General features: G+C 38.9%; 11 protein-coding genes and 2 long non-coding RNA genes across 22 annotated transcripts; 6 read left to right on the top strand and 7 right to left on the bottom strand.

Moving 5' to 3' along the window:
* Positions 1-17,735: 17,735 nt before the first annotated feature.
* On the bottom strand, positions 17,736-20,962 carry LOC103441398 (potassium channel KAT3-like). The gene is made up of 8 exons (XM_070826880.1): positions 20,495-20,962; positions 20,319-20,417; positions 20,179-20,211; positions 19,165-19,350; positions 18,860-18,937; positions 18,570-18,621; positions 18,286-18,420; positions 17,736-17,953 (listed from the first exon to the last, which is right to left on the bottom strand). Exons 1-8 carry the CDS (start codon positions 20,663-20,665, stop codon positions 17,850-17,852), a joined length of 858 nt encoding a protein of 285 aa, XP_070682981.1. The 5' UTR covers positions 20,666-20,962; the 3' UTR covers positions 17,736-17,849.
* Positions 20,963-20,965: 3 nt separating this feature from the next.
* LOC139198328 (potassium channel KAT3-like) lies at positions 20,966-25,585 on the bottom strand. Its single transcript, XM_070826879.1, has 5 exons — positions 25,361-25,585; positions 25,008-25,223; positions 22,031-22,192; positions 21,884-21,941; positions 20,966-21,543 (listed from the first exon to the last, which is right to left on the bottom strand). Exons 1-5 carry the CDS (start codon positions 25,540-25,542, stop codon positions 21,190-21,192), a joined length of 972 nt encoding a protein of 323 aa, XP_070682980.1. The 5' UTR covers positions 25,543-25,585; the 3' UTR covers positions 20,966-21,189.
* Positions 25,586-27,592: 2,007 nt separating this feature from the next.
* On the bottom strand, positions 27,593-29,047 carry LOC103410831 (DDB1- and CUL4-associated factor homolog 1-like). Its single transcript, XM_070826271.1, has 4 exons — positions 29,006-29,047; positions 28,459-28,955; positions 28,090-28,357; positions 27,593-27,891 (listed from the first exon to the last, which is right to left on the bottom strand). The coding sequence occupies exons 1-3, from the start codon at positions 29,045-29,047 to the stop codon at positions 28,279-28,281; spliced, it is 618 nt and encodes a 205-aa protein (XP_070682372.1). The 3' UTR covers positions 27,593-27,891; positions 28,090-28,278.
* A 407-nt stretch (positions 29,048-29,454) lies between these two features.
* Positions 29,455-30,715, bottom strand: LOC103410829 (acetylglutamate kinase, chloroplastic). Its single transcript, XM_029107031.2, has one exon. The coding sequence runs from the start codon at positions 30,593-30,595 to the stop codon at positions 29,606-29,608; it is 990 nt and encodes a 329-aa protein (XP_028962864.1). The 5' UTR covers positions 30,596-30,715; the 3' UTR covers positions 29,455-29,605.
* A 4,270-nt stretch (positions 30,716-34,985) lies between these two features.
* On the top strand, positions 34,986-88,362 carry LOC139198327 (uncharacterized). Of its 2 annotated transcripts, XR_011583707.1 has the most exons (5): positions 34,986-35,088; positions 35,172-35,269; positions 35,353-35,450; positions 87,866-87,963; positions 88,139-88,362. It is a non-coding gene; the product is annotated as an uncharacterized lncRNA (long non-coding RNA). The 2 variants fall into 2 exon arrangements; XR_011583708.1 differs by lacking the exons at positions 34,986-35,088; positions 35,172-35,269; positions 35,353-35,450 and adding an exon at positions 87,709-87,782.
* On the top strand, positions 46,571-50,067 carry LOC103410828 (aspartate--tRNA ligase 2, cytoplasmic-like). The gene is made up of 10 exons (XM_008349490.4): positions 46,571-47,323; positions 47,400-47,507; positions 47,623-47,736; positions 47,840-48,130; positions 48,224-48,334; positions 48,541-48,594; positions 48,795-48,874; positions 48,977-49,092; positions 49,431-49,545; positions 49,709-50,067. Exons 1-10 carry the CDS (start codon positions 46,811-46,813, stop codon positions 49,833-49,835), a joined length of 1,629 nt encoding a protein of 542 aa, XP_008347712.3. The 5' UTR covers positions 46,571-46,810; the 3' UTR covers positions 49,836-50,067.
* On the bottom strand, positions 53,648-56,675 carry LOC103441379 (uncharacterized). Its single transcript, XM_008380054.4, has 4 exons — positions 56,096-56,675; positions 54,961-55,057; positions 54,413-54,472; positions 53,648-54,030 (listed from the first exon to the last, which is right to left on the bottom strand). The coding sequence occupies exons 1-4, from the start codon at positions 56,524-56,526 to the stop codon at positions 53,950-53,952; spliced, it is 669 nt and encodes a 222-aa protein (XP_008378276.3). The 5' UTR covers positions 56,527-56,675; the 3' UTR covers positions 53,648-53,949.
* LOC103441380 (glycosyltransferase BC10-like) lies at positions 61,095-66,005 on the bottom strand. 8 transcript variants are annotated; one of them, XM_070827037.1, is made up of 11 exons: positions 65,605-66,005; positions 64,923-65,387; positions 63,674-63,772; positions 63,470-63,594; positions 63,306-63,377; positions 63,110-63,200; positions 62,244-62,324; positions 62,086-62,145; positions 61,850-61,972; positions 61,720-61,758; positions 61,095-61,505 (listed from the first exon to the last, which is right to left on the bottom strand). In XM_070827037.1, exons 2-11 carry the CDS (start codon positions 65,328-65,330, stop codon positions 61,377-61,379), a joined length of 1,227 nt encoding a protein of 408 aa, XP_070683138.1. In that variant the 5' UTR covers positions 65,331-65,387; positions 65,605-66,005; the 3' UTR covers positions 61,095-61,376. The 8 variants fall into 8 exon arrangements, with proteins under 8 accessions (XP_070683138.1, XP_070683137.1, XP_070683139.1 ...); XM_070827036.1 differs by having other exon boundaries at positions 64,923-65,381; XM_070827038.1 differs by having other exon boundaries at positions 64,923-65,381; positions 65,688-66,005.
* Positions 68,549-70,675, bottom strand: LOC103441382 (putative disease resistance RPP13-like protein 1). 2 transcript variants are annotated; one of them, XM_070826878.1, is made up of 3 exons: positions 69,745-70,659; positions 69,262-69,663; positions 68,549-69,168 (listed from the first exon to the last, which is right to left on the bottom strand). In XM_070826878.1, the coding sequence occupies exons 1-3, from the start codon at positions 70,627-70,629 to the stop codon at positions 68,728-68,730; spliced, it is 1,728 nt and encodes a 575-aa protein (XP_070682979.1). In that variant the 5' UTR covers positions 70,630-70,659; the 3' UTR covers positions 68,549-68,727. The 2 variants fall into 2 exon arrangements, with proteins under 2 accessions (XP_070682979.1, XP_008378279.3); XM_008380057.4 differs by having other exon boundaries at positions 69,262-70,675.
* Positions 88,363-98,989: 10,627 nt separating the features above from the next.
* LOC139198391 (uncharacterized) lies at positions 98,990-99,620 on the top strand. Its single transcript, XR_011583851.1, has 3 exons — positions 98,990-99,216; positions 99,328-99,408; positions 99,482-99,620. It is a non-coding gene; the product is annotated as an uncharacterized lncRNA (long non-coding RNA).
* A 9,827-nt stretch (positions 99,621-109,447) lies between these two features.
* Positions 109,448-113,264, top strand: LOC103410810 (pentatricopeptide repeat-containing protein At5g24830-like). The gene is made up of 6 exons (XM_008349473.4): positions 109,448-109,677; positions 109,775-109,920; positions 110,368-110,553; positions 110,694-112,276; positions 112,574-112,815; positions 113,045-113,264. The coding sequence occupies exons 1-4, from the start codon at positions 109,672-109,674 to the stop codon at positions 112,048-112,050; spliced, it is 1,695 nt and encodes a 564-aa protein (XP_008347695.1). The 5' UTR covers positions 109,448-109,671; the 3' UTR covers positions 112,051-112,276; positions 112,574-112,815; positions 113,045-113,264.
* Positions 113,265-115,195: 1,931 nt separating this feature from the next.
* LOC103410811 (uncharacterized protein At2g24330) lies at positions 115,196-119,892 on the top strand. The gene is made up of 6 exons (XM_008349474.4): positions 115,196-115,697; positions 115,824-116,117; positions 116,332-116,476; positions 117,170-117,279; positions 118,674-119,094; positions 119,195-119,892. Exons 2-6 carry the CDS (start codon positions 115,854-115,856, stop codon positions 119,485-119,487), a joined length of 1,233 nt encoding a protein of 410 aa, XP_008347696.3. The 5' UTR covers positions 115,196-115,697; positions 115,824-115,853; the 3' UTR covers positions 119,488-119,892.
* A 2,946-nt stretch (positions 119,893-122,838) lies between these two features.
* Positions 122,839-123,609, top strand: LOC139198032 (uncharacterized). Its single transcript, XM_070826270.1, has one exon. The coding sequence runs from the start codon at positions 122,839-122,841 to the stop codon at positions 123,607-123,609; it is 771 nt and encodes a 256-aa protein (XP_070682371.1).
* The last annotated feature ends 863 nt before the right edge of the window (positions 123,610-124,472 follow it).

Raw genomic sequence — 124,472 nt, 5'->3', positions numbered from 1 at the left:
CTTCTAGTATAACAGTTATTGCCACATTCCGTGTAAAAGTTTAAGTTCCGTCCTTCAACCATTTTAATCAACAATAACAATGGAAGATAATTCATGATATATATTAATTACACATTAATCAATTTTCACTTGTGTACCGTGTGTTAGCTTCAAAATTAGATTTAACAAAAGAAATGCTTTTCACACGCTCATTTTTCTTTCTAGCCTTTGAATAAGTAAAACAAAAATCAACGATTAAAATCAAACACGAAATAGTAACTTTCTTGTACAAGAAAAGGGGAATTAGGTATTTTTATGAAGGTATGGAAGTGGTAAAAGTAAAAAATGGTGGGGGTAACTTGGTAATAATTGGACTATAAATGTGAAGTACTGGTCAGGGGGTGAAATGGGTCAAAGGGGCAATTAAGAAAAGAGAAAATGGACTTTTCCCTTTACCCTTTCTTGCTGAGTCATCACAAGACGACAAAAATGCCTAATGAGGCATGGTTTCAATTATGACGGACTGACTAACTGACAGACCTTTCGTCCCAAAAAAGACTAACTGACAGACCCTCACGGCTCTTAACGGGGGCCGGTTGCTTGACTTGACGGAGTCATTTAACTCATTTCTTTTTTATAACACTTGATTTTTTCTATTTTGGAAATAGGTCATTTTCGGATTTTTTTCATCAAGGTCATGGAATCAAATGATTTGGACCTTTGAAATTTCATCCAACAGCCCATCTATTTTGATCTCTTAAAAATTATAATAATTTTTTATTTTTGGATGAAATTTCAAAGGTCCGGATCACTTGATCATATGGCATTGGTGGAAGAGATCCGCTTCATTCTATTTTTGTGGAAAATACACTTTGATATTTGAATTACTTTTGTTTCAAGACACCGTTTAGTAATTATCTTTTAAACTCGAAATGAATGGGTGAAAACTTAACATCGTAATGAACTCATTCATCTAAAAAACATGGATGTGCTCTTTGTGAATGTACCTTTTATCTAGCTTCCTTATTTTTCAGAGTGCCAAGAGAGAAATTAATGTAACAATTATGCATGATAACTTTATTATTTGTTGAAACCATCACTTTTTTAGTGCATTTCAAGTGTGTTTGTTTAGCCTCACTAATAATCATTGAACTAGATTGCATTAGGTATTGGTCTAGTTCTTTGTTTGTTCCGTGTTGAGATTAAGATTAATAAGAATAAGTACTGGTTTGGTACTGAGATACTTTTATAAAAAGTAAGTATTAAAAAAGCTGAGTTCAAAAAAATGTTTGGTAAACACTTAAAAACATCTTTTTTTTCACAGTTTTGGGTGCAAAAAAAAAAACTAAAAACGTAAAGCAGCAAAAATGAGTTTATTCTGACAGCACAGCAGAAACAATTTTTTTAAAAGCACCCCCTCCCCCTCCCCCCAAAAAAAACATAACCATGGGACCGCCAAGACCTCCCTCCTCCCCCCCCCCCTCCGCCCCCAAAAAAAACCATAACCATGGGACCGCCAAGACCTCCCTCCTCTTTGTTTGCTCTCTTGCCCTCCTGCCCGTGTTGCATGTTTTATGTCCACAATCTAGCGAAATCACACTACCAAACCACTACATTCTCTCTCCCCTCTCCATGTCCTGCTCAACAACAGTGCCTCCCTGGGTGAGCAAATCCAAATTGCCATTCACCAAAAGCTCGACGCCAACTCTCATCAATGCGTTCGTGCTCGACCACACCATCTGCAACTCTAACGCCTGCATCCATCGGCAAATGTTTCATCTAGTTAGGGTTCATTGGGTTGTGCCCGTTTCCTGAGTTTGAAAAGGAAGACAAAAAGAAAAGTAAAGAACAGAAAGGAAGGAGAAGCATCTAGAAAGAAAAGAAAGAGAAAAGAAAAAGAAAAAAGAAAGGGGAGAGAACTAAAAAAATGACAAATAAATATTTAAATCGCAAAATTAATTTAGTCCATGATTTAGTTTGACATTGTACTGCAATTTAATTTGACCTTGTACCAAATGCCCCATTATTCTTATGCTAGTTAGTTCATGGCAAGTCAATTCAGCTTAGTCTTTGAACTTAGTTCAATCCAATATAATCCAGTGAAACAAACACATCCTTCATGTCTAGTTTCTATTTCAAAACAATTATGTTATATTTAATGGCCTCTTAGCTTAACTGTTACATCCCACATTGCCCAGGGAAGTGGATCATGGAAGCATTATATGTATATTCTCATCTCTACCTAGCACGAGGCCTTTTAGGAGCTCACTGGCTTTGGGTTTCATAGGAACTCCGAAGATAAGCGAGAATGAAGCCATAGCACTCCCAGGATGGGTGACCCACTGGGAAGTTGCTCGTGAGTTCCCAAAAACAAAACCATAAGGGAATGGTAAGCCAAAAGTGGACAATATCGTGCTATGGTGGTGGAACGAGCCTGGGAAGTGGTGGACCTGAGCCGGGATGGACAATATTATGCTACGGTGCATCCCGGCCCGGGTCCACCACTTCTAGGGCCCATTCCACCACCGTAGTACGATATTGTCTGTTTTGGGCTTACCATTTTTCACATCCCGACCCGGGGCGGACCACTTCCGGGGCCTGTTCCACCACCGTAGCACGATATTGTCTGCTTTGGGCTTACCATTCCCTCACGGTTTTGTTTTTGGGAACTCACGAGCAACTTCCCAGTGAGTCACACATCCTAGGAGTGCTCTGGCCTCCTTCTGGCTTAACTTTGGAGTTCCTACGAAACTTGAAGCTAGTGAGCTCCCAAAAGGCCTTGTGCTAAGTAGGGATGAGAATATACATTTAAGGATCACTCCCCTGGGCGATGTGGGACGTTACAATGGTAAGCTCAAAGTAGATAATATCGTGCTATAGTGATGGAACGGGCCCAGGATGTGGTGGACCAGGGCCGGGATGTGACAAATGGTATCAGAGCCAATCCTTGGCCTGAAGTGTGTCGACGAGGACATCGGGCCCCTAAGGGGGGTGGATTGTAACATCCCACATCGCCCATGCGAGTGATCTTTAAATGTATATTCTCATCTCTACCTAGCACGAGGCCTTTTGGGAGCTCACTGGCTTCAGGTGTCATAGGAACTCCGAAGTTAAGTTAGCACTCCCAAGATGGGTGACCCACTAGGAAGTTGCTCGTGAGTTCCCAAAAACCAAATCATGAAGGAATGGTAAGCCCAAAGCGGACAATATCGTGTTATGGTGGTGGAATGGGCCCGGGATGTGGTGGACCCGGGTCAGGATGCGACAAAATGGTATTAGAGCCAATCCCTGGCCAGAAGTGTGTCGACGAGAACATCGGGCCCTTAAGGGGGGTGGATTGTAACATCCCACATCGCCCAGGGGAGTGATCCTTAAATGTATATTCCCATCCCTACCTAGCACGATGCCTTTTGGGAGCTCACTGACTTTAGGTTTCGTAGGAACTTCGAAGTTAAGCGAGAAGGAGGCTAGAGCACTCCCAAGATGGGTGACCCACTGAGAAGTTGCTCATGAGTTCCCAAAAACAAAACCGTGAGGGAATGGTAAGCCCAAAGTGGACAATATCGTGCTACGGTGGTGGAACGGGCTCAGGATGTGGTGGACCCGAGCCGGGATGTGACATTAACAAGATGGGCAAACATTGAAAGAATTAGATAATTTGTCAATTGAAAAATGCTAAGGGGATTTTCTCAAAAGTGTGATTTTCCAGGACTTTTTGTCACCTCACAATAACGTTAATTACCATGCTAATATTATGAAAAATATGATGTGACAGAAAATTCATAGAGAGTCTCTGTAGCATTTCTCCAATCAATTTGTCCTTGAACTTGTATTGCGCTGTCAATTTCTCCCTTAAACTATAATTTTAACTAATTTCCTCCCCAATCTTTTATAAATAGTCAATTTCTCCCTTACGTTAGATTTTGAATTCTTTCATCCAATTTTCCATTCGTTTTAGTTACGTGGACAGTACATGACAATTGTATGAAGGCAAAAGGATAGTTCTATTTTGATAAATTAGGGGCAAAGACAATACTTTGCAATTGCTAATTAGACTCCCATGGCTAATCTTCAAACATAAAACATACGAAGTTAGCTAGGGGAAGAGAAGAAGAAAAAAAACAATTTGATGTTCACATAAGGATAAAATTCCTTTATTGCCTTCAAAAATTTGCCATGTGTTATCCATGTGATAAAAAAGAATGAAAATTTGGATGAAAATTTTTAATGTTAGGGAGCAAATTGGCTAATTATAAAAATTCAAGGAAATAATCAGATACAATCAAGTTTTTTTAGGAGAAATTGACAATTCCTTATAAGTTTGAGTGCGAAAATCAACAAATGAATTGATTTGTAATTAACTAATAATTTACGGCCTCTTGTGCATTTTTATATGAAAATGTCTTGAAGATGAAAAACAGATTTATTTAATTTGACGTGTGGTGTGCATCAATTAATGGGATTTGGATCCCATCTGAGGATTTTAGGAATCTTCATATCCTATCATTTCATTGTACATTGTGATGTCATAAATTATTATGAATTTTTTTTCATTCAAAAGTAAACGTTAACAGTACCTAACAAAAACTGACTACACAATAAACGATGAAAAAATATAATGTAGATCCTCACAAAAAGATTCCTCATCTAATCAATGCATATGTAACATCGCTCCTACCCTTCTTCTTAAGTACTCCAGAAGTTAACGGCGGTTAGAAACTTTAGATGCAAGCAAGCAAATGAATCAAAACAAAACACAAAGGAAAAATAAGTAGGACCATTTCCATGCTATGAGATTATGACATTTCCTTACAGCCTCAATTTTGTGTTTCTTAAGTACTCCATTGGAAGTTAACGGCGGTTATACATTCATACCAAAACTTATGTACTGATGCAATTGTACCGAAACTTATGTATCGATCCATCATACCGAAAACTTTGTATTGATACATCAAATCGAAACTTATGTACCAATGCAATCATACCGAGACATACATGCTGATACTTCCATACCTATGAGTTTTTTTTTTTAATTTAAATTGTTTTTGTATTGTTGTTGAATTTTTTTATTATAAGAAATTGAATTTGAATAAAAAATTTTCTAATATGTGCGGACATAAGAAATAAAATGGTTCATTCATTGAATATAAATATGAACAATTTTCACGGTTATATTTTTCCTCGATTATTGTCATCCTTTCATGTTACATATTTTCTTAATTTTATGTTAGATTCAAAATTATGTATTCTCTTCTTTTTAATTAAAAAAAAATCCTTGTTTGTCGAGGTTAATCAAAGTGCGTAATTTGATAAAAATAAATAAAAATTGGTAACTACTTTTAGTATTTAGTTTTCACTTTTTTTTGTTTAAAAAATAATAATGAAAGTACTTACCAAAAAAAATTAAATACAAATAATATCTGACGAAAACTAACTGTACGATTTACAATGAATGATTACAAATGATCCCACAAAATGAATCTAAAGAAAATCATTTTTCATTAAAGTAAAAGAGTTGCTTTATACCTGTGCAAGGTGTTTGTTACCATGTTTATTTCATGTGCCAAATTTATCTATTTTTAAATTAAAATGAGGTTGGGATTTTACTTTTTGTCCCAAGGGGGACACGTGGGGTATAATATTCATATTCATATATTGATCAAGTTACAGTAATTATTACATGCATTTGGCCTTGCTTTCTTCCGATGGCCTTTTTGATCCATTAATTAATTAATTAATGTCAATCTACGGTCAGAAAAAAACACTAAGAGACTCTTATAAAAATAAAATTATTATATTTTTAACACAGTATTTTATAATAATGATATTAATATTAAATTATGAGTGAAGGAAAATCGATAAAGTGTACACACAAAATAGTCAATAGATAACTAATACTGGATACCTTCATCATATACGCAACGAAGAATTGGACGCGGTGGAGCGGGACGGTTTGAACGTTGAGGGGGTAGGTTGTAGGTATTGTGGTGTTCCCACAAGACATGTGGGGATGGTTTGAGTAACTAAATTTGAATTCCCATTCAGTCTTGTCCAATCCTACCTTCCCTTATGGAATTCAATTCCCACGGCATCAAAAGTTAAGACTAAAAAATGTTAAAGGAGATTTTCTTAAAAGTGAGACACTCTATTATTTATCTGCTACTTTATATTTTTAGCATAATATAGTAATGTTAGTATAGAAATTAACGTTAAACTATGAAGTGATAAAAAATCTATAGAGTCTTACTTTGAAAGAGTCTCCTAAGCATTTCTTTAGACTCCTAATTTAATGTGGTACTTTTCATAAGGCTAGGTCATTAAACAAAAAAGTAGTCAAAATGATACATGAGATTAGCATAACTCTTTACCTTGGTCTCTAAGATTTAAAATCGATAGAAGTGGTTCTTAAGTTTGTCTACTGTCAATCATTTTTGTCATTCCATGAAAGAACTCCATTAAATGAAGAAAATGACAACAATACCCGGAATTGTTGTCAAATCAGTTTGGCCAATTGTTTATTAAATTGAGGGTATATTTGTAATTTTGTTCCTTATTTATCAAATGTTTTTCATGGAATGATCAAAATAATTGACCGTAGATAAACTTAAGGTCCACTTCTATTGATTTCAAATCTCAGAGGTCAAAGGAAGAAATTATGCTAATCCCAAGAACCGTTCTGGCTAAAAAGCCAACCAAAAATGACTCCATGTACTTTTGCTAAGCATATGGTGGAGGTGGACTTTAAACATATATGTTTGCTTTCCACCTAGTGTCTGAAAATTCTCTGTTATGATAAAAGGTGATGACTTTATAAAATGTAACATGGAATGACAATTCCATATGAGTGTTTGTATTGAAGCTAAGCTTAGAAGTGCTTTGGACAATGCCATGTTTTTTAGGGTTTCTTTATGTCAACAGAGTTGGATTCTTATTTGGTAATCCAATAATGTCGATGTGGTCATATGACGACATTCTAGCTTTTATGAGAAGCATAACAACATATATGGGACCACAACAAATGTAAGCACATATGCATGTTTAGGGTTTTGTGGAAATCCCCCAAATTATTGTCAATGTGGTCATAGGACCTTTGAGAGTTTGGTCCTATGGCACTTTCCCTTCCTATTAATGGCATTACTTTTTTTTACGAATACTAGCAGAGAACACACATTTTTTGTGTGTGAACGACCGTTCACCTCCTCCCACGTTCTTCTCAAGCGTAACCACTTCAGTTCATTCAAACTATCCAAGAAATATCATGACTTCACTTACCTGTATGAAAAAATGATGATAGGATAATTTCTCTTAATAAGTGCGTATTTTTATCTAATGTAAATATTTTGATACAAATTTACCATTTTGCCTTCCTTATGTAAATATTGTGTATAAAAAATGAGGGCAAAATAGGGAAAATGGGGATATGATTGTCATTTTGTCAAAAGGTACAAAATTACTATTTTGTCATTCTCATGTCAACAATGTGTATTCAAAAGTGAGGGCAAAATTGGAAAAATGGATAAAAAGTTGACAAGCTCTCTTCTCTTAATAGAATAGATTTATGTTTAACTTTTGATACATTTAACCCAACAACCAAACATCAACAATGATAATATTATTTGGGGAGAGAAAAATAGTTAAGTGACTAAGGCCATCTCCAACCGAATGGTCCAGAGGGCCAGAGGGCCGAAAATAGCCCTAAAACCGTCTCCAACAGAGGGCTAGGCCAGAGGGCTCTGGAATCTGGGAGGGTCCCACGGGATCGGTGAGGGCTGGAGGGCTGGAGGGCTGGCTGCTTTCGGCCAGCCAGCCAGCCCCTGGCTGGCTATTTTTTCTTTTTAATATTTCCTATTGCGGTCGGTTAAAACCGACAGCATTAAAGGGTTTTTTTTTTTAATAGTTCTGCTATTAGTGTCGGTTATAACCGACACTAATAGTTTGAAATGTTTTTTAATCTAACGGCTAGCTGACTCAGCTAGCCGTTGGTTTTTTTTTTTTTTTTTTTTTAAATTTATTTTAAACATTTTTTTCTTCTATAAATATGGTGAAGTTCTTTCAATTCTTCACTTCATTTGCAATATTTCCTTCTTCAATAATTTTCAATATTTCCTTCAATATTTCCTTCAATATATTTTCTAATATTTCCTTCATCTATAATATTTGTTTTAATTTTTCAATATTTCCTTCAATATATTTTCCAATATTTCCTTCATCTATAATATTTGTTTCAATTTTTCAATATTTCCTTCATCTATAATATTTCTTCACTTCATTTGCAATATTTCCTTCAATATTTCCTTCATTTTTTTTCAAAAAAAATGGCCTCATCTGCAATGAAAGGTAGGGCTTGGACCCGAAAAGAAGATGAAGCTCTTTGCAAGGCTTATAGATGGATCTCAGAAGATAGTGTGAGGGGGATTTCTCAAACAAGTGAAGGTGTTTGGACTCGTGTGTCCAAAAAATACTTAGAGTTCTACGAAGGCACCACTCCACCGAATACTCGAAACCACGAAAGTTGTTCTTCAAGATGGAAGAAACATCTTCATCCAAGTTTGAATAAATGGCATCAAGCACTATTAGCAGCAGCACGTAGACATGAAAGCGGCGCCAATTACTATGACGAAGTTAGTGTTTTTACAGTTTATTTTAAATGTTTAATTATATTACATTTAATTTCGTGAATTAATTTCCTAAAATTTTTTTAATTATATTTTCTAGGTACGCCAAGCGGAGGAATTGTATATGGAGGGCAGCTCAAAACCCTTTCAGTTTCACGGTTGTTGGGAAATTTGTAAAGGGTGGGTGTTATTTGAAGATCCACCTCAACATAGAGTGGATCATTTGGAAGCTGCATCCCCATCTGTAGATATGAATGAAGATGGATCTCCTACCATTCAACAAACAAGGGTAGAAAATCCGACTCCGTCCGAAATTTCTTTACCTAGGGCTATGGGACGAAACAAGGCCCGAAGGTTGAGGGAAAAGGGCAAGGCAAATGCTGATTACGCCGCTCAACATGAAGTGGCGGCCTCATTTCGATTACTGGCGGAGCAAAATGCCCGTGAGGCGGAAGAAAGGAAGTGTAGACATGAAGAGCGAGCCAAACAAATACAAGAAGAGATGGATGATAAGAATATGGAAAGGAACACTTCGGATTACACTCCAATGAGTAAGGCCTATTTTGATAGGAAAAAAAAAGAAATTATGGCTCGGCGGCAATTGTTTACCTCTGACTATACTCCTACAATGGCGGATGATGAAGATGATATTAATTATGGATATTAAATTTAAGTCGTTGTAATTTTTAAATTTAAGTTAATGTTGTTTTTAAATTTAATTTGTAGTGTTTAAATATAAGTTGTTGTTTTTAAATTTAAGTTGTTGTAGTTTTTAAATTTAAATAATAAATTATGTTTGGTCCTATGGCCCTTTGGCCCTCGGTTGGAGACGGTTTTTTGTGACAGGGCTAAAACGAGCCCTTTGGCCCTCTGGCCCTCGGTTGGAGACGGAGGCAAATATGGCCCTGTACTGTTCATTAAAATATTAATATCTTGGGGAATCTTGGAGGGCTAGAGGGCTCAAACGAGCCCTCTGGCTAGCCCTCGGTTGGAACTTGGAGATGACCTAAATTACCCAGCACCTGCAGAAGGGGGGAGATAGATCCAACTAAAACGAAAGTCGCTAACAAAATATAACCAAAATATATGAACTTGGGGGAAATGACTGATGTAACACTCTTTCTCAACCGGTGGGAGCTGGCTGTTAAGGAATTTTACTTCTCTTTCGATATGAAAATGTCGTTAAACAATTGTCAATCAAATCCATATTTCAATAAAGAATGGTGAATTAAATCAGTCTAATCGGCCTTCACCACGTTCGTATACAATACAAGTTCATGTGGTAGGATAATTCATTTCTTTTTGAAAAATGCTTGCAATTTAGTTGATTAAAAACATTTACTATTGCACACGATGTTTTGAGTCATTTTAATAAGTTTCAATACAATTCTTTAGAGTATCTTCAATGGAGTCTCTAAATAAGGAAAACTACCGAAAGGAGTATAAAACAAATATGAAGATAAAATAAATCTTCAATGAATCGGAAAATGAGTCCCTTAAGTATAAGGATTCACCGGGTACTGAGTACATGTACTCATATATAGGGACTGAAATGGTGAACTGTTGGGCAACTTAAGTGGTTAGCTTGCCCACCAAACTGAGTGCCATGAACTCCAAATGGACCTTTGCATGAAGAAAAGGGAATTTTGGACCTTAGGGTAGAAGATCATTTTTTACTCAAAAACGTATTTATGTTAAAATACATTAACTATGGTATAGAAAATATTTTTAAATGTCTAAAGTAAATAATGAAACGGCTATTAATCTAAGTTGAAGTATAAAATTATTTATTTACTTAAATCAAATTTTCTATTAAACTAAGTATTAAGTTAATGTTTTGTTTTGTTCAGAAAAAAAAGGGGTTAATGTTTTGTTTACTAGGTATTGAATCAATGCATTTATTTATTTATATTTTTGAACAAACAATATTATCTACATCAGGGGAGGGGGTGGCTTAGCCTCATAATGAGCTAGCAATAATATGGTTCAAAATCATATTTGACGAGAATTGGATACAAGAATTCTCACTTACAAGTGAAGATGATTACTACTAGATCATAGTACTAAGTGACAATATATTTCTTTTAATTAATAGTAAGCTAATGACATCTTCCCCGTCTCTAATTATTCGTCATATTTTCATCATTGATCTGGTTTAATATAAAAAATTTCAAAAAAAAAAAACGAGGTTACTACCACATTACAATATATTTTCTATATAAGAAAACTCAAATACTTTTCAAAATGTCAATTGGTATAGGTACAAAAATAAAATACGAAGGAGAAACGTATCCCAACCGTCTACCGACTCTTTGGATTGATCACACGTTGGGATCTGGGTAAATTCATGTGGGTCCCATTTAAATTAAGGAGCACAATGAATGTACGTTTCACTCAACTAGTGGTGCTTTCGGCTGCTTTTGTTTTTTGTTTTTTTTTTTAATTACTTAAGCCCCGTTCGGTGGGCAAGCTGGAACGTGCTATTTTCACTTAAATTGGCTAGTAGCACAGTTAAAGTTTGGTAAGAAAAATTGTAACACCAATTGTATTTGCTACAAATCTGAAATACGAGAAAATAAAATAATTATGTAATCCAGCCACACATATACGTTATGTAATTCATATCTGCTAATCAAATCTCATCTATAAGGCTCAATCTCATCCAATCTACCAAACCGGCCTTAAAGGTCTCTCTTAAGAGTGAAATTTTCTACCATCTTATGTTTTCGGCACAATAATATATAATGTTGGTTGAAAATTAACGTTAAAACAAGACATAAATTTTATAGAGAACTCTCATTTTGAGGAAGTCCATTTAGAATTTCTTTTTTTCCCTCTCATCTTTATTGGATTTTATGTGGTGCTTAATTAGCAACACTTCCAAGGAAAAAAATAATTTATAAACACACTTCAACTAAAAAAATTACATAATCGTATGTAATTACAAAACCTTGTATCCTGGAAGTCAGGGCCGGTCCAGTGATTTTTGAGGCACGGGGCGACGTAAAAAAAAGTGCCCTAACTTCATGTAAGAAAATTATTTATTTTCACACATAAGACATCGAAAAAATTATACTTAGAAAAACACTTCAAACTCAATAATTTAGAAACACAGAAAAACTAATTTATTTTGTATTGAGAGAGGGAAACAAAAAAACTTCGGGCTTACAAGTAGATAGATGATGAGTTTTGTTTTCCATTTGAACTTTGAATGTGTTTTTGAATAAATCGTGAGGTGTTTTTTTCTTATTTACTAACCTTGTCAATATGGGACTAAAAAATAATGATGTTTTCGAGTCTTACTAAATTAAACATTTTGATGACACGTAATATAATTTGCAAATTTGGTCTACGTATTATTCTTTGTTGAAGATTAGACTTGAATTAAAACGAATATTTAAAAATAACAACCCACATAGCTACTAGATAGTAACTAAAAATAAATTACCAACCAAACAAAAATTTGTAAAAATTGAAAAGAATAAACATGCACATAGCATTTCGAACTTAGGACCTCTTGTTAATTTTAAACAACAAAAATCATTGTTTCTAATTAAACTTCTTGATCCTTTAACCAAATTTTCTAAATTTATACTCTTATAAAAAAAATTTGTAAAAAAAAGGAAAGTAAATAAGCACACATGGTGTTTTGAACCCAAGACCTCCTTATTGTTTTCAAATGACAAACCACCACTTCTAGTTAAATTTCTGTGTCTTTGAATCAAATTTTATAAATTTATACTCTTATCAAAACATATATAAATATACCGCCCTAATAATTTTGGTGCCCCTAATTTTTTTGGGCCCTGGACGGTCGCCCCTCCTGCACTGGACCTGGGCCGGCCCTGCTGGAAGTTTCCTAGTTACTCAAACAAAAAGTAAGAAAAGCAAAATAATATTTGTTTTTCACTTTTGTGAAATATTATTTAATTTAAGAAATATGATTATATCATGCTTTGTTTGCTACCTCCACAAGTTCCAAAAAATTCCCAGTGTACGGAATAGACAAATAAATAAAACTATATTGTTGGAAAATTACCGGTTCATTTTTGTCCTCGGTAAACGCTTTGGGTAGATACTTCACGTGGACACAGTGTTGGCCTGTTGTTGTTGGTGGTATGTGCTCTCACCGTTTACATAAAAATACAGGAAAATACGACCACATCAAATATTCAATCGTTCTCAAAATATAAAATATAAAATTCAATCGTTCAATTCAATATTCTAATTTTGGTATGTAGTTGCTTCAGTTAAGGATGCCAAGGAGCCATCCACAAAGAGTTTGTAATTTATTTTGTATTTTTTTTAACAAACAACTTTATTTAAACGATAGGAAATTGCGTTTTAGTATCACAATAGACTAGTAATAATGTACTTCAAATTCGCTTTTAAAGAGAATCAAATCTAATATCTCTCACTTACAAGTATAGAGTTTGTAATTTATTTACCAATAAAAAAAGAGTTTATATTTCGAGCCAAGTGATTTTTTTTCCTACACCTTGAAATGACTTAATTGCCCTCGTATGTAAATGAGTTATTTCCTCTCATTTTCTGATTTCTCTCTCTACTATTTCTCCCTTCCTCTCTCTCTTCTCTCACTTTCTCCCTCACGCACTCTCTCTTCCCTTCTCAATGTGCACACACGATGCACTATCATCTCGACCAACACTGTTCAAATTGAAGCCACCACCAATTTCATCTCGTCTTCACGAGTCCAAAACACCAGCCTTGTCACAAATCTCATCCCTGATCGTTAGGATCGAAACTCAAATAGGCCGTGAGTTTTCCAGTCATTTTCTGGCATCACGGCAAACAATCGAGGCTTGAGATCACAACCACTGGACTCGCAACGAGAGTGAGAACAAAGCACAGTCATTAACTGCTGGTGCACAAAACCCATTTGTTTTTTTTGCTCTCTTCCTTCCAATATTTGCAAATTAGTGGGATTAAAGAAGTGAGCTTTTTCATATTTGGGGAAGGGGAGAATAAGCCCAAAAATTGTATGAAGTAATAGTGAAACAAAATTTAATCAATTTCTCCCTTCTATATCATGGAATTCCCTACCTTGTTTGAATGTTGTGATGGTGTTTACTAAAAATTGGTAAAAATTGGTGATTCGTTGGATGAATTTTTCAAGATATGCTCACTGTATGTACATGACATGCACATGATATGCTCACAGATCTGAGCCAACCTAAAAGTCCAGATCTCATAACTTTCTTTTCGACCCAAAAATGACGTCATCACCTGTAACATCACCATCAGAATTTTCAATGCTATTGTTTTATAAGGTCACACGATCGGAAAGATAAGTGACACACCCGACCCAGAATGTCCACTAGGATTCCGAATTGAGTTATGTTAGCCAACACTTGGAAGGTGATGAAGCCATAAAGTGTAGTGATGTGGAAAATGTGAATAAATTTAAAATTAAAAGTGCCGAAATACAAGAGTGCGTTGTGAGCGGGAATGAACCCATTTCACATGTGATGTCAGATCATAAGTAAAGTACAGTAAGATAAAATAAGGATTATACCCTCAAAGATAGCCACCTATACTTAGATTTGCCAAGAATCCTCGTCGATAAGATAATTCAGTCGCTAAAACCTGGAGGGGCGAAAAACAAGGGTGAGTGGCCCTGAAAATAAAGTTTTATAAAACCTTTCTGAAAACATTGTAACCCATTACCGTAAAATAAGTATAGTTTCCCGAAAATCATACTACGTATAAGTATGAAATCAAATGCATGCCAACAATAAATCCAGAAATATGCCATAGCAGAATATCTCAATGGCATTATGAATATAATCATAAGCTCAACAATATATACTAGCATGTAAGTCGAAGTCACCTAATGTGACAAGTACGACTGCACCTATTGCTCATCAATCTATGCTAACACACGAGTTGGAGTCACCTAATGTGACATGTACGACAAGCTAGGTGTAATAATATACATTCTAGTGCTACGATCACGTGAAGGCTAGCGCTATGCGCATGTCACCTATGAGTCAAAGTTGCCTAATGCGACCTGTACGACAAGCTAGCACCTAACTTGGATCCAAGGCGAGCGTGTGGTGCAAGAGATGAACAATCACGTGAAGGCTGGCTTTGGCCCAGGCCGGGAGCACTAACACCGGGATGCAGCAATGATGAGCGAACTATATGAGTATAAGCATGCCATAATGATGCAATAATTCTAATCAACACAACAAACTTACCTGAACTTACCTGCACATTCCGTATGATCATCTTGATATTTCACAACAGTGCAACATTTATCATAACATAATTTAATCATGGCATGAAGTGCATAAATCAATTCAAAAGCATTTGTGGAAACTATCAATCATATATATACACACACACACACACACACACACTATAAAAAGGAAAAGAACTACTCACCTGAGTTTGCGTTACAACTCCCTAGCACAAATATCGAGGCGTCACGAACGATCGGTGCCTAGAACAATTATCAAATCACGTCTCATAATTCTTATCGATAGAACACGTAACTTACATAAAACTTATCCCCCAAAACGTTCTAGAATGATTTGAAACCCATTGACCAAAAGTCAACCATCGGTCAAAGGTCGGCAGTAGGGTCCATAACCCTACATAACTCAATCGGAATATCCGCACCTCGGATTTCAGATCCGTAACTTCCAAAGATCCACACTATGCTTCTAAAACATCATACTAAAGTTTCATTACGATCTAACGGTTGGATCTCTGCCAATTGCAAATTCAAGTGGTGGTCAACGTTTTATTTTACGAACTTACAAATTCAATTCAGGAAGATCCGTACGTCAGATTCTTAATCCATAAGTTTCTAATATCCTCAAATATTACTTACTATAATGCATTAAAGTTTAGTGATGATCTAATGGTTGGATCGTCGATTACTCTATGGTCAATTTCACCGATAAAGTCGGCGGGTGCCTAAAGCTTCCTGACGTCGATTCGTTGCCTACGGTGGTCTAACGGGGTCAAGGCTAGTCGGGATATACTCTTGGGATGATGAGCTACAAAACCCAAGTGGTGGTGTCGACCGTTGCTTTGCCGATTCACCGAAAAAGTGAAAAGGGTGGCCAGAGCACCATTGGTTTTCATCGGGTTTTGTGGCCTCGCACCACCATGTACATAGGTTATCAAGGTGTTCTTGGTTGGATTTTATAGAAGGGAGTGAGAGCTTGAAGAGGGTGGTGGTGGCGTGAAAAATATCCTCTAATTTTTTATTGGTCCTTCCCCCATTAATTTGATTGGTTACTATTCCCACGCGGTGGGAGTTTAATTAGTTTATAAACTAAAATTTGAGTGAACAATTTCAAACGTCCGTAATTATACCGTTATAATCCGGACTCGCAAATAGCTTTCACCTATGCGTTCATAGCTTCAAGATCTATTTGGAAGCATTAATTGTGACTTCAAACGGTCAACAAAAGTCAAACATCTTCACCCCTAACGGTATTTTCGTAAAATCATTATTTTAAAATTTATAAAACTTAAAAATCATGAACAGGCTGTGACAAGGAGACTTTCTACTTTTGAGCCTAAATTTCACAACTTTGCAGCACACATGAACTTCTAAAAAAAAACCCAATTTGTTGTTTTGAACCTTACAACATTTATCCAAAATATTCATCATCAACGATGGGAAGCAATCAAATATTTAACTATTATTATTATTTCTCTAATTTACTATATAGAATCATAATAAACTAATAGAAAATAAGTTAGTTTCTTAATTTACATTATAAAATTATAATAAAATTAAGTTGAAAACATATAAACTTAGCATGAATTTTATAAAAACCTTGTCCAAAGCAACACCGTTTTGAGTTTGGGTTGTTTAAAAAAAAAAAAAAATAAATTCAAACGCTCCACTTTCGTTGAGTAGATGCGTTTTTTTCATAGCTCCGCCCTAAAAACCACCTAAGCAAGTCTTAAAACTAAAACACAAATATTTGATTGAAGAAACTACACGGTTATGGATTTGGCAACAAAATGCAGCTCTTCTCTTACTATATTATATGTCAAGCGATTATAACTAAATTGTTATTAACATTCTAAAATAGTAGTTATATAAACAGAAAACAAACACAAAATAACTATTGTCTCTACTCTATTTTTCAAGTTCCATTTGATTTGGTTCACAATAATAGAAAAAAAAACTATTGAAAAAAAAATTAAAACGAAGGAAAGATATATCACTATACCAAAATGATAACTCGCTTTAAAAGTTAAAACTCAACTGATTAGATTTAAATAGGGGTGTGCTATCCACATATTCTTTTTTATTTCTCACCCACCTTCTTAGTTTTTGACTGTTGGATCGAATGAAGAAGATCAAATCACATAAATTAATAAGGAGTGTGTGAGAAGTAAAAAAAAGTGATATTTTAAATAAACTCAAATTTAACATTTTATTAAGTTTCCCTCCTTTTTTTTTTTTTTTTTTGAAGTACTCTATAAATTGGCAATTAGCGCAGTCCAGAATCTAAAATCCAAACGCTACATTTCCTCCATTTCAGCTGCTGCTTTTGCCAAAAGCTCAAACTTTACACGCGCACACACAGAGATCGACACTCCAATGGCGGCTTCACCATCTCAGTCGGACCTTCAGCTCCAACTCCAATCGGAGTCCGAGTCTCCGATGTCATCCATCGTCTACGGTCATTTCACTTCTCTCTCGCACAATTCAATTTCACTATCATTTGCGATTCCGTTCTACGATTTCGTCCCTTCTAATTTGAGTTTTGAGCGCCAAGAAAAAAAACTGTTTAAATTTAAATTAAATTTTGGATATAATCGCGCAGTGATTTCACAGCAAGTCCAGGGTGCGATGGAGAACATGTTTAAGATGATGAGGTCAGTTTTCAATTGATTTCAATTTCAACGAACTGTTTGATCGATTTGAAACTTCCGAAGTTACGAAAGATGATCTAATTTTTTTTTTTGAATTTTTTTTTTATAGCGAAACTGATGAGAACTCTGCCGGGATTTCGGAAGAGATCGAGAAGTGCAAGGAATCTGCTCTGGAGAAGAAGAAAGGCTTAGAGGAAGCCAGAGAGCAAGTCGAGAAGGCCGCTTATGCCGTTTTGGAGATGCTCAACAACCGCCCATAGAATGCACAGGTGCTGTAAGTTCTTGAATCTTCATATTTTCCATGAATTACATTATAAAATTTCGTTTACAAGATGGCCGAAACTGATTGATTAGTCTTCATTCGTTCATACATAGTGTTTGTGTTCAAAAGATAAACAAGCGGTCGTTGTCTCTTAATGCATTTAGCTCTTCGACCTGTGAGCCGTCCGCCATCACAACCGTGCTGCCTCTTTTTCCCAACTTTTTCTCTGCATTTTCGCAGTAAAATAGTTAGTAAGTTCGAATATGTTATCAACTTGTGACGAAAGAGTGAGCAAAGTCGAAAATTAGTGTTTTGTTTGGTATGAAAGTGATTGGTAAATGTTAGTTACTGAGAAGATTGTGATATTCTACTTTGTTTGGCCATAGGTTGAATCTTCTGTGGCGGATTTTATTCTCACCATTTGTATTAGCCACTAATCATCTCCGGCCATTTGTATTAGCCACTAATCATCTCCGGCCATTTTATAGTTTTTGGAATTGTTTAGCTTAGTCCTTGAACATATTTTTGTGGAGGTATGTGTCTCAAATATGGTAGTACCTGCTAATTTCAGAAGGTCTTCCACTGACTCGGGCAAATGAATGAGTTTTCCATTCGAGTCACCTTCATCTGGATGATGTCCGTGAATTATGACTCTCATAGTAATTGGCCCCGGAGGGGAAGTTTCGCTTGTTTCTGTAAAATGATAACAAAATCTTAAACTAAGATGACAAATATCGTGAAAAATTTCATGCATAGTATTGTAATGCTGCGTCCACATGTTCATCCTCTTCAAAAGAAAATTTGTGTTTCACATTTTCGATTTGACTAAGGGATGAGTTTACCTTCCATGTTCGCTTCTCCTTGGTAATTCACTGGTTCGTTTGGTTGTATATGCTGCAAATAAAATCATCATCATTAGCATGAACCGAAACTACTCAGTGTTGGGTTTCCTTCAATGCAGTTGAAGCTAATCTAAGTAAAATGTCTGGAAGAATTCGGAATTCTTCCAGACATTTACATTGGTGTGAGCTCACGATGTTTTTCTCTGACAAACAATACAAGCTAAGGAAAGGCCATATAAATAGACTCAGATTTACAGTCAAAGTATTCTGTCAAAAATGGAGATGTGTACCTCTATATTTAGGCCATCCAACAATTCTGTTAGAAACGGTAGTTCTTCCCGCACCTCTGTTTGCAAGTCTCTCAAGTGCTGAAAAGGAGAGAGTCAGCATAAACAACTGCCTATGCATGCTAGGGTTATTTGTATATCTTAAAAGAACAAAACGAGAGCAATGGATATTTAGGTCACAATGCGAAGCTCTATGTGTTAGCGAAATGATATGCTTGAGAATTTACTTAATCTCATCAAGTTTTTTTCTTAAAACTTCCAAACAATGTCACGATAATATTGAGAAGGGAATGAGATAGATTTGTTACCTCGATTAAGTTTTTGAATATTATCTTGCTGTCTTCATTCTGTGACTGTACCATTTGCTTGAATGATTGATGACTGATCCGAATAACCTGAGAAAGCTTTTTTGTTCTCACTGTAAAAGGTTGGGGGATGTTGAAACATATCCCAATTTCTCCTACCAAATCTGCAGATCCTAGGTTTGACAAAAACTGAAAATACAAGCAAGTTTAATCAGAACAAGATGCATAAGAAAAGGCTTCTCATTGTCAACATTGATGCAATAGCTTGTTTCTGTGTTAGAATTCAGAGGCTTGATTCATAGGTCATCAGTTAGTTGGTTAAAAATGTTGGCGATCTCCCGCTTAATGCTACTTTTTCTTTCCGTTAAAGCTAGGGGAAGAGAGGGGTATAGGTAGTTCATGGTTTCTGCTTTTACCATATCTATTCCTTGTATTCATTTTCAGACTGTATCTGGTTATTGAAGAGGAAATCTGAGATGAGCCATTTCTTATGAGTACAATATCCTTTCCGAGCTACGGTTGAAAGTTGAAGTTTTATGATCTTTGTTCATCTGCGTCTGCAGGTTGTTGGAAGCTTAAAAGACACAACTCAATGTGAGAAAGCTAGGGGTGTCTTCCTTGAGGTTGGATTGATCAATTTCTGTATAGAGAGATGCACAGTAGGAGCTGTTTGAGATACTTTTGTGAATTTCGTTCCATACACGCTTATGTCATCTTGCATTTCATGCTTTACTATATTACGACAATTTCTTGACTCTTGAGCCTTTCATGTTTACCAGCCCTTCATGATTACTTCTTCATGTTTAGAACTTAAAGAGTTAAACTAGCACATACAAACACAGTGCACTCTCTATAAAAACTTTCTAGGTAGATGCTCTTCTGTATGGAAGATGCAACTTACATCTCACCATTCATCACCGGGGAACCTTAAGAGAGTAAATTGCATCTTCCATATAAGAGAGGTTCTGGAACCCTAAACACTCTATGGAAGGCTCACAATGAAGTGCTCAAGGGTACCTGTTCTGTGCCGTTCTTGTACTTCAGCACGTCCTGCATTTCAAATATGCGATGCAAGTTTATGTTTCTACTATATCGTATATAGGAATGACCAAGATGACCATACTAGAGAGAGAGAGAGAGAGAGAGGGAGAGAGTACCAATGCTCCAGTTACTAGAATGTAGAAATCTGTTGGGATTTCGTTTTGTAAGATGATGTCAACTTTAGGTGGAAAATATTCTGCTTTCATCTCTGAAATCTGCAAACAACAAAGTTCTTTGATGAATTGATGCAACGACGAGATCATTGCTTAGGAAGAGAAGAGAGTAGCTATACCAATTGGACAGTAAGGCGTTCAGAGACTCCTTTGAACAGGTAGGTTTTCTCAACGGTTTTTTGGAAAAGATGGTGGGCAATACTGGATCTGATTGCCTTGGGAAGGTCTTGAAGCACCACTTCTTGCTGCAACTCTGCAGTCTTGAACTTGAGCTGCATATGAGCCAGCATTTGCTCCTTCAACCCTTGAGGAAGTCTGTTCTTACTTGCATATCTCAGTATCTCATTGATTGCATTCCTCTGTTTACAAACCACATTGAACAATTTAACACAACTAGTCACTTCAAATTAGTCTATTATATAGGTAATCGACATTGCGTCTAGTTTATCAATGTTTTTCGCACACCCTTTTTCTCACTTCCTGCACACCCATATTTATTTATGGCTTTTAAATTGCATATATTAAAGAATAATTAAACAACAAAAATAAACAAGAGTGTGTAGAAAGAGAAAAATGTGTGCATAAATTATTTCCCGTCTCTAAATGCTGGGTCAATTATCCACATATGGGTGGTTATTATGGTTATGGACTCCAAAGTGGGTCCTACATGCATTCAAGATTAATACTGAGTAAAGTTTTTTTTTTATAAGATAACGTGTTTATGTTACTAGACTGATTATTATTACACATTCAATCGGCATTCATGCAACAATCATCTCGGTTAATGTCCTTAGAAAGCTGATTTCTCTTTAGTTTATTTGAGAAAAATGCAAAGAGGAGGAAATGGTACCATGAATAAAGTTCGGACAGCGCTATGGACGATGAGATTGGTCATGTTTCCAATTATGTAAGCAACGAAGCCAATGTTGAAAAGCATATAGAAGATGGTAAAAATCTTCTCCTTGAAGTTGACCGCATGTATGTCGCCATATCCAACGGTGGTGAGAGTGACGGTGGCCCAGTAGATGGAATACGTGTAACACAACCAGATGCTTCTGGTCTCGAAGTCGTTGATTTGGATACCGATCCATGTGTCCGCTGCTTCCTTCTGACGGGTTGCCATCCAGAAGAAGAAGCAACCTGATGAGTGCACTACGAATAGTGTAACCTGTGCTCCAAAACCCCACAAGGGAAAAAGAGAGGTTGATTAGAAATCTGTGCATTGTTATGTTGTTAGATTGCGAATTAGGTCGTCGATTACGTGAAATCATGCTTTTTTGAATGTGCAGACACCATATATTCTAAATATGTAATCAAATGAGATGGCTCAACATATAAAGTGTTCGATAAATAAAAAAACATATGGTAAAGCATGCTTCAACTAACATATTAAGTTGTTAGACTACTAATTATGATCCATGATAATAGGAAATCCGACCTCATTATGCGGTCACATGATGGATATATTAAGTGAAACAATAGCTCAAAGGAGGAAACTAGATACTCACACAAATTAGTTTGATGTATCGAACCCAAAAGTAGCTGAAGCGTGTGTCTTTCTCTAGCCTGCATGTGGATTAAACCCAAAATCTTCACTAGGATCTTAATCACATGTTAATTATGTGTGATTAATATGTTGTTAAGAGCTAAAGTACCTTTTGAAGAATTCACTAACACGCCTGAGACGCCATAGTCGAAGCATATTGATGAAGCGAAAGACTTGTTGATGGTGCATATTGCCGGTAAGGATTCTATATATCACATGAAATGGTAGAGTAGATGCTACGTCAAATGGAAAATATATTCTTGTAACATACCTATAATTGCCAACAGAAACAGATAATTTGTATTAGTATCAAGATTAATTAATCATCGTTCTTAACTTATTTTTTTTAGGATGAAGCGCCGATTGAGTCCCTGAATTATCATCTTAGTGAAAATTAGGTCCTTAAATTATTTTTTTGTTAAAATAAGTCCTTAAATTCATTAAAAATTGCTAATTTCATCCTTACTATTATATGCAAAGCTATTTTATCCAATTTTTTGTCAACTTAAGTCATTTGACACATTTTAGAGTGTAATACCGTCATTTTCTCGCCTATAAGTCCTTAACATTTCACATAGGTTGCAAATCTAACGTCTAGTTTACCCTCCAAAGCTAACTCTATACACCATTTCTTTATGAAAAATTACCAATCTACCCTTCAATGTGTATCACATGAAAGTAAGGTGACTTAAATTGATGGAAAATTGAATATGGTAGCTTCAAATCTACCATTAGGGATGTAATTGGAAATTTTTTATAATTCAAGGATTGATTTTTTTGAAAAAAAAATAGCTTAAGGATCTAATTTTCACTTAGGTGATAATTCAAAGGCTAAATTGGCATTTCACCCCTTTTTTTTAAGGGATACTTTGGATGCGGTCCCTAGCTATCAATATTCTTTGATTGAAACCTTGTTAGTTTTTAGTTTTTGATTGAGGTCCCTAACATTAATGTAATAATGTAAGTTACTATATATTTTAAATTAAAAATAAAAAATTGAAATTTGTAATTGTTTATATTAATGAGATTTTAAATAAAACCCATAATTTATGGGATTAAAAATAATAAAATATAAATTATACTCTCTATTATATTTTGTGTGTGTGTGTGTACATATATGTATGGGTACATTAACCAAAATTAACAAAAAAAGTTATTGTACCAAAACATGGATACATTCTCAAATCAACGAAAAAGAATGTACCCATATAAGTTTAAACATGGATTAAAAAATTTGAATGGATTTTATATTAAAAAAGGGTACATTTTACATATAACAAATTGATATATTTAAGAATGGGTACATTTAAGATTAAAAAAATTGAAAAATTATATGAATGGGTACATTTAAGATTAAAAATTAAGAATCTTTTTATATATAAAAAAAAACTAATAGGTACAAACTTAATTTAATTTAATTTTTTATTATTTTGGAAATGTTTGAATTGAAAATTAATTAGAAGTTAATAGAGGTGTGAGTATTAAACCCTAAATTAATTACTAATTTTTATATTAAAAAATTATATAATAAACATGTAAATTCATTATCACATTAATGCTAGGGACTTGAATCAAAATTTGATAACTAATAAGGTCTTAGTTAATAAACAGTAAGAACTAGGGATCAGATACTAATTTTTCTTTTTTTTAATTATCTTTGGTAGTGGCTAACTTTGGCAATCAATATGAGTTTTTTTTATTTTAGGAAAACTAATGAAAATGGCTTGAAAATTTTGAGTTTTAACAATAAGGACAAAATGAAGGGTAAAGTGAATAGTACTAGGATTGACTTTTTAGTGTAAAAATGTGGTTTTTCGTTAAAGTGAATAGTACCAGAAGCTTTTCGTTAAAGTTCCCTTTTTTTTCCGTATTATACTTGTTGTATGTTAGATAATTCACAATAATATGAAATAAAGAACTAATTCAAGTGGTGAGGTAAGATAAATTAATAAGAATCAAGTTGACCATGCTAGTGTGATCCGAAGAAAGGAAATAAATTCCATACAATCATTTGTTTTTAAGATAATTTTCCCCTTTTTTTTAATTTTAGTCGATTACTTATTGGACATTTATAATTGGCCAGTTTCTAGTAATGAATTTTTTTAGATGAGTAAGTATTTTCCTTATAATTGGCCAGTTTCTAGTAATGAATATTTTTAGATGAGTAAGTATTTTCCTTATCTGGATTTGGGTCTTAAATTGAAAGAGGTGAACCAAGACGGTCATGTGAATCAAGTCACAAGAAAGACTAATGAAATGTCATCACAACTCCAACATGTTGCTGAAAAAGTAAGGCCATGGAGAAGATTCATATATAGTTGTCCACATTAGGGATAACATTCAAACAAAAGTGTACGGAATGAACTAGCGGAAGAGAAGAAGTAAAAAATCAAGACGGATAAAAATTTCCGTAAGTATAACGCCAAGAGGGAAATTGGCCGATTATGAGTTCGTTTGGATGTACTTTCAAAATGATTGAAAACGCTTTTGATGAAAATGTTTTTGAAACTAATCCTTAATAAAAATGTAAGCAAATCCTGGAAAAGCACTTAAAGTGCTTCTTGGAAGAAGCACGTAATCGGTGCTTCTTGTAAAAAGCACTTCAAATGCTTTTGGAACCTAAAAACATTTTCTAGTAATTTTGAAAGCACATCCAAACGAGTCCTATAAAAATTCAAGAGAAAAAATTGGCTAAAACTAAAGTTCTTGAGAGAAATTGGCAGTTCGCGTAAGTTCGGGTAAAAATCGACAAATAACTCAATAAGAAAATATGACACCAATTGGTATCCAAAATTTATTTTAGTAAGTTGGTCTATCTAGCAAACCATCCAATATAGTATCAACAAGATTCTTGAAATTTTCTTTCAAATCTCATCAATTAAAAAAAAAAAATCTTAAATTATATGGCAATACTAACAAGAATTTTGCATAATCAAATATGTTTCCTATTAAATAAAAAATCATAAATGGTATCAAATTAATCTTTTTTCTAAAAGGCAAAAAACATCTAATTTGTGACGCCATAAATCACTCCTAAAAGGGGCCGGGAGTAAATCCAGGAGGAGAAGAGAGATAAGAATGATTACCTCAAAGCGATTTTCTTGTGATCAAGTACTAAGAGGTAGGTTGTCTTGTCCAAGTACGCCACGAAGAAAGTTAGGACGATATCAACGGCGAAGAATGCATCGACAGCCAAATCTACGGTCAGGAGTGATCCAGTTGCCACCTTTTTGAAGGCCAGTTCGAAAGGCGACGCCCATGCTGAGTATATCACCAGCACCACCAAAAACGCCTGCCACCACCTTCATGGATACGAAAACGTGTTGTCAGACTGTGAATCAAAACGGATATTTATACTCATTGTTAAATGCGATAGTATGTAACGTATGTCATACTATATGATAAGAGAAAAGATCTAAGCGAGAACATTATGTTTGACCTATATCTCCTGTCATAAGGAGCAATAACAAATTTCTTGAGCTGCAAGTGGGCTTCATCGACAATGGTTCCAAAAGCCGGTAAGATGCTGCTTGACACAGAGGCCAAATTCCTAATCTCCCCGCCCGAACGCCTCCGGAACAGCAAAGGCAGCGGCGATGCAGTTGCCGACCACGACGACATTTTCAAGTGAGAAGAGAGACGATGGAGGCTATTGCCTCTTGTTATATGTAGATTGTAGTTCTAATTGTTTGTGCAAGTGGGAGGGCTGAGTAAATCTTATACTAATCAATTTTTTGTCACAAATATATAAGATTGTTATAAATAGTGGGATTGTATGCCCACATGTGAATAGTAATGAATAAGACATAATTTGTTGTGTTATTATGTCACGGGAAGTTGTTTTCATTCATTGTAAACCTTCTATAAATAGATCACCACATAGGTGATTAAGATACTACGAGAGAAAAACAACTAATAATAATAATATTCCTCATTTCCTCTGCAATCATTTTGTGTTGGTATAATATTTTACAATTGCTTCGTTCCTGTTCCTAGCAAAGGTTATCTCTCTAACTTTTGCCTATTTATAACAAAGATAATATTTTTTCTACCTGATTTGGGGAATTATTTGTATCACATCAGGTTGCCTAGAGCCAAATATTTCCAAAAGAAGCATAAATTAAAATCTTTCTAAGCATCTTTTATCTTATTTTGTTAATTAGCATCGCCTTTATAACTTCCCTTATCCGATAGTGTACATTGTATGGAGTATGTGGTCCGCTACTAATTAATTGGTATTTTCTCAAGTAGTTCCAAGTGCATAATTCAACATATTATCCACTATAATATTGGACCACACGTCAAGCCGCATTTTAATTGATTCAATGTAAATTAGGAGAGGAGATATGAACTTGGGGTGCAGAATAAGAAGCATATTGTGTTAGCTAATTCGGGTACAGTCCAATCAGCACAAGTGACTAAGATAATGAACTAGAATTACAACTCTCAATAAGCAAAACGTGTATAATATGAAGGGGCTCCTCAAACCAATATGTTGATCGCTGAGAATGAACTTGAATAATTCTACTTGAAAGGAACTCGACCTCGAATTGATCTTAAAATTGTATGGCACTAGAAATCACGAAGCTAGATAAGCACATATAGTCTCTAACATGAAGAGCGAAAACTTCTTCAAACCTTTATGGTATAACCATGTAGTCGATCCATAAATGAGATTTGAATATGCTTGATAGTTCATGCTCGTGTTTGATAATGGCTTACCTCCTACAACCATATTGACCACAATAGTTGAGTTTTATCAATACCTTGTTTGTCATGGATTCTAACTTGATTGTCTTCTTCTATTATGGTTGGAGTATGATTCTCTCCCCTTTTTTTTCCCTCCCCTTCCCTTTCCTCCCATTTGAACGGTCATGGTTAAGTCACGTCAACATCTTATATTAATTTTTTATAGAAAGAGAAAGACAAAATAGAGAACGTGAGAAGAGGGGATAAAAGGAGATAGAAAGAGGAGATGAGAGAATCCTAGTCCATTATGATTTCCTCTTCGATCATGACATCACTTTGAATTGGCGATTCAACTTCAGTTTCTTCAATTTCTTCCCCATCTTTCTTGGCATATGAGATCATTAAATAATTTTTCCACCACTACTTTTTTTTTTTTTAAATAACATTTTCCGTTCTTAAAAGATACAAATTATATTCAAACGGAAACCATAGCTCTACAATAATTCTCTTATTTTACGTCAAAATCAGATATGATTCTTTCTTTCTTTTTTCATTTATGACTTTTGCATATTGTCCCACCAAAAAGCCATACTTCCTTTTAAAGGAAAAGCAGCTATCTTGACCATCTTCTCCTTTGAAATAGTTATTTGTTTGAAGAATTGATCCACAACTGAAACTCAATCAAGAAAATCCTCTATGCATTCACTACCCTCTAAACGATGAATCTTCCCAACATCAAGTTAACGAGTTTGTCTTTGAGGGAAATCCTACAATGCATTCCGCATTTACAAAAGATTGTGCGCAACCACCATAGAAGATCTTTGATGTACCACAAATAGTCTTCCTCCCACAATCAACATTGAAGAGAGGTTTGCTATTCCCATATCAATTGTCATTAGAACATGGCAAATCCCTGCTCTGATACCAATTGACGCATCACGAAGAAAAGAGATTACAAATGTAAAACCTTGAAGAACCAAAGTTTCTGGAATTCACTAGTTTGATAAAAATCCCAAAGGATATTTGATTGTTGAATAAAAAGATGAGTTACAATAATAACATCAACGACTTAAATAAGCCATTTACAACTTCGTTGGACAACTCAAAAGCTTAGGGAATTAAAACGAAAATTAAATTACATTAATCATATAGAAATCAAAGGTCCGAATTTTGTTATAGAAATTAAAACAACAATTTGAAAGTCTAAACGACTATCGATGACCTTAAATACGACATATGACACGCCCAATTATAATTCTCAAATATTTCTTACTGCCTATTCTATCGCCATATCAATTGACTCAATATTCCTCAACTTTAGTTCTTGTTTTTCAAAATTTAAAACATTTTATTTTCTTTATACTTAGTCGTCAAAATTAACCTAAACCCGAAGCAAGGTTTTGCGCTAGATGGTTGAGGATACTGCTGACCTTGTGAAAGTAAAGGTGCTTTATAACTGATAGATGGTGGAGGACTAACCAGATTGACATACACATTAAGCGCCGGTTGAATATCTGGGACAAAGAGAAAATCAGATTAAATGCATTGATATCAGAACAGCAACACAACAAAGTAAGAAATGACTCATAAGCAGGTCTTTAACTCAAGGTCCAGATTGCTACCACCACCTGCACGATTAGTGCTTAATGTCGAATCATCTTGCGGCTGCTAGGGACCAATGCAACAAAATGCAGAACACCCAATGCATATTGAAGTAATCGTGTAAATAACGCTCAACAGGTGGAGCCTGCAGAAAGAAAAATCAGGTATAATCAGATACGGAATCAAGTGAAAAGGCAATAGAGTATATTGGAAGTTCATGTTGCAAGGGTGGGGCATATATTATACCTGGCATAACTCCAACATAGTAATAAGTCCATTAGGACCCAAAGCTTATCTACTGCATGCCAATGAGTTCTCACAAATGCAGGACCCAGCTTTCGGTCCTTCTGTAGCTGCAGGAATACTGCATCCACAGCTTCATCACTGATGTCAAGCGGCTTGAAAGCAGACCTTACACTTGGAAGATTCTGAGCTGCACTTGGAGTGTTCTTATTTGGATCCACAAGCATAATAAGATGTGCTCTGAAGTACTGCCGCAAGGCAACACATGTGCGGAAAGCTTTTTGTTTCTCTGATGAAGTAAGTACTTCTGCAGGTGACCTGCCATTCCGAAGTGATCCTGAACTAGGGAGTCCTAGTGCCCCAGAATTTACTCTAGACCTTACGGATGCAGCATCATTTAAAAGTCCCAGTAACTTCTGTAAGCCATCCTGAGAATCAAAAGCATCAAGAACTACCCCGAAAACAAATGCAGCACAGCAAAAAATAGGGCTGCAATTTTCCTGGCTTGATCCAGTGTGCACTCAAGAAGTTGAAGAGCTAATTCAACTACCTGGTAGATCACATCTGAAGGAAGAGCAGAAACACGCTCCATTATTCCGTAAAAAACATTAATCGAACATAAAAAAAATTAACAGAGTAGATGAATATAGTCACCCAAGTAAATGAGAAATTAGACCTCTTAACAGCTAAGCTTCACCCGATATGTCATTCCCTGGAGAGAGCCGATAGTAAATAGGCAAGAACAAATACCAAAGAAGGTTTGAGCAACCCCTATCCACAAACAAGGCAGAAAATTTACAATGAGCAGCCAAAGCACAGAAAAGCATCGCAACCTTTGACGCCTCATATACAGACGTTGGTTCTTTTAAGACTCGGTATTGTATCGATTAACATGTCAATAACAAAACGCATTGACATGTTCTGGACACATTGTCGGTACAATATCGATCATGCACAGAGAATTTCTAAGCAGTTATGCAAATATCAAAGGATATGGACTTAGAGCAACAGATAATTCATAATTGTTGAACCTCGTTGTTTATTACAATCGACGTTGCTACACTAAGGGGAAGGGAAGGATTTGAACCAGGACTTAAGCAACTAATTAACATTTAATCATTCAGTACTTAAGCAACTAATTAACGTTTAATCATCCAGTAATCATAGTTCCAGCCCCTTCATCAGTCAAAATCTCAAGCAACAGAGAATGGGGCACTCTCCCATCAACAATGCTAGCAGTCTTCACACCCTGCGCCAGCGACCTCACGCAGCAACTCACCTTCGGAATCATTCCGCCGCCGATCTTCCCCTCCGCCACCATCTTCTTCACTCCATTGATATCAATCTCCTTTACCAAACTCGACACGTCGTTTCGATCCTCCAGAATCCCCGCCACGTCGGTCAGCAGGATCAGCTTCTCCGCCCCCACCGCCGCCGCCAGCTCCCCCGCCACCGTGTCCGCATTGATGTTATACTGCTGCCCGGTCTCGTCCGCCGCCACGGACGCAATCACCGGGATGTACCCTGCCTCGACGTTGGACCGCAACACGGCGGGGTCCACCCGCGCAACTTCCCCGACAAATCCCAATTTGGCGGCGTTCGGAACGGGCCGGGCCGTGACAAGCCGCCCGTCCATCCCGCAGAGTCCGATTGCCTTGGCGCCGGCCCGGTCGATTAAGGAGACCAGATTTTTGTTGACTTTCCCGACAAGGACCATCGATACGACCTCCATTGTTTTGGCGTCGGTGACTCGGAGGCCGTCGACGAAGGTCGCCTCGATGCCGAGGCGCCGGAGCAAGAGGTTGATCTCGGGGCCGCCGCCGTGGACGAGGATAGGCCTGAGGCCGACGCAGGAGAGGAGGACGAGGTCGTTGACGACGGAGGCCTGGAGGGACTCGGATTTCATGGCGGCGCCGCCATACTTGACGACGATGGTCTTGCCTCGGAATTTCTGGATGAAGGGGAGAGACTCGGCGAGGATGTCGACTCGGAGTTGCCCTGGAGTGGGATCAGGAGACGACGGGGATTGGGAGAGAGAGTTGCGGATCGAGAGAGAAAATGGGGGTTTGCGGCGGAGGGAGAGGTTGTTTGGGAGCTTGAGTGATGGCGATGGGTTTATTAGGGTTTTAGCTGCCAACATTTTTCCTTTTCAGTGAGGCAGTGGAAGCGCGATAGTGAAAGTGAGACTGAAGTGAAAACTGAACTCACGTGAGAACCGATTTTATTCGAGTTTAGTTGCTTTGAGAATCTACTTCAGTTATTGGGATAGGAAACGGTTACGATGGATGGGTAACCGCGATTATTTACTCATAACTGTTTATGTTCATGCTTGTATAACCGTTTACCCGTTGGGTAATTGTTTAAACGGTTAACCATACCCATAACCGCATACCATTTAACTGTAACCGTTTAATACTCATTTACTCATTTATCCTTTTTAACCCCTGTTGATGCACAAAATCAGCGAAGACTTTGGTACAACAGAAAGTGTCAGGTTTTGTGACCTTCGCTTGGTTGCTTGGTTGCTTCAGTCACTAGTGAGGATAAGTACGTAAATGAATAGAGACAGAGAAGCAAACACAGGATGTACGTGGTTCACCCAGATTGGCTACGTCCACGGAGTAGAGGAGTTCTTATTAGTAGTGAAGGGCTTACACAAGTACAAAGGATCAAGCTCTCAATTTAGTGAGTTCTTGTGAATGATTTAACACAAAATGGCATTAGGCAATATTGTGGGGGAATGACCCCTATTTATAGAAAAACTTGTAGCTTTGTCACATTGACATGTGTCATGTTATGATTGGTTCTTGATGTCGACACGTGCTGCGCTCTGATTGGCTTCTAATCTTGACACGTGTCGAGTAGTGATTGGCCTCCTGGTCGGAGGGGAACTCTTCTGGGTCCTTGACAGTATAGCGTTGGTCGGTGCTCGGTAGTTTCGGGATTGGTCAAGTATGGTACAAACAGTGCTCCCCTAAGTTCCCGAGTGAGGAAAACTCCTCGGTTGGGGACTTGCAAGATCCAATCCCTTGAGTAATCACGAAACTTCTAAGTACCGAAGTGTGGTCTGATCTTCATCTGCCCTTCTCTGGAAGTACCTTTCCTCCATCCGGGAATGGTGTATTTAGCTGATGTTGACGCACAAGGTAATGTATCAATTTCACTTGAAGCTTAGTTGTAGTTTCGGGCTTAGTCAAGTGTGATACAAACCCTATAGTAGGAGTCCCCCAAGTCGCCGAGCTAGGAGATCTGCCGAAAGAGGTGACAGACAAGGTAAGCAGTCAAACTTCCAAGTAAGCAACCCAGGATCAGAGGTTTGACTTCGGCTTCCGGTTGATTGTTCTCATTCTCCTTGTCTCTCATTCAACTGCCAGGATAAGGAGAAGCAAATGGATAAGAGATGATATGAGATACTTTTGCTTTTGAAGAAGTAACTTTCCACAGGCTTATTCTTGAACTGTGCTGGAGGGTTTTCTTGTGCCCTTCAGAGTATAAGGCCGACCCAAAAATTTGAGGGTCAAAACAAGTCCATCAAATCTAGAGTACGTTCGACCTTGATGATATGGGATACTTTTGCTGTTGACGGAATAATGAATGTGGTATGGAAAGGTGTCGTGCTGTAGTGATCTGTTTCAGCTCACCGTTGAACCTTCTGCTTCAATCTTTTGCATGGCAGAAGTGGTGTGCAACCTTTGCATTTAAATGGTCCTTCAGAACATTCCTTCATAGTGACTCATCCACGCTTGGCAGCTTCAGTGTAAAGAGCCAATATCTGATCAACTGTCATGAGGTATTTGCCGGTGGAATTCGTGACCTTGACAGCAGTTGAGGATGAGTACTCGAGAGCAATGCTAAGTAAGCAACCAGGCAAAGGCTCCAGGCAGTCAGTTCCAAATTGGAGGTTTGATTTCAGGTTCCGACTGACTGCTCTCTTTCTCCTTGTCCTGCAGGTGTGGACAAGGACAAAGACAAAGATAGGGAGAAAGCATGATATAGGATACTCTTGCTTTCGACCCTGATGATATGAGATACTCTTGTTCTTGGTATGGCTTATTTGCTGAGGTATTATCAGGGGGAAATAAAGCTGAGTATTTCGAGAGGTTATGTTGAGGGTGCCTTTTCGAATGCGAGAAAGGGTTGAGCATTTTTGCAGGTTTGCCTGTCCGTTGAGGAGGGAGGTCAATGTATATAGGGATTTCCCAATAACAAGTAGTAATGCTATTCCTTTACCCTTCTTGGTCACAGCAATGTAGTGGGAGCTGCCAGCTTCACGTGTTTTAATTTTGTCAGAGCACTTTGAAAAAGTGGTATGTGGTATCTGGAAAGCTGATGTTACGTGTGAAGATTACAGACAAGCTTTATCTAAGGAAATCTGGCTCTCGAAGTTCTGAGAGTTGTGCCTCTTCGGTTTTCGAACAAGCAATCCCGTCGAGGATCTGACTCTCGAGATTCGGAAAGCGGTGCTACTCCGGTTTTTTAGAAAGTAATTATGTTGGGAGTCTTTTCTCGAATGTGAGTAAAGGTTGGACGTTCTTGCCAACCTGTCTTGCCGCAAAACCCGGAGGTCGACACACATAGGGACTTTCCAGTTGTCAAGTAGTGGTGCTGTTCCTTTACCCTTATGGGTAATAGTAGGGTAGCTGGAACTTCGAAATTCTCGTACCTAAACTTTGTCAGAGATCTTTGACAAAGTTATATGTGGTACCCGAGGAGTTGATGGTGCATATGGAGAGCGGTGATTGAACAGTAAGATTCACGTGCTTTCTACTTCACCAGAAATCTTCGACAGATTGCCCGTAATTTCCGCAAAGCTGAGTGTGCATGTGACAGGTGCTGACGAGGCTGAAAAAGCAGGTGCTTCTTCGATTTCTGAGATCGGCCCTCGTGGTCTCTGAGCAGCCCAGCTTTTGAGAAAGCAAACGCCTCTTCGATTTCTGAAGCTCCGTCGAGTGCAGATTTTTATAGAGGCTGGCATTAAGTTCCACAGCACACTTGAATCTCTACCAGTAGAAGCTCATTTCTTGCACTTCTAAGATCTTGATTTGTCTGACCTCTTCCTTCTTCAACACATTTGAAAATGTCTGGACCCTCCGACCGTCGCTTTGACTTGAACCTTGGAGAAGAGACAGCCACGCCTTCTCCAGACAACATATGGCGCCCATCCTTCATATCCCCTACTGGTCCTCTTACCGTTGGGGATTCTGTGATGAAGAATGATATGACCGCTGCAGTGGTGGCCAGGAACCTTCTCACTCCCAAAGATAATAGACTACTTTCCAAACGGTCTGATGAGTTGGCTGTTAAGGACTCTCTGGCTCTTAGTGTTCAGTGTGCAGGTTCTGTGTCTAATATGGCCCAACGCCTATTTGCTAGAACCCGCCAAGTTGAATCATTGGCTGCTGAAGTGATGAGTCTCAAACAGGAGATTAGAGGGCTCAAGCATGAGAATAAGCAGTTGCACCGGCTCGCCCATGACTATGCTACAAACATGAAGAGGAAGCTTGACCAGATGAAGGAATCTGATGGTAAGGTTTTACTTGATCATCAGCGGTTTGTGGGTTTGTTCCAAAGGCATTTATTGCCTTCGTCCTCTAAGGTTGTACCTGGTAATGAAGCTTCAAATGATAAACCTCCAATGCCTCCTCCTTCTGGGGTTTTGTCAAGTACTGAGGCTCCGGATAACCACCCTCCGGTGCTTTCTCTTTCTGGGGCTCTACCGACTGCTGAGACTTCCCCTAAGCAACCTTTGTGAAGGCTCCCTTTTGTTTGTTTATTTTGACTCATGTATATGTACATATTTGTGGCTTATCGAAAATATTAATAAATAAGCTTTGCTTCATTTCAACATATTGTGTTAAATACACCAAAGCCTTCTTCATAAAGTTCTTTGAATTTTTGCTTTTGTTGAAACCTGTATTGTTGAAGCTTTGTGAGTGAAGCATGTAGTTTGAGGTAGTGTTCCCTTAATTTCCCGAGTGAGGAAAACTTCTCGGTTGGAGACTTGAAAAATCCAAGTCACTGAGTGGTTGTGAGACTGCCGAGTATCAAGGTGCAGTAGCATATGGTGGGAGTCCCCCAAGTCTTCAGGCGAAGAAAGTTGCCGAATGAGGTGTCTCGCGTGTTACTAATTTGTCAAAGTAACGAATTCTTGTTTCGATGTCACACATTCGTATATGCTTTATCTAAAAATATTTCCAACTTTTGTGTGTTTGATGCTGCATGCTATTGACTAGACAAGATCAAGTGCAATTAGTAGCTTTTCTCTCTTTTTCATCTTTTCTTTGGTGGAATTGCTTTTCGTTTCCACTAATCAGCCTGAGTGGATGCAAGATAACACCTTTCTCTATAGCTCAGATTGCAAAGTCGTCTTCATGAAAGTTTTTCCTTATCTTGTGAACTACAACATATCCAAATTTGAGATCCATCGGAGTAGTACAACTTCAGAAATTCAAGTATGATGAGTAACTGTTCATCAATGTTCTGTTAATCCGTCAGACTTGTTGTGAGCTTCGAAACTCCATTTTCTCTTGTTCAGATCAACATACTTTCTTCATCGAAGTTGTTCCCTAACTTGTGAACTAAAACATATCCAAATTTGAGGTCCCTCGGATTAGTATAACTCCAGAAATCCAGGTATGATGAGTGACTGTTTATCATTTGTCTGTCAACCCGTCAGATTTGTTGTGAGCTTTGAAACTCTATTTTCTCTTGCTCAGATCAGCATGCTTTCTTCATTGAAGTTGTTCCTCAGCTTGTGAACTACAACATATCCAAATTTGAGATCCCTCGGAGCAGTATGACTCCAGAAATCCAGGTATGATGAATGACTGGTTATTATTTTTCTGTCAACCCGTCAGATTTGTTGTGAGCTTCGAAACTCCATTTTCTCTTGTTCAGATCGGTATGCTTTCTTCATTGAAGTTGTTCCTCAGCTCGTGAACTACAACATATCCAAATTTGAGATCCCTCAGAGCAGTATAAGTCCAGAAATCCAGGTATGATGAATGACTGGTTATTATTTTTCTGTCAACCCGTCAGATTTGTTGTGAGCTTCGAAACTCCATTTTCTCTTGTTCAGATCGGTATGCCATGGTGGATTCAAAGAGGTTAAGGTGCTCAATCGGGTCCTCTTTTCCAGTATAAAGTTGCAAGCCAAGCTTCTGCTTTGTCTTTGCTTGAAGGGGGGTGTTGAGGATCCTCCTTGTAAGAGGGCCAGGCCTGGGTTGGTTCCAGTCAGGTATTTCAGCCTGACGTTCAGCCTTCAACTTGTTTACTTCCTCAAGAAGTTGTAGGACAAGGGGGTCCTGAGCGGAGTTATGTGCCACTGGAGCTTTCTTTCGTAAATCTCCATCTCCTCTTGGAATTAGGAAGGTTTGATCAAGGGCATGTGATTTTTCCCTGGACTCGCTGTACTGGCTTCCAGGGTATGTCTGTCGGAACACCTCTGAGTCCCCTGTACCCTCATGTCTCTCTAGGACTTGTTGCCCCTTCCCCAAATTGGTGGCCGGCTTGGGCCGTGGCAGGGGACCGAGTCTCTCAGAAATCCTTGGGTCATTAATCTTTGAGCTTATATGGATGGAATTCTCTCGACGTTGCTTCAGGAAATCCCGACAATCGCGAAAGACGACTTTCGATCCTTCTGCCCCTTCAGCAAAGAGGTGTCTCCCTCCACTTCTCATGGTTCGGGTCGAAGCAACTGGGTTAAGAGAAGCCTCATGTTGATTATCAAGTCGAGGGGTAATCTGTTCCCTATCAGGGATATCTATGTCGAATGCATGTGACCCTCCATGTTGGAGGGCACCCAGTTGATGGTTGACTTCCACGGGGGCAACAAGCTCGCGTGTCTGAGCTTGCCTAGCTTCGTGGAGTGTCTCGAAGAGCTTCTCATATTGCTCCTGGAGGACCTCATTCCTCATTGCTATCTTGTTGTTCTGAGCTTCCAACTCATCGACTTTAGCTTGAAGAAGAACTCATTTTCCTTCCTTCTTTCGTTGTTTCGCACTATGTGCAAGGAGGGTGTCATTCTGTGTGCTGTGGCTTCCTTCGCTTCCCATGTTGGAGAGGGATGCCTGATCAAAAGAAAGTGTACGAATGATAGAAACCAGCTTGACACAGCTGAAGAGAGTAGGAATAAGTGTCGTTTCCCACAGACGGCGCCAAATGTTGATGCACAAAATCAGCGAAGACTTTGGTACAACAGAAAGTGTCAGGTTTTGTGACCTTCGCTTGGTTGCTTGGTTGCTTCAGTCACTAGTGAGGATAAGTACGTAAATGAATAGAGACAGAGAAGCAAACACAGGATGTACGTGGTTCACCCAGATTGGCTACGTCCACGGAGTAGAGGAGTTCTTATTAGTAGTGAAGGGCTTACACAAGTACAAAGGATCAAGCTCTCAATTTAGTGAGTTCTTGTGAATGATTTAACACAAAATGGCATTAGGCAATATTGTGGGGGAATGACCCCTATTTATAGAAAAACTTGTAGCTTTGTCACATTGACATGTGTCATGTTATGATTGGTTCTTGATGTCGACACGTGCTGCGCTCTGATTGGCTTCTAATCTTGACACGTGTCGAGTAGTGATTGGCCTCCTGGTCGGAGGGGAACTCTTCTGGGTCCTTGACAGTATAGCGTTGGTCGGTGCTCGGTAGTTTCGGGATTGGTCAAGTATGGTACAAACAACCCCTTTATCTTTTTTTTACCATTACCTCTTTTTCACCCGTCTACATGCTTTTTAACAACTTCAAAATTAAAAAAAAAAATTGTCATAATTTTTTTTTTTGACAATTAAACACCGTTATAGGTACATTCATCATATATTTCCGTATTTTAATTTTTTAAGTCTCTATACCATTCCAATAATTGAAATAATAGTTTACGGACGATATTTTTAACTGTTACCAATGAATGTTGTTTGTACCATACTTGACAAATCCGAAACTACTGAGCACCGGTCAACGTTATACCGTCAAGGACCCAGAAGAGTTTCCCTTCAACCAGGAGGCCAATCACAGCGCGACACGTGTCAACATCAGAAGCCAATCATAGCGCGACACGTGTCAACATTAAAAGCCAATCACAACACGACACGTGTCAATGTCAGAATGAAACTAGAAACTCTCTTTTATAAATAGAGATCATTCTCTCACAATATTTTCTAATGTTATGTCACGCCCCAACCCAAGGATTAACATAAACCTTGGTTCAGAACGTGAATCACACCTTAATTATAAGTTTAACTAATATAATTAAGAATGTGACATGAAATAAAAGCATGTATAACTCGCTTGGAATAAAATTAACTGAATAACATATTCATTATTGAAAGTTTCAGCCAAAATTACAACTTATGAACTACTCAAAGGTCACACAAAAGTAGTTCTTTATTCAAACAAGAGAGCAAAAGCCAACAAGCTCATCTTTTTATTTCTTATACATAATTACACAACAGACAGCAAGTAGACCTTTAGGTTTCTGGTTCTGTACCTGCAAAATTTCGTTAGGGTGAGCTTAAAAAGCTCAATAGGGACATATACCTTCATGACTAAAGTAATAAAGTATAAGTAAGATAGCAGAATTAAAACCAAAAGCAGAATGATGCGTAAGTATGCAATGCAAATGCCTTAACTATACCCGTTAATCCACATAACTAAACACCCAGACCTTGTACGTCCCATTCCGTACCTATACCACTTGATCCCGAGTGTTTAAATATATGAATTAACCCCCATCCCTAAACATCCCCGAACTCCCCTTTTGTTAGTCATCTTGCCTAAACTCTTCGTCTCCAGTCCCGAATTACCCTTAAAGAATCTGTGCACTGTGGGTTCACCTGAGACCTGGTACCTACTAAGAGTTTGGCTCAACTACACAAAACTAATAGTCACCACCTTAGATTCCCGAAGTTCTTTCCGACAATCCCACTTCACTCCCACATCATGGACCCAAATTTCATTTCGAACATTCATCATACTCAAATATCCAATAGAAACATGTATATCAACTTGTATATGTACTTAAGTAAGAAATAATTAAATTCATATATATATAGAAGGTTTCCCAGAACCCCCTACCTTGAATTCGATTAATTTTGTTCCTCTGAAGAACCTAATCGGAACACAAATATACAACCAAAAATATAAACACAAGTAACACATATTAGAAACCAAACTAAGTGTTCAACCACAAAATTGATATTATCTAACAAAAGTACATAAATTCTGGAATCTTATAACTCAGATAATGTCACTCAAATCAAGTAAAGAGAACTAGAAAGGAATCTGGAAAAGAAATTAGGTGTGCTAAAAACAGAACTTTGCATCTTCACAAAATCTGCAGAAAAAACAGCACTATTGAAACAAGTTTAGACTCATTTTTTAACATTCAAAACTAAACCAAATCGTGTAATATTACATGGGTTTTGAAGTTCGTGTTATGTACTTTAAAAACATATAAAGTTTGTAGAAAACGGAGCTCTAAATTGGAAGTTATGCTAAAAGAAAATTGGAGTCTTGAAACTGGAAATCCAGTTTTCTGCTGCTGTTTGGCAGCTCGCGACCCAAATTTAAATAAGGTTTTGATCAACCAAAACTCAACGGAACTGAGTGAAAACAATTGGGTTACAATCATGGACATATGTATTTTCAACGCAATAAAAGTTTTCTCCAAAGGAACACATAAAGACCTATGAATTAAGAGCAAAATAAGACCACTAGAAACTTGAGTTTTCTCTGCAAAGAAACAAATTTTCTGCAACTTACATAACAGTACACTTCCAAATCAAATAACAAAACTCAAAATATTTCCAAGTAATCCAGAAATCATGTATACAACACCCAAATATAACATGACTCAAAATTAACAAGAAATTGACTTTTTGAACCAAACCCTTGATCAAGAAATTTGATCTACACACCTAATCCGAATTACCCAACTCTAATTCAAGTTCAGATTAGTTCATTGAACAGTAGAAAACAAGAATTCCAAATATATCTCATGGCAGTTTCAATTCAACTAAGGAAATTAAATTCGAAAAATCTAAATAATCAAGGAACAAGAAGTTTACCCTTCAAATATCTGAATCCTTCCTTCACAATCACGTTCTTTAACTCTCAATTTATCTACCCCTTTTCGATTTCTGATGCTTTCCCACTTCTCTGGAACCCCTTTTATAGTTTCTCTAATCCTACTCACTCCTATCAGAGTCATGATAAAAACCTAGCTTCCTAGGTCATCCACCTCCTGCTTATAGACCTATGTGTCTCTTCTCAGTTCATCCTCTGCTGAACACACTCCTTGGTGCAATAGGAGATGAACAACTCTCTATGACACACTCCTTTGATAAATCAAAGGTCGACCTATCACAAGGTGTCCTAATCTCTATCCGATTTTTGGTATGAAGAAAAAAGATTTTTTTCCTAAAGATATGGAAGGCCACCTCCTCCCAGCTTCCTTGTTTCCATCGCACAGAAAGGAAGAACATGAAAGAATGTTCTTTTCCTTTGTTTTGTAGAATATTATTTTATTTTATTTTATTATTATTATTTGTTTTTTTTTTTTTAACAATACTAGGAAATCTAATAAATAAAAAGTATAGTATTAAAAGCTATTAAACAAATAAACACTAAGTAGACTAAAATTTTGTATAAAAACAATTATAATCACATTGCACTCTTAATTAAACGAGGGATATTACATGTTATTTGTACTAAATCATTCACTAGTACTCACAAAATGAGAGCTTAAACCTATGTACTTGTGTAAACCCTTCACAATTAATGAGAATTCCTCTACTTTGTGGACGTAGCCAATCTGGATGAACCATGTACATCTTGTGTTTGCTTCCCTGTCTCTATCCATTTACATACTTATCCACACTAGTGACCGTATCAATCTAGCGAATGTCGCAAACTTAACATTTTCTGTTGTACCAAAGTCCTCATTGATTTGGTGTATCAACATTTGGCGCCGCCTGTGGGAACGACACTTATTCCCACTCTCTTCAGCTTTGCCAAGCTGGTTTCCATCATTCGTACACTCTCTTTTGACCAGACATCCCTTTCCAATATGGAAAGCGAAGGAAGTCACAGCACACAGAATAACACCCCTCTTGCATCTAGTGCGAAACAACGAAGAATGAAGGAAAGAGGGTTGCTCTTCAAACTAAAGTCGATGAGCTAGAAGCTCAGAACAACAAGATAACAATGAAGAATGAGGTCCTCTAAAGCACTATGAGAAGCTCTGTGAGACGCTCCAAGAAACTAGGCGTACTCAAACACGCGAGCTCGTTGCCCCTGTAGACATTAACCATCATTTGGGTGCCCTCCAACACGGAGGGTCACCTCCCTTCGACATGGGTATCCCTGATGAGGAGCGAGTTAATCATTAAAACATTGATCAACATGAGACTTCTCTCAACCCAAATACTTCGACTCGAAGTAGAAGAAATGGAGAAAGACACCTCTTTCCAGAAGGGTTAGAAAGATCGAAAGCCGTTTATCGTGACTGTCAAGACTTCCTAAAGCAACGTTGAGAGAATCCCCTCCACATATGCTCGAAGATCAATGACCCAAGGGTTTCTGAAAGACTCAGTCCCCTCTCACGACCCAGGCCAACTGCCAATCTAGGGAAGGAACATGAAGGTACGGGGGACTCTGAGGTATTCCGACAGACTCGCCCTAGAAGTCAGTACGGCGAGTCCAAGAAAAAACCACACGCCCATGCTCAAACTTTCCTACTTCCAAGAGGCGATGGAGACTTACGAAAGAAAATTCCAGTGGTACATAACTCCACTCATGACCCCTTTGTCCTACAGCTCCTTGAGGAAGTAAACAAGTTGAAGGTCGAACGTCAGGCCGAGATACCTGACTGGAACCAACCCAGGCTTGACCCTCTCACAAGAATGATCCTCGACACCCCCTTTAAGCGAAGACAAAACAAAGGTTTGGTTTACAACTCTATACTGGAAGGGATGACCCAATTGAACACCTTAACCACTTTGAGTCCACCATGGCATATCGGATGCACACCGACGAAGAGCGATGTCTTTTCTTCTCCTCTACCCTCTTTGGAGGAGCTTTAAACTGGTATTGCCATCTTCCACCTGAGACAGTAGACTCATTTGAGGAATTGAGCAAACTGTTTGTCTCTCAACATATCTTCTAGACCGATCACTTGCATTATGCAGATAACTTTGACACTATTCGCCAGAAGCCAGATGAGTCACTACGAGAGTATGCCGGTCGCTTTAGCCATGAGTATTCTCGCTGCGCTAAGGCATATGACAAAACCGCCCTCAAGGCCTTCACGACAGGCCTACGTGATTGTTTCTTCAAGTACATGATCAATGCCAACACTTGGAAGACTTACTCTGAGGTGATGACACATGGTTACAACCACGCATCCGCCGAAGCAAGGACATACCAAGGGAACCTCCATATAGTTAACCCCTATCAACAAATGGGAAGTGGAAGTCAAGTTCTACCAAGTGAGGAGATATTGGCCATTCAAACACCCATTGCATCATCTCCTGCCTCATTTAGCTACTCACTAAGTCACCAAACGTATCTGTCTCTTGGTAAGAGGGAGGATTTTTACTCTCAGCAAGCCCATTACAACTAGGGGGATAAAAGTTCGTATCAAGACAACCAGGGGTGAACGTACCGTCGATTAATATGACTATAGGGCCAAGCTTCACTCTTTCAGAGTGAAGGACTAGGTACTGAAGGAAATGATATTATAAGAAGGCATACACATTACAAATGTTTTGACTTTTAACCACTTGAGATCTTTTGTCACACAAGTCATTCGGCAAATATTTAGGGAATTCAGACAACTTCTTCTAAGTCTTTTGCGTTCCTAGCACTGGAACACTTGGTTTACGTTGACCTACCCTTATACTCTAACTCAGAGCTTCAACATGCGTACTTTGACACAAATTATGTGATACTAAGTGTTACAACCAACATGATTCACATATCAAAAGTATAGATCATTTCATGCATAGCAAAACATTCATAAGAATCACTCATATCAATCAACATAAACATTATACATTCCAACACATTCATACATAAACATCATACATTCCAACACATTCATACATAAACATCATACATTCCAACACATCCATAAATAAGCCAACTGTGCTTCGAAAGGGTTCAACATACTATTTGTTGTTAGGGAGACTCCTATATATGTCGACCTCCATCCTCCACAGCCAGGCATACCTGCAAATGAATAAAAAATGCTTAACTTTTCTTCACATCCGAGAGGGCACTCTCAGCAGAGTCTCTCGAAATACTCAGTTTCTTTTCCTCCCGATAATACCTCTGCAAACAAGCCATACCAAAGAAAGAGTATCTCATATCATCAGGGTTAAAAGCAAGAGTATCCCATATCATACTTTTTCCCTATCTTTTCCTTTGGCCTTGTTCTTACCTGCAAGACAAGGAGAAATAGAGCAATCATCAGCACTTGGAATCAAGCTTCCAGTCAAGAACTGACTGCCTGAAACCCCTTGCCTGATTACTTACCTGACATTGCTTTCGAGTACTCATCTTCAACATCTTATGCTTCCAGAGAAGATACCACATCTGCCTGAGGAACAAATAGGGCAAGTGAGAAGGATACAAGGAAGCATGTGGAGACAAGCGTAACAGAACACGTGCCAACACATCCACTACTTTGTCAACAGCAAAAGTATCACATATCATCAGGGTCGAACGTACTCTAGATTTGATGGACTTGTTTTGACCCTCAAATTCTTGAGTCGGCCTTATACTCTGGAGGAAACCAGAAAACCCTCCAGCCCAGTTCAAGAATAAGCATGTGGAAAGTTACTTCTTCAAAAGCAAAAGTATCTTATATCATCTCTTCTCCATTTGCTTATCCTTATCCTTGTTGCTGTTTATGACACAAGGAGAAAGAGAATAATCAACCGGAAGCCGAAGTCAAACCTCCGATCTAGGTTGCTTGCTTGGAAGTCTAATTGTTTACCTTGTCTGTTACCTTATTCGGCAAATCTCCTAACTCGGCGACTTGGGGGATTCCTACTATAGGGTTTGTATCGCACTTGACCAAACCCGAAACTACAAGTAAGCTTCAAGTGAAATTGATACATTACCTTGTGCATCTTCATTGCTTAAAGATACCACCCCTGGATGGATGAAAAGTACTTCCAGATAAGATGCCACATCTACATAGGAGACAAATAAGGCAAGTGAAAATGCTACCACACTTTAGTACTTAGAAGTTTTGTGATTACTCAATAGCTTGGATTTTGCAAGTCCCTAACCGAGGAGCTTCCCTCACTCGGGACCTTAGGGGAGCACTGTTTGTACCATACTTGACCAATCCCGAAACTACTAAGCACTGGTCAACGTTATACCGTCAATGACCCAGAAGAGTTTTCCTCCAACCAGGAGGCCAATCACAGCGCGACACGTGTCGACATCAGAAGCCAATCATAGCGCGACACGTGTCAACATCAGAAGCCAATCACAACACGACACATGTCAATGTCAGAATGAAACTAGAAACTCTCTTCTATAAATAGAGATCATTCTTTCACAATATTTCCTAATGATATTTGTATTAAATCATTCACTAGTACTCACAAAAGGAGAGTTTGAACATATGTACTTGTGTAAACCCTTCACGATGAATGAGAACTCATCTACTTCGTGGACGTAGCCAATATAGGTGAACCATGTACATCTTGTGTTTGCTTCCCTGTCTCTATCCATTTACATACTTATCCACACTAGTGATCGGAGCAATCTAACGAATATCACAAACTTAACACTTTCTGTTGTACCAAAGTCCTCATTGATTTTGTGCATCAATAAAGGTAAATATAATATTTGCTAAGCATTATTGGGTTACAAAAATTGTTTAGAAGATATTTCTGTCAAAGCATTTATGTCAATTTCATGGTTACCTGCAAGTAATTTAAATTAATTTGGCGAATTCCTTGATGATGAGAATCATCATTCTTGTAACAGTGTTATTGAGAGAATAACCGATGAATTCCTTGCTAATTTATTGGGTGCTAAGTATTATTGGATTGAGAACATGGTTTGTGTTAGTTTTACATATATAAAATAAATGGGTAAACGGTTACCGTTTATAACCGCGGATAATACTCATAACCGCCAATTTAAATTTCGCGGGTAAACGATTATACCCATAACCGTTTATTTATCTAAACGGTTACCCATAACCGTAACCATTTAATTTAAATGGGCAGGTAACCACAGTTACCCATAACCAATGAGTATTTGCCCATCCCTATTCAATTAGTTGACTCGAGAGCATTTGTAATTCTCTCGCTTTTAAGGTCGAATATTGTAAATGATGAGTTCAATGCTAAATTTATTTTTCAGTATTTGCTAAAGTTGGAGAGAGAAAATGTGAATTATTTTATTTATATTTATTTTGGAGTTAATGTACAAAAAATTACTCAACTTTTATTTATGATTCCAAATTAGTGTCAACTTATTAAAACATTTCAAATAACTACTTAGTGTTTTGAAAATTAGACATTTGGTAGGGACTTTACCTACATTAATGATGACATTACTTTTTTGTTTAGTACATCAATATTTTTACACTAGGAAAAAGGAGAGTTCAACTAAGCCACACTGGGCAACCTAATTTGGTATCGAATACGCAATCCATGAGATTTGAATCTAAGACCTCTCACTTCCAAGTGAAGAGGAATACCACCAAACCGTAGTACTGAATGACTAATGATGATGACATTACTAGCATTGAATGATGAGGTGGATAAATACTAAAGTTGGTTTTCACTAATCGGCCTTTTTGGAGTTATGATCCCCTAAATTGACCCATTTTAGCCAACTTAAATTTCAACAATACAACGTTAGTTTGGAGATTCAAATCTCAATAGATAACTTAAGAGCTAAAACACACTTTATATTTGCCTACGTCATCAGTGAGCACTAATGAACCTAATATATGTCCATTGTTCAAAATTTCGTAATTATTTGAAATGTTTTAAAAAATTAGGATCAATTTAAAATCATCCCTAAAGATTGGATGGCTATCCATACTTAACCCTTTATTTTATATTTTAGAATTAGGAATATTCTTTAATGAAGAAGTTACAGATTTTTTAAGTTGACGGGCAATATGCTACATTCTGAAAGGGCTCTAGAAGCCATGCCTTTTCAAGGAATCTTACATCAAATTTTGATTAAAAAATAAAATGTTCATATCAAAATTCAAGCCCTCGTCGAGCCAAGCATGTTTGTCATCTTGACTATCTCCATAAAACACCACACAAGACAGATCAAGTTTTGTGTTTTCACAAAAACCCCTCACATTTGATAAATATCACTAATACCCATGATGGGAGCTTTTTTCTTCTGGGATATGAGGCGGCCTACTGCCTGTTTTGATTCTTGGAGAAAATAGGCTCCCTCTTTCCCGGCTAGTCTTCTCGCGAGAAAGCTCATTTCTTTTTGGTTTCCTAGAAAAAAGGTTGTTTTTCTAGAGAAAGGCAACAGTAGAGCAGCAGAAGCACACAAGCCTTCTAACCCAAGACCAAGACACATCCTCAAACCCAAGACCAAGAGGTGTGATGCAGGAGCACTTCACCATCAAGGTAGGAATAGGGTTAGTGGGAACGTGGGTGGGTAAGGGGCGGGATAAGGATGGGAATGGGTGGGCGTGCGAGGAGGATGAGTGCAGGGAAGAGAAGGGAAGGAGAATGAGGGAGGGGTGCAGGGAAGAGAAGGGAAGGAGAATGAGGGAGGGGTCGGGAGAGGTGAAAGCCTAGAATTTTTTTTTTAATTTTTTAAATATTTACGTGAGCTCATATTAACACGTGGCATCCAATTATTGTCCACATAGACGTCACGTCATCCGTTAATGACTGAGTTAATAGTTTGATTAACGAATGTATGAAACTGTTCCAAAATTAACACTTTAAATATGACTCTGGGACGAAAAAAACTTCATATACTAAATGTTAAAAATTACGAAACTTGATGATAGTAAACTGATATTTACCCAAAAATAAAAGTTTGGGGCGCTTAAAGAAAAAAAAGGGAAATTTCGGGCCACCTTTCATCGGGGTCCAATGCGGCCGCCATTCGTTTGTGCCTCGGTTTCTTAGCAGTCTGGTTTCTGACCAGTTCCTACACACGAGAACTGTTTACAAACCTGAACCGTCCAGATATCATCCAACGGCCCAAAACAGACCACCCTTCCCATTATAAAACCCACACCTCGGACGGACAGGTTCATTGCCACTCCACACCTCTGTAATTTCTTGCATACTTTTCTTCTCTTTGAAATTTCCACACTCCTATTCCGATTCCGATTCCAATGTCGACACCGGAATCCCAAAACCCCTCCGCCTCCGACCCAACAACCGATGACGCCTCCTCTGTAAGCAAAAGCGCTGCGAAAAAAGCCGCCAAAAAAGCCGCGAAAGAAGCCAAGAAAGAAACCCCGGCCGCGGCGGCCCCCTCTCTCGCCGTCGACGAGCAGGACCCGCTCGCCTCCAACTACGGCGAAGTACCGCTGGTCGAGCTCCAATCGAAGACGGCTGAGGACGTCAGCCACTGGACCGAGGTTGGACACTTGACCAACGCGTTGGAGAACCAGTCCGTGCTGATACGTGGCCGGGCGCAGACGATTCGCGCCGTCGGGAATAAGATGTCGTTTGTTGTCGTCAGAGAGAGGGGGTTTACGGTGCAGTGCGTGGTGACGGTGCAGCCTGACACCGTGAGCCGCCAGATGGTGAAGTACGTCGCCGGGTTGAGCAGAGAGTCGATTATCGATGTTGAAGGCGTCGTGTCTGTTCCTAGTGTCGAGATTAAAGGCACCACGCAGCAGGTTTTGAATTTAATTAAAACTTTAATTAGCTGAGTGATTACGTAGTGATTATAATCAAAATGTTGGGTTTAATCAGGTGGAAGTTCAAGTAAGGAAATTGTATTGTGTGAGTAGGGCTGCTGTTTTACCAATTAACATTGAGGATGCTGCTAGGAGTGATGTCGAAATCGAAAAGGCGTTGCAGGTAGTAAGATTACAAGTTTTACTTTGAATTGGGTTGTTGAAGCTTTGGTAAGCATTTTGGGACTTTCTTTCTCTTAGTATGTGTATATTCATTGGGTGGTATGATGGGTTTTTAGGCCGGAGAAACACTTGTTCGGGTTAATCAGGATACCCGCTTGAATAACCGAGTTCTTGACTTGCGAACACCGGCGAATCAGGGTATATTCTGCATTCAGAGTCAAGTTGGAAATGTGAGTAGTCTTTGTACCATTTGCAGTTGTTTCTCTTTGAAAAGTTGGAGGATTTTGAAGTAAGATATTACTGCTATGTGTAATTGGTTGCGTTGTTCTGTAGATCTTCAGGCAGTTCTTGATATCTGAAGGCTTTTTTGAAATCCACTCGCCAAAGCTGATTGCTGGTTCAAGTGAAGGTGGTGCTGCTGTTTTTAAACTCAATTACAAGGGTCAAGAGGCCTGCCTTGCCCAGTCACCTCAGCTTCACAAGCAGATGGCTATATGTGGTGACTTCGGCCGTATTTTCGAGATTGGTCCTGTTTTTAGAGCTGAGGACTCCTTTACCCATAGGCATTTGTGTGAGTTCACTGGTCTTGATGTTGAAATGGAGATCAAGAGGCACTATTCTGAGGTAGAATTATAATTTTTAGGCATTTGTTTACCGTTATCCCCCATATGATGGTGGATGTTAATTCACGGAGCAATTATATGCTTGTTTGTTCAGGTGATGGACGTTGTTGGTCCATTGTTTGTTGCAATGTTTGACTCCTTGAACAAGAACTGTGCAAAAGAGCTTGAAGCTGTGGCGAGGCAGTATCCATTCCAACCGCTAAAGGTCGCGCTTCTGATTTATTTTTTGCTGTCTTTAGTATTTGGACTGTGATATGTTGAGTGTTGAATGGTCAATGAAGCATTGCCTAAGCAATGGATTTATTATCTATATATTCTGAGTTATATAAAAAAAAAAAATGTTGCCAATGATTTCAGTTTCATGTCCACACAGTTTTTGGGTTCTGATTTTGTCATTTCTCAAATTTTCAGTACTTGCCAGAGACGCTACGTTTAACATTTGAAGAAGGTGTTCAGATGCTCAAGGTATTTCCACCCGTTCTTTTCTCGCCACTGAGTTGAGTAACAAATAGTAAATGCATGGTTGTAGACTTTGGCAGAGTTGTTTCTCGAATCACATGGTCTAGAGCCATTATTAGTGCTAAAAGTCTGGAAGCTGAAACATGCATGGCCTGCTTTCAATTGAAGATTTCTTCCATATATTCTAAGTTTGATGTTTTTTACAGGAAGCTGGGGTTGAAGTGGATCCTTTTGGGGACTTAAACACTGAGAATGAGAGAAAATTGGGCCAACTAGTTCTGGAGAAGTAATTTATCTTGCTTGTTCTACCCAATTTTTAGTTTGTTCTCATTCTGTTTAAGTTCTGTTGTAATCATAAATGTTTGAACTGATTTTTACCTAATGATAGGTATGGCACCGAGTTCTACATACTGCACCGCTACCCTTTGGCTGTTAGGCCATTCTACACAATGCCTTGCCACGACAATCCCGCTTACAGTAATTCGTTTGACGTTTTTATTCGAGGTAAACCATCATTGTTTCTATCAGTATTACTGTTGCATTTATATCCTAAATCATTTTGCTAATTTGATTTTGGTTCGAAGCTCACAACTTCAGTGCTCGATAGATATGTTAGACATCATATAGCTGTTAAATAGTTAATTTTTTATGCATATGGGTCAGCATAGTTAGAAATGTTACAAGTATACCAAGTGTCTTTTTATTCGTTGGTATGTTAGACGACACTTCCTGATGATGTATTGGATAGAAAATATATTATTCTCTTTATACTTGGGAACTCCAGTATACAGTGAACGGTTTTGGAGTGATGTGAATCTAAATATATATTCTCCATCCTTTAGGCGAGGAGATTATTTCTGGAGCACAGCGTGTACACGTTCCAGAGTTATTGACTGAGCGTGCACAGGCACTGGGAATTGACGTGAAGACGATATCAACATATATTGATTCTTTCAGGTATCCTTTCCTTCTGCTCCCTGTGTTATTGTTATTATTTATTCAAAATGTTGTAAGTTAGAAGCTCTTCACAAATCGGCTTCTGAGTTTTGACCTAACCATGCGATACTAGCCGACTTCCCTCGATTACACTGCTTAATGAACCTTATGATGCTTCTTGCAGATACGGTGCACCTCCACATGGTGGATTCGGAGTAGGGCTGGAGCGTGTTGTCATGCTTTTTTGCGGTTTGAATAACATCCGCAAAACTTCTCTTTTCCCTCGCGATCCACTTAGGCTCGCCCCTTAGAGGTGCCACTTTTCATTAACATTATCGGAGAATTTTGTTTTTATCAGTTTTACGAAGCCATCTGTTCTTACAACTGATGGCATAGACATACACATACATGCCATGGTCAAAATCTCTATTTTTGTTGTCTGCTCGAGTCGTTTTAGTAATGTTCGTCTGATTCAGAGTTGAACGAATAGATTATTTGATATACCTTCTAGTTTCCATATGAAAAGTAACACCATCTTCCGAATCGTTTGTCTCTGCTACGATGTGAGAAATTTTTTGCTTTACGATATTTGAACTCAGAACCTATTCCAAACTAAGGCGAAATGGTAGAAACCAACTCCGCTGGACTTCACGGATAGATGGCCTTTCAAGAAATGTGGAAGACACCATGCGCATCCCTCATCACAAATTTAAACCAGAGGAAGCCTTGGTACTGAATTTACCTTCTCTGTTCTCTCGATCTCTTTATCTTCATCGACACTCCTCTCCCCTCTCTCTCTCTCTCTCTCTCTCTCTCTCTCTCTCTCTCTCTCTCTCTCTCTCTCTCTCTGTAAGCCTTTCTCCGCTGGGCTCACTCCTATTCCTCACTCGATACCCTTTCTCTCCCATGGCCAGGCCACCACAACCACAAAAATGGACGAAACCCACATTTTGGAGATGATAGTGTTATTCACACACCTATTTTTACCTCACACGCACCATTGTTAATTTTTTTGCTATTGATCTCTTCTATTCAATCGATCCAACGGCCGAAAATTGAGAGAAATGTGTGAGAAATAAAAATAGGTGTGTAGATAGCACTATCCTTTGACAATTGTTCTTGCTTCCAATCTTTGTAGCTCTTATTTTTTGTTTTTTTTAAGAAGAGTACAATGTCTTTGTTCATAAAAAAAAATTCTTTTAATAATGCAAAAAATTGCACTTTTATTTATTTATTAAATGGGGAACATGCGTCTCAATGAGAGTCCTATTTTAGGATTCCACCACCAGCTTTGAGGACTTGAAAGAAATATTCAAGTCTCTAAAGAAATATCGTTTAAGTTGCCCAATGCTTTGAGAAAATGGGTGTGCATAATGATTTGCAGGGTCTCAAATGTTAACTAACTTGCATTGCAAGCAAACTAATTTTTCAAATGCAAATGCTAACGATCAAGAGGAACTGAACAAAACTTGTGGATTAAACCAGTGAAGAAGAAAGCAGAAAAAGAAAAATCACAAGAAAAAGAAAGTACTTAAAGGGTATCTGATGCATTTCTAAATAAAAACAATGGTTGCTTTCATGTTCTATCCATTTACCACACAAAACCACTAACCGTGTACCCTTTAAGTTTAATCTTTTCCGTTCCTACATTTTCTTTTTCATCTCCTCATTTACTGAAGAAAATTTAAGCAACCAAAAGGGAAGCTAAACCCATGATCACCACTCCGGCGCCAAAAGCCATCTCAGCACGTGAAGCAGCAGACGGTGAAGGTGCAGAGCTTGATGATCCGGTTGGTCCATCACTAGATGGTGAGGATGAAGGTGTAGCATCACCAGAAACCGGTGGGGATGAAACCTCATCCGACGGCGAGGGTGCCTTTGATGACTTGGGTGATTGGCTTGGGGCACTGTCATCAGAGGGACTGGGAGCATCAGAGGATGATTTGCTTGATGGAGAAGAAGCTGGTGATGCGGAGGACTTTGGCGAGCCGGCAGGCCTAGAGGCAGCAGAAATGTCGGGAATTTCAATCGCATTTGAGATTTGAAGAACTGAAATGTTGTAGGGCTGGGAGACAACGGCTTTCACGAGCTTGGCGTTGAGCTTGCCGCCCTTGACAGCTGACCCGAAAGCAATTTCTCCATCGCTCTTACCGACAATGATGAACCCTTGCTGGTCCTTGGCCTGGCCAGAGGACTGGAGCATTGTGGTTAGGGTTGATTCCTTGCTGGAACCAGCCAAACTGGTCAGTTTCTTCTGGTCGAAGTAATCCAAAACAACGTGTGCGCTGAGGATTTTCTTGATCACATCTTGGGATTTTCCGGAGATGCTTGACATGCCCCCATTGTCCACTGCCAACACTGTGATGGTGCTGCGCTTGTTGATCTCGTCGCCGAGCTTGGTCTCCTTGAGGTAGTTGGTGAAGCTGCTCAGTTCCGACTGCTTCTCGAGAAGCTTGACGATGTCAAAGGCAGAGGCCGAAGAGAAGACAAGGAAGAGGGCAAGGCAGAGGATAACAGAGGCTTTGGTGTTCTCCATCTTTATTTTTTTATCTTGCTTTGCCTTATTTCTTGCTTTGAAAGCAGTGCTTTATTTATCTTCCAAAGCTTTGGTTTCTCAAGTGGGGATTTGGGGGAGTTATATACAGATTGATTTGCTATAATTACACACAGAATTTGGATGTTGGTGGATCCTAGAGGCTGGGAGCGAATTTCTCTTCACCACTCAAGAAAAAACTACAATATCATCAATAAACAATTATGTGGAAAGAAGAAAGAAAAAGTACCAAACGATCACGTGGAAATCACGTGCATAACTAACGTCATTCATTTAATCTTAAAAAAGAACTAGTTAACATTTTTCAAAAACGAAGAAGAGAGAAATAGAAACAAAAATCAATGATAGAAAAAAAAAAGAACATGCACAAGGGTAACGTGCGAATCACGTGCAAATGAGATGATATTAGTCTGAGATAAAAAAGAACGAGTCAACTTTTTCAAAAATACACGTATTTGTTTCTAAAGACGCTTCAGTTGATATGGAATGGTCGTAAATGCGGCACATGTAGCGTTTAGCTTACAATACATTAAAAAATAAACACGTAATTTAAGAAAGTGTTTTAAGTTGTTATTTGGGGTTTGAGAGTTAAGGCAACAGAGAGGACACAATAGAGCCTCCAAATTTGGATTTTCAGTTGTTCATGGTTGTCTTCTCCAACCACAATCCCTCTAGCATACATATCTTGCCTACAAAAAAAAAAAAAAAAAAAACCCTCAGAAGGTTCGTTACCGCCATCAAACAGCCTTCATAATTTTCAAATCGAAAACCATGACAACTCACGGAGCCTCTCCCCTCCTCCTCCCCGTCTTCGCTCTATCCCTCGTGTTCTTCAGCTCCGCTATCTCTGAAGCCTTGGACCTCCCAGCAGGTCTCCCTGAAGGGTTGAAAGAATTCGGCGCGCTCAAAGACGAAGTTCTTAAATCCAACATCATTAATCAAATCGATGGATCAGCAGGGAAAGCGGCAAATGCACCAAAGAGTGGTGATGCTCCGGCCCCCGGTGGTCAAGGCAAGTTGGACAAAATGATTAAGGAATTGGGGGTGCCAGCGCCCGTGGCAGATGCAGCGAAGAATGGAGATGCTTCGGCACTAAACAACATATTCAAGTCTGCTCCAGGGCCTGGTGGTGTTGCTGCTGGGGCCGCTGATGCCTTGACGAAAATGTTCAAGCGCGGTCCAGCCCCTGATGCTGCTGGGCATAAGCCAGCACCCCCACCTCGTGAGGGTTCTGGTTCAACTCAGCTGGCTTCAAGCTTCCTCTGCGTTGGGATGCTTGGGTTCATCTCATTCTTCGTGGCTTTGTAAAGAACACAATTAGTACTATAACACAAAGCGAAACGGAGAAAGAGGAAGTATGGGGATCGCTATCAATCATTAACGGAAGCAGGAGGGAGACAGAATGCTTTGCCATGATTTGTTGAAAATTTTATTACTTCTAAAACGATAATACTTTATTTACCTGTTAACAATTTTGTTGAGATGATGAATGGATCTGAAGCTTTTTTCAATAATGCACAATGAATGGAGCATAAAATCACAAAAGACTGGAAATCAGAAATCGATCAATTGTGATGTCAACGAAGTTCTACTCACTTTCATTCACGCATTAACAAAATGAACACGATATCATCAGTAACCTACATTCTCTTATATGCAAAGGCTAATCATACGAGCCTTTTCAACATATATCCAGATCGTTGGCCTCACCGGGTGCAACTTTACAGTTGTCAGACAAAAATATGAGCACGATCAAATGTAGATCAGTAGTAATCATCCTACCGTTAAAACGCCAAATAAACTTGGTTTACCCAAAAAGACAGTTACTCCAACTATCAAAAGCTCCTCTAGAATGCGATGTATCACATTGTTCACTTGATTTTTTCAACTATATCGTTAATGACTTCCTCCATGTTCAGCGCCTTCATTTTTGAAAATGGTCGTTTCATGTCCTGCAAAATAAAACACATAAATGACAACTCGGAAAAATTGATTACTTTTCAACAAGCCCATAACATTATAAAGAAGATCACCCTCTCTTCACCAAAATAAATTACTTAGAACATCATCGAAGTTCATACAGAATATTGATATTTCCTTTTGTGAAAAAATAAGCATCCTGTTAAGATTCATCATGAATATGGATTTAAACTATCTCCTAGCAATTATCATCAATCACTTTTAGCCTTTTTCAAACTGAAACTTACCTTTCTGGAAAAACAGTGAGCTATTTCGTTCTCCTATCCAATGACTTTCAGAATGGAAAAGGCTTATTGACTAAAAACATGCAAATTAAATCTTGCAAGAATAGAAGAATTTTGGTGTATGAATTACCAGAAGACTGAGGAATGTCTCGCCGCCTTCCTCCCGTATCTCTAAGCATCCTTTTCTTGGCTATTCACAAAAAAGAAGGAAATAGTCAGATCATTACTTATACCCATAATGCCTAAATCCGTAATCGTTTGAAAAACGGCTTGGATAAGAAACAGATTAGTCTTAAACATGTACTTACTATTTTCCTAACAGTAAAGGTTTTGCACGATTCTAATCTGACATTGTGAAGATTGGATAATAGTGTGAGTTATAGGATACAATGGTCGACAGACAGCTTAAGACCTAATACTTACTTTCAATATCCTGTAGGAGGACATCAAGTCTACAAAAAGTCAAAAATAAATAAGCATGAAACAATGTTTATCCCCTGATTCTTTATGGTTCAATTGATTCCTTGCATCCACTCAATTCGAATTCATAAAACTAATGTTTTTGGTCTTTCTACAAATTCAGCGTTATTGTAATATATCCAAATCCTTTCTTTTAAATCATTCCATCCACATAAGCTCGAATCCATGGAAAACATTAATATCCTTCATTAAGTATACCTTATCAGGGTTTAGTAGAACTTTGATGCCAGGAACACCTTTCTCCAAACCATTTTTGACCTGATCAGCTCTTACCTTGAATGACTTGCATTGCTTGCTAGAGAAAAGAACCAAATCAGTCAATAAGGATAATAAAAGAACTGCAAGTACACAAAGATCTTGCTATTGCAGGGGGAATGGGGAAGGAAAACGTACACAATAAAAACCAAGGACTAAACGCTTAAGAAACAATCATCATAATCTTACAAAAAAAAGAAGAAAAGTTGGCGGACTGCACAAGACTTTAACTAATGTGGGATTTGGGGAGAGCAAGACATACACAATAATAACACTGTTTCTAAACGAGGCTGTTTTTGCAATCAAAACCCACAACTACCAAATCGCTTGGGCCACTCCATAACCATCAACACAGATTATCCTATTGCATAAATGATAAATCCAACAAATAGTTTTCATTTTCCAAATGGGAGCAAAGGTTCCGTAAACTTTTATCCAGCAACGAAACTACTCCAACAAAATAAAATGAAACGGCTGGATTGTGATACCACGACAATCCAACTCATAACTACTTTCACTTATTTCAGAATTGATAGAATCAAAAGCTCTCCCAAAGAATCTACAGACTCCTGCAACGATCGTACTGCTAAATCAACAACTGTGCGCAGTTTAATGACCAGGAGACCTTAATTTCATCCCCAGTTCATGCATCCTAGATACTAAGTTAAACAACATGTCCCTCGAATAGCTATTAAAACAGACAGTCAAAAGGCTTGCACACAGAGTAAATTAACAATTTTTCCACTAGACCCACCACCCCATCTACAAATCCTCCTTAGCTTTTAGCTAAATTAATCCAATCCTTGTTCCTTTTTGAAAATTAGAAGTCTGTAGTGCTCCCAACAAATTTCCTAGAGATTCCAAACCCTAGAACGAAGGGGGGGGGGGAATCCAATCGAGGTTACCCTAGTATGAATGCGTCAAAATTCTCAAAGCCAAAATCATAATCTAAAGAAAGTAAATAATAAATAGTAGAAAAAGAAGCACAATATATGAAATAACATTTTCGTGCGTATCCTAAAATTTTCTCGGCAACCAAACAGGACCAAAAAAAGATTGAGGGATAAAATTGCCTAACCAATGCTCAATCACAATGGTCCTCTTGTCCGACTCGTCATCGTCAGCCTCCGTACCTTCTCCGTCGTCCTCCACTTTCGCTTTCCCTTTCTCCTCCTTGTTCTCCGCGTCGGCCTCCACTTTCTCCTTCCCTTTCTTCTTCTTGTTCTCGTTCTCCGCGTCGGCCTCCGCCTTGCTCTCGCCGGAGTTGTCCTCCTCTTCCTTCACAGCTTCCGCTTCCGCTTCTTCCACCTCCACCTCTTCCTTCTTCGCCGGCTCTTTCTTCTTCTGAGCTCCCTTGGCCTTCTTCCTCGCCGGCGCCACGGCTCGTGGCTCAGCCGAGCTCCCACTCGGAGCCGGCCGAGCCATACTCCGAGTCACTCGCTGACCCGAGTCCTGAGCCACCAGCTGCTTTTCTTCTTGCTCTGTAGTCTTGCGTTTCCTCGGCGCCATTCCCACAAAACCCAGAAACCCTAGCACGCTAACGGAGCTCCGAGAGAGAGAGAGAGATGAGAGTTTTAGGCTCTCTCACTAGCAACGAAGTGAGAAAACTGACTGAGTGACTCCCTCTGGCTCCGGGTGGTGCCGTTTTGTACTTCCTGGCTCGCAGATATTTTTCCATTTTCCCGCGCTTTTACTGTTCGTGGATTTGAATAGACGGTGGGGATTGGTTTAGGGGTGCTGGATGAGTGTGGGCCGTCGATTGAAGAGCGAGTACGGAGTCGCATTGGGTGACTTCGAGATGGGAAATGACAAGGCCTTCGGCGGTCCAACCAAGTCCACACAATTACTCCCCCTTTACGGACACGCTCATCAAGAAATTACTGTTTTATCTTATAATTGAAAGAATTGTTATTAGCATTTTAAAAATCTTATTTGGCATTCTAAATTTTTCACAATTAAAAAGAAAAATATATTTGTGAGGAGTATAGAATGAGATTTTTAGAATGCTACTAACAATTCTCAAAATTTATTGCATTTTAATCATTTTATCCGAACACGTCATTTGTAAGACATCTTTCAAAAAGTTATTATGATCCTTTGACATTTGGTCCTTGGCAATGGTTTGAAGTTTGTCTTTTTCAATAAGTAGGTGATTATCGATCATTAATGTAAACTGAACCAACAATGCATATAACGATCGATTGAAGGACTAGTACATTTAAAAGTGATAGAATTCTATTATGATTCGTTTATTAATTTGTAATTTTTTTTTAACAAGAAATAATAGCAATTTTCTATTAATAATTATAACAATAACAATTATAAAGATTGTCAGATGGGTACAATATCCAATGACCAAATATTTGATTTAGAGGTAATTCGCACAAAACAAATAGTGATGATAATCCTTTAATTGGCTATCACAAAAGCACACACTAGCATAAACAACCTGGTACAAATTTGCCACAAAGAAGGCAGAAGCAACAGACTTATCTCAGAGCACACGTAATGTCACCACCACACAAGCGGGGCCACATTAAACGATAGCTAAGAAACGATGTCACATTAAAACCACCGCACACACACAGTGACACGCCTCGACCCTGATATTCCCCGAATACTAGGATAGACACGTGCTGGCCGACACCCGAGGGTGACGAAAGCCATTAATTGATACAAAGGCTAAAAATAAGAAGTAAATAAGGGTTATGAATTTAAATACAATGAGATAATAATTTGAGACCGTGTTCAGAGCAAACAACTAACTAAAGCTCTAAAATAATTAATATAAAATTGAATAAATAGGAGGATGTAGGTCCTACACCGAGAGGACTCGAATATGCCAATGCGAAAGCGTTGACTTCGGGATTGTATGCTTCGATTCTAAATCCTGAAAGGGGGCGCAAAACAAGGGTAAGTGGACCAAGTTTATATACAAACATAATAATAAAATAGTTATCAAGATACTAACCCCTACAGTTTAAATACAGAAAACTACTAACATAATAAGTTATAATTTTACTGAAAACCCTAGCATGCCAAAAACATCTCAAAAGACATATCACAGAAAAACATCGTGGAAATCAAAACATCAATCGTCTCACAGATCGTCTTGTAAGCGCAGTGTGCTACCAGTAAGATCACTAAATAAATATAACTCTCGGCCCTATGCCAGCACCGTGGTCTCTGAGCCCGTAGCCAGAGATTACCAACTCCCGGCCCAATGCCTGCTCCGTGTCCCTCAGCCCGTAGCTAGGGATTATTTCCCCCGGCATATCTGCTAACACCAGATCATCGCCCCAGACGGCATATTATCCACTAGGTACGCATAAATAGTTACGCCTCTCATAAATAACCACTTCATAGTATAAAGTCATCCATCATCTATACTATAAAGAGAGGTTTCTAAAACATGTCTAGCATCCTATCGTCATCCATCAAATAGTCTACCAGTTCATGGTTTTTATAGAAAATACAATATATTAAAAATATAGCTCAATATAGGCTAATAATTAATTCCTCACAAAAAACGAGACGATAAACAACATATTTCATAAACATGCTTAACATAAAATCAGTTTATAAACTCGTAAGGCATGCTATTCATTTAAGTAAATAAACTATAAAATTAAGCAAATTTTAGAAGGGGTTTACTCACAGTACTTTGCCGTCGAAAAGCCGTGCTGCTAGTAAAGACGGAAACACCACTATAATTGCCCCTAATCACATAAAGGTTACATTTAGTCAAACTCTACTTAAACGATTGAATTTGGGAAAATGAACTTCAAAAACGGGTCCAGGACGTCGAAATTAGCCTAGAAAAGGTCCTTGACGAAATCCCAAAACGTCAACCCTAAAAATCAACGTTGACCGTTGACCGGTCAAAGTCAAAGCTGACCGTTAACCGAGTCAACGGTTAGAGTCAACTGGGTCTGGGCTTAGGGTTGGACCGGGTTTAGGGCTTAGGTTTTTGGGTTTAGTCTTAAGGCCCAAGGGTTTAGGATTTTTAGGTAAACGAGCCAAAAGCCCTGATCTCACATGGCCTAAAGGCCTGTCTTTTTTCCTGGGTTGGATTCAAATTCCACGGGCTCAAAGGCCCAACTTCCTTACGGCCCGAAGACCTGCTTCAAAAGGTTTCACAATTAGGCTGGGCTTTTAAGCCTGGCCTAATTGTATTTGGGTTTTAAGGAAATAAAACAATAAATTTTAAAAAGGGTTTTGGGTTGGGTTTTCAAATGGTTTGGGCTTGGGTGAAGGCCCAAGGCCCTGGGTTCTTCTACAGGGCCTAAAAGGTCTAATCTCGCCGAGAATGAACACCAGAGCTTCTACACCTCCGACCGACTAAAAACGAGGGTCCTAGACTCCGGTCTAGGTACTAAACGAAAACACAAGGTGAAAGGAGAAGTTTACTACCTTTGGTTTGCCATAGAACGGTCGAAGGTGACCGAAAATCCCCTCGACAGCCACAGGCTCGCCTGAGATGGGTTTGGCATACCCGAGCCGATTTCCTTTAAAAACCTTGTAAAAACGACGATTTAAAGCTTAATATATCTCAACCACACAACAACAAAGACGAATTTGAGGTAATCCGAATCTTACCTAACCAGAAAATCAAGGGAACTCGCCGGAGAGTTCCTGGGTTCCACAGTCCCAGCTGCCCCGAGAGAGAAAGGGAGAGGAAGAAGAGGTTGATGGTGATGATGCCTTCCTCGCAGGTGATGCAGTTGTGAATGTGTGTGTTCACGGGAAAGAGAAGGAGAGAGACGAGAAGGTTTCAAGAGAGAGAGATAGATAGAAGTGCAGAGAAACAAAGAGAGAAGGAAAGAGGGGTCACGGGGTGAAGGACTGAAAGAGAGAAAAATGAGGTTAGTTAGGGTGCTGCCACGTGGCAGTTTGGGGGTAAAACAACATGTAATACGAATAATTAGGGGGTGGTTGTAACACGCAGGGCTACATCACTCATAAGCCGAGACATTATCCACTAAATGTGGTTCAAACAAGCTACACTGATTTACACTAATTCAAGAAGCGAAATCCTCCAGTTGGCTTGTCTCTAATGATTAGCCCATCTAAACTTGCAACATTACCACTTCGCAAGTGAGATCCACCGCAACCATGACCCTAGCAAGGCAAGGCCGCCACAGATCTAGTCAGGGAAAGTGGTGCCACTAGGGATCAGTCAAAGGAGCCACAAAACCCTGAAGAAAAATAAAAGCCAAAAAGGAGGATCCGACCCACAAACAACTAATAACCCAACCAAATAGATGGAATTGAATTGAGGAGAATTGAATTCCATAATGGTACTAATTGAATATAAGTTGTTTACTAATTCACTTGAATTAGACTATGAAAGTCTGTACAATTACCAATGGGCATTGGTGAGGGAAGGAGACATATCAATGCTGGGTGCGGGTAACTGACCCTTAACGAAAACAAACAAGGTACAACAGTAGAAGCAAGGAAAGAACACTAGCCAAACCTCCAAAACAGAGAGGACCTAACTATTACAAACAAACAAAAACTTGGGCAATCTCAAGCCAATAAGGCTCCTCGTTTTGCAAGGATCGGGAGATGAATGTCTATTTTACGTTACATTACTTTTACTTTGCAAGAAGGTTGTTTCTACGACTCGAATTCATGACCTAACTTCAAATAATAAGTAGGTGATTATCCATCATTAATGTAAACTAATCCAACAATGCATATGACGGTTGATTGAACAACACAACATAAAAGTGATGGAATTCCATTTATGGTTCGTTTATTTATTTGTAATTAAAATAGGTGGCATTGGATTGAGGAGGCGTTAATTGAGGAGAACTGAATTTTAGAATGGTTCTGATTGAATGTAAGCTGTTTACTAAATCACTTGAATCAAAATAAAAGTCTGTACAATTACTAGAATGTCTAAAACAAAGAGGACCTAACTGTTTCAACAACCAAAAAAGGGGGCTGAACCTAATTCAATAAGGCTCCTTGCTTTGCGAGGGTTGGCGAAGGAACGTTTATTGTACGTAGCCTTCCTTTTGCTTTGTAAATAGGTTGTTTCCACCACTCGAATCTGTGAACTAAAATAATTAATCTTAACTGGACATGTCACCATCTATTCAAAACTAAATCCAAAATTTCATTAATTTCTTTACAGAAAGTAAAAAAAAAAAAACCTGAAATTGAATGCAGTCTCATTCAAATTTCAGTAATTTAAAATACACAAATAACAAAAAAAAAAAAAAAGGCAAAACAATATACAGGAACAGCCAGCAGCCTCTCAACCCACCAATCAAACCCATATAAGACATATATACCAGGACATGGAGCTGATGAGGAAGCAATTGGATGGCCAAAAAACCAAAAAGGATTTAGACTTTTGTGTAATTGGAGAAAAGCTGAACCAGTTTCCCCAGTGTTTCTGGATAGAACTTTCGGGCAAATAGATAACACGGTCGCTTCATCCCGTTCCACAAGCACGGAGTGTTCAGAATTCGCTTCTGCAGCAAGTAAACGCCAACCAGTCAAAAAATAGTACAAGGGTCGTCAAATTTATTCGCCAAATGACGTGGCAGGTGATATGATATGATATCATGTTAGAAACAAACGTGCTCGTTCATACCGCTGACACATTATTTGGGATACAAAATTGGTGATCATAGTGTTACTGACTACGTATGGTTACCACACCAGAAGGGTTGTTTAAGATTGTACCTTGTCTTCGCTTGTAATATGCGTGCTCTCAGCAATGGACTGAAATGGATGAGAAAATATCGATACATGAGAGCGTGAAATGAAGAAAATGAAGTGAGGGTTAAAGAAAATGCACTTCTCTAGACCATACCGTGATGTTCCTAAGAAGGTCATAAGTAACATCCTGAGTTCTGAACGCTCTTGGATGCCACTTCCCTTCAGACCAATCGACATATGTTACAGACCAATTTGCGAGTCCACCAGGATCTTTCAGCTGAAAACCATTAATGGGAAAAAGAAAAAGTAAGTTGGCGGCAGCAAAGAAATTAAAAAGGGAGTGAAAATGCAGTTCGAATTGCAAAGAAACAAACAGTTTAATGTGCTGACATTGAAGAAGGTTGGCAAGTAATGCTCATCCGAATAGCAGTTGCGTCCATCCAAGTTTGGCTGAGAAAGTAAAAAAACATCATGAGCAAGAGATTGATTGGAAGTTTTTTTTCTCATGAACGTTGACAAAAGCACATCACAATAAAGAAGAGATTTACCCTGCAGAAAAGCTTGAACTTTGTATAGTATAGACTGTCCGCCATCATGACAATTGCGTGTTGCCGCTTAATAGAGAACCACTGCAGTAAAAATGTCGATTAAATCCAGCCCTATATCTTGAAATATCAACTGCGTTTGCACAAATCTACATCTGATCAACGAGCGTGTTATATACCAAAACTCCTCTTGTTGATCCAGTGTTTCGTTAATATAAACAAATAAATGTGCACAAGAACGACAAACCAATCCAAACGTTGCAATAATTTGTACACTTAGGACAAAGATAGGGGAGAGGAGCTCAGGTGAATTGGAACAGGTGAAAAGATTATATGAATCAGAAATATACTCATAGGAACCGATCTTACAGAAGTTTAATTCACTGTAAAGGACATATTTACGAAACATGTAGCCCGGCTTCTTTTTATGGTTTCATATGGGGACTGACAAAGAAAATCTCCCCCGTCGGTTAAACATAACATTTGCATCGAATCATTCTGACTGATGATGCACCAAGATAAGATGAATCCAACCTAAAATTTGCACTGCTTAAATGTCTAACATAGGTCACTGATTGTGTAGATTCCCATATCCAGTTTGCACAATTACTGATTCTGTGAAGTTGAATAATAAAACTAAGAAATTATCTTACAAATCGAAGAACCATATTTGCAAAGGACGTAATCCAGCTTCTCATGTGCTATCTTGCCTCATCCATCCAGCATTAATACAATGGACTGAGAAGAAATTAACTTTACAAATGCAACAAGATTTGAAACTGTTTCCAGAGCTGTGTATCTTATGCAGAAGTTCCGAACCAAATATGTAATCTCAAAGTTATTTTTATGGAAAGTATATGCTGAATTACCTGTGAACCCTTCCGGAAATTGCTCCTGTCAACTTCAGGCAACATATGTTTTGAATACCGGCCAGTTCCATGTGGACCAGGATCAACAAAACTAGACATAGAGCAAAGTAGATGGAATAAGAAAGTCCCAATTACTAGCAGGAAAGAATTTTGAGAATTGCATCAGGTTTTCTTTTGTAAAATATAGTTTGCTTACCAATCGATAAAGCTGACGTTTGTGTACATGAGATAGTTATATACATAATCGAAGTTATGCAGTGGTATGCAACTGAAACCAAAATGTAAAACAAAATCAATGGGAAGAACTAGCAAAATTCCGTTAGAAGAACCTCATTGCAAAAGTTGTTTCAATGCAATGACCTATCAGAAAGCAAGACAAAATGTTGGTTGTCGGGGTCTAAAAGTGCATTTGCCAAAAGTCTCTTCTCTGCCTCAACCATCGAAAATTTTCCCCAAACGACCTGAGAATTTATGATTAATGGCATCTTTAAAGAAAACCATGTGTGTTGGTCAGGAAAAAAAATAATACTGTACTGTAAGCATTATCCGAGAGGCTCTGCATACCTGTTCACTATGTATGTCTCTGTCAGCAAAATACCGGCTCGCATGTACTGGCTTTTCCTTGGATGCATGTACATAAACGGTAAATTTGTCTTCATGGCCCTAGAAAAACCATGTCATTTTTGTTAGACATTGAATTAGCTGTTCACTATATATAACGAAACATTTCAGCAACTAAAGTTAGCAGATATATTCCACACCAAGCTTATATAAATGGGGATTCAACAGGCGGTAATATATTCCACAGAAAAAAGGTGTTGAAAACTCCAAGCACATGTTTATCCTATCTGTTGAAATAACATATGTTTTCAATAAGTCCCTTCGAGTTAACATACTAAGAACTCTAAAGCAACTACCTTTTCCTCAGGCGATCGAAAGACTGGCACCAATTTGACAGTAATTGTAACTGGATAAACCGAAACTATAGTCACGGGAGATACAATTACATTGCAGAGCCGAGCATTAACTACACCAAAGCTTACATATATATATTTTAGTTAAGAAACCTCTGCTGTTGGTACCAAGGCTTACATATATATATTTTTAAATTTAAAACTCAAAACAACGCTGATTTTGGGAAAAAACATTGTTTTCCTCTTCCTCTTGGCTACACCCAGAGTCCCAGATTCAGTTCACCATGCGGCGCCTCCTCCAATTACCCCTCCTTCCTCCACACCTGCGACCTGACGCCTCCTTCATCCATGCCTGACTCCTCTAAAGCACGTTTATTAGTTTTGTTTCGGCATTTAGCTTATGATTCTGGTTTGTGGTGCGAGTTTTTGATTTCTGAAGCTCTTTACTGAGAGTTGCTTGACTGAGCAGTGATTTTGGATGGAGTGTTAAGGTTTAATGAATGTTGTATTTTAAGTGTATTGTCTTTTTGAACTTGAATTAGTTGTATTTTGGTGGGTTATTCTTCAAGTGAAATTGTTGTGAAATTATGTGTTATGGTGCAAGTACATATATTTTATTTGTTACTATTTTATGCTATGCAAGTATCGAATAGCTTACGTGGAATCGCTACATAGTGCGAGATTGCATAGCGGTACCTCCCAGGTGACACCTTACGCAATACGATTTCAAACTATGGTTAGTACTTCTCAGTCATGGCTGCCGTAGGAAATGCCTAATATTGTAACGCTAGACTACCAAACTTCTGAATGCAGTTCAACAAATACGTCTATCCATATGATTCTTTGATGAATAAAACGCAAATAAAAGTAATGAAAGTCATAAAGAGCCATAGCCTTACTTGGAAGAAATTTTCCCACAATTCCTCGAAAGGCAAAGTTCCGGGAGTCAAAAACATGAAAGCAATTTTCGGGTTCTTGGATTGAAGAGGAGGTGTCTTGAGAATCTCCCTAACTACAACCTCTGACGCAGTCTCATCATCGGTCAGCTCCCTCGCAGGGCTAGGGGGAGTCCTTCCAAACAGACAGCCACTAGAAGAAAACAGATTGCAGGAGGCAGAGTTTTTCGGAGAGTAGAAGTAGGCAAGTATCAGAAAAACACAGATGAACGAAACCAATGCAATGATCCATGTTGGTCTTCTCAACGCTGGACGCGACCTTGACTTAGACATCACCGTATCTCTCATCAGTTGCGGCCGCCATGCGAACGACTTTTTCATCTGGATCGAAGGCAACACAGAACCTCTCATTCAGTCCCTTTTTCGCATTCTTCGCTTTATTTCCTGTAAACTAAGAAGCTGCTGTAACTTGCAACACAAATAACATCATTTCAGACGCATTTTTGGATCAACCAACTAGAAAGAAAACAACTTTTCACAATTTAACGAATACCCTTTTGAAAAAAACCCCTAAAGCATCAAATTTCAACACATTTCATCAAAACATTGATTTATCAAAATTTGGGTGTGAGTGAAAAAACAGAAAAAAAGCCACAGACTTTGAAAACATAACGCAAAGATCAACCTCTGTGTTAATATCGGAAACAATAAACGGTGTTGGTGGTGAGCAAAAACGGAAGAATCTTGATGGGTGAGGGAAATAAAAACCTGGGTGCGGTGAGGAAATTAGCTTCAATCAATCAAAAATGTTCAAATGCAGGTGCAGGTGATGTTTCAGCTTCTCAGAGGGGAAGCGGGTTCGGCGGGAATGTGGGGAGAAGTATGAGGCGATGGGAAATGGCGATGTGAGGCATTGTGAGTATATGGTAAAAGGAGGAGGGTGTGAATCTCTGGTTCTGGACAATTGAGGGAATTGGATGGTTTTTGGGCGATGAACACTTCAGCCAGTGAATTATGGTAATATTAATAAATGATTATTTATTAATTTAGGGGGAGATTAGGGGTTAAGAAAAATTAGGGAAAGCTTATAGCTGTCCAATCTATAAATCCACAATAATTGTCGAATATTTTCATAAAATGTGTAAGGGGGGGTGTGTATGATTTTTTTTCCTAAGTTGGTCCCATCCATTTTATGCATAAAAATGTAGGGAGTTCTTATTGGTTTGCATTACATACAAAACCAATAAGAATCTTTACCACAATGTTGGAGAAAAAACCTACCGCCGCTGTCCCCAGATTTAGGCCTTGGGGTCAGCGGCAACCATTAGCCGTTGCCAAGTGCTAGAAAAAGAGAGAGAGCTCAGAGAAGTGTGAGTTGGAATTTTCAAACTCAAAGGTTGGTATTTTGTCTCAGAATTCATGCAAAATTTGGTTTTTGTCCCACCCAATTGCAAGTTTATAACTTTTGACCAAGAATTATGTACTGGTTAATTGCAGTTATTTGATAATTTTGGGGCATGTCATTGGCATGTAGAATTTGTGCATGAATGCAGGATGCCATGATTTTACAGTGAGCTTGCATTTTCTGTAATATGAAATAAATACAAAGGAAGTTTTCACACTTTACATTTAAGCAAAAGTCTTCAGTAAATAAAGTCCGGGACATTTTTCGTACGTCTAATTTCGTATTTTTGAACCCTTTGAATTGCAATGCAATGTTCGTCCTTTTCTCGTTTTCTTCCACATTCGGAGCTGCAAGTACTATTCTTTGTCTTTCTTCCTATATACATGGTTGTCATGCTTAGTTCCCGTCCCGATACCATTATCTCTGCTCTTCCTTCGGGTTATTTTTTATCTCGAAACCCTTGTGATGCCGTTATATTCTTCGTTAATGGTTATTTTATCCGAAGTTGCTTAAACTTTTCAGGTAGAGACTGCAAAATACACAGGTCAAGCAGTGGTTAGCTCTCTCCAGCTCTTACTGTAATCATTTTTACAATGTACACACTTTTACATGCGGATTTTATGAAGACGTAAACCAGATACCTACTACGGGCCAAGCAGCTAGGAAGAAATGTAAAGAATGAGAACTGTTTTATCACTTTGTTGCATTGCGAAACAGTCGGTTTTATCTCCAGAACGGAACTGTCTTTGTCCGATTTTTGTGACCCAACAATGTATCCATTGATATAGCAAGGATTTATCAGTTTGCTGAATGATCTTGATTTTGTCGAATCTTTTGAGTAACTGGTAAATTTGGTTTACATTTGTGTTTGATTGAACCCGCTTATCATGTGAACAATGAAGTATCAGTTTGCTGTGTCTTGTTGATCGTGTCAATCTCTTAGCAATTGGCTACTGTGTTTGTTGGACCTCAAATTTTGAGGTTTTCTTTCCGATTTGAAGTGGTTTTGATTTTGGGCAGAGACCAATTCCCATACGAATAAGATCAGTAAAGGAAGAAGAGATCGCAAGGCGTACAACTCGTACTGCTGTGTTGATGATGTTCACGTCGGGAAAAATCCTAAAAATGCACGGTACTGGCCATCTTATTTGACCTATATCATCACAGTCTTTGTACTTAACCTGAATGGACACATGCTTTTCTAAGATACTCAGAAGAACTTTTTCCTGTAATTATGAATATTGGACCGACGCATGGAGGAATTGTTCGTATTGTGGGTTTACGGATCATATCTTGTTGTAGAGTTTAATTTAGTTACCTTTTGTGTAGTGATTCAAAGGCTGAGGTTGATCATGAAGGCAATGCTGTCGATGATTGGGTACAGTCTGAGCACTCTTTGCTTAAAGCGTTATGCAGATTCAATTGTATTGTTAAAGGCTCAGAGCTGTTATACTAGTTTCTATATTTTCATTTTGTAATCTTGTGCTTGTAGGTCGTGCTGTTGGATGAGCACGAAAAAGACATAGGGTCGGAGCAGATGGCAGAGTTGTCTGGGGATGCTGGGAAGATGAGGTGAGTGGAGTATAATAACTTCGGAACTTCTTACTGTAGGCAACACTATTGTTTTTCCTTTCTGTAGGGAGCTTCAAGACTATCGTTGTTCAGCGTTGGTGGACCTTACGGCCTTGGAAAACAATTGCGAGAATGTATTGAAGAGTTCTACTATGATCGCTCTGTGGTTTCCATGGGGAAGCCTCTTGGAAAGATGGAGATTGAGGCAATGATACAAGCTGCAATAGAGCCGCAGCATATCAGCTCCGCTCAACATGCAGGATTTCTGTTGGATGTGTAGGTATAGTAAGCGAGGGGAGTGATGTCTGCACTCCCCTTTTCACCTTCTTCACCCCTCATTAATAAGTCCCTTGATTCTCCTTTGATTCATTCGATTCAATGGTTAGAAATACAAAAGGAGTGTAAAAATCAATTTGATAAGTGTGTTGGAACAGAAGAAACGCGAGACCTTGATTCTCCTTTGATTCATTCGATCCAATGGTTAGAAATACAAAAGGAGTGTAAAAATCACTCTGATAAGTGTGTTAGAACAGAAGAAACGCGAGACCAATTTTATGGGATACAAAAATGCCAAAAATAATATGATGATGATAAGAATTTGACGTTGAACGCTATGAACCAAAGAACAGAGTTCCATGGAATCTTTGGAAGATTTTACAGATGAATCTTATCAGCACATTACGATACAAAAGTTTTACAACACAAAATAGGCACAATCAAAACAGAACACGAAACGTCACCCCAAAATGGACAAATAACTATATCCACATGCCTAGATATACGTTTTTCCAAAGAATCCATCCTTTCTATTTACTCGCAGCCATTCTTTGCCTATGCTGTATGTTCACCAGTCTTATCTACGGTCTGCATTCGTTTCCTGCTTAATCTCGTAGTAATCAAACATATAAGAAAGACAGTAGGCAAAAGGGACAGTTTGATCGGAGTTTCAGCACGCCGGATTAAGTAAGCATATTGAACTGTTGAAAAAACAAACTGAGTGATACCACCAAGTAATCCGTAAATATTAGGGAGAGAACCCAAAAGCATGTAGTAAATCCATGACCGTATTCCCCGCTGCTTCCACCGCACAAAGTTTTCTTCTCTCCCTTTGTGAATGAGCTCCCATATGCAAATGAGTACAGCTGCAATAGCCAAGAGCATACCAGAAAGTGCATAGCCGGGCTTGCTTGGGGAGGAAGCCTGATCACAAGCAGCTGATACAATTTCTACGCAGAGGCTAATGACTAAAAAGATCCATTCTACTGAATTGGCCTGCAAAAGAAAGTAGTAGTAAGTTTGATCAACAATCAAGATAAGTAGAGAATAATGCAAAACAAAGGCTGATGACTTGTGAATTTGGATTACCTTTGTCCTAGTAGAGTGGCCAATGTTATGTGATTCGCGTCCCTTCTGCCTCAAGTATTGTAGTAAGCAAGTTGGGAGATCACGGGCAATCGAGGGTAGCTCCCAAAAGTTGCTATTTATTATGTGATGCCATTCCTCAAAAACAGTGTGCCTTAAGAGACCCCCAAGTGCTTTTGCAATTAAAGGCAAACCATGGCACTTACGCACTGCAGTTTCCTTGTCAAGTTCTTCAATGTTTTGGTGTGAAATGGGGTCTCTGTTTCCCAAAGCATGTTCTAGAATTAAAAGCCAAGTAGCTTCACCAGATAGCGGTTGTAAACAGTAAGTAGGAAGATTGCGGACAATTGATGCGACTGTTGTGTTCCGTGTTGTTATCAAGACCCTGCTTCCTGGCGATCCGTACTGAAAGGGAGCTTGCAGGAGATTCCAGTCATGATAATTCTCATTGCAAAGGTTATCCAATATGAATAAAAATTTCCTTACCATCAAGTATTTTTTGAGTTCGGCTTGCATGAAATTTAGATCGTTAATATCATAAAAAGTTGCAGTCATGACCGACTCAAGAATGGTTTTAGTGACCCTCGCAGCATTGAAATCTTCAGAAAGATAAACCCAAACTCGAACTGTAAAGCAGTTTACCACTTTTTCATCATTGTAAAGTAGTTGAGCAAGGGTTGTCTTACCGATCCCGACCATTCCTTCGATGGTGATGACAGGTACATTATTACTGCTTCCATCGTCGTCAGATAACAATAGCCTAATTAAGTTTTCTTTATCTTGATCTCTACCATAAATACATGATTCATTAACCAAGGAAGTTGTTGGTGCTTGTGAAACCTTGCGAAGACCTATTCCAAGACCAAGCACATCTTTTTCGTTTGCAAGGAATCCTAGTCTGTCAGATAACTGGGCTATCTTACTATTGATGCGTTCACTGATACGAAGAAAAGGATCAGAGAGGACGTTCACCTGGGTTGTACTAGTGGACTCATCTTCTGCTTCCATCTTAATCCGGGAAGCTTGCGTATCGATCTCATCCAGTAGGGCCTCCGCATCAAAGGCTGCTTTTCTGAACTCATCAAGCCAGTTTGCTACAGCAGCGTCCCGAAATTCCTTCTCATGTGCTTCGTCGAGCACTGCATCGAGGGTCAGCAGCGCCAACTTGAGTTTCTTCACAAGTGACTTATCAAGTTTGGTTGGCCCGAACAAGTCCCCGAATTCAGACGAATCAATCCTTTTGCAAAGCAGCTGGACCGAGGCAGAGAGAGAAGCCTCATCGCTGATAAAAGCTCCAGCCATTTTTGCTGCTACGGATTTCCAACAAGTAGTGTAAGTAATTTGCAAATATCTGAAACTTAAGAGACACATCTGGTGTTCTTTATAATCACATTGACTCGGGCTAGAAGTCTTTAGTCGACCCAAAAAAAAAAAACGACTAAGACTTTAGTTAGTCACACCTTACCCCACACGGCCGACTACGCGTAAGGGAATTTACTAGGAAGGTATTAGACATCCAACAGAATCGTTCCGGATCCTTTTTGTTCTGGGAATTTGTAAATTGTATCCGTTTATTGTACACCATATGATTAATTTTTATGAGATACTGTTTTTATTTAATTTTAAATAAAAAATATTTAAAATGATTTCTAACTGTACGATGTACGATGAACGAATATAATTCACGGATCCCCAGAATTCTCATAAAGAGGATTCAGCAAGGATCCGGATTCATTAGACATCGCCAAAAAACAATGGTAAAATTCATATTAAAAACCAAGTTGGGCATATGTTAAGGAAAAATACATATTTAAAAGGAAATACCAAGTCCAACTAAATAATTTAGGAAAAAAAATACCAAATTTGATGAGTTGTGACTCAATAAAGACATGTGAGATTACCATCTTGTCATTTAGTTTATTTCTTTTATAATTTTGTAAAAGGCAGGCCTGGCAATTTCTGACACGACCCGATAACCCGACACGACACGACACGAAATTAACAGGTGTTCGGGTCAACACGATAACGAAACGGGTTGTTATCGGGTAACCCGATAAGCACCTGTTAAGATAACGGGTTGGTTCCGGTATACACGTGGGTAACACGATACACGATAAGCAGAATATTAATTTAATAATTTTATACCCCTAAAATGTCACAGCCCGTCCCGGAATTTTAATTCCGAGGACGTGAAAGTACTAAATTATCCCTAAACGTGACAAGGTGAGTAAAAATAATGTTGGATCTTATCTAAGTCATAGTTTTTGGTTAATTATTTTGTTATGTAGCTTAAGAACTTAGGCTTAGATTTTATTTTAGGTGTTAATATTATTGTATGGGTTGAGGTGGGATCCTCATACCCTCAAAACATTCCCTAAAACCCGTAACCTTTCCTTCTCTCTCTTCTTCTTCCATTTCAGACTTTCACTCTCTCTCTCTTACTCTCGAACATACGGACTCACACACAACCTCAATCAAACCTCCACGAACGTCCAATTTAAGACTACCATCGTGATCCTGAGGACTTCACGAACACGGTGTTGAGAATTAAGCTGCATTCTTGCTTTAGAAGTTACCCTGCAGAAGCTAAACCTGCAGATGAAATCAAAAAGGAGCTGAGAAATGTGAAGTAATGAAGGCTTTACTAAATCAGGAGGAGCCATTGAATTTCAACGGCTAGTTCCTTTTTACAGTTTTAGAAAGTTACAGCTGGTGTTTTTCTTTTGTTTTGTTAATTGATCTGAGTCTTCCCATCTTCTTCCAAGTGGATGGATGATATCCTCCAATAACCATTTATGGTTGGAGAGGAGTTCTAGGTCCCTAGATGTAGGATCTGTTTTAGACCGGCTGGTAAAAAGATATAGTCTTTTGTAATCTGTCATTTTTAATATATGAAATACATAGACTCTTGCTCTTCTATCTTCTCTTGAAAGAAACAAATTTCTTCAAACCCTTGCTCAAAGTTTCAATCTTTTATCAACCTAAACGATATGCCTGGTACCATTTCAAACATGGTATCAGAGCCTTTGGTCTGATTCCGAAGAAAGGGCGTTAAACTGTGAGAGAAATCCAACTCCGAAAAAAAAAAACCAGAAAACCTTAAAGGTGGTTCTTTTATTGTGACTCTTCGTATTCTAGCTCAAGAAATGGCTGGATCGAGCACATCTGGTGGTGATTTACGAACACCACAATTTAATGGATCAAACTACGATTTTTGGGCCATTAAAATGGAAACCATTCTCATAGCCTACGATCTATGGGATGTGGTTGAAGCTGGGTTACGTGAACAACAAACTCCCAGAGAAGAAGGCTCTGAGGAAGAAGGAGAAAGCGAGACGGAGAACATTCCGGTTGAAGCTCCTGTTGTTACAAAGGAGGAGAGGATCAAGAATGCCAAGGCGTTGAGTCTCATCCAAAGTGCAATCACTGATGAGCTTTTTCCCAGAATCCGAAATGAGAAGACTGCAAAGGGTGCCTGGGAAATCTTAAGAAGAGAGTTCAGAGGAGATAAAAAGGTACGAGCTGTGAAATTACAAGCCATTAGAGCAGATTTTGAATATTTAAGGATGAATGATGTTGAATCTCTGGATGACTATTTGGCTCGGTTCTTTGAGATAGTAAACAACCTGAAATCTCTAGGAGAAGATGTAACCGAAAAAAGGATTGTTCAAAAGCTGTTGATGAGTCTAAATAGGAGATATAAGTCCATAGTGTCAATCATTGAGGAAACCAGAGATCTGGACAGTATTAGAGTTGAAGAAGTCCTAGCCTCAGTAAAAGTCTATGATAAAAGAGAAGACTTGCATGATGAAAGAGATAAATACAATGGTACAGAGAGGGCCTTTAGCAGTCTCAAGGTTGGAGGAAACGGAAGCAGTAATGGAAATTTCAAAGGCTCTCAGTATAAGACAAACTCAAAATGGACTCAATATAAAAAGGGGAAGAACTGGTCTCAGAATGGGAACTGGAGCAATACCAGTGGATCAAACTGGAACAACAACTCTGGAGGAAGTTGGAACAATAAGTTCAATCCACAGAACAAGCAAGGGAGTAATAGTCAAAGTGGTGTGAAACCACAGTGTCAAGTCTGCGAGAAATACCATTTTGGTGTGTGTAGATATAAAGGAAAAGCTAAGTGTGGAAAGTGCAATAGGTTTGGTCATATGGCAAAAGACTGTGATAACAACAGACAAGTGGCTAACTGTGCCAAGGAAGAAGATGTAACCACTGGTACAATGTTCTATGCTTGTCACACAGCATCAATAGAACAAGATAAATCTGTGTGGTTTGTGGATAGCGCTTGCAGCAATCACATGACTTCTCAAGAGTCTCTTCTATTGAATCTTGACAGATCAGTGACTTGTAGAGTTAAAATGGGGACTGGAGATTTGGTTCAAGCAACAGGCAAGGGAACACTGGTAGTAAATACAAAGCATGGGAAGAGATACATCAATGAAGTCCTGTTGGTTCCAGGATTAGATGAAAACCTGCTGAGTGTTGGTCAAATGATGGAACACGGCTACTATGTTCTGTTTGGAGGCAACATGGCTGTGATCTTCGATGACAGCAACCTTGAGAATGTGGTAGCCAAGGTAGTAATGACAGGGAACAGATGCTTTCCATTGTCTCTTGAATCTATAAATCCAGTGGCCAGAAAAGCATCAATTGAAGAAGAGTCTTGGATCTGGCATAAAAGGCTAGGTCACTTGAACTTTGCAAGTCTGAAAAGGATGCAGAAAGAAGGGTTGGTGCTTGGTTTGCCTGAATTATCTGAAATGAAAGAAATCTGTGAGAGTTGTGTGTCTGGGAAGATGCATAGGGAACCATTTGATAAAGAGAAAGCTTGGAGAGCTAGTAATCCATTAGAACTGGTACACACAGATGTTTGTGGACCAATGCAGAATGAATCCATTGGTGGCAACAGATATTTCATAACATTCATAGATGATTTCTCAAGAATGTGTTGGGTGTACTTTCTTAGAAACAAATCTGATGTGTTCAATGTGTTTAAAAAATTCAAAGTCCTTGTGGAACTACAAAGTGGTTTTAAGCTCAAGAAGCTGAGAAGTGACAGAGGAGGTGAATATACATCCCATGAATTCTCAGATTTCTGTTCCAGCACTGGAATGGAGAGGCAATTGACAGTAGCATATTCTCCTCAGCAAAATGGAGTTGCTGAGAGAAGAAATAGAACCATTTGTGAAATGGCAAAATCTATGATGGCTGAGAAGAACATTCCTGTGATTTTCTGGGCTGAAGCAGTTGGAACTTCAGTATATCTGCAAAATAGATGTCCTACAATCTCAGTAAAGGGCAAGACTCCATTTGAAGCCTTCACAGGAAGAAAGCCAGGTGTAAAACACATGAGAATGTTCGGATGTATCTGTTATAGTCACATTCCATCCAAGCTTAGACAGAAGTTTGATGACAAAGCAAGCAAAGGAATTTTTATGGGGTATGGCAGTTGTGAGAAAGGTTACAGGATTTATAATCTTCAAACAGAGAAGATTATTCTCTCAAGAAGTGTAGTGTTTGATGAGAATAAGACCTGGAACTGGCAAAGCAAGCAAGATGAATCTGTCTACATACCTCTCACTATTGGAAATGAAAACACTGAGATGACAGAAACTGAAGAACATTTTCATGAACCTCATAGTATTGACTCTTCAAATCCTACTCAATTAATCTCAGATGATGAACATGTTTCTGGAAGCAACATTGTCAGTACAAGTCAAGGCTCAACACCAAGCAATACACCAGTAAAGCTGAGAAGCTTGGAGGACATTTATGCAAGATGTAACATGACCATTATTGAGCCTGAAACCTATCATGAAGCTATTGAAGACAATGCATGGAAGGAAGCAATGGATGCTGAGATTGAAACTATTGAGAAAAATGGAACTTGGGAGCTGGTGGAAAGACCTGCAGACAAGCCTGTCATAGGAGTCAAATGGGTGTTCAAAACCAAACTGAATCTCGATGGATCAGTTCAAAAACACAAGGCTAGACTTGTGGCAAAAGGGTATGCTCAGAAACCTGGTATTGACTACAATGAAACCTTTGCCCCAGTGGCAAGGTTGGATACAATTCGAACTTTGATTGCACTTGCAGCACAAAAGGGTTGGAAATTGTTCCAACTAGATGTTAAGTCAGCCTTCTTAAATGGAGTGCTTGAGGAGGAGGTTTACACTGAGCAACCCGAGGGTTTTGAAGTAAAAAATGCAAGTCACAAGGTCTATAAGTTGAAGAAGGCTCTCTATGGTTTGAAGCAGGCTCCTAGAGCCTGGTACAGTGAGATTGACACTTATCTCACAAACTGCAATTTCAAAAGAAGCATAAGTGAGGCTACCTTATACACTAGAACTGATGATGAAGGAAATATGATCATAGTCTCTATATATGTTGATGATATAGTATACACTGGAGGTAGCAATACACTGCTCAGTGAGTTTAAAAGAGACATGATGCAGAAATATGAGATGACTGACTTAGGACTCTTACATCATTTCTTGGGAATGGGAGTTCTACAAACTGAAAGAGGGGTTTTTATTCATCAAAGCAAATATGCAAAGTCCTTACTTGTAAAGTTTGGTCTCGAGGATTGTAAGTCAGTGTCAATCCCTCTTCCCACTGGTGAGAGACTAAAGAAGGTGGATGGAAGTGAGTTAACTGATGAAGGTTTATTCAGGAAAATAGTTGGCAGTTTGCTATATTTAACTGCAACTAGGCCTGACATAATGTATGCAGCCAGTTTGCTATCAAGGTTCATGCATGGTCCCACGAAGAAGCACATGGGAATAGCTAAAAGAGTTCTTAGATACATTCAAGGTACTCTCAGCTATGGCATTGAATTTACAAGGGACAAGGATGCTGTTTTGATTGGATTTTGTGACTCAGATTGGGCTGGCAGTGAAGATGACAGTAGGAGCACATCCGGGTATGCATTCAGTTTTGGTAGTGGTACATTTTCATGGGCCTCAGTCAAGCAAAACACAGTTGCATTGTCAACTGCAGAAGCTGAGTATGTCTCAGCAGCAGGAGCAACAGCTCAAGCCATCTGGCTAAGATTTGTTTTGGATGATTTTGGTGAATTGCAAGCTGATGCAACACCATTGTTTTGTGATAACATGTCTGCAATATCAATGGTCAAAAATCCTGTTTTTCATCAGAGAACCAGACACATAAACAGGAAATATCATTTCATTCGAGAAGCATTGCAGCAAGGATCCATTGATGTGAAGTACTGCAGAAGTGAAGAGCAGTTGGCAGATATATTTACAAAAGCTTTGCCTAAAGATCGATTCAATTACTTGAGGATGAAGTTAGGAGTAAAGCCAGTAAGCAGCTTAGGAGAGGCTGTTGAGAATTAAGCTGCATTCTTGCTTTAGAAGTTACCCTGCAGAAGCTAAACCTGCAGATGAAATCAAAAAGGAGCTGAGAAATGTGAAGTAATGAAGGCTTTACTAAATCAGGAGGAGCCATTGAATTTCAACGGCTAGTTCCTTTTTACAGTTTTAGAAAGTTACAGCTGGTGTTTTTCTTTTGTTTTGTTAATTGATCTGAGTCTTCCCATCTTCTTCCAAGTGGATGGATGATATCCTCCAATAACCATTTATGGTTGGAGAGGAGTTCTAGGTCCCTAGATGTAGGATCTGTTTTAGACCGGCTGGTAAAAAGATATAGTCTTTTGTAATCTGTCATTTTTAATATATGAAATACATAGACTCTTGCTCTTCTATCTTCTCTTGAAAGAAACAAATTTCTTCAAACCCTTGCTCAAAGTTTCAATCTTTTATCAACCTAAACGATATGCCTGGTACCATTTCAAACACACGGGGATACCAAATTCAGGTGAGTTTCATTTCGAAAAACCCTAGTTTTTAAAGCACCGTGAAATGGCACTATTCATGATCTTCTAAATGACTACGTTTTAGGCTAAAACAAGCTCACAGTGAGCTTAGTGAGGTCCCAAGGAAGCTCTGAGTGCTTCGTTGGAAGTTTTTTGACGTAAGAACACGGAGATCGATAAGTTCAAATTTTGGCCGGAGCTTTCGAGGCTTTTTCCGGCGAATATCCGGCGAGTCAGGAGTCGAGGTAGGTATCAATCTCTTCGTCCCGTCAAGTAATACAACTTTCCTTTTTGTTTCACTCAATTTCGTTGAGTATTGAAGAAGTTATACTCATTTGAAAAATACCCAGTACAAATTGTTGCCAGGTATAAATTTATGTTAAAGATTGGTTCAGGATTTTTCTTGATGTCTTCCCTGAAAGTATACCTGGATCGTCTTCAGGCAGAGATATGAGGTTCATTATTGAATTGTTGCCAGGTATAAATTTATGTTAAAGATTGGTTCAGGATGAGTTAAGGGAATTGGAAATTCAGTTGAGAGAATTGGTTGATAAAAGTTTTATTCAACCTAGTACAACACTTTTGAGGAGCCCCAGTTTGTTGGTGAGGAAGAAAATGGATCTTGAGACTGTTCATTGATTATAGACAATGGAGTCGGGTAACGATTGAGAACCGTTATCCATTGTGGTGTATTGACGCTCCTTTGATCAGTTCAAAGGTGCTTGTATATTTTCAAAGATTGACTTGAGGTCTGTTTATTATCAATTGAAGATTATGAGTAACGTTGTTCCTAAGATTGTTTTTATGGACTCGTTATAGTCTTTATGAAGTTTGGTGATGCTATATGGATACTCATGCTGTTTTATGAATTATTGGATGAAGTATTCCAATAATGCCTTGATAAATAGATATCATTTTTATTGAAGATATTCTGGCATATTCTGAGCCAGAGCAGAGCATGTAAATATATTAAGTTGGTGAAGCAAAGATTGAGAGAACGTTGGTTGTATGCTAAGTAGCAAATGCTAAAGTTAGATGAATCAGGTGGCATTCTGAGATTTGTTATATATTCTTGAGTTATTCAAGTGAATCCTTAAAAGATAGCAGAAATTGAGAATTTGGAACAACCACGAGTCGTAATTGAGATTTGGAATTTCTTAACTTACCAGGCTATCTTGGGTGGTTGTGAAAATTGTTTCAGTCATTGCTTTGTCATTGACGAGATTGTTGAGAAACGAGGTTATGTATGAATGGGAAGGAAATTGTGAGCAAAGGATTCAACAATTGAAGTAGTTCCTCACTCATGCACGTATTTTAGTAATCCCAGAGAATAGTGGTAATCATAAATTTTTAGTGATGTTTCTTGAATGGTATTGGATGCATGTTGATGCAAATGTTAGGGTGATTGCATACGTTTCACGACAAATGGAATCTCATGAGATGAATTACCCTACTGGTGATTTGGAAGTCACGATTACCATCCTTGCTGTGAAGTTATGGAGACATTCTATGTTGATAAGAATGCAAGATTTTACAAATCAAAAGAGTCTCCAATATTTGTTTACTCTGAAGGATTTCAATATGAGGCAACAAAGGTGGATTGAATTACTTAGTGATTATGATTGTACGATCAGGGTGATCGTGAATTGTTGTAGCTGGAGCACTTGATGAGAAGACTCTAGTAAGAATTAATGATTGGTACGTTTGCCAAGATTATCTTCTTCTGGATTGGAAATCAACTGAAGTAAAGTTGAGAACTGGAGATCGAGAAGAAGCTCTACTTGCTAATTTTCAAGTTAGGCATTTTTGGTAAGTTCGTACTTGAAACTTAAATGTTTGACGAGGAAATTTAAGAATTAACCAAGGCAGAGAAAGAAGGGAAAAAGAATGAGTACATGATTCGTGAATCAAATGGTATGTGGATACAAGAAAACAAAAAGTATGTGCCTAATGCTGAGGATTTGAAGCAAGCAAATATTGGACGAAGTTCACTGTTCAACTTCTGCAATATTCCAAAAGTAATAAGATTTATCATACCATTCGACAGTTTTATTTGGTCAGCAGATTAAGGCAGAAAGAGATAAACCTTTGGATTGAGATAACTATTTTCTGTTTCGCAGTGGAAATGGAAAGATATTACTTTGGATTATGTGTACAAGTTTCCTTGTACATAGGATGGTTATGATCGAATTTGAAGTGATAGTTGGTCAATGTACCAAGTTAGTACAATTACTCCAGTGCTGAGTAATAACTTTTTCCCAGACAGGGCAACGGTACTTAATGTATTTTGTGTTCGATGCGTTGTCACTAGGTGGCAGAGTCGTCTCATGGAATTCTGGTGCAACTATTGAGAATTAAATTGGATTCGACTTGATAAGGAACCAAGGACGACTTTGGATTGGAAAAAGAAGGTCCTGAGAATTAAGACAGAGTAAGTGGTAAAAGTTTTGGTGAGGAAACCATTCAGTAGAAAATTATGTGGGGGAAAGAGAATCGGATAAGAGAGATTTACCGAGGTTGGTATGAGTAAATGTTTGGATTGGTTGTTGGAATTTCGGGGACGAAATTCTATAAGGAGGGGAGATTGTCACAGCCCGTCCCGGAATTTTAATTCCGAGGACGTGAAAGTACTAAATTATCCCTAAACGTGACAAGGTGAGTAAAAATAATGTTGGATCTTATCTAAGTCATAGTTTTTGGTTAATTATTTTGTTATGTAGCTTAAGAACTTAGGCTTAGATTTTATTTTAGGTGTTAATATTATTGTATGGGTTGAGGTGGGATCCTCATACCCTCAAAACATTCCCTAAAACCCGTAACCTTTCCTTCTCTCTCTTCTTCTTCCATTTCAGACTTTCACTCTCTCTCTCTTACTCTCGAACATACGGACTCACACACAACCTCAATCAAACCTCCACGAACGTCCAATTTAAGACTACCATCGTGATCCTGAGGACTTCACGAACACGGGGATACCAAATTCAGGTGAGTTTCATTTCGAAAAACCCTAGTTTTTAAAGCACCGTGAAATGGCACTATTCATGATCTTCTAAATGACTACGTTTTAGGCTAAAACAAGCTCACAGTGAGCTTAGTGAGGTCCCAAGGAAGCTCTGAGTGCTTCGTTGGAAGTTTTTTGACGTAAGAACACGGAGATCGATAAGTTCAAATTTTGGCCGGAGCTTTCGAGGCTTTTTCCGGCGAATATCCGGCGAGTCAGGAGTCGAGGTAGGTATCAATCTCTTTGTCCCGTCAATTAATACAACTTTCCTTTTTGTTTCACTCAATTTCGTTGAGTATTGAAGAAGTTATACTCATTTGAAAAATACCCAGTTTCCGGCGACCTCCGAGGCTTTCGAAGCAGTTTCCGGAAAAACCACGGCGAACTAGGTGTTGTGCAAGGTACCATTCTCTTTTTCTCTTCAAGGGCTACAACTTTCGTTTTTGAATCACTTGATTTCGTTGAGAAATGACAAAGTTATGGCAATTTGAAAAACGGCCGCCGGAAAAACCAGTCCGGCGACCCAAGGAAGAAGAAGGTGCGCGTGGGGGCGCGTAGGTCCGTGCCTTCCTTGGCGCGTGGGGGCGCGTTCTACAGTAAAAAATTATTTTAAAAATATTTCGACGTCCGTGACGTCGAGTAGATCACCGTGGTATATTCATATACCCAATTTGAGCACTGTATGAGAAAGTTATTAAGGATTGTTGGTTAGGTGTTCAAATAACGTTTTATAGTTTTTGCATTTAGGTGAAAATGTGAATTGACGATCCGACCGTTGGATCGTTACCAAACTTTGATACGTTGTAATACGTAATATTTGAGGATTATTGGAACTTACGGATTGGGAATCCGATTTACGGATCTTCCGGAATTGGAGTTGTAAGTTCATAAAATAGAATGTAACCGTCACTTAGTTTTGGAAATTGACGGAGATCCGACCGTTGGATGGTAATGAAATTTTAGGATGTTGTCCTAGAGGTATAATGTGGACCTCTGGAAGTTATGGATTTAAAATCTGAGTGGCAGATCTTCCGGATCGATCAACGTAGTGACGTATTTTATATAAGTTATATATTCTATCGATATGAATTCTGAGCCTGGATTTGATTACTATTCTAGGCGGCGATCGTCATGACGCCTTGATGTGTGGTGCTAGGGAGTTGTTGGACGAACTCCAGGTGAGTGGGCAGTTTTGTTTTCCGTATATATATATATATACTTGACGTTTCCCAGAAATTGAATTGAAATGAAAATATGTTTAAAATGAAATGCATATGAGTTATGTGGAAAAACGGGAAGTGAAATACCATGCATAGAATTGATATGAAAAGTATATAGAAATGTGAGTTGAAATGCCATGCATGAATTAATATATGATGCATATGTATGAATTGGTGCGGTGGACGCACAGGTAAGAATTGATTTATGATGCATATGTATGAATTGGTGCGGTGGACGCACATGTAAGAATTGATTTATGATGCATATGTATGAAATGGTGCGGTGGACGCACAGGTGAGTATTTATTTCTGTTATGATGATGTTGATGTATATTGAGCTCAAATCCTGCACCATAGTTTAGTGCTTATAGTATTCACCGCATCGCACGCTCGCCTTGGATCCAAGTAGATGCTAGTCGTACAGTCCACGCGGAGTGGGTACGACAGGCCAGTCGCGAGAGTGTTAGTGAGATTCCGACTGGTGGGTGACCTTAGATTATGTGCACAGATGATTTATGAGAAGCACTAGAGCGTAACTTGTGTGCAGAAGGCCGGACGGGTCACAGAGGTGACTCCGGCAGAGTGAGAGTGATAGATTTTGAGCTCTAGGTTCAACCGTACAGGCTATTAGAGGGCCTCCGGTTGATTACTTTCTTGCACCTGATATGATTATTGTTGATGCATCCATACTTAACTGTTGAATTAGACATGGCATGGCATGATTGATAAAGAAAAATGTTGAGATAGTAGTTATGAAGTTTTGAGAATATATATGTATATTTATATTTTACATTTCTGGGAAAGTATACAGGTTTTACGGAGAGGGGTTACAACGTTTTGAGAAATGTTTGGATTTGGAAAAGAATTGTTTTACTGACCCACTCAATTTTGGTTTTGCGCCCCTCCAGGTTCAGGAATCACAAAGGTATGGTGACTACGAGGAATTCGACGGTATTCTGACAGATTGGACAAAATTAGGACTCACCTTCGGGTGTATCAACTTATAAATTGTATCTTAAAGCTTCCGTACTGTGCAAATGGTTACGTCACTCTCACGTGACGGCCAGCATGCCCTCCTTCGGGACGGGGTGTGTAATAAAAACTATAATAATTATATATATATATATATATTAAATTAACTATAATAATTATATATACTGTAATAATTATACCCCCAAAATATTAACTATAATAATTATATATATATATATATATATTAAATTTTAAATTAAATTTTATACCCTAAAAAACTATAATAATTATACATACAAAATAAATAGATTTAAATCTACTTAATAAATAAATAAATATATATATATACACACACACACACCATTGAACTTCATGGGATACGAATTATACGAAACTAATTTCAACGATCCAATCGTCAAACTTGTTTGTATATGCTTCGAGATCGCATCAGCAAAAAATTACAAAAAACAAACATTCACAGATTAAGTAACGGGACAAAACTTTTCGACGGTTATAAACGAAAAATCACGATTTAACGGCTATTTTAACTCCGATTTTGATGATTTTTTACAGGTACACTCCTTGACCCTATATGAATACAATAAATGAATTCAATCTTCAATTTAAAATATTTACACTAGTGGATACCACAAAATCTTATGTTATACTTAATGAAAATATAAATAAACTCTTAAGTGTTAGTCAATATATTGTTTTGATGAGATACGCATTTTGCGAAACTAGTTTCAACGATCCAACCGTCAAACTTGTTTGTATATGCTTCGAGATCGCATAAACCAAAAATTGCAAAAAACAAACATTCACAGATCAAGTAACGGGACAAAACTTTTCAACGGTTATAAACGAAAAATCACGATTTAACGGTTATTTTAATTCCGATTTTGATGATTTTTTACAGCTACACTCCTTGACCCTATATGAATACAATGAATGAATTCGATCTTCAATTTAAAATTGTTGATGCACAAAATCAGCGAAGACTTTGGTACAACAGAAAGTGTCAGGTTTTGTGACCTTCGCTTGGTTGCTTCGGTCACTAGTGAGGATAAGTACGTAAATGAATAGAGACAGAGAAGCAAACACAGGATGTACGTGGTTCACCCAGATTGGCTACGTCCACGGAGTAGAGGAGTTCTTATTAGTAGTGAAGGGCTTACACAAGTACAAAAGATCAAGCTCTCAATTTAGTGAGTTCTTGTGAATGATTTAACACAAAATGGCATTTGGCAATATTGTGGGGGAATGACCCCTATTTATAGAAAAACTTGTAGCTTTGTCACATTGACATGTGTCATGTTATGATTGGTTCTTGATGTTGACACGTGCTGCGCTCTGATTGGCTTCTAATCTTGACACGTGTCGAGTAGTGATTGGCCTCCTGGTCGGAGGGGAACTCTTCTGGGTCCTTGACAGTATAGCGTTGGCCGGTGCTCGGTAGTTTCGGGATTGGTCAAGTATGGTACAAACAGTGCTCCCCTAAGTCCCCGAGTGAGGGAAACTCCTCGGTTGGGGACTTGCAAGATCCAATCCCTTGAGTAATCACGAAACTTCTAAGTACCGAAGTGTGGTCTGATCTTCATCTGCCCTTCTCTGGAAGTACCTTTCCTCCATCCGGGAATGGTGTACTTAGCTGATGTTGACGCACAAGGTAATGTATCAATTTCACTTGAAGCTTAGTTGTAGTTTCGGGCTTAGTCAAGTGTGATACAAACCCTATAGTAGGAGTCCCCCAAGTCGCCGAGCTAGGAGATCTGCCGAAAGAGGTGACAGACAAGGTAAGCAGTCAAACTTCCAAGTAAGCAACCCAGGATCAGAGGTTTGACGTCGGCTTCCGGTTGATTGTTCTCATTCTCCTTGTCTCTCATTCAACTGCCAGGATAAGGAGAAGCAAATGGATAAGAGATGATATGAGATACTTTTGCTTTTGAAGAAGTAACTTTCCACAGGCTTATTCTTGAACTGTGCTGGAGGGTTTTCTGGTGCCCTTCAGAGTATAAGGCCGACTCAAAAATTTGAGGGTCAAAACAAGTCCATCAAATCTAGAGTACGTTCGACCTTGATGATATGGGATACTTTTGCTGTTGACGGAATAATGAATGTGGTATGGAAAGGTGTCGTGCTGTAGTGATCTGTTTCAGCTCACCGTTGAACCTTCTGCTTCAATCTTTTGCATGGCAGAAGTGGTGTGCAACCTTTGCATTTAAATGGTCCTTCAGAACATTCCTTCATAGTGACTCATCCACGCTTGGCAGCTTCAGTGTAAAGAGCCAATATCTGATCAACTGTCATGAGGTATTTGCCGGTGGAATTCGTGACCTTGACAGCAGTTGAGGATGAGTACTCGAGAGCAATGCTAAGTAAGCAACCAGGCAAAGGCTCCAGGCAGTCAGTTCCAAATTGGAGGTTTGATTTCAGGTTCCGACTGACTGCTCTCTTTCTCCTTGTCCTGCAGGTGTGGACAAGGACAAAGACAAAGACAGGGAGAAAGCATGATATGGGATACTCTTGCTTTCGACCCTGATGATATGAGATACTCTTGTTCTTGGTGTGGCTTATTTGCTGAGGTATTATCGGGGGGAAATAAAGCTGAGTATTTCGAGAGGTTATGTTGAGGGTGCCTTTTCGAATGTGAGAAAGGGTTGAGCATTTTTGCAGGTTTGCCTGTCCGTTGAGGAGGGAGGTCAATGTATATAGGGATTTCCCAATAACAAGTAGTAATGCTATTCCTTTACCCTTCTTGGTCACAGCAATGTAGTGGGAGCTACCAGCTTCACGTGTTTTAATTTTGTCAGAGCACTTTGAAAAAGTGGTATGTGATATCTGGAAAGCTGATATTACGTGTGGAGATTACAGACAAGCTTTATCTAAGGAAATCTGGCTCTCGAAGTTCTGAGAGTTGTGCCTCTTCGGTTTTTGAACAAGCAATCCCGTCGAGGATCTGACTCTCGAGATTCGGAAAGCGGTGCTACTCCGGTTTTTGAGAAAGTAATTATGTTGGGAGTCTTTTCTCGAATGTGAGTAAAGGTTGGTCGTTATTGCCAACCTGTCTTGCCACAAAACACGGAGGTCGACACACATAGGGACTTTCCAGTTGTCAAGCAGTGGTGCTGTTCCTTTACCCTTATGGGTAATAGTAGGGTAGCTGGCACTTCGAAATTCTCGTGCCTAAACTTTGTCAGAGATCTTTGACAAAGTTATATGTGGTACCCGAGGAGTTGATGGTGCATATGGAGAGCGGTGATTGATCAGTAAGATTCACGTGCTTTCTACTTCACCAGAAATCTTCGACAGATTGCCCGTAATTTCCGCAAAGCTGATTGTGCATGTGACAGGTGCTGACGAGGCTGCAAAAGCAGGTGCTTCTTCGATTTCTGAGATCGGCCCTCGTGGTCTCTGAGCAGCCCAGCTTTTGAGAAAGCATTCGCCTCTTCGATTTCTGAGATCGGCCCTCGTGGTCTCTGAGCAGCCCAGCTTTTGAGAAAGCAAACGCCTCTTCGATTTCTGAAGCTCCGTCGAGTGCAGATTTTTATAGAGGCTGGCATTAAGTTCCACAGCACACTTGAATCTCTACCAGTAGAAGCTCATTTCTTGCACTTCTAAGATCTTGATTTGTCTGACCTCTTCCTTCTTCAACACATTTGAAAATGTCTGGACCCTCCGACCGTCGTTTTGACTTGAACCTTGGAGAAGAGACAGCCACGCCTTCTCCAGACAACATATGGCGCCCATCCTTCATATCCCCTACTGGTCCTCTTACCGTTGGGGATTCTGTGATGAAGAATGATATGACCGCTGCAGTGGTGGCCAGGAACCTTCTCACTCCCAAAGATAACAGACTACTTTCCAAACGGTCTGATGAGTTGGCTGTTAAGGACTCTCTGGCTCTTAGTGTTCAGTGTGTAGGTTCTGTGTCTAATATGGCCCAACGCCTATTTGCTAGAACCCGCCAAGTTGAATCATTGGCTGCTGAAGTGATGAGTCTCAAACAGGAGATTAGAGGGCTCAAGCATGAGAATAAGCAGTTGCACCGGCTCGCCCATGACTATGCTACAAACATGAAGAGGAAGCTTGACCAGATGAAGGAATCTGATGGTAAGGTTTTACTTGATCATCAGCGGTTTGTGGGTTTGTTCCAAAGGCATTTATTGCCTTCGTCCTCTAGGGTTGTACCTGGTAATGAAGCTTCAAATGATGAACCTCCAATGCCTCCTCCTTCTGGGGTTTTGTCAAGTACTGAGGCTCCGGATAACCACCCTCCGGTGCTTTCTCTTTCTGGGGCTCTACCGACTGCTGAGACTTCCCCTAAGCAACCTTTGTGAAGGCTCCCTTTTGTTTGTTTATTTTGACTCATGTATATGTACATATTTGTGGCTTATCGAAAATATTAATAAATAAGCTTTGCTTCATTTCAACATATTGTGTTAAATACACCAAAGCCTTCTTCATAAAGTTCTTTGAATTTTTGCTTTTGTTGAAACCTGTATTGTTGAAGCTTTGTGAGTGAAGCATGTAGTTTGAGGTAGTGTTCCCTTAATTTCCCGAGTGAGGAAAACTTCTCGGTTGGAGACTTGAAAAATCCAAGTCACTGAGTAGTCACGAACTTTTGAGTACCAAGGCGTAGTAGCATATGGTGGGAGTCCCCCAAGTCTCTAGTCGAGGGAGTTGACGAATGAGGTGTCTTGCTAATAGTCCATGTCGTAAGTACCAAAACTTCATTCTTTTGTTTTCTAAGTAGTAGCCCCGGACTTTTTCTTCATAGATTTTGTTGATGAAGGTTGCTAGGCCCGAATAAGTGGAATTGCAGAAGGTGTAACCGTTGGTGCATTAACATCATAATGGAAGCATCACAATGATGGAAGCATCACAATGATGAAAGCATCATAATGATGAAAACACCATAATGATGAAACATCATAATGATGTTTCTTTGGTGGAATTGTTTTTCATTTCCCCTAACAACCGGAATTGTTTTTCAACATAACACCATCATCTGTAGGTCGAATCACAAAGTTGTCTTCATGAAAGTTGTTCGTTAATTCCTTAACTACAACATATCCAAATTGGAGAGCCATCGGAGCAGTACAACTCCAGAAATCCAGGTATGATGAGTGACTGTTTATCATTTGTCTGTCAACCCGTCAGATTTGTTGTGAGCTTTGAAACTCTATTTTCTCTTGCTCAGATCAGCATGCTTTCTTCATTGAAGTTGTTCCTCAGCTTGTGAACTACAAAATATCCAAATTTGAGATCCCTCGGAGCTGTATAACTCAAGAAACTCAGGTATGATGAATGACTGGTTATTATTTTTCTGTCAACCCGTCAGATTTGTTGTGAGCTTCGAAACTCCATTTTCTCTTGTTCAGATCGGTATGCTTTCTTCATTGAAGTTGTTCCTCAGCTTGTGAACTACAACATATCCAAATTGGAGATCCCTCGGAGCTGTATAACTCAAGAAACTCAGGTATGATGAATGACTGGTTATTATTTTTCTGTCAACCCGTCAGATTTGTTGTGAGCTTCGAAACTCCATTTTCTCTTGTTCAGATCGGTATGCTTTCTTCATTGAAGTTGTTCCTCAGCTTGTGAACTACAACATATCCAAATTTGAGATCCCTCGGAGCTGTATAACTCAAGAAATTCAGGTATGATGAATGACTGGTTATTATTTGTCTGTCAACCCGTCAGATTTGTTGTGAGCTTCGAAACTCCATTTTCTCTTGTTCAGATCGGTATGCTTTCTTCATTGAAGTTGTTCCTCATCGACTCTTTCATAACATATCAAAAATTCAGGATGAACTAACGGTTAAATATTTCCAGATCTTCGAAACATCACAACAGCTTCGAAATCTGCAAGAAGCCGACTATCATGTTTGGAGCTTCAACACTTTAATTTCCGTCGCTCAAACAGAAATGGTTCCTTCTTGAAAGTTGTTCATATGCTCAAGAACTATAGGGTGTCCAAAATTCAGCTCCATTGGAGAAGAGCAGAGGTTGCAGAAATTTGATAGATGAAAGGAGGCGGAAGAGGGAGAGAGAGAAAAAGTCTCCTGGGTTGGATTTCTATTTTGGGGCAAATTCCAATTTTTGTAGCACCTTCATTATTGATGAATTGCTTGTACTTTTGTCCATTATGAAATTTGGGACTTTGGCTTGTTGTTGGATCTATTATAATATGTTTGAGAACATATATAAGTGAATAAGTAAGAAGGAAAATTTTGGGCCCTTGTGGGTGTAAAACAAAAAATGTTTATGTTTACCCAAGTGTTTTTGTACAAGTTCAAGGGCATCTTGGGTTTTGTGAACAAAATTTGTTTATTTGGAGCAAGGTTTTGTGTTGAAGCTTTGTAGGTGAAGCTTTGGTGTTGAAGCTTTGTGGGTGAAGCTTTGGAGGTGAAGCTTTTCGGGTGAAGCTTGTTGGGTGAAGCTTTTTAGGTGAAGCTTTGTGGGTGAAGCTTTTTAGGTGAAGCTTTTCGGGTGAAGCTTTTTGGGTGAAGCTTTTTAGGTGAAGCTTTTCGGGTGAAGCTTTTTGGGTGAAGCTTTTTTAGGTGAAGCTTTGATGGTGAAGCTTTGTGGGTGAAGCTTTTTAGGTGAAGCTTTTTGGGTGAAGCTTTTTAGGTGAAGCTTTGTGGGTGAAGCTTTGGAGGTGAAGCTTTTCGGGTGAAGCTTTTTGGATGAAGTTGTTTTTTTTTTTTTTTTTTTGGCGCTTGACACGGTCTTCATTTGCTTGTTTTGTAGTGACTGTGGAAGACGGATTGCTTTCTGATTGAGAAGGGTTCCGGCATCGCTTGCTATGAATGTAAAAGAGTGAGGGCTGAGTTGGCTAAATTACCTCTTTATTGAATTCATTGCCAAATGGCCTTCATTACATAGGATGCCAAACGGCTATAGCTCAACACTTGTACATCGTGAGTCTATTTGTAGTAGTACTTCAAGTGATCAGCGTTCCATGGATGGCCAAGGGTCTTGCCATCGGAGCTTCTAAGTGTGTAAGAGCCAGGGCGACTGATGCCAATGACTTCATACGGTCCATCCCAGTTTGGACTAAGTGTGCCTTCACTCGGGACTCTGTCGCAGAGTAATCTTTTCTTTAAGACCCAGTCTCCTATTTTGAAAGAACGAGGCTTGACCCTAGAGTCATAATAGTTGGAGATGCGCTGCTTGTAGGCGACATTCCTCAAGTGAGCTTGGTTTCTGTGTTCCTCGACTAAATCCAAGTTGAGGGTGAGTTGTTTGTCATTTTCACTTTGAATGTAGTTCTGGACTCGGAATGTTGCTTGCTCGAGCTCAACAGGGACAACCGCCTCTGTGCCAAAGGCAAGTGAGAATGGAGTTTCTCCTGTTGAAGTCCGATATGAAGTGCGATATGACCAAAGAACTTGGGGTACAAATTCTGGCCAACAGCCTTTAGCTTTGTCCAAGCTGGTTTTCAAAGTGCGCTTGATTATTTTGTTGATGGCCTCAACTTGTCCATTAGACTGGGGATGAGCTGGAGAGGCAAAGCATAAGTTGATGTTGAACTTAGAGCAGAACAACCTGAACTTCTTGTTGTCAAACTGTCGCCCATTGTCAGTGACTATCGCATTGGGAATGCCGAATCTACAAAGGATGTTCTTCCACACGAAGTCTTCTATCTTTGCCTCAGTAATGGTTGCCAAGGGTTCTACTTCGGCCCACTTTGTGAAGTAGTCCACTGCAACGACTGCGTAACAGACTTTGCCCTTCCCTGCCGGCATTGGGCCGATCAAATCAAGTCCCCACTGGGCGAAGGGCCAAGGGCTGATCATAGGAGTAAGAGGCTCTGGAGGGGAATGAGGAATAGCCGCATATCGTTGACATTTGTCACATGAGCGGGATACTTTGATGGCATCCTGGTGGAGTGTTGGCCAGTAATATCCTTGGCGAAAAGTCTTGTGTGCTAGGGACCGAGATCCAGCATGATCTCCACAGACTCCCTCATGTATTTCCCGAAGGACGATTTCCGCCTCGGCAGGCGTAAGACACCTTAAGTATGGCAGGCTAAAACCTCGCTTATAGAGTTGATCATTGATGATCAGGTAGCGGGTAGACTTGTATCGAATTTGCTTAGCCTGGACTTTATCATTTGGGAGGGTGCCATGAGCAAGGAAATTATAGATCGGGGTGATCCAACTATCCCCCCGTTGTAAGTTGCATACTTCTGCGGCCATGGTGCTTGGTGTTGCCAACAGTTCGACATGAATTTTTCTTCCAATCTTGTCTTCCACAGCTGAGGCGAGGCGAGCCAGGGCGTCTGCATGACTGTTTGCCGCTCGAGGAACTTGGGTGATCTGGTAGTGGAAGTGCTTGAGCAAAAGTTGTGTTTGCGCAAGATATGCTGCCATGGAGCTGTCCTTAGCATCAAAGTTGTTGGTAACCTGGTTGACCACTAATTGGGAGTCACTGAAAATATCAATTTGTTTAACCCCGAGGTGTTTGGCCAAACGTAATCCTGCTAGAAGGGCTTCATACTCGGCCTCATTGTTTGATGCCTTGAATTTGAAACGAAGAGCATACTCCATTGCTACTTTGTCGGGCGTAGTCAAGACTAGTCCCGCTTCACAGCCCTGTTGGTTGGATGAGCCATCAACATACAGACTCCATGCTGGGGTTGTTGGTTCTATCTTCTGAGCTTCCGGGGGTAATGAAGCCACTGCTTCAGGTGTAGAAGCAATGTCAACCGGATATGTGAAGTCGGCAATGAAGTCTGCCACTGCTTGGCCCTTCTCAGCTGGCTTTGGTTGGTAGGAGATGTCAAACTCACCCAACGCTATTGCCCATTTGATCATTCGCCCTGAAGTGTCAGGACTTTGGAGTATCTGTCGAAGAGGATAATTGGTAAGCACGATGATGGAGTGCGCTTGGAAGTAAGGGCGGAGTTTTTGAGCAGACATGACCAATGCCAGAGCCAATTTCTCAATGTTAGAGTACCATGTCTCCGCATCTTGTAAGGCTTTGCTAGCGTAGTAGACAGGTCGCTCAATATTCCCATCCTTTCGAATGAGAACGGAACTTACGGCTGAAGCTGATACCGATAGGTAGATAATGAGAATGTCTCCTACCTCGGGCTTGGAGAGTAGAGGGGCTTTACTCATGTACTCCTTGAGGTTTTTGAATGCCTCGGCACATTCATCAGTCCATGTAATGTACTTCCTACTTCCCTTAAGTGCTTTAAAAAAGGGAGCACATTTGTCTGTGGCCTTAGAAATGAACCTGGTTAAGGCTGCCACCTTGCCAGTAAGGCTCTGGATGTCCTTTGAAGTTACCGGTTCCTTCATGTCGAGGATTGCTTTGATCTTCTCGGGATTAGCTTCAATGCCTCGTTGGCTAATCATGAAACCTAAGAATTTGCCAGAGCCTACGCCGAAGGCACATTTGTTGGGGTTTAACCTCATTCGATACCTCTTCAAAATAGTGAAAGTTTCATATAGGTTGGTGATGTGTTGGTCAGCATGTTTGCTCTTGACTAACATATCATCAACGTAAACTTCCATGCTCTTCCCAATCTGCTCGGCGAACATTGAGTTGACTAGTCTCTGATAAGTCGCTCCTGCATTCTTTAGGCCGAAAGGCATGACTTTGTAGCAGTATAGTCCTCTGTCGGTAGTGAAGGCTGTGTGTCCTTGATCCGAAGGGTTCATGAGGATTTGGTTGTATCCTGAGTAAGCATCCATGAAGCTCAGGAGTTCACACCCGGCCGTAGAGTCTATAAGTCTGTCAATAAGAGGAAGAGGGAAGCTATCTTTCGGACACCCTTTGTTTAGGTCGGTGTAGTCAACACACATTCTCCACAAGACCTTTTGAAGCAAAAGACTTTCTTTGGTCGGATTTTTCTTAACAATGACCACATTTGCTACCCATGTCGGGTAATTGACTTCGCGGACAAAGCCTATGCCTTTGAGTTTTTCAACTTCTGCTTTCATTGCCTCGTATCGTTCAGCGTCATAAGATCTTCGCTTCTGTCTCACCGGCTTGATCTTGGGGTCAATACTCAAACGATGACAGATGACATCGGGAGAGATACCTGGCATGTCCTCGTATGACCAGGCAAAGACTTCAGTGTTCTCTTTCAAAAAAGATATCAATGCTAACCGAAGGGGTGGTGACAATGTGGTGCCAATCTTCACCATGCGATCTGGATAATCTCTTGAGATAGGTACCTTCTCCAACTCTTCAGCAGGTTGGGCTTGCTGGGTGAAAGAGTCATCTCGAGGATCATCGGGTTGATTGTTGCTATCAGGAAGATCCAAGTTCGCTTCATCTAAGCTGGTCTTTGTGACTTGGTCATGTACAGACAGGGTTTCCTTGGGTCCGGGCAAGTGTTGTTGCTTAACTGAAGTGTTGTAACATGATCGTGCACTAAGCTGATCTCCTCTGATGTAGCCGTTGCCATGGGGGGTTGGAAATTTCATCAACAGCATATGCGTGGATACCATAGCCTTGAGATCATTGATGCCTGTGCGCCCAAAGATGACATTGTATGCCGTTGGGCAGTCAACCACTAGGAAGTTAGTGGTAATGGTAGCCGTGTAAGGGCCTGTACCAATAGTAAAGGGTAAATGTATGCTCCCTAAGGGTTGCACGATATCACCGGAGAAGCTTATCAGAGGAGAAATCGAGCGATCGAGCAAGTGTTCAGCTACACTGAGTGCCCTGAAAGCTTCGGCAAACATGATATTGACCGAAGCCCCTGTGTCTACGAGGATTCGTCGAACATCAAAGTTGGCTATGTGAGCCTCCACGATCAATGGGTCGTTATGAGGGTAGATGATGCCTCTTTCTTCCTCAGGGTAGAAACATATCGGATCCCAGTTAGGCTTTTGATACTTCCCTCCCCTGATGTCTTCCACGTGAAACACTTGGTGACCAGGCCTCAGAATTCGTTCACTGTTTTTCATGGCCCTATTGGAAGATTCAGATATGGGTGTGCCGCCGCTTATGGAATATATGACATTCACCTGGCGTTGGTTACGGTTATCCCTTTAAGGGTGAAGGAGGAATTGATCAATTTTTCCTTCTCGTGCCAAAGCTTCAATACGATCACGGAGGATGATACATTTCTCGCTATCATGGCCGTTATGCTCATGGTAGCAACAAAACATGCCCGCGTTATTCGGGGGCGTGTAATCTGGGTGCCTCGGCTTTGGCTTTGGTATCAGGTGAGCTATGCTGGGGTAAATGGCCGCGCATGTGGCATTCAAGGGCGTGTATGTCTCATACCTTGGGGTAGGGGGTATCTTGACGCGGGTTTGACCCACTGCATTGACTGCCTGGGGGCGAGCGTTATTGTGGCGATACCCTTGGTTATCGGGATAGTGTCCCTTACTCTTTTTACTGAAATGAGAGTGGTGAGGATGGAAATCCTTCCTCTTGCCTTGAAATTGATATGTCTGTTGATTCGGCGAAGCATTATGCAAGGCATGGGGAGGTGCCACTGCTGTTTGGAAAGTCGAGGTCTTCTCATTTAGGTGAGTCTGGCTTCCACCTCCCACTTGTTGATAAAGGATGGTTGTAGGGGGTTTCTCCTGATATGTCTTTGCCTCGGCGGAGGCATGGTTATAAGCCTGCGCCATCACCTCAGAGTAAGTCTTCCAAGTATTGGCATTGATCATGTATTTAAAGAAACAATCACGTAGGCCTGCCGTGAAGGCTTTGAGGGCAGTCTTGTCGTCTGCCTCGGCACACCGGGAGTATTCATGGCTGAAGCGGCCAGCATACATACGTAATGACTCGTCTGGCTTCTGGCGGATAGTGTACAGGTCATCTGCAGAGTGCAAGCGATCGGTTTGGAAAATGTGTTGGGAAACAAATAGTTTCCTCAATTCCTCAAATGAGTCTACCGTCTCAGGTGTAAGACGACAATACCAATTTAGAGCTCCGCCAGAGAGGGTGGAGGGGAAGAGAAGACATCGCTCTTCGTCGGTGTGCATCCGGTATGCCATGGTGGACTCAAAGAGGTTAAGGTGCTCAATCGGGTCCTCTTTTCCAGTATAAAGTTGCAAGCCAAGCTTTTGCTTTGTCTTTGCTTGAAGGGGGGTGTTGAGGATCCTCCTTGTAAGAGGGCCAGGCCTGGGTTGGTTCCAGTCAGGTATTTCAGCCTGACGTTCAGCCTTCAACTTGTTTACTTCCTCAATAAGTTGTAGGACAAGGAGGTCCTGAGCGGAGTTATGTGCCACTGGAGCTTTCTTTCGTAAATCTCCATCTCCTCTTGGAATTAGGAAGGTTTGATCAAGGGCATGTGATTTTTCCCTGGACTCGTTGTACTGGCTTCCAGGGTATGTCTGTCGGAACACCTCTGAGTCCCCTGTACCCTCATGTCTCTCTAGGACTTGTTGCCCCTTCCCCAAATTGGTGGCCGGCTCGGGCCGTGGCAGGGGACCGAGTCTCTCAGAAATCCTTGGGTCATTGATCTTTGAGCTTATATGGATGGAATTCTCTCGACGTTGCTTCAGGAAATCCCGACAATCGCGAAAGACGGCTTTCGATCCTTCTGCCCCTTCAGCAAAGAGGTGTCTCCCTCCACTTCTCATGGTTCGGGTCGAAGCAACTGGGTTAAGAGAAGCCTCATGTTGATTATCAAGTCGAGGGGTAATCTGTTCCCTATCAGGGATATCTATGTCGAATGCATGTGACCCTCCATGTTGGAGGGCACCCAGTTGATGGTTGACTTCCACGGGGGCAACAAGCTCGCGTGTCTGAGCTTGCCTAGCTTCGTGGAGTGTCTCGAAGAGCTTCTCATATTGCTCCTGGAGGACCTCATTCTTCATTGCTATCTTGTTGTTCTGAGCTTCCAACTCATCGACTTTAGCTTGAAGAAGAACTCGTTTTCCTTCCTTCTTTCGTTGTTTCGCACTATGTGCAAGGGGGGTGTCATTCTGTGTGCTGTGGCTTCCTTCGCTTCCCATGTTGGAGAGGGATGCCTGGTCAAAAGAAAGTGTACGAATGATAGAAACCAGCTTGACACAGCTGAAGAGAGTAGGAATAAGTGTCGTTTCCCACAGACGGCGCCAAATGTTGATGCACAAAATCAGCGAAGACTTTGGTACAACAGAAAGTGTCAGGTTTTGTGACCTTCGCTTGGTTGCTTCGGTCACTAGTGAGGATAAGTACGTAAATGAATAGAGACAGAGAAGCAAACACAGGATGTACGTGGTTCACCCAGATTGGCTACGTCCACGGAGTAGAGGAGTTCTTATTAGTAGTGAAGGGCTTACACAAGTACAAAAGATCAAGCTCTCAATTTAGTGAGTTCTTGTGAATGATTTAACACAAAATGGCATTTGGCAATATTGTGGGGGAATGACCCCTATTTATAGAAAAACTTGTAGCTTTGTCACATTGACATGTGTCATGTTATGATTGGTTCTTGATGTTGACACGTGCTGCGCTCTGATTGGCTTCTAATCTTGACACGTGTCGAGTAGTGATTGGCCTCCTGGTCGGAGGGGAACTCTTCTGGGTCCTTGACAGTATAGCGTTGGCCGGTGCTCGGTAGTTTCGGGATTGGTCAAGTATGGTACAAACAAAAATATTTACACTAGTGGATACCACAAAATCTTATGTTATACTTGAAAGTATGAATAAACTGTTAAGTGTTAGTGAATCTATTGTTTTGATGGGATACGCAGTCTACGAAACTAGTTTCAATGATCTAACCGTCAAACATATTTGTATATACTTTGAGATCGCGTACGCCAAAAATTGCAAAAAACAAACATTCAGAGATCAAGTAACGAGACAAAACATTTCGACGGTTATAAACAAAAAAATCACGATTTAACGGTTATTTTAACTCCGATTGTGATGATTTTTTACAGCTACACTCCTTGACCCTATATGAATACAATGAATGAATTCGATCTTCAATTTAAAATATTTACACTAGTGGATACCACAAAATCTTATGTTATACTTGATGAAAGTATGAATAAACTCTTAAGTGTTAGTGAATCTATTATTTTGATGGGATACGCATTCTACGAAACTAGTTTCAACGATCCAACCGTCAAACTTGTTTATATATACTTTGAGATCGCATACCCCAAAAATTGCAAAAAACAAACATTCAGAGATGAAGTAACGGGACCAAACTTTTCGACAGTTATAAACTAAAAATCACGATTTAACGGTTATTTTAACTCCGATTTTGATGATTTTTTATAGCTACACTCATTGACCCTATATGAATACAATGAATGGATTCGATCTTCAATTTAAAATATTTACACTATGATACCACAAAATCTTATGTTATACTTAATGAAAATATAAATAAACTCTTAAGTGTTAGTCAATCTATTGTTTTGATGAGATACGCATTTTGTGAAACTAGTTTCAACGATCCAACCGTCAAACTTGTTTGTATATGCTTCGAGATCGCATAAACCAAAAATTGCAAAAAACAAACATTCACAGATCAAGTAACGGGACCAAACTTTTCGACGGTTATAAACGAAAAATCACGATTTAACGGTTATTTTAATTCCGATTTTGATGATTTTTTACAGCTACACTCCTTGACCCTATATGAATACAATGAATGAATTCGATCTTTAATTTAAAATATTTACACTAGTGGATACCACAAAATCTTATGTTATACTTGAAAGTATGAATAAACTGTTAAGTGTTAGTGAATCTATTGTTTTGATGGGATACGCAGTCTACGAAACTAGTTTCAACGATCTAACCGTCAAACATGTTTGTATATACTTTGAGATCGCGTACGCCAAAAATTGCAAAAAGCAAACATTCAGAGATCAAGTAACGAGACAAAACGTTTCGACGGTTATAAACAAAAAATCACGATTTAACGGTTATTTTAACTCCGATTGTGATGATTTTTTACATCTACACTCCTTGACCCTATATGAATACAATGAATGAATTCAATCTTCAATTTAAAATATTTACACTAGTGGATACCACAAAATCTTATGTTATACTTGATGAAAGTATGAATAAACTCTTAAGTGTTAGTGAATCTATTATTTTGATGGGATACGCATTCTACGAAACTAGTTTCAACGATCCAACCGTCAAACTTGTTTATATATACTTCGAGATCGCATACGCCAAAAATTGCAAAAAACAAACATTCAGAGATCAAGTAACGAGACAAAAATTTTCGACGGTTATAAACTAAAAATCACGATTTAACGGTTATTTTAACTCCGATTTTGATGTTTTTATAGCTACACTCATTGACCCTATATGAATACAATGAATGGATTCGATCTTTAATTTAAAATATTTACACTATGATACCACAAAATTTTATGTTATACTTAATGAAAATATAAATAAACTCTTAAGTGTTAGTCAATCTATTGTTTTGATGAGATACGCATTTTGCGAAACTAGTTTCAACGATCCAACCGTCAAACTTGTTTGTATATGCTTCGAGATCGCATAAACCAAAAATTGCAAAAAACAAACATTCACAGATTAAGTAACGGGACCAAACTTTTCGACGATTATAAACGAAAAATCACGATTTAACGGTTATTTTAATTCCGATTTTAATGATTTTTTACAGCTACACTCCTTGACCCTATATGAATACAATGAATGAATTCGATCTTCAATTTAAAATATTTACACTAGTGGATACCACAAAATCTTATGTTATACTTGAAAGTATGAATAAACTCTTAAGTGTTAGTGAATCTATTGTTTTGATGGGATACGCAGTCTACGAAACTAGTTTCAACGATCTAACCGTCAAACATGTTTGTATATACTTTGAGATAGCGTACGCCAAAAATTGCAAAAAGCAAACATTCAGAGATCAAGTAACGAGACAAAACGTTTCGACGGTTATAAACAAAAAATCACGATTTAACGGTTATTTTAACTCCGATTGTGATGATTTTTTACAGCTACACTCCTTGACCCTATATGAATACAATGAATGAATTCGATCTTCAATTTAAAATATTTACACTAGTGGATACCACAAAATCTTATGTTATACTTAATGAAAGTATGAATTAGGGGTGGGTTGGAAAAACCGAAAACCGAAAAAAAACCGACAACCGAACCGAACCGAGACCGAAAAAAACCGAACCGAAAAAAAAACCGAACCGAATCTGTTGAACCGAACCGAACCGAAATATGAAAATAAAATATAAATACTCAAAACCTGCTGGAGAGGAGATTCGAACCCCTTCCGTCCAGGTGGGGATAGCTTCCTTCAAACCAACTTGACTGTAGGCTTTGTATTGTTATAATTGTACCAGTATAATATTTATAGGCATTCTAATCTTAAAGTTTTATAAAATTTATAAAGTTCACAAACCCTAGCCGTCATTCATTTTCTTTTCATTCTCAAATCTCTCCTCTCTTTCTCTCATTCGCTGCGCTTCCTCAGTCTCTCGCTCCCCAAAAATCAAACGCCGTGGCAAACAGGCGCTGAAAAATGGATGGGGGGAGTTCCGACGCTGCAAGTGAAGGCGATGATCCTGATCCACTCCGCCTTGTCCGATGACACGCGTACTGTGGTGGATTCGGTGGAGTTGGAGCTCACCGACATGGACCTCAAATCCATCTCCTCCAGGTCCTTGCCCGACCCGCATACCCTCCGAAAGTCCTCTCACCTCTTCGGCCCCAAAGTCCTCCAGGTATTGACTCCTCACAAGTTTTTCTTTCTGTATGTTTACATATTTTTTTTTCTGTGTGTGTCGAACTGGTGGTTAAACATGAGATTTTTTATAAAGTACATACTTATATCTGGTGGTTGGACTATGTGGTATTCAATTTTGTTCTGGATTCTCGAGGAAGGTAGACCTGTTTAGTAGCATGCTGCAGGAAAAGTAACTAAGTTTTGCCGAATTGTGAATCCAGAACTTGCCATTCAGCAGATCCTTCCTTTCGTAAAGGTTGCACATCTCACTTAACCTATGGTTATACTTTCCCTAAGAAGTTTGTTGTAGTTTTTAGGCAGTTCTAAATACTGTTATGCTTTTACTTACTATGTTTGCCTGCCATAGGAATTGTCGACAGATTCTTCCCAGCACGTTCGTTCTGCATTGGCTTCAGTAATAATGGGAATGGCACAAGTTTTAGGAAAGGCAAGAAAATTTTGGGGCTGTTATTTAATTCAAATTCTTACTTCGAAGCTAATTTTTCTCCCTCTCACTGCAGGATGCAACTATAGAGCAGCTGCTGCCTATTTTTCTTTCTCTTCTAAAAGACGAGTTTCCTGATGTTTCAATATCTCATGTTTGAAGGCTTCTGGTTTGAGTATTGATGTTTCAATATCTCATGTTTATCTCTTGGCTCAGAAAAGCAAAAAGAACAAGAAAAGGAGTGATGTTTATGGGTTTTTGTTTCTTTTCCATCATCATATACAATGAATTTGCTGCCTATGATGGTTAATCAAGTAAAAACATAGGATCCTTTTCTGTGGGTGGTTGACAGGTGGTGTGATTTCAAAATGTATAAATTGTAGTATTCGGTGATGCAGTATTGCCTCGTTTTAGATCTATTTTACTGAGAAAAAAAAAAAAACCGAAAAAAAACCGAAAAAAACCGAAACCGAACCGAAAAAACCGAACCGAAAAAAAAACCGAACCGAAAAAAACCGAAAAAAAATTGGGCCGAACCGAACCAAACCGAAATTTCGGTTTGGTTTCGGTTTTGGCAAAAAACCGAACCGAAAAGAACCGAACCCAGCCCTAGTATGAATAAACTCTTAAGTGTTAGTGAATCTATTGTTTTGATGGGATACGCATTATACGAAACTAGTTTCAACGATCTAACCGTCAAACTTGTTTATATATGCTTCGAGATCGCATACGCCAAAAATTACAAAAAACAAACATTTAAAGATTAAGTAACGGGATAAAACTTTTCGACGGTTATAAACGAAAAATCATGATTTAACGGTTATTTTAACTCCGATTTGGATGATTTTTTACAACTACACTCCTTGACCCTATATGAATACAATGAATGAATTTGATCTTCAATTTAAAATACTTACACTAGTGAATACCACAAAATCTTATGTTATACTTAATGAAAGTAGGAATAAACACACTAGTGGGTCACTTTCATTATGCTTTGAGTTCCATTGGCAAGGTTTAAACTTTTGAGAAAGGCTTCACAACCTTAAAAACAAAAACGCTTTCATTTTGCATATCCTTGCACATTTAATATTTGTAATAGATTAGTAGTGTATGGATGTATTTTTTATGAGGTTCTTATTTTCGAGTGTAGATGTAGTACTTAAACGACAAATGTGTTTTAATGTTTTGAAGTAATATTTATGTGACAATGTGTGATATGTGCAAATTTAAGAAAAAATATATTTTTCTTAACGGGTCATAACGGGTCGGGTCACTTTACCCGTTGGGTAAAATGACCCGACCTGTTAAGGACCCGTTAAGATAAAAGGTGTGACACGACACGACCTGTTAAGATAACAGGTGTTACACAAAAACGACACGAACACGACTGACACGACCCGTTTGCCAGGCCTAGGTGCCTTAGAACTCGGGGTTGACTTAGGCCATCTCTAACCGATGGCTGGCCAGAGGGCTCGTTTGAGCCATCTGGCCCTCCAAGATTCTCCAAGATATTAATATTTTAATGAACAGTACATGGCTATATTTGCCTCCGTCTCCAACCGAATGCCAAAGGGCCAAACATAATTTATTATTTAAAAATTACAATTTAAATTCAAATCCAACTGCTAAGTGACATCAACATGACGTCAGCTAGCCGTTGGTAGCTGACATCATGCTGATGTCAGCTAACCGTTGGATTTGAATTTTTTTTTGCTATAAATAGGGTGGATATTGGGCTATAATTCACACAACTTTGAATTCAATCTATTTCAATTCAATCTTTTTCAATTCAAGTTTGCAATGAATTCCAACTTTGGATCCTCTTCGAATTCCAATTGGGGATCCTCTTCGGATTCCAAATTAGAAGCAAAATGGGCGCGAATGAGATGAGAAGATGAGGAGTCTGATGTATAATTTGTATGTTGGTTAATGTTATTTATTGTTATTTAATGTTGTTTCATATTGTTTAATGTTGTTTCATGTTACTTAATTTAATTTAATGTTGTATAATGGCTTAGGAAGTTATAGGAAAAAAATATAATTTAAAAAAAATATGAAACAAATTTTGTGAAATAGAAGTTATAGGAAAAAAAAAGAATTTAAAATAAAATGAAACAAATTTTATGAAATAGAAGTTATAGGAAAAAATGGAATTTTAAAAAAATATGAAACAAATTTTGTAAAATAAAAGTTATAGAAAAAAATAGAAGTTATATGAAAATTTTGTAAATAAAAAATAATAATAAAACTGTAAAAAAAAAAAAAAATTCAAATACAACGGCTAGTCAGCTAGCTGTTGCATTTGAATTTTTTCTTAAGAATTCATGTCGGTTATAACCGACACTAATAATATAGTATATATTATTTCTATCGTCTATAACCGACAGAAATAACAAAACATTAAAAAAAAAAATGGCCAGCCCTGGGCTGGCTGGCTGGCTGCATGCAGCTGGCCCTCTAACCCTCTCCGATTCCGTGGGGCTCTCATAGATTCTAGAGCCCTCTGGCTTAGCCCTCGGTTGGAGACGGTTTTCGGGCTATTTTCGGCCCTCTGGCCCTCTGGACCCTTCGGTTAGAGATGATCTTAGGGGTTTAGGGCTTTAAATGGTTCATTATTGTCTGGGGTTGATTGTCACATCCCGACCCGGGGCGGATCACTTCCCGAGCCCTCTCCACCACTGTAGCACAATATTGTCTGCTTTGGGCTCCAACCACGCCCTCACGATTTTGTTTCTGGGAACTCACGAGCAACTTCTCATGGTTTTGTTTCATGTCGGTTATAACCGACACTAATAATATAGTATATATTATTTCTATCGTCTATAACCGACAGAAATAACAAAACATTAAAAAAAAAAATGGCCAGCCCCGAGCTGGCTGGCTGGCTGCATGCAGCTGGCCCTCTAACCCTCTCCGATTTCGTGGGGCTCTCATAGATTCTAGAGCCCTCTGGCTTAGCCCTCGATTGGAGACGGTTTTCGGGATATTTTCGGCCCTCTGGACTCTTCGGTTAGAGATGACCTTAGGGGTTTAGGGTTTTAAATGGTTCGTTATTGTCTGGGGTTGATTGTCACATCCCGACCCGGGGCAGATCACTTCCCGGGCCCTCTCCACCACTGTAGCACAATATTGTCTGCTTTGGGCTCCAACCACGCCCTCACGGTTTTGTTTCTGGGAACTCACGAGCAACTTCTCAGTGGGTCACCTATCATGGGAGTGCTCTCACGCGCTACTCGCTTAACTTCGGAGTTCTGATGAACTCCGAAGCCAGTGAGCTCTCCAAAGGCCTCGTGCTAGGTAGGGATGAGAATATAGATTTAAGGATCACTCCCTTGAGCGATGTGGGATGTCACAATCCACCCCCCTTAGGGGCCCGACGTCCTCGTCGGCACACTTCCGGGCAGGGATTGGCTCTGATACCATTTGTCACATCCCGACCCGGGGCGGATCACTTCTCGGGTCCGCCCCACCACCGTAGCACAATATTGTCCACTTTGGGCCCCGACCACGCCCTCAAGATTTTGTTTCTAGGAACTCACGAGCAACTTCCCAAAAACAAAATCGTAAGGGCATGGTCGGGGCCCAAAGCGGACAATATTGTGCTACGGTGGTGGAGCGGGCCGGGGAAGTGATCCGTCCCGGATCGGGATGTGACATGGATCATTATGGGTTTAGATTTTTAGATTGTCTTTGGAACGAGCTTGGGACTTAAGGTGCATTCTCGAGTTTTGGACGGAGTTCGAAATTCAAGAATTGCACCCTATGCCCTAAGCAATTAACATAGTGAATGCTCTATAAAAAGTATTACGTATGCATGTTAGTCACAATTCATTGAGAAGGTTAATGACTTATATGGTCTCATGATGATAGGGTTGTGCATTGTTGTCATTTGAACTAGCAAATTAGTTTGACTTTTCGATTGCTGTGAGTATGGTATTTTTGCTGCAAGTTTTTTTTTTTTTTTTTTTTTTTGGGATTTGGTATTTAAACTTAAAGCTCCCACCCCACAAAAAAAAAGGAATAATTTCATTACTGACATGCATTTGGTGTGACACATATTTGACATGGCCCTTATTCACTAAGTTTAAATTCTCGAATCACCTATAACGATCAAATATGTGTTGACACGAAATGCATGTAGATACTAAAAAAAATTCAAGTAAATGAAGAAAAACAAACCGACACCAAAGAAGTCAACTAAAAATGAGGAGTTAGGTGGGGGAGGAGCCAGTTAAATTTCAACCTTTCTTACATTTTACACACTCAGATTTGGGGACAATTACAACCTCATACAATATCTTTAAAACATTTCAATTTCATACATTAGTTATTATTTTATTTCAATTTCATACAACTGTTAAAAAATCTATTAAATTAACCATTAAGTGATGATATGATAATAATGAATTCTACAATTTTGCTGATGTGGCTGCCAGCTTGTGCCACGTGGCAAAACAACTAATACAAAATATTTAATTAATAAAATATCAATATTTTTGTTAAAAAAAAATGGAAAAACCAAACCCTTCCCACCCCTAGGCCGTTCATCCTCTCACCTTTGGTTTTTATAATAAAAAACTTAAAAAATAGAAAGAAGAAAAAGGAAAACCCTAAATCCTACCCAGTCCCACACCGCCCCCCCCCCCCCCGGTTCTCCACGCCCACGGCACCCCCGCCGTCATCCTCTCCACTTCGCCATTCTTTCCAACCCTGACTGTATTCGCCGTTTGCAACACCTAATTTCGGAACTTTGTACTCGATTACAACGTCGCCTACTTCGTCACCGGTTTTCTACACTACCTCATCTTCTTCCTCAGCGATATCCTCTTCTCCAGCAACCAGCTCGCCACACTCTTCGTCTTCCTCACCTGTCTCTGTGTCACCTTCGCATTTGCCACTCTCCCTCATGACCCTCGCCGAGGTCTCTAGCCTTTGCCAGAACGTCACCGACGGATTGATTCTGTTGTGGGTTTGGGTTTCTTGGATTGAGGTGGTGATGGCTGCCATTTTTGTTAGCATTTTGTGGATTTAATCTCTGGGAAGAATTGGAAAAGGAAACTAGATAGGCAAAAAATGAAGAAGGAGAGGAAGAACGGCGTGGGACTGGCGAATTGGAAAAGAAAACTGGTTGAATAAAAACCCAAAGGGGAGGGGAAAGGATGAATGGCGCTGGACTGGGGAGGGTTTAGCTTTTTTTCTTTTTTCTTTTTTTTTATTATACAATTTTTTTTAAAGATATTTTATTTGTTTTGCCACGTGGCACAAGCTGGCAACCTCGTCCGCAAAATTGTAGAACCCACCACTATCACATCATCATTTAACAGTTAATTTAACTGATTTTTTTACGGTTGTATGAAATTGAAATAAAATAATAACTAATGTGTAAGATTGAAATGTTAATTTACCCCAAAAAAAAAAAACAATAGTTCTATTATACAACCATGCACAAAAATTTCTACAACAACCATGTTCGTTAGGAATATTTTTCTAGTGAGAGTGAATAGTTTTGTTTTTTTTTTTTTTTGAGTCGAGCGATTAAGTTAGATGTTAGATTAACTACCAACGAGATTTGAACCTATACTGTTCTGCAATGACACAACACATTTTCACCACTGTGATAAAGGGCCACTTGCAAAGAGAGTGTGAATAGTTTTTAAAGGTAGTGTTATTTCCTTTTTTTTTTTTTGCTTTAATTATCTTTGGACCCTTCATATTTGGGTTGGTTTTCAAAATGCATCACAAGGTTTCAATTTTCTCACACTATCCTCTAAAGTTTTGAAATTGTGTCAATTTACACTTTTTTTCTATTGAATTATTTGGATCTTCATTAAATTGATGACATCGTGAGCATGAAATCTGTAACTAAGTTGACATTTAAGTCACATTTACACCACATAGCCTAAAAATGCATTTTAACCAAAATGGTCTACGAGATTGGCATAACACCTCACTTTGGTCCATAAGATTTAAAATCGATAAAAATGGTCTCTGAGTTTGTCCACCATCAATCATTCTGGTCCTTTCATAAAATTCTCAGTTAAATAAGGACCAAAATGACAAAAATACCTTTAATATAATAAATAATGGACCAAAATGATTTGACAAAATTTGAGGGTAATTTTGTCATTTTGGTCTTATTTAACTGAGATTTTTTTACTAAATGACCAAAATGATTGACGTTGTTCAAACGCAGGCACCACTTCTATCGATTTTAAGTCTCAAGGACCAAAGTGAGGAGTTATACTAATCTCATAGACCATTTTGGCTAAAAGCCCCTAAAAACTCATCATTTTAAGAGCTAACTGGACTTTCAAATGTACAAAAGATGCAAATTGATATAATTTCAAAATCTTAGGGGACTTGTGTCATTAGTTGTTACCAATCCACTTATGTTATACGAAGTATATCTATTTACAAATAACTAGTCTAAGTCCATGAAATAATATTGTCCTCGATATACTAACACGTTGATTAGTAACATCACGTGTCATTATGTGTGAATGTCTCACTAAAAAATCTCTCCACGTTTTAGAAATTTTGGCTTGTGCGCTACATTGAGGCTTCATTTTTTTTGGATGCTTTCAATATGACAATATAATTTTGTGTACCTCCAAATTTCTAAGATATTTATGTGTTGTATGATCTAATTTTGACAAAATTTTGTAAATACAGAATATTGAAAAATGTTGTTGTTTGGCAGGTAATATGAGGATAGCTAACACTTGATCTACTATTCTACAGATTGTATGTTCCTTTCTCGCTCGTGACATGGGCATTGACTGGCGTGGGACCTGAATGGTTTGAGACATCCCTTTTGGATTACGACCCTTGTTCCAATCATGGGAATTGGAACTATGTAGCTGGTGATTACACATTCATCTTTTTATTCAATTCCATGTTTGTATGTTTCTTTGTAAAGTATAAGAATGCCTTCATCTCGACTATCTTCTTTAGCTATAAGTCACAGTTTAGGATTTTAATTCCTATACCATCCGAGCCTCTTTGAAAGTTGGAGAAGCTGTGCTACTAAGTGGAGGATATGGATTTTTTAGGATGTCACGGAGGATTCTATAAGCTAGTAACAAAGAATTCTCTTAAACATAACTGCTAATATGCAAACTAATTAAGTTCAGGCTAGTACTATAATACTTGGAAGTGTACATTCAATAATTCAGTGTAATGTTCATGTGGCTTTTTAGATAAAAATGGTTCCTGACTTTGACATAACTCCTTACTTTAGTTTACTTTAGTGATTAAGAATTAAAATCAATATAACTGGTCTCTTGGTGCTTGAGAATTAAAATCAATATAACTGGTCTTTGAGTTTGTTCGTCAGCAATCATTTTATCATTCTGTGAAAAATGTACTTTAAATAAGAGGAAATGACAAAATATACTCAATTTTTGTCAAATCATTTTGGTTCTTATTTAACATAGATTTTTACACAAGGAACAAAATGATTGATGGTGACTAACTTTAGGGATCACTTCTATCGATTTCAAAATACATGGACCAATGTGAGAAGTTATGCCAATCTCAGAGATCATTTTAGCTAAAATGCATTTTCATGTAAAGACCACTAACCAAATTTTCGTCATTGGTTCATGTCATCTTCTTACAATAAAACCCGACTCTGAACGGCAAATGCGCAGTGCAGATTGCTTCACAAAATTTAGTTGAACTACGTTTGGAGCTCTGCAAGAGCTTAAAAAACTTATGGTACCTAAGATGTTTTCGTTACCTTTTTAGGCGCAGAATTATGATCTTGAAGGCGAGTATGTGGCCTATTAGCTTCCATAACTACGATCGCTTCCCAAAGATAAACGAAACATCCTCGGAATTAGATCTGGCATTTTGGACCCGATTCGACCCGCCCGTTAATATGAGTATTTGAGTGGATGCTTAACGGATTGGGTTGCTAACGGGTGAACCCGTTAACAACCTGTTAAATAATGGGTCATTTTGGATCAACCCGTTAACACCCGTTAGTTAAGGATTTTTTTAGCAATTTCAGTAAAAGTCTTAACAACAAAAAATAAACTCTATGCAAAAAAAAAAAAAAATAATAATAATAATTGTTAACGGGTGAAACAGGTGACCCGTTAGCTTAACGGGTTGAGTTCGGGTGACCCGTTTACTTAACGGGTCAGATTAAACCCGACTCAAACCCAATAAACCCGACTCGTTTACAAATCTACTCGGAATGCCATATATCAAGCCGGTTGTACCTCTTAAGTTTGAAATGCCAGTAAGCACCAAAACCAGGACAAGATCTCGGCTGCTAGAGGCGCAAATTTTGGAGGAAGACAGCCTAGCGAAAGGAGATAAATCTAGGAAGCATTTCCAAAGTATACACCGGAAATTGGTCTAGTGTGGTGCGGGAGTTGCTATTAGCACTCAAAAATAGTCCCAGTGCATTCCTCTACAGTGACAAAAATAAAGAGGCGAGTGCAAGGTAACTATTTTGGTCTTTTTATCATAAGCATTAATGACTGTTTCCCACATTTGATTTTCCTTTGATTGGGCCATTGCTGCCCAAGTGTTGCTGTATCTTAGAGCAAGTCCACCCCTGAGGACTTTGTGCCAGCACCCAGCCCATTTATCCATTCCAGTGAACAATAATAGACTCCAATGAACAGTAATATGCCAAGGCATCTCCACCCTTAAAAAAAATAGCCTAGTCAATTTTATTAAAATATTATTATTTTTAATTTCTGTCGATCCGATCATCAAATCAACTATTCCTCCTGCTTCCTTGTAGGGTTTGGTTTTTTCAGGTTTCTCCTCCACCGCCAAGCCCTCTCCCAATCCAACCCCAATTCCTTCTCCTCTGGCCACAAAATCGATTGGGAATCCCACACCATATCGGCATCCTTGTTCTTCCCCCAAAAAACGGGCACAAATTGTCGCCGTTTTGCATCAAATATGAATATAATCTCATCCCCTTCCGTCGTCTCCGCTGTCGTCATTTTGAGATTGAGAATCTTCGCGTCCTCGGTCCCGACTTGAATCCTTTGGCTCCAAACTACTGCATGGCCAATCATTCTCGCTAAGGCTCTCTCTTTCTCTCTCACGCCCCTCCTTTTCGATATTCTTCTTCCAGTCCCTTTTTTTTCTTTTTAATTTTTTTTCCTTGTGATTTTTCCTACAAATTATGTAAATCTTGGGTTCTGGGTGTTAGGATTTGTTGTTGTTGTTGTTGGTATCAAATTGTGCGTTTTTGGGTTGTGGAAGAAATTGACACCTTGCCCCGAGAGACGGAGGTAATGGGCACGCTCAGGCGATCGTTTTCATCTCACCGATTTGATGACCATGACGTTAGCTTGACGTCATGTAGGCTGGTCTCTAGCTCAACACATTTTGCCCTGGTCTGTGGACTGGCTTAGGCTGGGTGCCAGCCAATCTGCTGGGCTGGAGTGGATTGACTGTACCCCAGCTTGGTTTTTTGACTGGGTGCTGGCACATTAGGCCTCCGGTGGACTTGCTCTTAAATGTCCCGAAACTGTTCAACTTGGGCATGGTCAACTTGAATTTTCCCGGACCTGGTCCGAATTTTGCCTAGACCTAATCCGAAATTTAAATTGAGACGAAGTAAGTATAAGTTGCTCATAATCGTGGATTGAGAAATTACCAACTTGATCAAATCCGAATTAAGTTTAGGTGATTTTTTTCAAGCAATAATTTAATTTTATTTTTATAAAGTTATAATCGGGAAGGGGTATTTGAACCGAAGATCTTTAATTATAATCGAGATAGGGTGTTGGGTTTTTACCCATGCGTTCTGAGTTCGAAACTCTGCATTCTCTGAATTATTATAATAGTTTGAATAATAATAAAAAAAAAAAAAAAAAAGCTGATAGGGGGTTCTAGCTTGCATACATAGTAATAGAAACATTAAAGAATAAAAAGCTAAATAATGTATAATCTAAAGGGATATGAGCTTTTGAACTCCATTTACTGATTTGAGACCCATATTTATTATTCGAGTCTGGTTGGCCCTCCGACCCGCCCCAATTTGTACATTCGGGTTCCTCAATCTTCAACAGAATATGAGCCACTTGGATCCGCTTCCGAAAACTCACGCCGTCGGGAGCTAACCTCCCACAGGAGAAAAACCAATCCGAGGCAAAGCCAGCCTCAGTCTCAAACCGTTAGTGACGGAGTCAAGGAAGAAGAAGAAGAAGCAGCAGCAGAACAAATACTCCCCATATCGTCTTCTTCTTCTTTCTGAAAATCCTTCAAGTTCTTCACAGAACGCCTCCAATGGCAGTCAGTCCAAAATCCCTAATATATATGTGTGTGTGTGTATATATATATATGTTTTTGTATCGATTGTTTATTTGATTGTTTGGTGTGGGATTTGCAGCTTGTAATCGCGTGCGGAGAATCGTCGCCGTCCCACATTGCCCTTCTGAGATGTTTGAATCGAACCCTCGACTCCATCAAGCACAACATTGCTCGCATTTTTGTCAACATTTTGTGCTGCCAAGCTGACTCTGATGCCAACGCCAGGTAACTTGTTGTCATATCTTAATCTTACTCTGCTGTTTGAATGCTGAGAGAATTGAGTAGAAAAGAGGAAGGAAAAAACCTAAGCTTTAATGGAGATATGGTATTATTACTTGTCATTTTCTAATTTTCTGTTTGGTTTCCGAGAAAATTGAGTAGAAAAGAGGAAGAAAAACCCTAAGCTTTAATGGAGATGTGATATTATTACTTGTCATTTTCTAATTTTCTGTTTAGTTTCCGAGAAAATTGAGCAGAAAAGAGGAAGAAGAAACCTAAGCCTTAATGGAAATATGATATTATTACTTGTCATTTTCTAGTTATACTCTTAATTTTCTGTTTGGTTGCTGAGAAAAAACTGGGTAGAAAAGAGGAAAAAGAAAACTAACAGTTTGCAGTGGGTATTAGTTATTGCTAGAAACCTTATGGTGCTCTCAAATGTGGGAAATGTAGGGGTAAGGATCTACTTCCAACTACTTTTGAGGATTTCATGATAAATTGGAATGAGAATTACCATTTGAATGCTCAACATTGGTTTTCAAAGAAAAATAATTCCGATGGTGAACAAGATCCACATGCGGTTTTCAATGCGTTGGATGCAATGTTGAAGGACAGTTTGGAACGTCTGAAAACAATGAGGTCAGTTTTCGGTCTTTGTAATTTTTAGGATCAAATTCGCAATCTTGTTTGATAGATTGGGACTAGTGCTCAAGGATTGATACATATTTCGTAGTTAATATTTCATTACATGCTTTTGTTGATTATATGAAAAATTGCAGGGAAAGCATATCAATGACAGAGATAGGCTTTATAAGTTGCACTTCGAAAGTTAACTACATGGATCACATGGGCATCATAAGGGTTTTATGCATGGATGGTAAGTTGGGAACAGCTTTTTGGCTTCGGAGAAAAATGATAAAGAAAGGCTTTGTTCCTGATGTTTTGACGCACAATTATCTTCTAAACGGACTATGTAAAACTGGTGACTTGGAGAAGGCAGATTGGCTTCTTAGAGAGATGTTAGAAATTGGCCCTTCTCCCAACTGCGCCACATACAACACGTTTATTAAGGGTTATTGCCTTCTTGATGATGTGGACAAAGCTCTCTATCTTTTCTCCACGATGAGTAACAGTGGTATTAGTCCGAATAGAGTCACTTGCAACATACTTGTACATGCATTGTGCAAGAAAGGTCTTATGGAGAATGCAAAGAAGCTTCTTAACAAGATATTGGATGTTGATAATGACAAGACAGCATCAGATCTAATCATTTCAACTATACTTATGGATGGTTATCTTAAAAACGGGAATACAGTTCAGGCACTTCATATTTGGGATGAAATGGTCCAAATGAATACCCAAATAGATGTCGTTGCTTATAATGTTCTCATCCATGGATTTTGTTTGAGTCGAGACATGAACCTTGCTTACGGTTCCCTTTGTGAAATGATCAAAAGAGGATTACTTCCTAATGTTATTACTTTTAATACACTTATAAGTGGTCTTTGCAAAGAAGGAAAATTAGAGGAGGCTTGCTACGTCCATGAAAGTATGTCAAAAATGGGAGTTACTCCAGATCAAATTTCATACAAAATAATCATTCAGGGCCTGTGTATTAAAGGAGATGTTTTCAGAGCTAACAAGTTTCTTCTTTGTATGCTAGAGAAGTCAATGGTGCCTGAGCCTCTACCATGGAATTGTATTATCGATTGTTATGGAAGATATGGGAATCTTAGTACTGCACTCTCAGTCAAGGATCATATGTTCGCTTCTGGTGTTCAACCAAATGTGTATACTTACAATGCGTTGATCCACGCACAAGTAAAAGGAGGAAACATTGATCGTGCTCTTGTTCTCAAAAAGGAAATGCTTATGTCTGGTCTTTGTCCTGATGTGGTCACTTATAATTTGTTGATAGGTGCTGCTTGTAAGTTAGGGCACATTTATTTTGCATTCCGGTTGTATGATGAAATGCTGAGAATAGGATTTGATCCAGATATATTTACCTATGCTGCACTAATCAGAGGGCACTGCATGAGAGGAAACATGAAGGAGGCAGAAGAGCTTTTTACAAAGATGCGGGAATCTGGTTTACCCATTGATCATGTTCCATATCAGATACTTTTCAAGAAGTAATGCAAAATTGAGGAGCCTGACATGGCATTTGGTGTTTACCAGAAGTGGCTGAGAAGGGGAAGTGAGTTGTCCTTGTCAGTAAATTCAGACCACACGTAGAGCATGTTCGAACATTGTCATTTTGGCATGCAAGTCAAAATACTTGGATTAAAGTCCATAGAATCCATTCTGATTGGCAGTTTTCTGCTTGTGGCAAAGGGGAACCCTTTATATGCTTTTAAGGAAGGTATGTGTTTCCACAAATGTTCCATTACAATTTGAGTGATTTTTGTTGTTGTTGGTATTTGTGTATTAATGACTGTTTGGTAATTCTGGTCAATGGAAAGCTCAAACTACTAGACTACTAACATCCGAAGACGTTTGTCTAGTTGGGTGTGTTATGTTTGAACTTGATAGCTTATGTTGGGATGGATAAGATAGTTTTTGGTCTAGTCTAGTCCTTGTCAACTTAGGGCTTCAAACTATTGGATTCATATTTTGAGAGTTAAATGGTCACTGATTGTTCCTTGCAAAACTCTTACAGGATCAAGCAGTTGACAGGTGGCCTTCAGTCTTCGGATTGATGATCCTGCTCCTTAAACTGCGATCAGATCTGATTATTCCTTTCATGGAAGCGGAATGCTTTCATATACTTGTGAAGATTGGATGGGGGGCATTGGGCCCAACATCCTACATACTTGACCACCATTTTAAGGAACAAATCCTGACGTGACGGAGTATATTCAGCAGGACTTTGCCAAGCATGCTTCCCCTATAGTTGTTCAGGTTGGTTTATTCAATCAGTATCCTGCCAACTCATATTTATCATACTTCTTGTAATGCTTTACATTGTTTAGGGATATATGTGCAGTTTTATTGAGACAATATGTATCTGAATTAGTCACTCTGTGCAGTTTTTTGGGGTTTGTTTTTGTGTTTAAAAATTAACAAGAGTGAACTCACACATGTAATGAGAACAAGATCTTCCTTTTGAATGCTTTATTCTCGCGTGCAGATGTTTATACCGCCATACAGCAGAGATGATACAGGATTGATTGCATATATGCACGCTCCACACGTCTTTCATTTTCAATTCATCATGATTCAACATGTAATTCCTCCAGTTTCGGAGGATATAGATTACATAGAATCCCTTCTGATAATGGCAGTTTTCTGCTTGTGAAAGAAATTTGCAGGTTGGAAAGTTACCACAAAGTATTAAATTTTGCTTTAAACTTTTCGTTCTTCGTAGTAGAGAATGTAACACATTGGTTTCCAGTGTCCATAAAGGCTGGTAGTATCCATAACCATTAGCTTCCGAGTCATCCTTGCATAATTCTGTATAGGAACTACAGAATTCGGCCTTTAATCCTAGCGCAAATGTTCATTTTCTGGAAAACCAAGAGGCGATCAGATGGGTGAAATGGGAATCAGCAGTCTCTCCCATCGTAGACGACGCATTCGTTTATTCGTTGGTAAAACTATTAACAAAGCGTTTTGCAGCTATGAGAGGAAAAGGATACAAGAAAAGACCCTTTATGCTAAACTTTCAGCCAGTTCTACAGAATAAGATTCTTTTCTTTTCCTTCTTCACAAGTTACTAGGGCTGGGCATTTAAAGAAAAAAACCGAGTAAAACGCCAGAACCGCGCGGATGACTTTGGTTTGGTTTTTTTTTTTTTTTTTTTTTTACTTTTTTTTTTTTTTAAATTTTCGGTGGTTAAGCTGAATATCACCAACCTTAAGAGTCCTTTTAGAGAAGAACAGGTGGACCATTTGGAGAAGGCATCAGTTGCTGCTTTGGTGCTCTCTTTGGGCTGCTTTATTTGTGTTTTACTTTGAGTAGTCACTCATATTGATGTTACATTTTGTAGCTTTTGGACAAAAAATTGTTATGTGTTTTCATCTTCACAAAGCACAGAGAACAGAGAATGGACCCAAACCAACCCGTCACTGTCGGTTAACCAACCTCATCAATTTTAGACCTAGCTTGGTCGATTTCGGTTTGCAATTTTGGCCCAACCGACTAGGTTGATTTGGTGTCAGTTTTGGCCCACCACGCCCACCCCTACAAGTTACTATGACATGTTTAGAATAGGTAGGTAGGGGCATTAATCTCCTGCTGACAAATCATACGTTCACTAACACATAAGAAATAAAAATGAGTACCAAAGGTATTATTTTTATTCATAACTTCTCTGTTACAAGCAAGTTAATAAAGGAAATTTTGCCTAAATTCGAATTTCAAGAAAATGAAAATTTTGATCCCCTTTAGAGCAAGTCCACTAGTAGTGGATTGCTCGGCACCCAGCACCTAAAACAGGCCGGCCTCCAGCCAAATCACTCCACCCCCAACCTAATAGGCTGGCACCCAGCCCAAGCCAGGCAAGAGACCGGCCCAGAATCGACAGACCCACATGTCTGGCCATCTGACGTGAGCAATCCCGTGCTTAGTGGCCGCGACGGTGTTGACTGTGGGGGCGTTCACCACCAAAATAAGAAACCCTAATAACACCCTTCATCCATCACCTTGACGCACTCAATTCTCACCCCAAAATAAGAAACCAGACGTGTACCTCCAGGAACGACACCCAAACAACCCAGATCATACACACACCCATCCATGCCACCCCAACGACTTTCACTTTTGGAATTTCATCTTGGAATCCAACCATGTGCGCTCCTACCCGATGTAGTGGACCAGGATCGAGACTGCTTTCGGCGACAAGTTTGCTCGCCACTGGACCAGGACTTGCCAAGCTATGTGACACATTTTTTTTAGGGGTGGACTTGCTCTTAGGAGCATGTATTTACCAAAATATGGAAAATTATTATATTTGAAACGCTTAAAAACGTTACACCATTTTATCAAGTGCATCGAAATTCTAACATCGGATATCTTTGAACATTAGAAACAATTAGTTAAACTTACTAGACCGATTTGAATCAAGAAACAATTGAATTGCATACCATCTTCTACAATTTTTAGATATTATTATTAAAACTAATGTTATACTTACCACATATTCGTACCATCTTTAGACATAAAACCCACAAACACATGTGAGTCTTATTATTTGTACAAATATGTAGTAAGAATGATGTTTTTGTATTTATTAATTCATGTTTAAAAGAGCAAACAAATTAAAATTAGTTAATTATGCAGAAAGGTGGTTGAGTAGTTAGCAAAATAGACTTTTTGGCGGGGGGGGGGGATTTTAATAAGGTCCAGCACAGCCTGGTTGGAGAGCCGGCGGGGGTTGGTCGACCGTCGACGTGCACTCCAACGAACAGGGTCCCTGCGGTCCTATGTGGGTCCCACTCACCGTGTGCTCCGGCTCCGCGTTGTTGTTGTTGCGGTGCGGCTAAATTGCATACGCGTGAAAAAAACACAACGAAATAAAAAAAAAGGAAAGAAATAAAAGAAATAAAAGAAAACCCCGATTTTTGGGGACTCCCTTTCTCTCCTCCTTTCTCCCTCGACACTCTCACTCCATCGCCGATACTCCCTCTCTCCTCTCCCTCTCTCCGTCTCTCTCTTCATCGATCAGAGCTCTGCGTTGCCCTGACGGACTTCTCTTCTTTTTGTCGATTTCCATCATCACCCCCAACATCCAGAAAGTTCGAATCGATTCAACCTTCTCTCGATCCGCCATCGCCATTTTCAAGGTCCTCTCTTTCTCTCTCTCTCTCTCTCCCACGACTCTCTCAATCTTCCGGATCTTATTTCGTCTGTATTTTGATTAATCGATGTTTGCTTTACTTTCTGCTTTCATTTTGTCTATTATATTATAGAAAGAGATAGAGAACCGCAAAATTGGTGTAATGGCGGAGGATAAAGCCGTAGGAGGAGAAGGCGACAAGAAGGACGCCGTGGCGGCGGCAGCGCCTGCGGTTGCGAAGAAGAAGCGCCAGGGAATTTTCTCCAGAATGTTCAGTGGGATCTTCCGATTACACCGCGACGATTTCGAGAAGCGGCTTCAGTACATTTCGAAAGAGGAAGCCACTGTCCTCGCTAGAATGCAGAGGCGGACCATTACTTGGAGGCGCATGACCAGACATCTCATTCTCTTCTCCGTCTTCTTTGAGGTTATTGAAAATCTCTTGCTTTGCTTAATTAATCGCAGTAAATTTGTAAAACCCATTAATTAGGGTTTTGTTGAGGATTCCCATTTTTCGTGCCAATGTCCATTAAAGGTTTAAGAATGCACCACAACAGTTGTTAAGCTTCTTGAAATGGAGTTTTGAAGTGTGATAGTATCGGAGAAGAATGCTGGGTTTTGCTTAATTTTGTCAATTTCAGGTTATTGCAATTTTTTATGCTATAGTAACGACGAGAGCGACGGATTTAGATTGGAAGATGAGGACATTTCGTATTCTGCCCATGTTTCTTTTGCCTGCTATATCTTCTGTTTCGTATTCAGCATTTGCCAGCTTCACAAAGATGCGTGAGTGTCTAAAACTTTACAGCTTGCTTATTTTTGTTATGTTCATGTGATCATATCTGGAACATTTGTTTTGCAAAGGCATCTGGTTTCCGTGTTTGTGATAGCATTTCGGTTGTGCATTAGATAGGACTTAAGCGGCATTTAGACTTATTGGTTAATCCTTGCGTTGGTGGCTTCTGACTTTGTTTTTATTGAGTTTTTTAAGCCTCGTTGTATGTTTTTAGTGTACATGGTGTGTATTTCTGATCATATGGCATTTAGGGCAGGAAAGCTTTATTCACAATTTTCAAAGTTCAATATTGTTTCAATGTGTACGTATATCATGCCTTTCTTGACATGTTATTTTTTGTAAATTATGTATGTTGTGAGTCTGCTTATCAGCTTTCATGCATGTCTGTATCTTATGAAGTCCATATTGAAGCATCAAACATATGGGTTTAGGAGCCTAGCACCATGTTGGCGTTGTAATGGATCATTGACAAAAGGCTAGAAACTAGAGCTAGGATGTTTTCATTAGTTAATTACTGTTGATTTAAAATGTTTATTGAATGCTTTTGATCATTGGTATATGAACCCATCTTTTTCTTTGACTCAATTTCCAAATAGGATGCCGCCACTAACTGAAAGGTATTTGTCTAATGTTATGCGTCGACATGCATCAGCAATCTGATATCCATATGTTTCAATGTATAGGTGATCGCAAGGACACCAAAACCCTGGAAAGGCTTCGAGCTGAAAGGCAAGCAAAAATTGATGAACTTAAAGAGAGGACAAACTATTACACTACTCAACAACTTATTCAGGTAATGATTAGGAAGAGTTTTGTTGCTATATTGTAAACATTGTACATCTTTATGTCTCATTATTGATTTCTTTTTGGTATTTCTGTTAGTTTGTTGAACTTTTATCGGGTGAATAGGGTAGGTTTTGATGCATCATTTTCCCCTTATGGGCCTGTTTTGGATGGTGGTTTTGTTGGCTCCAAGGGATTTGTCAATGATGGGAGTAAGGAGTGAAGGGATTAAGGATGCTGGGTTTTGAAGTTTCTTGTTTGGATATGAGGGGATCAAGTGATGGTGGGATTGAAAAACTTGGGTTTTGAGATCTGCTTAGTTTTTATTTGTCAGCCATTTGAAAAAATAATATAGAAATCATGATTGGAAAAAAGAAGAAATCTGGAACATAATCCAGATTGTACACAACAAACGTAAAATTGAAATACAATAAATTCAAATTCAACAAGCATGATAAAATTAAATATTAAAAAAAATGGAAAAGGATAAATTCAAATTCATTAAAAAAAATGCATAAATCAAAACTGGAAAAAGGAATAAAGAAGTCCGGTACAAGATTATCCAACAGTCCTAATCATGATAAATGCTTGTTAAATAAAAATATAATAAATAATTTTGTTTCAATAAACATAGCATGAAAAGAAAAACAAGGATTGAAAGCTGGAGAAGACGACCCCAGAGAAGACGAATTAACGCTGGAGAAGATGAAGATTGGGATGATGATGTCGGTCAAAGAATTGGAAGATGAAGAATTGGATGATGACGTTGATATGTTGCGAATGGAGTTGCAGACATCAAGGGGTTTGACTGTGCACTCGAAGTTGTCAGAGAGGAAGCACTCGATGGTGGGTTCAGAGAGGTGGGGTTTGATGGAGGAGAAGAGGAGACGTGAGATCAATGAGCTTGGATTTGGAGAGGAGTGGAGGATGTGAGATCGACGACGGGGAGGTTTGGGACTCCAGAGACGATTGCAAAAACCCATCTCTAGAGGTGGGTTTAGTTGGCTTTTTTATGTTTTAGTAAACCCGTGTTTTGCAGATTCCTTTTAAATGTTATCCAAACAAGGTGGTTGAGAACGGGGATTTCCAAGACCCTAGTTTCATCTGAGTTACCTGAGTTGACTGTTTGAATGGTTTTATAGAGTTTCTTAGATGTTATTTACTAATTTTGGTTGAAAGAACTCCAGGAGCTCATGTAAAGTGAACCGAAGAAACCATTCTTGTGGGCTGAAGTGAAGTGTTTGGTTTGTGAGCACTGTGCCAGACTTGGCTCTTGTATACCCCTTTGCTGGGTTTTGTGCTATTTATTTATAACTTTACGGAAATCCTCACTGGTTTGTGTTTGAAGAATGGTATATGTGAAGATGTTCCTTGGTTTGCGCTTAAGTTATGTCATTTATGCAGAGATATGATCCTGACCCAGCAGCAAAGGCAGCTGCTGCAACTGTCCTGGCATCTAAGTTGAGTATGGATTCAGGTATGAAATTTTATGTGGGAGATGAATCTAAGGGTAATGCCTCAACAGGGAAAAGCCATGATGTTGATCTTGTCCACTCTGGTGAACTTCGAAACCGTAAACCAGTACACACCAGATCGAATAGTACCGGGAGTGTCCCGCTGAATCCTCTTGAAGAAGAGACACCTCGTTCTGCAAGGTCTGATGGTCAGACTTCTGAGTATAATCAGCTAGTCGTTAGTCATCATAATCCTCAAGGACCATCTCCACAGGATGGAGGATGGATTGCTCGGATTGCAGCATTACTTGTGGGTGAGGATCCAACACAGTCTTATGCGCTCATATGCGGCAACTGTCATATGCACAACGGTAGGTTATCAACATCCGAATATTATAGTACTCTCCTCAGTGTTAGTTTTCTTTCGTTCTTTTGCTTGAATCTAACGATCTCATTTGTTTCTCTTTGCAGGGCTTGCTAAGAAGGAAGATTTCCCTTACATCACTTATTTTTGCCCGCACTGCCACGCCTTAAATCAGCCAAAACATTTGGAAGGGCATACTTCTGGTTCTAACACCCCTATGACTTCTAGTTTGGACAATTCAAGAACAGGGGTCAGCAGTGGGCCAACAAAGCAAGCCAGTGATTCTCTGGAAGACAGTGCAATCTCAAGTGCCAGCCCGGTCAGAGCCGGTTCAGAGATTGAGGAAGCAACTGAACGGCCTGTGTTGGCCGATACAATTAGTGTAGAAAAACGTGAGTAGGGTTAAGATGTTCGTTTCTTCGATTCCCTTTGCTTGTAGGTATGGGGCTCATATTCTGCTGGATGGATTTGTGTGTTTGCCTATATATGCTTGGTCGTGTTACTCAGTGTACAAGAAAATGTTACAGATGCCTTACCGAGAAACTTTCCGCGCTTAATGGTGATAGAATATGCAGATTGGTTGTAATTTTGGGGCTTTATGATCATAGAATACGCGGGTTGATTGTAATTTTGTGCGTCTTTGAGCTTTTGTTTTACTATTTTCTTATCAGGTTCAATTGTTGGAGCTGGTATACAGTTAGGGTTCAAATACCTTGTACAAATTAAAACTTTACTGCTGTAGTATTACAAGTGATGTGTAAAAAAAAGATAAACCAACATACATGGTATACGTATTTCAAGATAACGTTCCAATGATTGTCGCATATTTAAGTGGTTAAATGAACTCAGAATTGAGTGAGCTTCTATAAGAATGAACTTGAAGAGAGACCTAAAATTAAACGTTTTGGATTATTAAAATACAATAGACAATTTAAAAGTGCAGTTCATATATTGATTAAGGGTTCGTTTGAATGTGTTTTTAAAATGTCTAAAAACACTTTTGGTTAAATTGATTTTGAGTTCCAAAAGCACTTTTAAGTGCCTTTTGGAAGAAGCACCAGATATGTGCTTTTTGGAAGAAGCATGCAGGAAGTACTTTAAGTGTTTTTTTAGGATTCACTTGGATTTTTACTAAGGATTGGTATAAAAAACATTTTCACCAAAAACGTTTTTAGTCATTTTAAAAACACATCCAAACCAGCCCTAATACAATTTAAAAGTGCAGTTCCATGAAAGTCATCATTTGCTCCTTCATGGAGAAGGAAAAAATAAATAAAAAATCAAACTCTAATAGCAATCTTGTAAGGAAATTATTATTAGCATTCTAAATTTTTATTTTGTACTCTAAATTTTCTATATTTAAAAAAAAATTCAATTGTGAAAAATGTATAATGAAAATAGTGCTAATAACGATTCCCTTTTGTAAATGTGTAAAGGGTAACATGGAAGAAAATTTCACCATTTAGTGATATGGAGAGGAAACAAATGGGAGAGATTTGATTTGAGGAAGAAAAATTGAAATGATTTTTATTCTTTTTAGGATGTACACCAATTACATGTATCTCTCATTCCCTTTTCTTTTCCAATTTCTTATCCAAAAGAAGAAAACAGAAGACCCAACCAAAACATGGTCGTGTCTAGTATGCATGAGAAAAGCACACTCGTAACATGACCTATCATGGGACGAGTGAACAAGTGCTAAAGGTACAAGGCTATAATGTAAGTTTTATTACTCATTTAGTAAGAGTGCTTGCCATCTGGTTCAGAAGGATCATAATCGCAAACAGTGGCGAAGCCACGTGAGGGCTAGGAGTGGCGGCCGACACTCCCCTCGCCGGAAAACACCATTGGACCCAGCTCTTCGCCACTCCCCTTGCGCGCGCCTCGCCGGAAAACCCTGGTTCATCTCTTTTGTCTTTTCTGGGCAATCCGCAATCTGTTCTGCGCAGATTGCTGTTAATTTTTTTTTTTAAAAACCAGGCCAAAACAACGTCGTTTTGGGCCAGGTAAAAAAAATTTAAAAATTGTAAAACAAAATGGCGCCGTTTTGTATATTTGAATTAAAAAAAATTATAAAGGGGGACTGCTTCCCTTGCACGTGTCGCCCCAAAACCCTATATGTCCCCCCTTCCCCCTCCCCCCCCCCGGCGACCCTATTCCCATTTACTTTGCTTATCTCGTGCCGTTTGTTCACCAATCAACACAGAGAAAGAGAGCCAAGCTGCTCCCCAAAATCCCAGTAGCCAAGCCAACGCCAAGTGAGTCCCCTTTAATTTCTGTTGAGCCTTCACAGTTCACAAGCCACTCTCCTCTCCACCTTGAGCTTAAGCCGTCGGCTTCCACCAATCACCATTTAAAGGTAAATTTTTTAATTCTTAAATGTATAATCCCCAACCCTAATTAATTATTTAATACAAATTTCATTTAATTGGTATAGAATCATATGGTAATGCATTAATATGGTTATTGGTTATTGGTTATTGGTTATTGATTATTGATGTGAATCATATACTTCTATGATTATTGATATGAAATTATTTTTTAGGGTGAAATTATTGATACGAATTGGGAATTAAAAGAATCGTGCTTTTAATTTGCTTCTTACTCTTATCATAAGTTTGTATAATTGTACATATAGATAAATTGGCATGTCAAAAGCCATCTTTAACTAAAATTATTGGTAATAAGCCACCAGGATGGACGCAATGAGCCCTCTTTAACTAATATTAGTACTTTTGATTAATTGAATTGTTGGTTGGTTGGATTAGTTATTATGCATACTATAATAATAGTATAGTCTACTTTAGGAATAAGAGTCTAAGAATTTTTATTTCTTTCCATTTTACAGTTACGTAAAGAAACGATACTATAAGAAACAATGCTTAAATCCTCCTTCAAACATTTCGGGTAGTCCTTCTCCTTCCAATATTCCGAGTAGTTCTCCTCCTCCTTCAAATATTCCAAGAAGTCCTCCTTCAAATATTCCAAGTAGGTCACAACAAAGTGAAGCCATTGAGTTGGATGAAATATTGGCTAATCTTCCTGCAGACCCTGCACATAAACGTCGAATGCTTAATTATCCACCTAATTATCATGAAGTAATTCGTAAACACTATCTCCAAATTGATCCTTGTCAACCTAGAGACCACATCATGCCAAGAAAGGTTAGCGACAATCGATGTTTTATCATTTGTTGGTTTGATAAGTTTAAGTGGTTGGAGTATAGTATATCAAAAAATGCTGCATTTTGCTGTTATTGTTATCTTTTCAAATGTGATTTTGATCAAATGGGTAGCACTAAAAGTGATGTCTTCACTACGATAGGGTTTACAAATTGAAAGAAAGGACCCGAAAATCTTCGAGTCCATGAGGGAGGTGTTGGAAGTCTTCATAATAAAGCTGTACAACAAGCTAGAGATTTGATGACACAAAAACAACACATTGAAACATTTGTAATTAAGCAAACCGATGAAGCTCACATTAATTATCGTACTTTATTGAGTGCCTCACTTGAGTGCGCAAGATGGTTATTGGGACAAGGTTTGCCTTTTCATGGCCTTGATGAATCGTTGAAATCAAGCAATAGGGGCAATTATTTGAAGCTTATGTAATTTCTTTCCAAGCATAATGAACAAGTTAGGAAGGTTGTGTTTGCAATTGCTCCCAAGAGGCCATTGAGAGATTGTTTGCTACAACTAGTAACTCGCTTGAAGAGGCCATTGAAAGATTGTTTGCTACAAAAAATTTGAGTATGTCCAAGTTACGAGGACAATGCTATGATGGAGCTAGCAATATGAAAGGTGAGTTAAATGGTCTTAAAACAAAGATTTTGAACAAATACCTTCAAGCATTTCATATTCATTGTTTTGCACACCAACTCCAACTAGCTCTTGTATTCGTGACAAAGGAAAATGAGGATGTTACCAATTTCTTCATCAACACTAGTAGTTTGGTGAATCTTATTGGATCATCGTCTAAGCGTCGTGATGCATTTAGAGAGAAACAACAAGAACAAATTCATAAAGCTCTTGATCTTGGTAATCTTGAAACGGGTAAAGGGTTAAATCAAGAAATGAGTCTCATGCGTCCATGTAATACACGGTGGAACTCGCATTATGGTACTATAGTTAGTATTATTGTTATGTTTGAAGCCGTGGTGGAGGTGGTTGAATGGATTAAAAGTGATCGCAACCAAGATAATCTCGGTGAAGCAACTAGGTTATTCAAAGACATACAAACTTTTGATTTTGCATTTCACCTTTTCGTGATGAGACTTATATTGGGAATTACAAATGAGTTATCACAAGCATTGCAAAAGAAAGATCAAGATATTGTGAATGTGATGGCGTTAGTGGAAGTATGCAAGCAAAGACTACAATCCTTGAGAGATGATGACTTTGGGGACTTGCTTCATGATGTAGAAAAGTTTTGTGAGGAGCATGATATTATCGTTCATAACATGGAGGATTTGCATTTCGTACCTGGAAAATCAAGGCGTAAAGTAGGGCTGGGTTCGGTTTGAAACGGTTCGGTTTTTTGCCAAAACCAAAACCAAACCGAAATTTCAGTTCGGTTCGGTTCGGTTAAAAAAAATTCGGTTTTTTTCGGTTTCGATTTTTTTTGGTTTGGTTTCGGTCCGGTTCGGTTTTTTTCATTATTATTATTATTATTTTTTAATATCTGGATATTAGTAAACTAGCCCAAAAGAGGACCTGCCAAACTAGCCCAAAAGAGGACCTGCCAAACTAGCCCAATAGATCCAACAAACAATACAGAGGCCCAAGCCATAAAATACAACAAAAGAAAACCTAGGGTTCTACTGCAGCATCCGCCGCCGAGCATCCCTACAAGCACAAACCCTCGCCATCAACCAATCGACGCCTCGCCGATTGTAACATCCGGCCACGAGCACCTGTCCGAACACAACCAAACAGACGAGATCCATGGGTTTAATAAAGAGTATAGATCCAAAGACCAAAGATCTTTACCACATAAATTCAAGAACAACATCAGCCAATTTTTCTTCAAAAATTCACAAAGCATAGTCAACAAATAAATTCACATAGCATAGTCAACAAACCAAAGAAATAAAAACTTTTAATCAATACATAAAAAATAAAAATAAAAAAAAACCTACCATTTTCAGCACTCAAAGAATTAAACAAGAAACAGAAAAAAAAAAAGAGGAAGAAATTGAATACTTACTATTAAAGAAATCCAGAGGAACAAAGATGGATGTCTGGACCGTGCGACCTCCATATGAATCCCAGATTAAAAAACTATTTGGCTTGTATTTGAAAAGCAGAGATCGAAATTTTATGGAGAAAGCAAGGAATATTAGACGAGGAGCAGAGAGATAAGGGGCATACGATTTGGAGAGGGAAA

Source organism: Malus domestica, chromosome 08 (genome assembly GCF_042453785.1).
Source record: "Malus domestica chromosome 08, GDT2T_hap1".
Taxonomy (NCBI): Eukaryota; Viridiplantae; Streptophyta; class Magnoliopsida; order Rosales; family Rosaceae; genus Malus; species Malus domestica.
This window is presented reverse-complemented; position numbering and strand designations above follow the sequence as displayed.

Bases quoted from the DNA above. Each gene is read 5' to 3' on its own strand.
- LOC103441398 (XM_070826880.1), bottom strand. From the start codon at position 20,665: ATGCTGGCTCATATGCAGCTCAAGTTCAAGACTGCAGAGTTGCAGCAA. The intron at 19,351-20,178 runs GTACCCTTGAGC...TTGTATTTTCAG, and splicing joins ACAAGAACGGCACAGAACAG to TTTTTGTCAAACCTAGGATC. The intron at 18,622-18,859 runs GTACACATCTCC...TTTTATTTGCAG, and splicing joins TGGATGGCCTAAATATAGAG to CATATACAACCAAACGAACC.
- LOC139198328 (XM_070826879.1), bottom strand. From the start codon at position 25,542: ATGTCGTCGTGGTCGGCAACTGCATCGCCGCTGCCTTTGCTGTTCCGG. The intron at 25,224-25,360 runs GTCAAACATAAT...GTATCCATGAAG, and splicing joins CCTTATGACAGGAGATATAG to GTGGTGGCAGGCGTTTTTGG. The intron at 21,544-21,883 runs GTGAGTATCTAG...TTTGGAGCACAG, and splicing joins GATACATCAAACTAATTTGT to GTTACACTATTCGTAGTGCA.
- LOC103410831 (XM_070826271.1), bottom strand. From the start codon at position 29,047: ATGGAGCGTGTTTCTGCTCTTCCTTCAGATGTGATCTACCAG. The intron at 28,956-29,005 runs GTAGTTGAATTA...GGATCAAGCCAG, and splicing joins CTTCAGATGTGATCTACCAG to GAAAATTGCAGCCCTATTTT. The intron at 28,358-28,458 runs GTATAATATATG...TTCTTTCTGCAG, and splicing joins CTATGTTGGAGTTATGCCAG to GCTCCACCTGTTGAGCGTTA.
- LOC103410829 (XM_029107031.2), bottom strand. From the start codon at position 30,595: ATGTTGGCAGCTAAAACCCTAATAAACCCATCGCCATCACTCAAGCTC.
- LOC103410828 (XM_008349490.4), top strand. From the start codon at position 46,811: ATGTCGACACCGGAATCCCAAAACCCCTCCGCCTCCGACCCAACAACC. The intron at 48,131-48,223 runs GTAGAATTATAA...TTGTTTGTTCAG, and splicing joins TCAAGAGGCACTATTCTGAG to GTGATGGACGTTGTTGGTCC. The intron at 48,595-48,794 runs GTATTTCCACCC...TGTTTTTTACAG, and splicing joins AAGGTGTTCAGATGCTCAAG to GAAGCTGGGGTTGAAGTGGA.
- LOC103441379 (XM_008380054.4), bottom strand. From the start codon at position 56,526: ATGGCGCCGAGGAAACGCAAGACTACAGAGCAAGAAGAAAAGCAGCTG. The intron at 55,058-56,095 runs GTTAGGCAATTT...TCTTTTCTCTAG, and splicing joins ACCATTGTGATTGAGCATTG to CAAGCAATGCAAGTCATTCA. The intron at 54,473-54,960 runs GTATACTTAATG...TTTTGTGAATAG, and splicing joins TTCTACTAAACCCTGATAAG to CCAAGAAAAGGATGCTTAGA.
- LOC103441380 (XM_070827037.1), bottom strand. From the start codon at position 65,330: ATGAGAGGTTCTGTGTTGCCTTCGATCCAGATGAAAAAGTCGTTCGCA. The intron at 62,325-63,109 runs GTAATTCAGCAT...TTTTTACTGCAG, and splicing joins ATTTCCGGAAGGGTTCACAG to TGGTTCTCTATTAAGCGGCA. The intron at 61,973-62,085 runs GTCAGCACATTA...AATGGTTTTCAG, and splicing joins ACTTGCCAACCTTCTTCAAT to CTGAAAGATCCTGGTGGACT.
- LOC103441382 (XM_008380057.4), bottom strand. From the start codon at position 70,629: ATGTGTCTCTTAAGTTTCAGATATTTGCAAATTACTTACACTACTTGT. The intron at 69,169-69,261 runs GTAATCCAAATT...TTTCTTTTGCAG, and splicing joins GCCACTCTACTAGGACAAAG to GCCAATTCAGTAGAATGGAT.
- LOC103410810 (XM_008349473.4), top strand. The intron at 109,921-110,367 runs GTAACTTGTTGT...TGGGAAATGTAG, and splicing joins GACTCTGATGCCAACGCCAG to GGGTAAGGATCTACTTCCAA. The intron at 110,554-110,693 runs GTCAGTTTTCGG...GAAAAATTGCAG, and splicing joins GAACGTCTGAAAACAATGAG to GGAAAGCATATCAATGACAG.
- LOC103410811 (XM_008349474.4), top strand. From the start codon at position 115,854: ATGGCGGAGGATAAAGCCGTAGGAGGAGAAGGCGACAAGAAGGACGCC. The intron at 116,477-117,169 runs GTGAGTGTCTAA...TTCAATGTATAG, and splicing joins TGCCAGCTTCACAAAGATGC to GTGATCGCAAGGACACCAAA. The intron at 117,280-118,673 runs GTAATGATTAGG...TCATTTATGCAG, and splicing joins CTACTCAACAACTTATTCAG to AGATATGATCCTGACCCAGC.
- LOC139198032 (XM_070826270.1), top strand. From the start codon at position 122,839: ATGTCCAAGTTACGAGGACAATGCTATGATGGAGCTAGCAATATGAAA.